The following is a 141,883-nucleotide window of genomic DNA, read 5'->3' as shown; positions in this document are numbered from 1 at the left end:
TGAGATATACTTGTACTCGGCTTCTCTCCTTTGATCATGAATCTTTCCCAGGAAAGGCTCAAGGGCCTGACCCAAGCATCTCTTCCCCTGTAAGCCCGCTGCCTCACTTTTCTCCTCTACCCGGAAATAATCATTGCCTCCCCTGGTCCTCCATAACTCTCACTTGGCCCTGGCCCGAATGGCGACTAGCTGTGCACGTGTTTTCTTGACAACACTGTGACTACTTCTGTGAATGACTGCGCTGGAGTCCTCTTTCAGACTGAGATGAGCCCCTCATCGTGCTGTGTTGACTTCAGCTGCGTTCCCTGGGCCCATCAAGAATGTTAAAGCGTGAAAGATGCTCTAACAGGTCACGCATGAATTCCTCTCCTGGTCCTTTTTAATGATTATTTATTTTGAAATGATGCTTTGATGAAACGGTCTGAGTCAAGGGAAAGGGGGCCCTCCTCCCAGTCTCTTTTTCTTCCTCTGCAAGGCCTGCGGGGTAAGGGCACGGAAGCAGCCATCCCCTTCCATGATGGATCTGAGGTCCTCTAGCAGAAGGTCCTTAGATGGACAGCTTGGCCCTGGGAACCCCAGTGGTCATGGGCAAACAGTTGAGTGAGTGTGCACCTTGGGGGCGGGGTGTGGAGGAGGGACAGGGAGGAGCCTCAGATCTCTCCTTGAATTCCCAGAGTGGCTCAGTTCCAGAGAACACTTCAGCTCCCTCCTTCCTTCCTTCCTTCGGACTTGACAATAAAGGAGGCCTGGATGAGCTCCAACCTGAAATTGGGTCAAAGCCCCACAAGTTACCAACTGTTCTTTCTGGGCTTTTCCTCTGGGCATGAGCCTCCCATGGGGCCTCAAAGGCAGATTGTCTGGGATCTAGGTGTTTGAATCCAGAGTCATGCCATGTCTTTGCCTCTTTCAGACGTAGCTCCTCTAAGCGTCTGCCCAGGGCCTGAGCTTGGGGAGCAAAGTCCTTTGTGGAGAGCGTCCTGCCCCAAAGCCCAGAGCAGGCTCCGTGTTTGCCACTGACCGTGGGCTGACTCACAGGTAGTCAGCTCCCAGCTCTGAGCACCTCCGGGACCTTGGACTGTGGGCTGGAGTGGTCACATGTCGAGGGGACAGATTTCCCCCAAAGGAGCCAAGCTCTTAGATGGCAATCTTACCTCTGGTAGGGATTTCTGCGGCTTGTGGGGTTGGAGGGGTCGGGTCTCCAGGACAAACTCCCCCAGCGGAGCAAAGACCTGGGATGGAGGTTTGGGTTTGGGGGCTGATGGGTGGCCTGGGATTCGCCACCCACCCTTCTCTGCTCTTTATTCTGTCTCACTCAGAGCTGAGGGAAGAGGACTTGGCAGGGGGTGACATTTAGGGGAGACTGACTATGGCTTTGACTCCAGCAGATGGGGGTGCTCCCATGGAGCACCCCAGCTCTTATGCCCTTGGGCCCTCCCACTACACAAAACCCAGCACCCCAGACTGTCACAGCTCCCACCACCTCCACACCTGGGAGAGGGCACCAAACTGGACATCAGGAGCCCTGGGTTCAAGTCCCATTTCTGCCAACACCAACTACTGTGTATTCTTTTTTTTTTTTTTTAACATTTTTTTATTGATTTATAATCATTTTACAATGTTGTGTCAAATTCCAGTGTAGAGCACAATTTTTCAATTATACATGAACATATATGTATTCATTGTCACATTTTTTTCTCTGTGAGCTACCATAAGATCTTGTATATATTTCCCTGTGCTATACAGTATAATCTTGTTTATCTATTCTACAATTTTGAAATCCCATCTATCTCTTCCCACCCCCTGCTCCCTTGGCAACTGCAAGTTTGTATTCTATGTCTGTGAGTCTATTTCTGTTTTGTATTTATGCTTTGTTTGTTTGTTTGTTTGTTTTTGTTTTTTTAGTTTGCTTGTTTTTAGATTCCACATATGAGCAATCTCATATGGTATTTTTCTTTCTCTTTCTGGCTTACTTCACTTAGAATGACATTCTCCAGGAGCATCCATGTTGCTGCAAATGGCGTTATGTTGTCAGTTTTTAAGGCTGAGTAGTATTCCATTGTATAAATATACCACATCTTCTTTATCCAGTCATCTGTTGATGGACATTTAGGCTGTTTCCATGTCTTGGCTATTGTAAATAATGCTGCTATGAACATTGGGATGCAGGTGTCATCCTGAAGTAGGGTTCCTTCTGGATATATGCCCAGGAGTGGGATTCCTGGGTCATATGGTAAGTCTATTCCTAGTCTTTTGAGGAATCTCCATACTGTTTTCCACAGTGGCTGCACCAAACTGCATTCCCACCAGCAGTGTAGGAGGGTTCCCTTTTCTCCACAGCCTCTCCAGCATTTGTCATTTGTGGATTTTTGAATGACGGCCATTCTGACTGGTGTGAGGTGATACCTCGTTGTAGTTTTGATTTGCATTTCTCTGATAATTAGTGATATTGAGCATTTTTTCATGTGTCTATTGATCATTTAACTACTGTGTATTGTTGAGCAAGTCACTTAGCTTCTCTGGGCCTTGACTCCCTCAGCTCTTGGAGGAAGCTAATAATCCTGGAAGGCCCTCGGTGTTCTTTTGAGGATCAGGATAATGAGTGTGAACTTCTTCAATTTACTCTAAAATGTGATAGTGTATTACCATTTACCCTGGAACCCCTTCTTTCCTTTGGGCCCTGCTAAATGAACCAAGGTATGAATGGTTGGTGGTAGACTTTTTGTTTCCCTTTCTGGACAACCCTTCGCACTTGTAAGCAAGACCTTCCATGCCTTTATCAGAGAAAAAAGTAAGGGATCAATTCCGAGTCTGCAGGCAGGTGGGGAAGAGAGATTTCTGAGTCAAAGTTCCTGCTCCCTTCCTGGCTGCTTGGCTGGCACTGCCATCTGTTCTCATGGAAGGATGGCTCCTGTTATCCGCGTCAGGGAAGTCCTTGTGCAGAAGGCTGTGAGGGAAAGACTTTTCAAGGCCAAAACACTCGCTGGGAAGCCCAACTCCCCAGACTTCCTCCACTTGTCAGCCTCTTGGCTCACTAGCAAGCTGATGCTTCCATGAGGCCGTTTTCAGCTAGAAAGCTGAAAACACCACAGCAGTGGGATAGGGAAAGAATTCTTTATTTGCATTCTTGTGTTTAGGCTGGTGATGGGGAAGAAACTGGCCAAAAAGGTCACTAATGTTTGATGTCCCCTGTCGAGTTCAAGGTATTTGCTTTCATTCAGATAGGCTGGCAGCTGCTCAATTTCTCTCTTGCTCAATCCTTCCTCCTGCATTCCATCGGAGTTCTTGGTTCCCATCCAAAGGGCTCAATTCCTTTGTGAGCAATTTCTGTTTTCTAGTCTCTGATCTCCTCCTCTTCCTGTCAATATGGACCCTGGTTCATCTGACGGTTTCCCAGTAGCCCCGCATCGCCTTTCTCAGCGTCTGGCTCGTAAATTAATTCGGCCTTCAAGTGTAACTCAATTCCCTACGTCACTCTCCTATCTCCAAACTCTCATCAGGCTCCTCATTATCTCCTGAATTAACGTCCATCTCTGAGCTCAGCCCTAGAGGCTTTCATCCATCTGGTCCTCAGGGTGACAGCCAGCACAGACCCAAAGCCAGACCCAGGGTTTCCACTGGCGGATGCAGCCCCAGGTCAGGGTGTGCGGCTCAGAGAGGGGCATTTGACCTGCAGGTTGCCCGTCTGTGCCTGCTCACCCAGTGCCTTTGTCAGAAACCTGTTGGTCTCTGACACCCTTTCAAACTTCATCTCCTACCTCCCCTTCCCCCTGCCCTGCTCCGTTCCACCCGAAAGTCTTTAACTGCCTTCTTAAAGCCTCCCAAGGCCCAACTCAGGTGGCACTTCCTCATCATTCAAGCATGTGTGCGTGGAGCCTGATCATACTGCAGGGGACCTCGGTGGGCCGTTTACTGCTCAGACTCCTCAGAGAGAAATCTTCAGGGCTCCTTCCTGCAAGGTACGGCCAGGCTACCGGCATGTTCTGGACTGCAAGTGGCAAGAAGGACTGGGAATCTCTGAGTTTAGAAACTAATGGCAAGAGTCCTCGCTCCTTCTGTTCTGCACCTCTCACTGCACTGTCCCTTGGTCCTCAGTCCAGAAGCCCACTCTGTTATCCTCTCCAGAGTGTGTGTGGCGAGAGATGGGTAGGCTCCCAGTGGAATGGAGTCGGAGAGTAACAGCAGACACTCATTGATTGCTTACCAAGTGCAACATTGCTTATTGTAAGTCCAAGGTAATTTACAAACACTAGGTTTATTTGCATATATAAACATATATTTACATACACCGACTGCTGCTTAAACAGTGATCCTCCTAGTCTCCTCCACCTAACCATGCATCACCTGCCTGCCAGGTCCGGGAGTTCCTGGGGCTCCCACTGCCTCCTTTGGAAGAGTCTATGATATGAAACATTTGCCCTATCTTTTTCCAACTTGGGGTTGGGCTCAAAAGACTGCTTGACCAGTTATTCCTCCTTGGTTGCTTTCCTCTTCCAAAATGTTATTGTTCTTGTCTCCTCCTAAAATTCTTTCTTACAAAGCATCACTGTAAGTGTGCTAGCGGGCTAAGAGATGTTAATCTATACGGAGAGAGTGCTATCCAAGCACCGGATCTGCTACAGCCAGCTCCCCACGCCTGCCTCCTGCACGAGGCCACACCATGAATCAGGTCCAGATGCAAGAATGGGCTTGTGTGCGTTCAGGGCACCTACCTGGGCTTGCTCTTGAAGCAGCAAATAATCAGTGTGAAAGGTGGTGACGAATGGATAGATGCAACTCCCCCTTGTATCTCATGTAGGCAGGCACAGACCTCAGTGGTCTTGGCAGCCCTGTTGGAGGAGCCGAGAGCTGCAGGCTCTCAGCCTTTTAGACCCGCAACCTCATCAGCCAAACCACTTCTGCTCTCATATCTGATAGTTCTGCCATTCAGGAAGCAACACTACTCAGCTCCATGTGTGCATTCTGAGCCCTGAACCTGTGGCTGAGCCAGCCCTGGGCCATCTTTCCTCCTCTGCACCTGGGTGACAGGGCTTCAGATTTTCCACTTATGTCCATTACTGGGCTTTTCCATGAGTAGGTGTGCCACACCTCAAGGTTCTGAAGAAGGGTAAATGCAGAGACGGTCTTTTTCACCCCAAACCCAAAGATACCTGCAGGTAGGTAGACAAGGTTGGGCCCCAGAGAGACCTCCTCACCTTGGAAAGGCTTAGGACCTAGGCAGGACTACCACTAGTCTTTGAGCAAATCTGGGAAAGGTAGCTCTTGGATTTTGCATAATAAATACACAAAGCTCTGATGTCTGCAAGGACAATGTTCCTTCTGTGATGTGGTGCCCTTGTGCAGTGCACCACCTGAGCAGATGTACATGGTGGCCTTGGATCCAAAGTCACAGCTGTTCAAGGGTCTCTTTTGGCCTTTCTCCTGAGCTCACAACAAAATCTTCTCTTTCTTTATCTTTCCATTCTGTTGGTTAGGAGAAGCCTGACTGAGAAAAAGTAGAAACAGGTAGAGACACGCAGGAATGAGAGCATTTTCTCTTAATACACATTTATTATTATTTTTTAAATTAATAGACTTTTTTTTTTAGCAGCTTTAGGTTTACAGAAAAATTGAGTGGAAAATACAGCAGTCCTATATACACCCTGACCCCCAGCAAGTTTCCCTCATTATCAACATCTGGCAATAGTGTGGTACATTAGTTACAATTGATGAATCAATATTATTACATTGTTATTCATTAAAGTCCATGGTTTATATTAGGACTCACTCTTTGTGTTGTACATTCTATGGGTTTTGACAAGTGTGTAATGATATAAATTCACTGTAATAGTGTCCTACAGAATGGTTTCACTGCCCTAAAAATCCCCTGTGCTCCAGCTGTCATCCCTTCCTGCCTCTCGTGTCCTGAACCTCTGGCTATGTTTAGTTTTAAATCCTGAACGCTCCACTGCCTATGAACACAAAAGCTGAGGTACCCATCTCAGTGCTCCTCCTCACTGGGGAGCAGTCGGGGTGGGGAGGGTGTTGAAGGGGCCGGGAGCCCCCTGGGAGGCCAGCATTCCTTGGTGCTTTGCTGTTTTCCTCTGCTCACCCAGTACCCCTCCAGGACGGAGGTTATCTCCACAAATCCATAAAGGCCACCCCTGTCTCCCTGTCTTCTCTTCCTCCTCCTTGAGCAGCTTCACCTCAGATCCAGAAGTGAGAGGAAGTTGGCCCTCAGCTAAGATAAACATCCAGTGAAAACATAAGTCCTTTTATTTTGCAGTAACGTATTAAAACAAGTTGATACATCTACATTGTACTCTTTTCTCAGAACCTTGGTAGAAAGCACCTGTTTCACTTTACTGACAAAAGTTTTCATGCTAAAAATAGTGTTGGCGGGGAGGGTATAGCTCAAGCGGTGGAGCACATGCTTAGCATGCACGAGGTCCTGGGTTCAATCCCCAGCACCTCCTCTAAAAATAAATAAATAAATAAATCCAATTACCCACCTCCCCAAAACAAACAAACAAACAAAACAGAGTCACAGATGACTACTGAAAGTAAGATATTTTAAAAAAAATTAAAGAACATGAAAATGAATATATGTATGTATATGCATGACTGGGACATTGTGCTGTACACCAGAGATTGACACATTGTAACTGCACTTCAATTAAAAATTTTTTAAATAAATAATAATTTTGAAAAACAGTGTTGAGTCCTTTTGTGCCTTGTATAATTCTGAGGGTTTCTGATAATAGAGTCAAGTCATGTTCCATCCAAGAAAACAACTCTGCCCGTCCTGCTTGGGCATCCGGGAGACAACCTCACGGCAGGGTGACTGTCAGAGTGTGTGAGAACTTGTGGGGCCCTGGGGCGCATTACTCAGGATGGACCGAGTTATGCTGCAGTAACAGTCAGCTTTCCCTCTTTCTTGCTCGCACTCCCCGCTCCTCCTGCACTGGTGGTACTGCAGGAGGAGTGTTCTGCCAACCACACTTCATCAGAGGGACACTGGCCAGGGAGCTGGATGGGGTCCTGGAGGCCCGGGCTGTGCCAGGATCAGCCCTCTCCTTAGACCGTGAGGGGGTGTGGAGGAGCCCAGGCAGTGGTGGCTTCGCGGCTGTGTGACTGGTACAGATGCTCGTGTGCTCAGAAGGGTCCTGTCCTTGATTTAATGCTCTGTCGTCACCGTCTTGAAATTCTTCATAATTTTTGAACAAGGAACCCTGCATTGTTATTTTGCACAAGGCTCTGAAAATTATTGTCTGTAGCTATTCTGGTCCCAGGGGAGGGGCCAGGAAAGCCAGAATGGAAGAAGGACATTCCAGAAATAGGGAGCAGCAATTTATTACCAACCAGTATGAAGCGTTTCAATTAACTTAACCTCTAATGTAGCAACTGGTCGGTATCAGCTCAGATGTCGGTTGATGTGATATTCCCTAAAAAGGGCCACATTCGCTAAGACAATCATTTGGAGTAGAAGTGATTCCTTAGCTTAGAAACCAGATTTCAGAGGGCAGGTGAGGCACTCCCATCGCTCTCTGAGTCTCCTTTTCATAAGTCTAGATTTTGAGCAAGAGAAATAAAAAGACCTGACTTCCTGAGTGGTGGGGGTTAAACATGGTTCCCGCTACATAGCACTAGGGCAGGAACAAAAGTGGAATGGGTCTTACATGTTCTAAAAACCAAGACTTATTTGCAAACAGCATTATCATTTGTATTACTCTGTGGTTATTCCCTTTTTAAAAATGTACCCTTTGGCACAGGGGTAGCAAGTACCCAGCACGCATGCTCTCACGCGCCCCTTCTAATCCACTTCTAAGCCAAGGCTGTCATGGCTGGTTAATCATCTCGCTCCTTCCAGTGGATCGTCCGTGTGACCTCAGGATGCCCCACACAGCCCTCTGGGCAGTCACTAAAATCACTGTAGGTTGGAACCCAAGGAAAATCTTAGCCATCCCAGTGCTCACTGCAGTCAGGACCAGCTTAAATGTTTCAGCCCGTGACAGCCACGCTACAGGATATTGCATCATACCCTATATTCCTGGGATGGAGCTTCTAAACCCTTGGGATTTCCTGAATGGTAGGAGCGTTTTTGTCATTCACAATGGGCCCCCGGCATCACACCTGAGTTTATGCTAATAAGGTGACTCCCTGTGGGCCCCAGAGAGTTTCAGGATAGGGGCTGGCCGTGCCAGACAGACCAACCATCTGACTACAGTCTGGGGGAGTTGGTGGGGAGGGCCGTGGATTCAGTTCAGTCACATGGCTAGCGATTCAAGTAATCAAGCTGGTGTAATGAAACCCCAAGAAAAACTCCAGACCCTGAGGCTTGGGTGAATTTCCTGGCTGGTGAACACATAAATGTGCTGGGAGATTCCATGTGCGGAGGACATGGAAGCTCCCAGAATTTTCCCTATGGTCCTCTTTGCTTGGCTGGTCCTGATTGGTATCCGTTATAATAAAACTAAAACTGTTAAGTATAGTGCTTTGCTGAGCTCTGTTACTCATTCCAGTGAATCACCAATATGGCAGGGTAGCAGGAAACTCCCCAATTTATAGCCAGTTGGTCAGAAGTCTAGGTGGCTTGGGGACATTTGGACTCGTGGCCATCATGTGGTACGAAGGCAGTCTTGTTGCAGACTCTGACCTTAACCTGTGGCGTCTGCATGAACCTTAGGCAGCTAGGATCAGGAACGCACTGTGGGACTGCAGAACTGAAAGGCCAAGAGGAAGCCGTACCCCCTTGAGGTTGCCATGGTAGCAAGTGCTGGAGATGGGGAAGTCTCCAAGGGCAAAGGGGACCTTCGCAGACCTCACCCGTCCTTGTAACTGGGACACTTCCCTTCTGCCTGCACCAGAGGAGCTGGGCTTCAGTCAGGAAGGACGCCAGTTTCCCCAGGCCCTGTAGGGATGAATAACGTCATATTCATGACCTCGTCTCTCCAGTTCTTCCCTGCCTCCACCTCTGCAAAGTGCCTGTGCCCCGTGAGAATTTCTGAGAGTGCTGGGGGTGGCTCACGTGTGCTCATGAACACGTGGAGTCCGCCGTTTCCGAGGTCTGCTGGACACTGCTGCTTCCGCCGAACAGCACTGTGATATGGGGAGGGTATAGCTCAGTGGTAGAGCACATGCTTAGCATGCACGAGGTCCTGGGTTCAATCCCCAGTACCTCCATTTAAAAACAAACACACGAACAAACTTAATTACCTCCCACCCAAAATTAAACAAAACAAAAGGTGTGGCAGACATCTTCTGTCTGCCCCTCCAGATTCCCTCTCCACCCCCAGCCATGCCCTGTGTCCTGCAATGCTGTGAATTGCCTCACCCGGGCTACTTTGCCCTTGGCTCCTGGGTCAGGTTCAGCTGTTGGTAGGAGCTGAGGGTGGAGTGTTTACTGCCTGCTCCCTCTTGCAGTGAGTTGGCTGATCCTGCTAACAGAGGCTGCAGCTCTTATCATGTGGCCCATATCCAAACCACTTCCTTGATTGTGCCCTCAGATCTAGGAAGAGGTGAAGTCTCCCTGCCGTTAGCCCCTCGATGCTCCCCTTTGTAGGTTGCCCTTCACACCCCCCACATCTTTGTAAATGACCCTTCTTCAAACTCAGTTTGCGATGCCACTTGCGTCCTGTTGGGACCCTGACCACACAGACACCACTGCAGTTTCCACTGGATACACATCCTCGCGCCACCACACCCAGGGCGTAGGCAGCGCCAGTGTTTATACCGGGTCCCATCAATGCAGTGCCGACATGGTGACTGTGGCAGGGGGAGGGAACATCTCTCCCAGCTCCATTTCGCTCTGTTAGTGGGGTCTCAGCGCTGCACTGCCTGTGCTCCAGTGTCTTCGAGAATTTTGAGTTGAAATAGCTCTTTTGGGCTGACCTGCGTGAGGCTGGAGGAGGAGTCCTGGGAGGGCTGGCTCTGCCACTAAATGACCAGGTGCCTTGAACCAGGCATTCTCTTTGCAGGCCTAGTTTCCTCACCTGGAGCCCAGGGGCTGGACTCAGCGATTCGCAGACTGCTCTAGGACCCCCAGCCTCTGTTTAGTAAGAGCTGCTCTGGTTTGATCTATTTTTAGAATTTGGGCTTTCGTGAAGATTCCTTTAAAGCCTGGATTCCATGGCTTTAAAAATGCTTGAAAACAACTGGACTAGGTCATTCTATGGTCCCTTCCAGTTCTAACATCTTTGAGCGTAAAACCAATCTTTCCTTCCTCACCACTGGGCCGGGGTGGGAGGTGGGGTCTGGTTCCAAGAATAAATGGAAACCTGAAGATTAAAGGCTTGTCTCCTGCCAGGTTCTGTCATGGCAAATCCACCATGACCGGTGAACTGGTTTTGCTCCCAGCCCATCCATCTTCAGCACCTCCTCACTTGATTTCTCACTTACTTCTGCCACTATTCCCAGGCAACAGGAAAAGCTGATTTAAAACCAGTTACATAAAGTGCAAACCAGCCTAGCAAACAAAAATGTGGAAAAGATGGCAGCTTTCAATGGACTGACCTCAGAGCTTTGCAAAGGCTCACCCGCAGCAGGGGAAGCTGGCAGTGATTTGTCCTCGGTGGTTTGTCCCAGACATCTGGTGCTGGAGAGAATTATACAGCAGCAATTAAAAGTTTATATGGCCTCTGAGCCTGCTTGCTGATTGTGGGGAGCCTGCCCTTGAGTGAGGACGAGAAGGTGAATGTCCTCCCGTGACTTCCAGCTGCCGGAGCACAGACGTATGAACTAAGTACAGCCAATCAGCTCCTCACCTGGGAATTTCAATCCAGACTGAACAATGTTATTAGAATTCCTCCTGATGGGGTTGATGGCTAAGGCATCCAGGGTCTTGTGGCATTGGTGGTACCCAGGGCAGCAGTGGCCTCATTGCAAGCAGAGGGTCCAGGATCCAGCTACCTACAACCTTTTTTGAAAGAAGGCAACATATTACAGGTGATGTTATGTGATGTTAGTTTTGCAGGAGAGTTTCTATCTCGCCAATCTGGTGTCCGGAAACCTAACTTCCGGTCTTGTCTGTGACATTTATGAAGTGGACAAATTGGGAGGGTCACTTAACTTCTCCAAGCCTTAGTTTCATGTACTGAGTCATGCGAGGAAATGACAGTACGTGCCTCACAGGGGCAGAGTGAACAAGCGAGTGATTTTCATAACAGGTTATGGAGTTATAATTCAAGTAGCAAAAAATTCACCCTTTGAAAATGTACGCTTTCATTGTCTTTTGTATATTCACAGAATTGAGCAACCATCACCACTATCTAATCTTAGAACATGTTTATCACCCCAAAGGAACCCATACCTTGTTATCAGTCACTCCCCACGCTTTCTCCCAAGTTGGTTGGAAGTAACAGTTGGTCCTTGCTGCACAATAGTCTGCTTCTAGGTAATATCACAAATATATAAGATTTAGTAAAAACTGCATTAAGAACTGTGTCAGGAGTAAACTCAGCAGGGGAATTGAAAGCTAAAAAGGCTTAAAGAACACAGTTTATTCCTCTCTCATAGAACAGCCCAGGTAGCTCCAGGTAGCTCACTGTCCATCATCCCTGGAATACGGCCTTCTTCCTCAGGACACAAAATGTCAGCTAGAGCTCTAGCCATCACATCCTTATTCCAGATAGCAGGATGCAGAAAGTGATGACTCTTGCATGCTGTTGGCCTTTAATGAAAAGTCTCGGAAGTTATGACTCAACACTTCTACTAACATCTCATTGACCAGAACTCAGTTACCTGGCCACATTTAGCTGCAAGGGAGGCTAGGGTATTTAGCCTTATTCCAAGCAGCCAGTGAAAACTGGAATTTGCATTATTATGAAAGAAGAGGAGAACAGTATTAGTGTGTGTATCAGTCAGCCAATGCTATAATAATTCTGCATAACAAACCACACCAAAACTCAACGGCATACAACAATGAGCATTGGTTTTTCCTGCTCTCAGTTCTGTAGTTTGGCTGGGGAAGCTCTGTCTGAGGCTACAAGTCTCTTGGGCTAGGATTAAGGCTTCAAGTTGGCTCACATCTACTTTCCTCCATATTTTCCTTGGACCAGCCCTACTAGGGCATGCACTTTGCATGGCAAATGGCAAGAGCCTAAGAAGTTGGGCAGAGACAGGTGGCACCTCTTGCGGCCTCTTGAGTCCCTCCTGCTCACACATCACTGATTAAAAAGCAAGTCACGTGGCCACACCAACATCAGAGGTGGAGGCATACTGCATTCATGCTAATGCGTACCACCGCAAAGTCACCTGTCAAAGGGTGTGAGTGTAAAATTCTAATACAGGCAGGGTCTGAAAAATGGTAAACAGTGATTCAGCCTATGACAGAGGACCGTCAGCATTGCCAGGAAATGCAGTATCCGTGGTTTGGGTCCCCCGGGACCTCCCTGGCACCATGTGATGTTCCCATTTCTATGACTGCAGCCTCTCGCTCAAGCGTCTCACCTCTAATGGCCTTCCTTTTCAGGCAGGGGAACAAGGCTAGTCCAGCCTCTCACATAAGCTTTCTAGGCCGCAATCCCTAGTTCCCGGCCTGCAGCCATTTCCTCTGAAGTCTTGCCAAGAGAAGCAGGGTCACCACAGGGTTCAGGACTCCTCCATGTGAGACCAGCCACCATTTTCCTTTGCTCCAGTTCCCAGGGGTCCAGCCAAGGTCAGATCCCTTTCTCCCGTTCAGTCCCCCAAACACAAAAGCTTTCTCATGCAGTATGGGTTGATGGTACAACTGGCAGGGAGTGAAGGCCCAGTTAGCCAGGCCCTCAAATCACAGAAAAGCCTGTTTATCTTTCCTAGGGTAAGACGGAATCTACAGAAATGAAAATTCAACATGCAGATTCGCTTTTCAAAGGGTGACCTTTCCAGAGTTTACATTCTCAATAAATCAACCTGCTAAATTGTCATTGGTTGCGCTTAAGGCAAAATCCCGAAAGATTTGGTCAACATTTTGGCATAAATGACCTTCTGTGTATTTCAGTATTGCCATTTGTAACGCGAATAAGCATTTTCTTGAGTGCAGCCCGAGGTTAGCACCAGTTAGAACACCTGCTTGGGAGCTGGCTGAAACAACCATTTTCAGTAAGAGCTGTGACCTCTCTGTTACCATCTCCTCCCCTTGGAGGTTATTTTGGTGTGGACTTTGCAAGCTGATCTCTGAACATCCTTTCAGGAAAGTAACATAAAAAACAAGCCACGCATTTCTTATAAAATTAAACATCCACCTATTTTTATGACCCAGAAATTCTACTCCTAAGTACTTTCACCCTAGACAAATCAAACTTATATCCAACCCCCACAAAGACATCTACATAAACATTTGTAGCAGCTTTATTCTTAGTAGCCAAGAGTTGATGAACCCCACCGTCCATCAACAGATGAATGGATAAACAAACTGTGGAATATACATACAATGGAAAACTCTTTTGCAGTAACAAGGAAGGGATTACCAATACACAGCACAACAGATGAATCTCACAGACAGATATTATGCTGAGTGAAGGAAGACAGACACAAAAAACTATATACTGTATGATCCATTCATATGACCATCTCAGTTCATTTGGGCGGTTATAACTGGGAGACTTACAAACAACAGAAATTTATTTCTTTCAGTTCTGGAGGTTGGGAAGTCCAAGATCAAGACACCAGCAGATTCGGTGGCTGGTGAGGGCTTCCTTCCTGGTTTGTGGAGTGCCATCACCTCACTGTGTCTCACCTTGTGGACTGAGAGGGAGGGGGGAGGGAACTCTCTGGGATCCCTTTTAGAAGGGCACTAATCCCATTCACGAGGGCTCCAACCTCATGACCTGATCACTTCCCAAATGCCCATCTCCTAATACCATCACACTGGGGAAGGGTAGGAGGTTAAGGTTTCAACATACAAATTTTGGAGGGACACATTCACTCCATAACAGACACTTGAAACAAGACAAAACCAATCTACAGCGATAGAAGTCAGAAGAGCTGGGACTGATTGGGAAAAAGCAAGAAGGCACTTTCCAGGTGATAGAAAGAGAGAGAGATGTTTTATGTCTTGATTGTGTAGTGATTCCACCTTGTATATATTTGTCAAAACTCATCAAACTCTATAGGTTTGATGTGAGCATTTTACTGTATATAAATTATGCTTCAATAAAAGCATTTCTTAAAAATCAAGCTACTTCCTCAAATGATCTAAGAGCAAACTTAGGAGATCTGCGTCCTGAATGTTCCTGGAGGACACCAATGATCTTCCAGCTAGAGAGGTGGGTTGGGAACACATGGTCAGCAGCCAACTGGCAACATTTCCATTTTGGATCATCAGTTAATCCTTTATGAAAGGATTTTCTGAAAATGGGGGGTGAGGCCCATCCAGTTAGGTTCTTAAAATAATTTTGCAAGAGGATCTCATGTTCTGCTCGGTAAACTCAAAATGGCATTACTGCTGACTGTTATGTCAAGGTTCCCTGATGCTCCCTTACTGAGGAGTGGGGCTTGTCCAAGACCACTCAGACCTGGGGTCTGAAGAAACAGCCCTGGGAGAACCATGAGCTTCTTTCTTCCTTCCTTCCTTCCTTCCTGCCTGCCTGCCTGCCTTCCTGCCTTTTCTTCCTTTCCTTCTTTCTTCCTTTCTTTCCTTCTTTCTTTCTTCCTTCTTTCTTTCCTTCTTCCTTTCTTTCTTCCTTCCATCCTTTCTTTCTTTCATTTTGCTCTCTTTCTCTTTCTCTCTTCCTTCCTTCCTCCCTCCCTCCCTCCCTCTCTTTCTTTCTTTTTTTGTGCCTAATCTGTGGATTTATTTCAGCCTTGCTCATGAACCATGAGTTTCTGAAGGTGCCACAGAGCTGGAGGGCCCCATCAGCTGGGGCGGCGCAAAGAGCTCTGGATTGGGGGTCAAGATGCCTGGAGTGAGACTTTTCTCTTCCAGTAACTTGCACTGACCAATAAATCCATCTGGGACTCTGTCGACACTCGATCAAAGAGAAACAGTGCTGTGCCCTTGACTAAAGCATTTGTCAGCTCTCCTCCGATCTTTCCAAGGCCTCGGGCTCCTAGAACAGGATGTTCGTTATGACGCTCCCTTGACCAAAATCCTTTATAATCCGTATGCTAGTGTCACTGCCAGGAAAGGCGCAAATCTCCCCTGGGCTGAGCGCCTTGCTTTGCTTGATGGGGCTGGAGACTGACTCAGGCCAGGAGTTTTCTCCCATGTGCTCAATAGGGCAAATTTCTTTAGCACAGAGCTATACTGAGAAAACAACATTCTAAGAAAAACCAGTGTATAAGCTGCAAAGGAAGCTGGAAAGCCCTTTCTCTTTTTTTTTTTTTTTTTTTTTTGTCACATTGTCTTTGGACTGTGTTTCCCTTCCTGCCCTGCAGAGGTAGGGAGCCCTCCCAGTCAGGGGGACGGTCACTGGGTGCTGTCGGTTGCCAGGTGGTCGCAGCCAGTCTCCTGTTCACTCAGCCTCCTGGGGTGATGGCGTACAATGAGCTTCAAGGGCTTGGCTAAGGGAGAGCGCCCTTCATTCTTTTCTCTCCCTGCCACCATCTTCTTGGTCTCCTCCAGAACGCTTGCCTGAGTACCCTCATAATACATGCACACACAAAAGCATGTACACACAACCACAGCTCCACATCACGTCTGTGACACACAGCATAGAAACACAAACACGCCACTCACCACACACACATACAGACCACCCTTAAATACACATCATACACACACAGTGCGTATCTAGACACCAAACACACACACACTCAACTATTGTCAACTATTGTTCTGGACAGGACCTGAGTCAGCACCGGTCCTCCCATAGCCTCCAGTGCTTCTCAAAGCCCAGGTCACAGGGAAACGTCACCAAGGGCTGACTGCCCGTCTCCCCATCTTGACCATGAATAATTTGCTGACACCCACGGATGACGCTGTTTTAGGCAACAGCAGGCAAGCTGTCTTTCCACTCGTTCAGCCCAGTGCCTCCAGTTCTGTGCCATCCTGCCTTTGACCGCGGTCTCTGGTCACTTCAGGGAAGTCACTGGTGGGATAAACAAGGCGCACAGCTAGAGCGCACCACGGTGGTATTACTGCTTGTTAAGCAGTGACGTAATTCTGTGCCAGTCGGTAAACTCCTGCTGTCCTAAGCCCCCGGCAGCTCTGGCCCCTCTCCTGGGCCTCCCCAGACTCAGCAACTAAAGCATTAACGCTTTGCGCATTAAGGGAGCCCCAGATCCTGGTCCCTCGGTTGTGATCAGCTAGAGTCCGTGATGTGTCTGTTACTCGTATTTTAACTGTCATTCCTGTCCTCAGGGAAAGGGCGAAAGGTAGCTTTGCCTGCTTTCAGGTCTTTTATGATTGCCAAACATACATGTTGTCTTCATTCAAACAAGCATGCTGTCTTCATAAGGAGTAAGCCCTTCTCTGTGAATGGGGCCATCCTGAGGGGCCAGCAGGATACGGCCCCGTGGGAGCCCCTTGGACAAATCCTCCTCGAGTGCACCTGTGCCCTCTTTTTGTTTGTTTTTTGAAGCACTTTCTGGCACTGCAAGATGCTCCAGGCTCATCTTATAAATTCCCTGCCCCAGTCCTAGAACCAGTCTTTCCCCCAAGGAGCCTCAGTTCCTTTCACTAGAAAATGGGATTAGAAACCAAGATCAACGCACTAGGTGTGCGCGTTCCAGCTGCAGTAATAAAGTCGGTGAAATAAACTCAGCAGCCACGTGGGCAGACGATGAGGCCCAGCGGCAGGAGAGTCCCTTTCAGAGGGTGGGCCCCACCCGCCCTGACCCCTCTCAGGCTTCCTGCTGAGTGACCAGCGGGCTGGGGGAAGAGGAAGGGGCCCTCTCCTTGCCTCTAGACTCCAGGGCTAATCCAGGTGGTCCGGCTCAGGGCCTGGGAGCTCCTAGCTCCCACTGGATCTTGTGTCCCAGGTCAGAGCAAGGAATCTTGATAATATGCAACACAAACTTCTCCGACTGATAAAAGACAACCGGAAGTGTCAGTGTGTGACTTGCCCTGAGGCAGGATAAGGGACACTGACTGTCATTTACCCTCAGTCCCATGTACAGGACCAATGGCTCACTGTCAGGGTGAAGTCCAAATGGGAATGTCCAAAGAGCTGAAGCTTGTACCTCAAAGTGTTCAGGAAAATGATACAGGGCACTTCAAGGGAGAATGAGGAGCTGACCTCCTGAGCCGACCAGAATGGGAGAACGAGGAAAGATGGGAGCCATCACTGTTCCAGGACAAAGGGGAAGTGTGGATGGACTTGATGACTCAAGTCAACACTCAGCAGAATTTGTACCCTTTCTACTATGGACAGTGACAAGAGTGGGGCGACCGCTCTTCTAACCCCATATAAATGACATAACTGAGACAGCCAGTAACTTTTCCTGATTAGTCATGCCTTTCTCAATGAACTCAGGACATTAGAGCAGACATAGCGAACGCAGCGTAAACCGATCTTCGTGAGTTGATAGCTGTAGTCTCCCCCTTGGGCCTGGACACGGACACTGCCTCAGAATCATTCTCAGCTCTTAATCGAGATAAAACCCTTATTCCATTTCTGCTTTCAGCTGCTTGCTCCATCCCTGTCTACTGCCCTGGTCCTTGACAATCGCGTGGGACTCCTCAAGTCAAATGGCGCCATGTTGGTGAGGGTACTTACTACCTTTTCTTTCCCTCTTTCCAATCATTCAAGGGACCTGATGCTGCTGAGCAAGTTTTTAAGTCATTATTCAACCCCCTCTTCCCTGAAAGGGATGCCCTCACAGGCTGAGACAGGTGGAGTCTGTGACGGAGGTCAAGGGAGAGATCCTAGGAGAGTTTCTTACCCGCAGCCTGACTCAGCGCTGCAAAGAAAATGTCAGGCTTGTGTTCGCATCTCTAGCTTTTCTGAAACTCAGAGGAAAAGTCACTGTGGGACTATCAATCACACTATGATCTGTTGATCTGACTAAAATTTAACTTTGAAATGCCACATGTTTTTCATGCCTGGAAACTCAGCCAAAATTGATTCTGCTTTGAATTGCATAATTTACTTTAAAATTTCAGTTTACCTATCATTTGGTCCAAAAGCCATATGTTAACCCTTGACCCAGAGTACTGAAGTTCTAGAGAAAATGATGAAATGAATGATACTATCTTTTTAAAAAATATTTTATTTATTGTACTATTTATTTTATTTTGCTGGTGTGTAGGGACAGGTAAGTAGGTTTTATTTATTTTTAGAGGAGATGTCAGGGATTGAACCCAGGACCTTGTGCATGCTAAGCATGCACTCTACCATTTGAGCTATGCCTGCCCCCCTGAATGGTACTATCTTTATTAACACACTTAGCACCATGTCTGCAGCAGAAAAGGTGGTCAGCAGATGGTAGCAATGTCCATTCTCCTTCATTATTCTTTTTGACAAACATTTTCAAATTTTATATCTACGCCAAAGGAGTTAGAAGAAGTAGTTAGCAGTCACACTTGTACTTGAGATTCCTGTAGGAAGATTTTTAAAAGACATTGTAATTATTGTCCAAAGTTTCTTAATCTTGGAACTATTGACATTTGGGGCCCGATTGTCTTTATTGCGGGGTGGAGCGGGGGACAGGGAGCCATCCTGGGTACCATAGGTTGTTTAGCAAAATCCCTAGCCTCTACCCACTAGATGATGGTAGCACCCCCTTCTCAGTTGTGACAACCAAAACTGTCTTCGGGAGGAGGGTATAGCTCAAGTGGTAGAGTGCACACTTCGCATGCACAAGGTCCTGGGTTCAGTCCCCAGTGCCTCCATTAAAATAAATAAATAAAAATATCTTCAGATGCTGCCAAATGTCCCCTGTGGGGAAGGAAGGTGCAAAACTGACCCTGGTTAAGAGCAAACTGATCATTTTCAAATCCTCTGTATGAACGATAACAGAAGGAAACAAATTCTATGACTAACCACAACTGCCTTATAGGGAAGAAAATCTGTTATGCTTTTTTGTTCCGCTCCGGTCACCCGATAGGTTTGGACACGCACAGTTCAGCCTGGAGCTGAATCTGTCAACAGGCAGCCGTCCAGAAGTGGTCGTTCCCAGCAGAGGTGCCAGAGAAGCCCTGCCAAGGTAAAACACTCACAAACACTGGATACAATACTTTTTAAACCACCTTTTTAAAAGTAAGATTAAAGCAGTGGAAAAGTAAGGAAAACCCTCAGAGTTCCAAGATGAGAAAACCTAAACACAGAAGTAATCAAACGCTGAAGTCAGAATTCACCCAGAAGTTACCTGCCAGTCCCCGGGGGCTTCGAGCTTGTGTGCTGTGATGAGGCTTATGTCCTGGGAATAGGAGCAAACTCTGGGATCCACGTGGGCTGGGAGGTAGGATTAGAGACCTCCAGCCAGTGCCTCTGAAATGTAACATTTAACCCTCAAAGTTATGTCCAGACCTTGGGACGGAGTGAAATGGAAAAATATTTCTTCTAATAGTTCCTAATCATAAGCCTATTTACCCTTGTTCTGGGGGCTGGAATTCACACGCCTTATGCAACAGCAAACTTAAAACTCCAGCAGGCTGGCAGGAGACCCTAGCCCTCTGGCCTGGGCTGTCAGCCACGTAGGTACCTGGCCCTGCCCTCCAGCAGGCTGGCAGCAGCCTCCTACAACCCCTGGGCTGCACAGCCAATCAGATGAAAGGCCTACCACACTGCCCTTCCCTGCCCCCAAACAGACCTGCAGCTTCCGGGGGAGGGTGTTGCTCAGTATAGAGGGCATGCTTAGCAGGCACAAGGTCCTAGGTTCGATCCCCAGTACCTCCTCTAAAAATAAATAAACCGAATTACTTCCTCCCCTCAAAATAGAAAAAATAATTTAGAAAAAGGGATCATCAACTTAAAATAATCGTATATAACAACATCATTGTAATTACAAACCCAGAGCCTATAATAGACACACACACAGGAAAGAGAAAGGAATCCAAACATAATATTATATTATAGTCAGTCAGTAAATCACAGTGAAGGGAGCAAAAGAAAAGAAAGGAACAAAAAAGTAGTATTTAAAAAACCCAAAACAATGAACAAAATGGTGGTAAGTACACAGGTACAAAGGATTATTTTGAGTGTAAATGGACTAAATGCTCTAATCACAGAGACTGGTAGGACACAGTCTCTGTATTTGACACAGAAACAAGACCCATATACGTGCTGCTTCCAAGATTCTCACTTCAGCTCTAAAGACACACACAGACTGAAAGTAGGGGGACAGGAGAAGTTACTCCTGGGTGAACGATATTTATATCAGAAAAAAAATTAAGCTTAAAACAAAGACTGTAATGAAAGACAAAGAAAAACACTACATGTGCTAAAGGGATTAATCCAACCAGAAGATGTAACAATTGGAAACACACATGCACCGAAAATAGGAACACCTAAATACATAAAGTTTAACAAACATAAAGGGAGAAATTGAAAGTAACTATACTAGTAGGGAACGAAGCACCTCACTTAAATCAATGCACAGATCATCTAGACAGAAAATCAATAAGGAATAACCGGCCTTAAATGACAAATTAGCCCAGTAGAATTAATAGGTATATATACAAAGAACAGTCTACTAAAGCCAAAAGAAAACACATTCATTTCAAGTGTGTATGGAGTATTCTTCAGGATAGCTTACATGGTAGGCCATAAAGGAAGTCTCAAATTTTAAAAGATTTAAATTATTTTAAGCATATATCATTGAAGTATAACTGATTTACAATGTTGTGTTAGTTTCTAGTGTACAGCATAGTGATTCAGTTATGCAAGTATGTATTACTTTAAAAAAGGTTTAATTGAAGTAGTAAGTTTACAATGTCACATCAATTGCTGGTTTACAGCATAATGTTTCAGCCATACGTGTACATACATATATTTCTTTTCATATTTTTTTTTCATTGTAAGTTACTACAGGATAGTGAATATATTTTCCTGTGCTCTACAGTAAGATCCTCATGTAAGGGAAACTGAGTCACATTCAGGGCATCCATCACCTCATGCCCACGACAAACCCAATCATCGCAAATACACAGCTGAGGGCCCAGCACCCAGGGGCAATGATCCTGAAAGCGAGGGGGATGCTTTGAGGGAAAGTCAGTGTTCAGAAAAAAAAGGAGTCCAAGTGTACAGCCTTTGATCATCTGGCTTGGTCAAATCTAAAGGAGATGCCCTGCATATTCTCCAGAGAGTTCTCTGTGAGGGTTGAGATCAGAGTTGCCAGTGGTGGTTCAAATCTACAAGCCTCACGAGGCTGCCGCACAGCGGCACTGTGCTGTAGATCGCAGCAGGTCCGTAGAGGGTTCCTCCCACTTCCCAGGGCTGCCCCCTGAGAGAGCATGGCCACCATTTTAAGAGTGAAGAAAGGGGTTTGGAGAGGCTGGGGGCTTGTCCAACACCACAGGAGTGGCCTCTGTGCTCCTGGTCCAGTGCTCTTTGCACACAGACTGGACCACGTCGGGGTCAGCAGGGTTGGGAACGTCTGGGGCTCTCTCCTCACTCACTCATTCCCAGTGGTGCCCCCTCTCCCTCCCTCCTGGACAGATCAGCACGTGCTTGCCATCCTGCTGGCACAAGACTCACTGGCCTTGAGCTCTCGGCAAGGAGACTCAAGGCAGCCCCTGTACGAGTTGTCCATCCTCCATCCTGGAAAGAGGCAGGGGAGGCGGAAGTGAGGCTGAGGTACTCCCGGCACAGGGCAAAGCGGAGGAACAGGGTGGTGGGGCCTGGGTGCCCTATCCCTGCCGCGGGGAGTTTATGGAACTCCTGTTCTGAAGTGTTTAATTAACCAGCAAACGTGTGCATGAAGAATAAAAAGTCAAAGTAAACAATTGTTCCATTTATACACAGTGAAGGACTTGCAGAAGGGTAAGTTCTGGTTTTTCAACATAATTTCAGGTCTAAAGTAGAATTGTAACCCTCATTACTGTCCCCAAGTTAAATTCCAGGGCTCCCTTTACCCTAGAATAAAGCTCTGGCTTTCAGACTTCCTGGAGCCACCATAATTAATGTCCTCTGTGTAAATTATTTTTTCTTTTGTTTAAATTTGAGGGCCCCTTCCAGCCTGCCTTTCTCCTTAGACTCAATTCACATTGTGTTAGCCGTTTTCATCAACACAGTCTCAGGAAATTCTCCTGGGCAGCCTATGAGATGGGTTTCTTCTCTTGATTTTAGAGATAAGGAAACTGAGGTTTCGAGTGACTAAGTCACCTGTCCAAGGTCACCAGGCAGTGCCGGCCAGCGTCACACTGACATGTGTGGACATGACGTTGGCCCATCCACTATCAGCCTGTCCTGGTCTTACTCATAGCACTCTCAACTGTCTCCTTTATATTTTTCTTACAACTCCCCCACAGCCCTGACCACACCTTTAAATTATTCAGTTTTTCATACATCTGAGTTTATCAATCTGGCTCTCATTTTAAAGGGCTGACCTTCCCCAATGTCCCTTCTCGTCCTCTCAGGACAAGGAGCCGTCACTGATTATACAGGCTCTCTGAGGCTCTGTTAAGAACAGTCTATCCCCTCTACCTGAAACATTCCTCCCTCTGCCCCAGATACTCCTGCTATAATGGATGGAAGTAGCTATAGATTTTGTTAAGTTAACAGTTTTTCTCCTCCTCAGTCTTCTGGTAATGATGTTCTTCCTTCTTTTCCTCTGGAGAACTTCCCCCTGGTCCCAATTCTCAACTGTCCATCATGGCTCTCCTCTATCCCCTAGCAACCGAGGAGAGATGTGTGACTGAGGTTCAACCAATCAGAGGACCTGATCCCTCTGACCATTGTGATTGGTTCAGGATGAACATATGACCCCATCCAATGTCTACAGTTTTTCCCTTTTCAAGTAATGATGCAATGAATGCTCTACTGGTGCTAACATCTTTTTTCATTTGTTCAATTATTCCCATAGGATAAATGCCTGGTTTGGAATTGCCAAGTCATGTGTATGTGTGTTTTAAACATTGGCACATTTTGTGAGGTTGCCCCACAGGAAGGTTGGCCAAAATTTACACCATCCCAGGAATATGTGTGCGTTGGCTCTGCATGCCCTTGCAACACCTGGTGTTGTCAATCTTTAAATGTTTGCTTGTCTGAAAAGTGAAGGCAGCTGTTGAAATCTGTTCCATCCTGGGCCACTTTTTAAGTCATGGTCTCACAAGTCTGTCCCTAAAGTTACTTACCCCTAACTTTGCTTCTAAATCGCTTGCCTGGTCCTTTGTCCAACTTTATTGGTCTGCTTTGTCCTGGTTTCACTCTAGTAGACTGGAAAATGAGTCTTTATTTTTTTGAATTCTTATTTTTTATTGAAGTGTAGTCCATTTACAATGTTAGTTCCAGGTGTGCAGCAAAGTGATTCAGTTATATACATATACATATATGTATGTGTATATCTATACACATTCATATGTATATATTCAGATTATTTTCCATTACAGTTCATTACAAGAAATTGGATATGGTTCCCTGTGCTATACAGTAGGTCCTTGTTGCTTATCTATTTTATATATAGTAATATATATCTGTTAATCTCAAACTCCTTATGTATTTCTCCCCTCTCTCCCCTCAGTAACCAGTTTGTTTTCTATGTCCATGAGTCTATTTTTGGTTTGTAAATAAAATTTATATATATTTATGATTTTACTTATATATATTTAAATATATATTATATATATTTATATTATATAAAATTTATTATATATACATTTTTTAGATTCCACATATAAGTGACAGCATATGATATTTGTCTTTCTCTGTCTGACTTATTTCACTTAATATGATCATCTTTAGGTCAACCCATGTTGCTGCAAATGGCATTATTTCATTCTTTTTTATGGCTAAGTAGTATTCCATTGTATATATATACCACAACTTCTTTATCCATTCATCTGTCAATGGATATTTAGGTTGCTTCCATGTCTTGGCTATTGTAAATAGTGCTGCTATGGACAGTGGGGTGCATGTGTCTTTTCGAATTAGAGTTTTCTCTGGATATACACCCAGGAGTGGGATTGCTGCAACTTATGATAAGTCTATTTTTAATTTTTTAAGGAACCTCCATAGTGTCCTCCATAATGGCTGCATCAATTTACATTCCCACAAACAGTGTGGGAGGGTTCCCTTTTCTCCACACCCTCTCCTGCATTTACCATTTGTAGACTTTTTATGATGGCCATTCTGACTGGTGTGAGGTGATACCTCAGTGTAGTTTTGATTTGCATTTCTCTAATGATTAGTGATATTGAACATCTTTTCATATGCTTGTTGGCCATCTGGATGAAATGTCTATTTAGGAAATGAGGCTTTATCTTACACATCTCCCTTTTAAATCTCCTTGCTGGTGCTAAGAACGGTTTAGAACCCAATAACCATTTGTTGAATGAATTAGTGAAAGAAAACCCTTCTATGATCCACTCTTCCTCTGTTCAGTTCTGAGTGGTGCCACATATTTGGATCAGAGCTAACCTGAGTAGCTAAATGCCCAAGAAATCAGATTTCAAGAGTCCCAATATTCTAATCATTATATTGGATGTTTAGGATCAGGACACAACTAGCCCATTCCAGGAAATGCCACTCCCCATGGAAAGTCCTTGATAAACACATTTTTACTGATATCTGCCTGTCTTTAGTGTGGACTCAAAAGACCCAGTCCCTGATCTCCAGTAACTTTTCTGTGTGAGAGGCCAACTAACAAGAGAAGGATTTGAATTGAAAGGGGAGCTATTCCAGGAGGCCTTTATGAAATGCAATCCCGTGGGAAAAGTGGAGCATAATGTGAGCTGGAAATGTTTGAAAATGTTTTGTAAAAGAGGTGATTGGTAAGGGGACCTTAATGAAGCTTAGAGAGGCGCTCTGGGACCTGAAGTCACAGCTCTCCTAGTGTAAGTCTCTAACCTCTTCTCTATGCCTCTTAAGCTGAGTTTTTCACCTTGTTTGTTGGATTTGGATACTCACTGGCCAAGAATCCACAGTGCTTTGGGGAGGAATGTCACAAATTGCCAGAAGCTCACCAGGAGAGGAAACAAACATTTCTGAGTTGGGAGAAAGGGGTGCAGCGGCCAGAATTGCTCAGGTAGTAAAAATTCCCAAACCACTTCGAAGCAATCTGGTTTTTGTCTTCTACGCGGTGGGTCACGACCCCAAGGGCGACAGTTGCTAGGATAGGGAACTCTGGTACCCTTAACAGGAAACTAGACCCAGCCTCTGGAAGGAGAGGCAGAAATCAGATAAAGGGAGGGGAAGACAGTGCATTCCAAGTAAGGCGAATGAAGATGAGCATTTCCACGGGACTTTGTTGTTTATAAGGGTCTTTAACAATCTTCTGTATAATTGCAAATAACCTCGAAGGTATGGTTTAGTATCATTATTATTGTCACTGTTTTAGGTTAAAAAAAACTGAGGTTCAGAGAGGTTAAAAATCTTGTTCAAGCTCTCTCAGCTATGAAGAAGTATACAGAAGCCTCAAACCCATGTTCTCTAACCCGGGTGAGTATAGGAATACCACGAGAACTAACAATGAAGGTGGCGCAATCTCCATCCTGAGACCGGTGAGCTGCTCGCCTAACCAGTCTCCCAGCCTCCTTGTAATTAAAAGTGATGTGTGCCGCTTCCCTGCCAGCCCCCAAATCCTTCACGTGCGTCCCCTCGAGGTCTTTCTCCCTCTTCCAGTTTGGAACAGTGACTCCGGAAGACGTGCTCGGAGGGCAAAGCGTAGAGGGGAGGAGCGTGGGCCCCAGACGCCCACAGAGAGGAGACTCAGCCACAAATCAGGAATACCCATTTTGGGTGTTATCTGAAAAATCAGCTGTGTTCATCCCCGAGTCACTCGGCATTTTTGTTACAGCTGAACCCCAGCTAGTTCAGACGCCATCCTATCAGAACAGAGGTCAGCTGTAGCTCCCTATTCATTGTTGGGGTGAAATAAATTCCCAGGCAATTCCAGCCTTCTATAGCCTCAGGATAGCCCTTTGGGAATGTGCTGCAGGTGCTGGCTGATGGAGGGGGGCAGGGCAAAAATGGTGGGAAAAAAAATCCCCAAGCCAAGTACCAGCGCTGTCCACCACGCGGGGCCAGACGGCGGCTGGCGAGGAATTTGAGCTTAACGCTCCATACGGAGGGGACCGAGGCGGGTCTCTGACTTGGGGTATTTCGTAGTGAACATGAGGGAGCCCCGTTGTCTCATGATCTGGTCACCCCAAGTGAGACAGCTCTCCCCACCCCCCCAAACACACACACCGAGTGAATTCCACCTCTGAACTCTACTGACTCATTCTCCCACGAACTCTTTCGTCCAGTCCGAGCCCCTCATCTCTAAGTGGCATATTTAGTTCAAAGAAATGCCATACCCCTCCCTGGGCATTTCTGCCATCCCAGCCAGTTGGCTCAAGTTCAGTTTTCAGTTCCTGTGACCCTGAGTTCTGGCTGTACGTGGAATCTGGAAAACTAATGGACATTGGTTGAGTGCTCACTATTCGCCAGACTATGTGCCAGGCATTTAAAATAGTTCATTACTCACATTCTTCATGGTCCCTGTGATGTCCAGAGGCTCTTCTACAAAGGACTCCCCCACAACCATTCCTGAATCGGGTCTAGAGCCGTAGGGAACGCTTGGCATTCACACTTTATACCTCAGTTTATGTCCATCTGTAAAGTTGTATTGTTTTTATAAATCTTCCACATTTCTTATCTTTCTGTGTATAGTAAATAGGATTCTTTTTCTGTGATGTTTTGAAATGGGCTACTGTTTGTTTATTAGAACATGATTTTTGTATGTTGTCTTTGAACCTGGCCACCTTTCTAAACTCTCTCAATTTTACTAGTTTTTTAAGTTATTTTCTTTGATTTTCTAAGCAGAGAAGTATCTTCTAAGTAGTAAATATCTTGTAATAGAGAAGATAATGATTTTGTAGAGGCTTTTGGAGATATAATTCATACACTGTACAATTTACCTATTTAAAGAGCACAATGTCTCTTTAGTATATTCACAGAGTCGTACAACCGTTACCAAAATCAATTTCAGAACAATGAATGGCAATTAACAACAAAAAATTTTTTTTCCCTTATTGAATTGGTGAGGGTCACCAGCAGACTGCTAAGTAGTGATGGTGATCATGGTCAGCCTTGTCTCTTTCCTGATTTTTCTGGAATGTCTGATTTTTCACCACTGAATAGGATATTTGCTAATGGTTTTTGGTAGTTAGACATTGTCAGGATAAGAAAGTGCCCTACCTCAGCTTGCCAAGAATTCTATGCTCTATTTACAAATAGGCATACATTTTATCAAAGTCATTTATCAAAGCATTTATTGTAATGGGGATGTCTTTTCTCCCTTTTAATCTATTCGTGTAGCAAATTAATAGATTCTCTGTGAACAGATTCCCTCAATTGTTCATGTATAATCCTTTTAAGATTCCATTGGATTTAATTTGCTAGTAGTCTATTTAGAATTTTTGTCTTTAAATTTTTAGTGTAATTAGCCTATAGTTCCTTCCTTCCCTCCTCCTCCCTTCCTTCATGTGCTGTGGTGAGCCAAGATCACGCTTTTCTCAGGATGTTTGCAGGTAATGACCAAACAAGACTAAAGAAGGTACAAATGCCTGGCCATTTCTGCAGAATCCTCTAACTGGCAGCCTTTGCTTGAGAGCTTCTTGTTGGGCTGGTGGACAGCCCCAGCTGACACACATACTACCCTTTCCAGCTTGGTATGAAACCTTGTCGATGTTCATTTCCTGCATTCTGAAAGAATTTCTGTGCCATAGAGAGTTGAAAATTAGATTTAATTCACCATAAAACCACCTGAGCATGTGGGTTTGTTTTTTTTTTTAAGGGAAAGACCTTTGACAACAATTCTAATTGCGTCTGTGTTTTTGACCTATTCAGGTCTGCTTTGTCTTCCTGTATACATTTTTGTAATTTGTATTTTTCTAGAAAATTCTGTATTTTGATCCGGATTTTAAATGTTTTGATTAACATAGAGACCCTTCCCTGTAAGCTACAGAGAATTACGGGAGTCTAAGTAGCCTCCTGGGACCTGGTTTACTGCTGGAACCTTGGGGGTGGCACCCTGGCACTGTGAGAAACTTCTGGAAACCAACTTGGTGCCTAAGGCCGAATGAAAAAGCAGTGCAGTGCTAACATGTTAACTCTGGAAGAGGCCTTAGACACTACCTTGCAGATAAGGAAACTGGCGCAGACAGGGGAAAGCGGCTTGCCCTCACCCACACGGCTCTGTAATAACAGAGTTGGGGCTGCACCCCAAACCTCCCCACTCCCAGCTCTATTTGGGCTGCAGCCAGTCTGACAGTTTCTTGAGAGGCACTGAGGGGAGGGTTCCTGGGATTCTGGAGTTGGTATCAGCCTCATTGTGAGTGGGACCTGGGTTTGACACCTGGCTCCACGGCCATGGGCAAGTTACTTAATCTCTCAGCCTGGGTTTCCTCAGAGGTACCATAAGAATAATAACGTCTTCCTCCTCGGGGTGCTGTGAGATTTAAATGGAACGTTATCTATGGAGAACTTAGCACGACGCCTGGACCCAGTATGCACTCATTCCACAGAACCACTAATATTGTTACTAATAAGCACTCTGTTCTGAGCTTCTGGGAAACCAGCTTTGGCTCTGGTGCAACACTTGCTAGCCGTGACTTCAATCAGAGCAATCCTCAAGGCGGTAGTGTTCTCTGTATTTTGCAAGTAAGGAACCTGATATGCACGTCCAACCTCAAGTCTTCAGACCCGGATCAAACGCAACCATCGTTTTCTGATAAGCCTCTGGGCAGGCATGGTCTCAGCAAAATGACCATTCAGGAGAATGTGTTTTAGTGCCTCCTCCATCTCTTTCCAAGCCTCTCCCCAAGTTGGCGTGAGGAAGAGGAAGTTGGGGACAGTCTGATATTCCCGGGTGAGAGTGACCAGCGCCCTAGGGAACCACACTCCCCAGGGGCCCTCAAGGCAATCTGATGAAGAGTCTGCCATGTACTCAAGACCCAAGGGGACGGATGATTGGTGAGGCCTCTTCCATAAGCATGGTCCTGCGCCCTTGTGGCTGAGACAGTGCTTGGTGGCACCAAGCAAAGGTACCTGACCCCAAAGGAGGCTGCAAAATTGTGCATTTCCTCAACAACAACCAACTCAATACACTTCAGTCTAGAAACTCATCGTGTGCTATCAGAACATGTGCTCACAGAGCTCCCAAAGCCAAGTCTAGTCCAGACAGTGGCTTCCTGGAGAGAGATGGGGTTATAGGTATAAAAGATTAGAGAAGCTTTTAGCAACACAGTTTATTTTCTCATCCTCCTGGCCAGAACCAGCTCCCCCCCACAGCCCTCCCCTCTGTCTTATTTACATCTTTCCATTATAGCTCCTGCCTCTCATCCCTCCTACTTTGATTAACCTCTAAACTCCATCACCAGGCACAGAAACTGCCAGAGTTCTAAACGCAGCTGGAAAAGCATCCTGAGATTTTGCATCTGGCAGCGACTATCTCACCTCTTAACGAAACTTGATCCCTTGGTGGGAAGGACTTCGTTCCAAATCTGGCCCCCTGCCCAGCCGGGTCCAGGGCCAGGGTGTGGCTGGTGCAAGATTAAGTTCTGTAATGTATCAGCAGTAGAGTTGCATTTAATAAAAGTCAAAGAGCTCCCGAACACACATGTCAGAGGAGAAAAGAAGCAAGTTGCAGAGGCAGGGTGTGGGATGGGCACTGGGGGAAGATGCTTTTCTTAGGACCACAGGCTCAAGGTCCTAAGGGCCATGAAGGAATCCTTGGTAGGACTAGGAGGCAACAGCAATCAGTTAATTCATTCCACCAATACTTCTTGGCGCTGTTCTAGACACCGGGGCTGCCAAAGATCAGTGCTAGAGATGGCTGTTTGTAAGGTAAGGGTTTTTATATGAGAACCATCTCCCAGAAAAGACTAACTCCAAGCAGTCTTACATTGGAGTCCTTCGTCTCCTTGCTTTCATGCTTCCCTGCTTGCTTCTTTGGTCCCTCTTCCCAACCCCTCTTTTTCCTTTCCTTCCTTCCTTCCTCCCATCCTTCCTTCCTTCCTTCCTTCCTTCCTTCCTTCCTTCCTTCCTTCCTTCCTTCCTTCCTTCCTTCCTTCCTTCCTTCCTTCCTTCCTTCTTCTTAAGTAATGACAACTGTCCAGGGAAGATGCTTTGGCCTGAAATGACCTCAGTTAATGCTAGTTTGTATGTTTATAAAGGTCACCCAATGACACTGGTGGAAAAGAATAGGCCAAAAAATTTTAGCACAAATTTAGTAAGTCTCCCTGGGGATAAGACCTCACGACGAAAAGAGCTACATGTTTTCGTCAACAAGGCTTTTAAAGGTCACTTTAAAATATAAGCTCTGGAGATGACAGGTATATATTTATACCTCCCGGGTAAACGGAGGAGAAAAACAGTCCTAACACTGTGTGAATGGGTAACTGTGGTTTCAGTTAAAATTTCCAAGGTTAGCATCACATGTGGGTTCAGAAAGTTACCATTTCTCGAGCAGTTTGGGTGATGCGAAACGATACGGGGAAAACTGAGTCAGAGGTGCAGAAAGCGCTCCTCACGAGGCTGTTACTTCCCCACAGCCAGTGCGTGGGGCTGCTCTCCTTCCAGCTCCCATACCTCAGGCCCTGGGGGAGCGGGAGGGGGGCGCTGTCTCCTTTGCTTGCTCCTCATTGCTGTTTCCAAATCATTCTCCCTCCTTCCTTCCTGCAGAAACACCTGGTTGAATTTCCCCTTGACTCTCATCGGACTATACCACTCGCCCGTCCATCTTGCCAGCACCTGCGGACCCCAGGTTCCCCGAGGATTCCGAGTTCACACTCACTGGCTCCAGCGCTCCTTTCATTTTATCTCATGATGATTTCAGTACGCAGGCAGACGATCCTCCCCATGTCCCGGTTTCGTGGTCCGTTTGGGCCACCATAACAGAGGACCACAGACTGGATGCCTTATAAACAACAGAAATTTATTTCCCACATTTCTGGAGACTGGGAAGTCCAGGGTCATCAAGTCACCCACAGATGGGTGTCTGGGGAGGATCCTCTTCCCGGCCATCTCTTTGCTGTGTCCTCACACGGCGGAAGGGGCAAGGGTGGGCTCTGGGGTCCCTTTTATAAGGATGTTAATTCCATTCACGAGGGCTGCACCCTCACGACCTAACCATCTCCCAAAGGCGCCACCTCCTAATACCATCACATTGGAGGTTAGGTTGCAACACATGAGTTTGGGGGGTGGGGGATACAAACATCCTGTCCCTAGCACTCAGCCTTTCAGCTTGTGACCTACTCTCCACCCGTGACCTTGACACCTCCACCCCGGCCACTCCCTCCCACCGTCATACTCTGGGACCCATCACCACCACCATTATCTCAGCTTTTAGCAACCCACTCTCCAGCCACTATGCTTTATCTTTGCAACTCACTCCTTCTCTTCCACGGACTCCAACAATTCTTCTTCCAGTTGGGACCTACAGTCTATGACTCACCGTGTTGTCACTGATAAATAGTCCCTTCATTGTCTGCTGAGGCCCTGGGTGAGTGGCTGGCAAGGGGACGGTAAGGATTAGCAATGATGCTATAAAGGGTGCAGGTACTTGCTAAATGGGATTAACTTCACCTCTGTTATTCTCCGTTCTTATAGCTGCAGGGGCTTGTCACCAAAGCTGTATGGGGAGGGGTCTTTGTGGTTGAGGAGAAGCCCCCTCTCTTCTCCTCACCCCACCCCCTTCCGCTAACCCAGCCGTGGGTTCTCTTGGCACAAAGGGCTGGAAGTGGAGGTCGTGGTGCGTTCCCCACTGGTGATCCCACTGAGGCTCTGTCTTTGGCAAATAAATTTCAACTTACCTGTCAGTGTCAACCCCTTGCTAGTAGTGTCCTGAGGCGCCCCGTGGAGAGCTCTGGGCTTGTAAAAGGGAATGCCGTGATTGACTGGCCACGTCTGCCGAGGCTTAGGAGAGGGGCCGGGACACGCAAGTTGTATCCCCAAGACCAGACTCCCTCCCCAGTGGGCCTGCTGAGACCAGCTTCCCCAGAAACAGACAAGGATTCCTGGGCAAGCAGTTTGTTCGAGAAATGATACAGGAGCAGGGAGTGAGACAGGGATGGGAGGGAAGGGGAAGGCATCAAAGCAGAGTGACTTACTCAGCAGGTCACCACTCAGAGCATCCGAGGCTCAGCCGGGGCTCCTCTGGGAGAGAGTGGGGAACACACCTCAGAGCTGTCCCACCCAAGAGGAGAGGGAGGGGGACGTTCTCCTCCAACGCCCCTCAACTTCCAGCGCAGCCCAGGACAAAACCCTGGGATGGGGGTCACGGCCTGTAGGTGGGCACCTTTGGCAAGTGTAAGCAGGGTACCGGCAGGGTCCACGCCAGTGGCCTTCCCCATCTGGACGGCAAGCCCGACTCTGACCATGAGCTCAACCCCAACAACTTGCTCCTCCAGGAAAAGAGACCCAACTCCAAGTTGACTGGGTGAGCTGTGCACCGAGTGAGCCCAGAGACATGGGCTATGGAGTCAGCCAATCCTGGCCAAGCTCTGTGACTTCAGGGGAGCCCGGACTTCCCGGCATCCTCCTGATAAGGTAGAGGTAACGGTTCCTGCCCATGGGGTGCTGTGAGGATCCCCTGCGCTTCCCCACCCAGAAATTTCCCTGACACTCAGCTAAGTCATCATTTGCTGCCTCCGCCCCCGGCTCTTCTGCACAGCTCTGCACACAACTCATCCCACACACATGTAAAACACAAACTGCCCGGAAGCCCAGCCCCTTTCTACTTGAGAAGATCGGAGGGGACGGTCTTGAGCTGGTAGAACCAGGCGAGAGGCCTCCAGCCATAGCACCAGGTACCAGCTCTCCAGCGCGCCAAGCTGGCAGCCCACTGTGGGTGGGAAGGGGGCATCAGAACTTCTTTTTATCCTGTTTTAGTTTTCCTTTTAAAAGTTGTTTGTGGTGGGGAGAGCTAGCTCAGCGGTACAGTGCAGTGCTCACCATGCTGTTAGGTCCTGTGTTCAGCCCCTGGTACCTCCATTAAAAATATCATTAATAAACCAAATTCCGCCCCACTAAAGATTTAAAAATTGTAAGTCACTATGTTCTACATCTTATGTAATATTTTACATCAACTATACCTCAAAAAAATTTTTAAAGTTGTTTTTGCTTTTTTTTAATAACAACCATGATAGAATTACGTCAGTGCATAATTTAAGCATAAACTAGTTAGGGTGTGTGCTCAAAAGGATCTTACAGGTGTGTGATCCAAAAAGTTTGCAAACAACAGCAATAGATCTTTCTTTCTTGGCCTGGATAACACATGTCTGGCCTCTGGTCTGGATGACACATGTCTGGCCTCTGTCCTCTCTGGACTTTCCCCACACCCCACCCTGTCTTTAGTCACATTCTCTCCTCATAGAATTACATCTTGCAGCTGTTCAGCTCCTGGCCTTGCAAGGTTTGTGAAGAAAACTGTGACCTGTTACTTGTATAATCACCACTTGGATTTCCTCTCCTGGGCCTCTTGCAATCTCCACTATCACGTCCCACACCTGTCACATCTCTAATCAGAGACTGTCAGTGTCTTCCGGGCTGCGGCCACAGACCAAGTCCAGGTTCCTGCATCAGCTGATCTGAGCCCACCCACTTCCTGTTCCCTGACGTGTGCCCCTGACGTGTGCCCCAGCCGGACCACACCTTTGCAGTCCTGCAGGGCTCCCACCTTTGTTCCTTCTTCTGAGGTGTGACTAGCCCCAGCCCTGCAGGTCTAAATCCCCTCTGCCTTTGAGGCCCAGTGCAGTAGCCACATCTACCACGAAGTTTCCCAGGAGCCTCCAGCCACCAGCAAACATCCTATAGCGCCCCCTGGATACCCGCACAGCCCCAGTGAGACTTTCTTCCCAGGTACTGGTCTGGGTCAGGACCAACTCCACAATTTGTGAGCCAAGTACAAAAGGAATATACAGGGGTCCCTTCAAAAAAGAAGAAGAGGTGCCATTGAAGGTACTCAAATATAAAGCTTTCTCCTTTCTTCTGAAATCTTTCTCTTGACTGGTCATGGCGTTTTTGTTTTTTGTTTAGTGTTGTGGTCTCTTGGGTGTGGGGCTACTGAAGGCAGACCCCCCACAGGCACCTGGCCACCCCCGCCCTCCACACCTCGGTGCTCAGACATCATTGGCCCCCTGATTCCCCGCCCACCATGGCTGCTGGACCAGTTTGTAGAGTCAGTCATCACCCTTCCTGTGGGCCTGTGCTCCAACCCATGGCAGGTGGGCCACCCCCATGGGGGATGTGCTAGGCACCTGGATCAGGGGAGGGCAGAGGTCTGCTGAGTGGCCGGCACCACCAGCCTGGGGCAGAGACATGTGCCCCAGCCCCTCTAGCCAAAGCTGAGAGGGGCAGTGGCTTCTGGGCAGCAGCAGGGAAGGGTGCTGGGAGAGCTTGGGACACTGGGGGTCAGGGGAGTGGGCAGCCAAGACCACATCCTGCGGAGGTGGCAGAAGACAGTGTGGCATGTGAGCTGAGGCTCCAAGCCACTAGCACATGCTCTTTTGTCCCACTGGTCATCACTTACAAAATACAAACTCAGAAATAAAATTATTAAAGGCTTCACGTATCCTCATGTTCATAACAGCACTATTCACAGTAGCCAAGCTATGAAAACAACCTAAGGTTCTGCCAGCAGCTGAATGGCCAAAGAAAATGTGGTATCTATTTATCCATAGATAGATACACAATGGAATAATATTCAGCCATAAAAAGAGAATGAAATTTTTAATATTTGCACCAACATGGATGGTGATGCCAAGTGAAATAAGTCAGAGGAAGACAAGGACCATCTGATCTCACTTACTTGTGGAATCTAAAACAAAAACAAAAACCAAATCCCCCACAAAACCAAGCTCATGGACACAGAACACGGACTGGCGGTTGCCAGAGGTGGGGTGGTGAGGGGGTGGGGTGGGAACGTGGGTGGGAGAAATGGGTGAAGGCAGTCAAAAGACGCAGTCTTCCAGTTATAAAATAAAAAAGCCGTGGGGACGTAATGTACAGCAGAGTTGATAATACTGTTGCCTGTTTGAAAATTGCTAAGTGTGTAGATCTTAAACGTCTCATCACAAGGAAAAACATTTTTTAACTCTGAATGGCAACTGATGTTAACCTCACTTAGGGTCGTGATCATTTTGTAAAATACACAAATAAAAAGCCATTAGGAAACTAACACGAATCACCTGAAGCTAATATCATGTCATATATCAATTGTATCTCAATTTTTTGAATTATTAAAAACTTCAAGACAATGCACACAGAGCATTAACCCTCAGATGTGGGTCTCTTCTGACCGTAGGGCCTGTGTGACTGCACTGCCTCACACCCATGAGTCAGGCCCTGTTGTAGGTTATGACTATTAACGCTCACTGTGTATGTCAAATTTCCTCTGCGCTTCCCCAAGTGCTGCTCAAACCATGGCTGAAACATGAGATGGCTTTAGGCAATAGGTGAGCAAGCATTTAACCCATTTTAGTAGTTTATGTTTATTTTAATGTGTATTAGAAACAAGTATGACGATCACATAAAAATTAAGACGGTGATATTGTCTTGGCCAGTTTGGGCTGCTACAACAAAGCGTGATGAACCGGGTCGCTTATCAGCAACAAATTTATTTCTCACATTCCTGGAGGCTGGAAGTCGGGTCAGGGCTCTGGGGAGAGTCCTCTTCTGGGTTGCCCATTGCCAGTTTCTCACTGTAGCCTCACTTGGTGAAAAGAGAGAAAAAGCTCTCCTGGGTCCCTTTTATGGGGACACTAATGCCATCCATGAGGGCTCCATCCTCATGACCTAGTTATCCCCCAAAGGCTCCGTGAGGGTTAGGTTTCAACATGAGAATTTTGGAGGGACACAAACATCCAGTCCAGAATAGATACACAGAGTCACCTTGGAAACAAATTTATCGAAGGAAAAAGATGTCAGTTGCTCTAAAGAAAAGTATTAAGTAAACAGTAGTACCTGGGGTACTAAAATGTGGCAAAAAATGAGAAGATGGCGCTCAGAGTTTGGGAAGTGCCACACTAGACTGTCAGCGCCTTGTGGTCCCACCTAGCCTGCCTACCTATGCCCTCTGCCTGCTCCTTCAGCCTCCCCCAGCCCTTCCTCCAAGGGCAGCCGGTGCTGAGTGACTGAGTAAGCCAATCAACCAGCCAAAACTGGGACGCCCAGAGCCTCAGCCTCTCCTTCGAAAATTTCATTTGCAGGACTTTTTCTGATTAGCCACCTTACGTGGGATTCATTTCTACACATTTTGGAAACAATCCCTATAGAAATGAATTCTTTTAAAATACATGGCGCTTGTTCTGGAATTGCCCACCTGCCTCCCTTTTGGGGGGCATCTCCATGACCACCAAGTTCAGAAACTTGCCTGGGGACATTCACAGCAGGAAGCAAAGTGTCCTCTCATCCAGCCTTGAGCTCCTAGCCCGGAGGCTGTGTCCTGCAGTTGGTCCCAGATGACACTCGGTGACATGTGCTTTCCCGAGGAGTCACCTTGTAGGGATGTCATGACTAGAAAATATCAGTTGATAGCGTTTGGGAGGTCCTGGATGAACAAGTGGTCAAAGCTTTATCATCGGAGAGCTGTCAGCCCTTAGAGAAATGGTCCCCAGCTTCACTTTTCAATCAAATTTCACCTTATCACACACATCAGAGCCACAAAGATTGAAATGTCATCCATGACAAACACTTTGGAAGCAAAGTTTTTAAAAATGGAGGAAAAAGGGAAACGCGTATTTAATGATTATAGGCCAAGCCACCACCTGCAGTTCACTGCTGTCTGCCAGGTGGCCCTTTTTTTTTCTTGAATAATCACTAATACATGTTTATATGGGCTATTTTCTGTTGCTATTTAATCAATGGCAAAGAAGGACCTGGCATGCTGTTCTCCATCTCCTGGAACCTATCACTAGTGTGTTCTTTATTTTTTGAATGAGAAACTTTGTTCTGAAGTTTTGAGGGAAGCATCTCGAATGAACTGACGCATTTCAAGACTTACCCATCACATAAATCAAGAGATGGATGTACCTGCTCACTGTGAAAATTCAAATATTACAGGTATGGGTGAGTTAGGGAAGTGAAAATTTCCCCACAATAATGCTTTCTAGATATGATTGATAAGTTTCTAGTCCTCGGTACATTTTTCCAGATTTTGTCTGTGCTTGTGTACACACACACACACACACACACACACACGCCCTGCAGGATGCTACTCATGGTGCTGGAAGATTGGCCTCTTCCACTTGCCTTGTCTTGGACGTCTTTTCACATCAGTTCATAGAGATCCACTGTGTGAGAGGACTTTTTAAAGTGATTTGTCAGACTCAGTAAAGTGTCGTGATTCCAAGGGGCTGCTGAACTTGACTTTCTTCCCATCATCCCAGGACAGTAGAGAAGACTTTCGCCAGCTCTTGGGAAATGGCCGACTCTTCTCTGAGATCATCCCACGCTCACTTCCCACAACCCACACCCCATCTGCCCGCCTCCGCTGCGTGCAGATCCCCACAGTCCTGACCACACACACCCGCCTGGCCCAAAAGGGGAGCCCAGGCAGACCCAGTTTATTGACTGACCACCTTCCTTACAGTAAAAGTCTGAGTTCTAGAGAAAAATTAATTCACTCCAAAATATACAAAGAAAAACTGCATAATCGAAATGAACAAATGTTTAGTTAAATGTCTACAAAGTAGACCATCATGTCAATTTCATTAATTGGTAAATAATGAAATAATTAGTATTTGTGTTAATTTCATTACATCTGAAAAGTGAATTGAAGGTCACATTTCCTCCTCTGCAAGAGTGGGTGGAGATTGCCAAGAAATAACGCACGTGGCTTATATCCTATTATTTTAAAAAGCAAAAATTTTAAAACCACCTAAAATATTTTACATTTAAAAAACATGCACATATGTGTGTGAGTACATTCTGTGGATATGTACTTGCATCTATCATAGTCAGGGTGGGTTGTGCTTGATGGGTTATTGGGACAGAGTCTTTGAAAGTAAGTGGAGGGTCCAGGAGCTGCCCAGGTCTTCGTGAGGCCCAGGCCACCCCCCGGAGCCCTGCGCTCGGCCAGCTTCCCCTTCTGCAGGCAGGAGACAGAAGTCGTGCCGAGTTCAGAGGAAGTTCTTTTGAATAACCTCTTAAAATAAAAGTCCCTAGCGTGTGGGGCAGGATATTAGTGGTCTGGGGACTAGGAGATTCAGAGGCAGAATTTAGACAGCCGGCAAAAGCGGAATTCCACAGCCTGGAAGGTGACCTCTAGAAAAATGTCAAGTTCTGTCATTAGCGCCAATGCCTTTACTGGCCTAGGTCCCCACTGAACTTCAGTGCGAGTAGCTTCAGGAGAAAAATTGTTCTTTTATTCTTAAAAAAAAATTCCAGTGTTTACGTGTAATAAATTGCATGTACCTTAGGAGTATGGCCTGATGACTTTATGTGTGTGTGTGTGTGTGTGTGTGTGTGTGTGTGTGTGTGTGTATGTGTGTATCCCCAGGTTAGCACCATCCAGATCAATACATAGACTATTTCCATCACTCCAGAAGGCTCCCTCTGTCCCCTCCCAGGTAAAATCCTCCCCTCCGAGGTAACCGCCGTTCTGATTTCTGTCACCATAGATCAGTTTTGCCTGTTTTTGAACTTCATATAAATGGAATCAGACAGGATGTCCTCTTTTGTGTCTGACATCTATTGTGCAACATGGCATCTGTAAGATTCGTCTCTCTTGCTAGAAGTGAAAACAGGCCATTCGGGCGTTCACAGTGATCAATTTGCACGTGGCCAGACTCGCCTATTATCCCCTAGTCCCTTTCTAGATCATGCAATTATCTCTCACCCTCTCCCCTCACGGCACACAGCTGCCTAAAGGGACACATGCAAATCAATTTTTTACAACGTAAAAGTAATTTTTTTTTCCTGAGTACTAAAGTTACACATGCACATTAAAAAAGAAAATAAATTCTAGCTTTGAGACCCTTGAGTGGCTCACACAGACACATCCATGGGCTGGGCAGTGGCCTTTGACGTGCGTAGCCTGGCTCAGAAAAACAAACCGGGTCAGGTACATTCTCGTTCTCAGGAATGTGGCTTCCACCGCTCAGGGGACGTTGCATTTGGCAGAGACACTGGTCCCACTTGGACCTTGTGGGGTGCTGCCCAGACCCTCCTCCAGGACCGGAGGGCTTATCTCCCCAGCTACCAGTCTTCTTGTTCCAACTCAGCTCTCAGAGGCCAGCCCAGTTTCTCCCACTGCTCATTTCTGCTTCTTCCTTTGCCCCTTCCTCGTCCCATGGGCATAAGTAACCCCAGGGCACAGCCCAGCAAACTCCCTGCTCACAGACCTCCATCTCAGAGTCTGTTTCCCGGTAGACCAACCCGGCACAAGTGGAAGGAAGGCTGATGCAGAAGAATCAGGTGTGCCTCCCACAGGTCTTTCCCTTCTGATCCTGCTGAGTCCTGTATCATCTTCAGGGTTGGAGGAAAAAGAAGGTTCTCCACCCCTCACCCACCCCCCACACTCCTGCACTTCCATCCTAGAAAGTTGCTTACCTGGCACTCAAGGCCTCCAAAGGAAAAAGACAAGTTTTGCAGGCAGGCAAGGCCAGATCTAGTAATACATATGTGAGCCTTAGTTTCTTCATCTGTAAACTGGGCCTTTGCCAAGGTCACTGCACCCCCTATGTCCTTCCCATCACCCTCCATTTCCCCCTACAGGCCCCGCTTCCACCATCCCTTATGTGGTCTCCCCTCCCTAACCCACCCTCCACATTTCACCCAGCAGCACTGGCCAGCGCCATGGGGGTGACACAGCAGGGCACAGGTTCATACTGGGTTCATGTGACATTTGACTGGGGAAAGCGGCATTGACGACTGCTCTCACCATTAGCCATTTCATGACAGTTGTGTGAGAGCACTGCTCCTGGTCGGAGCTCTTTAGCAGAAAGGGCTTTCTGAAGCCCCTTTAATTCCATAGTGTCTCCCTGACCCCACTCAGACCTTCAGAGGTCTCCCCCACCTGCCCAACAAAGTCTAGATTCGTGAGCCCAATACAGGGTCCTGTGATCTGTCAAAACCTCATCTCCCATTACGATGCCCCCACACCCCCAGATTCCATGGGCATTCCCACTTCTTCACCTTTGCTCCTGTGGACCCTGCCCACTGGGGCCCCGCCCATACACCGGCCCTTCTATGAAGCCTTCCTAGATCTCCCAGGCCACTGCTGAAGCATCTTGTTTGTACCCTGAGGACAGCATCTGCCGGTAGCTGCCCTGGGCTAAGGGTTAACTAGGTTAACTAGGTTAAATAGCTACAATGCTGCTCTGGATTCAAAAAGGGCAGCAGGGAAGGGAGTGGCATGTCTTCATGGCCTGGTAACCTGTAAAATGCCTCCCATTTCTCCAAACTTGGCACCAACACTTATCATTCCCCCAGATAAGTCAATGAGTCAGTAGAGGAGAAAGTTAATTTATTGGTTTAGGTTTGGGAAAAATGCACAGAAAAGTGTGTGTCACCTGGCTGCCCTGGCCCCAGACCTCACGCAGTGCCCTCCTGGGGAATGCTCCCCACTCCTTCCCCCTTTCCTCCAGTGGGGTAGTGGGCTGGGGAGACAGTCCCACAGCACAGCACTGGGTGTGTTTGCAGGGCCAGAGTGGGTGGTTCCCCACCTTGGGGGAGAGGCTGGGTTTCAAGGACTCCCACACACTGTCTCCATTGACAGTTGTGGCCCAGTTGGGTCTGGGTGCCATGGAAACCTCCTGGGGAGCAGAGGGACAGCAACAGCCCAGGCCTCCCACACTGAGCCCATTGTCCCCTGAGCCGGCCCCCATGAGAGGCCCCTTGTCACCCCTCTGCCAGGTCTCAGCTCCCGGCTCCCCACGCTTTCCTCCTGCTGGCCCCGTCCGTCCGGGGAACCACCGGGGTCTTACCTGCCTCAGGAGTCACCTCCCAAACCTGCCCTCTCTACACCCCGTGAACTCCCAGGCAGCCCAGTAGCGAGGCCAGAGAGCTCATTTTCTGAGCTGCCCTGAGCCCTGAGGGTGGAGGGCGCCCAGAGGCACTCAGTTCTGAGCACAGCTGTCTCCCTTTTGAAGCTGCAAAGAGGAAAGTCTGTCCTCGGGTTGGGGCAGCTTCACGCCCAGAGTGTGCCAAGTGCTGGCCTGGCGGCAGAAGGCCGGGCTCGGGAGCTGGCCTTAGGGCACTGGGATAAATCCTGGGCCACCCAGGTCCTGGTTCTGCTGCAAGCCCCGCCCACTCCCTTCTCACTCAAGTCCTGGAAACTTCCCTAGAAGCTGCTCCCCGGGGTCCCTCCTCCCACCTCTGCCCTCTCCGGTCTCCTGGCGGGAGCCAAGGCCTAGCTGCACGAATCCCAGGGCAGAGTGAAAAGAGACCTGAGAAATCCGAGCCCCAGGCCCTCCCCCTCTCAGTCCCCATTTGCCATTTTCTAGAGAAGCAGTGGATGCTAGCGAGAGGGACTTCCCAGATCACAGGCCCGGCCCCACCCAGGAGCCTGCCTCTTGCCCCAGCACTGCTTCACCACATGGGCCAGGAGGCAAACAGATCCCTGGAAGCAGCAAACCCCCAGGTGCTGGAAGGCCTCAAACCAGCCCAGTCCAAACTGGTGGTGTCAACGGCTGGAAGGAAGGGCTTGTGATCTACCTCCAGGCAAAGCCCCTGAAGCCCCTCAGCCTGGAGTTGGGGGGGTGGGGGTGGGGGGTGGGGCGGGGAGCCACATGGGCAGAGAGAGGAGCCTGGGCTTCCGGCCAGAGCTGTGGGGGCTCTGATCCCAGCTGAGTGACCTGGGAGAAGTTAGGGAACCTCCCTCAGTTTCAGATTTACCACCTATAAAAAGAGCAGCTACTGTGTAACAAAGGGAACTGTATTCAGTACCTTGTAACGGCCTATAATAGAGAAGAATACGCATTGTTAACTGACTATATCGCAATAAAAAAGAATATGAAAAGGAATGTATAAGGAATAAGTAAAGGAATATAGAATATGACATCAAGAATATGGAAAAGAAAAAACAATAATAAAATAATACCACTTGCAGCAACATGGATGGACCTGGAGATTGTCATTCTAAGTGAAGTAAGCCAGAAGGAGAAAGAAAAATACCATATATCACTTATATGTGGAATTGAAAAAAAAAAGACAAACTTATTTATAAAACAGAAACAGATTCACACACACAGAAAACAAACATATGGTTACCATTAGGGGTTGGGAAGGGATAAATGGGGAGTTCAAGATTTACAGATACTAATTAATATGTATATACTAGATAAACAATAAGTTTATACTGTATAGCATAGGGAACCACATTCAATATCTTGTAGTAACTCACGGTGAAAAAGAATATGAAAACAAATCTATGTATGCTCCTATATGACAGAAGCATTATGCTGTACACCAGAAGTTGACACAACATTGTAAACTGATCGTACTTCAATAAAAATATATATACACAAAGGAAAAAAAAGAACATGGAAAGGAATATATGTATATATACATATATATGTATCACTGAATCACTATGCTGTACACCAGAAATAAACACAATGTTATAAACCGATCGTACTTCAATAAAATAAGTAGATAAATAGACACAAATAAGAAAGAGAGCAGTAAAGACTTTCCACACACCTTGCTGGGATGCGGGAAGGGCTTGGCAGGACAGGAAACAAAGCATTCAGCAGGGCGCGGAGGGAGAGCTCGGGCTGGGCGGACCGTGTGAATGGACGGTAGCTCATGGCGCTGCACATTTTACCTTTTACCCCCAGAACCCTGGGCACCGGCTTAGGTGCTTGGGGATAAAAAAAGCCACAGGGAGCAAAGAGAGAGCCTTCAAGTGACCCCCAGAAAGGCCCCACCCGAAGCAGGAGTCCCTGGCCTGGGAGAATGAGGCAACAAATGGTTGAGATGCAGAGGGCATGTGCCCCCCAGCAAGGGGCCCCCCTAACATTCCCGTTGGGATATTACATGGGTGGCCAGTTTGTTCCCGGAATGTCCAGGAAAAACAAACTGGTTACTCAGAGGGAAACTGCAGCCTGGCTAAGGTGGGTTGGGTGGGTCTGCTTTAAATTAAACACAGAGTTTCTGAGATTCATCTCCTGCTCCGTGGAGACATTACTTCATCTCAACTTTCTGTTCTGAGGTGGGGCAGTGGGCCTGGGGGTGGGACGAGATAGGGGTCTGAGAGCCCCGCCCTGGGCTCCTGGGGACCTGAGGTGCCAGGCCATCCTCATCCAACAACTCGGTCCACCTCTGGGGCTGGGGGTGCTGGAACTGGGGGGCGCAGGGAGCACCCCTGTGTGCAGTCAACTCTTCTCTTGGCATTTAGCTGAAGAATTACGATATTTACAAATACACCGCTTTCCTAGGAATACTTGAAAGAAACTTGGCAGCAAGCCCAGGGTTGGTCCCTTTCCAGTATTTAGGCGCTGGGTGGCCTTGCCTGCCGGCTCCTCCCAGAACCCTAGCGTGCTTGCCTTCGTTTAGCTGGCAAACTGACTCGGAGAGGCCAGTGTCCCCACGGGTGCCATGGTCAAGGGTGGAGTTCCCTTCTGGTTTTGCAAATTGCTTTTGGCCAGCTTTGTCAGCTTGTGGAATCCTAGAAAATTCCAGAGTGCTGGAGTCAGGCAGACCTGAGCTTGAGTCCCAGCTCCCTCGGTGAAGATTGCCTGATCCTGCTCAGACCTTGAATGGCCTCCTCTTTAAAATGAGGGTAAGGCTACTGACCTTTCAGCGTTGTTACTGTGGATGAAACGAAATTAGTGTGCTCAAGGTTCTTTTGTTTCAAGTTAAGTGTACCCAAGTTCTTTGGTTGTAACAAGTAGAAACTTCCTCAAGCCACCTTATATAAAAGGAAAATTCCTTGTCTGGAATTAAGGAACGTTCACAAAAACAGGCCACCAGGCCTCTCAGAAAACTGCAAAGAGATTTGCAGTGTCCCTCGTCCTGCTCTGTCTTCATGTGTTCTTGGGTGCCTGTTTCTCTGAGCCTCGGCGAGTCTCCTCTCTGCAGACCAGCTTTCAAAGAGAAAGACCCAGAAGCTGGAAAAGAGAAGGCAACATTTTCCCCGGAGCTTCTAGAGGAAGAGTGGGAAGCGTGAGCCCTACCGACTCATCGATTTTAGCCCAGGAAGACCCATTCTAGACCTTCGACCCCGGGAACTGCTGGATATTAAATGTGCGTTGTTTGAAGCCAAAAAAAAAAAAAAAAAAAAAAAAAAACCACAACAAAACAAAATAAAAGACAAAAAGAAAGACCTCTTTACTCACCAGCCTTGGCTTTATGTCATTTCCTTACGCTAGGTCCATAGCTGGTGTTCAGTAAAGGACAAATGGTTTCTACTGTGTTGCTTTGATTTGAATGTCAGTATTAACGTGCTGAGTATTCCGTGTGTCCCTCCAGATCTGCTCTCCTTTCTCCTCCCCCTTGCTCTGTCCCCAGGGGCTGAACTGTGTGGACCGTCAGTCTGTTGAGCTCCCTCTTTTCCTGGATTCTAGTGACTTCAGCCCATCGTGGACATCAGCAGGAAACAGGACGGCAGGAGGAAGAGTCAAGAGTCTTGTCATTCGGGGATGGGCTGGGCATCGTGTGGCTGGTTCCTACACTGAAGGCCACAGCAGCTTTCCAGTAAGCCCCATCCTTCAGCTACGGGCCTCCCTGGGTCCTCACAATCATAATCTGTCCTGGTCCCGCCAAGCAGACCGTGCTGATGGCTCTCCATCTCACTGTCCTGGAGGTGCTGCACCATCCTTGCTGGTGTCCTTTCATCTTGTGTCTTTATAAACAGCCTGTTATATTCTCTCCAGTAACAGAGCTATAAATATGTTGCTATCTCTTGTCTGCTGGGACTCTGTTGATACAATAAGGACAATGGGAAACTGTGTTTCCCTGCCCCACCTTCCACTCTGGCTCCTGCAGGAAGTGGATAAAGAGCTAGAAGTTCTTTGAGATAAAAATTATAATAAGATACCCAGAACTGAGAAGACAGCCAGGATTCTGCTGGCAGGGAAACATAACACACACACACTGGGAGAAGTTCCTTCTCTTGTGAGAAGCTCTCCGTTTTCCTGGGAGAATGTGATCCACATAAAAGAGCTGGAAATAGGAATATGCAGGGAGGGAAGGCTCATCGATGTCTTCCAGTCTTTGGGTGTGAGCGGCCGTGATGGGGAACCCCAGAAGGGAAAACTCGTCTGTGGGAAATGCTTCCTTGGAATCCTTCCTGGAAATTCTCTGTGCTAGTCCGGAATGCATTTGGCTGCAAGTGACAGAAAATCCAAATGACTGGGCTTAAGTGATAAAGATGTCTAATTGCATCATATAACAAAGCCCTGGAGGAGTCCCAAGGTTGGCTCAGAAGTTTGTAGAAACAGGAAACGATATGAGCTACCTAGTCTTTAATTCAGCCCTGGCTAGGAAAGTTTACTCCAATTTCAAGGCTGACGCCTGAGTCCACAGTCAATGATGGACGTTGACAGAATGGAAGTCAATGACACGGATAACCAAAGGAAGACAAGCCCTGAGCCAGACATTATATCTTGTTGGATAAATAAAAAGCTAGCAAATATCTACTTATCTGTTACCCTACAATGTAACTGAAAACTCCATTTGTACAGTTTCATCATAAAATCAGTCTGTCTATTCACTTCTTAATGATGAAGGACAAAGTGTTTTCCTGAAATAGAAAGTTTGCTAAATAGTTCCAAGAATCTTTGACTTACAAAACCTTGAGACCAGAACATGCCTGTTCCAGGAACATTTGCCGGGACGTTTGTTATAGAAAACTGAGTGTGTTCACGTAGAGTTGCAGATTCTACTTGAACAGGCATTCGAGCTTATCCCCCGGGTCCAGGTGATCGTTAACTTCCCTTGACCTCATTGATGTCAATCCCATTTACTCAACTGATACATGAGGACTGTGCAGCTTTTCTCAAAACTTAGAAAACAGCGAAAGGCGTGGTCTTCTTTGTAAAATGTAAGGCTGAGGACAATAGATGAACTTCAGAATACAAGGCGGAAATGAAACCAGTTGCAACAGGTGCCACCATGTGGGCCACAGATGTCCCTCCGCGGCTCCCTGGTCTTTGCAGTGGCAGTGGGACCGCTGTCTCAGCGCCGCACCCTCACAGGAAGTGAAGAACGAACACTGCCCTCCTCCGTGTATATAAAAAATGTATTTTCCCAGATGCTACTCCCTCTTCATTGGCCAGGGTCAAGAACAGATGGACTGGGGTTACGAATGGCTTAGACTAATCAGAGGCTGGGCGTATTGCAGCCTGGTTGAAATTGGGGCTCTGTTAGTATGGGAGGCAGGAGGCCGAGGGCTGCTGACCGCGTGGTGCACGGACCTGGCCTGCTTCCGGGAGCCCACGCTAGAAGACACATAATGGGCAGAAAATGGATGTGGAAAGATTCCATTTTTATGATGCAATAAACATTATATGACTCTTCTGCGGAGTCAGGAGCCTCGTAGAGAGTCAGCCACTCGGGATTCTTCTCATGGAATTGGGGCTTGTGCACGGGTGGGCTTTGAACATAGACCTGGCCACTTCAGGGCACCGGGCACTCATTAGGGAGGACACCCCTCCACCCCACCCCCAGGGTGCAGGCGCCTCACCTGCTCCCTGTGGCTCCACCCCCGACGGTCTTCTTAGCTGGACGAAAGGGACCTCCAGGAAGACACTGAAGAAGCGGAGAGGCCAGGATCCTCTGGGTGGGTCTCCTGGGAAGGCCTGTGAGGGGCCTGGGAAATGATCACGGGTTTTTTCCAGTCTTGGGAAACTCGCTGGAGGCCAGGCCTAGGTGGAGAGCTGGGCTCTGGGCCCCCTCAGGCCCTGAGCAGAACTGGGCTCAACTTCCTTCTCTCCCAGCAATAACGACATGTGACAGTGGCCACAGTGAGGGGACTGAACCCCAAGTGAACTGCAGGAAGTCCTGGCTTTGTTCTTGAGGCTGCAAGGCCCAGAGAGCAGGCCCCCAAGCCACCCCTTTGCAGCCCAGTGTCGCCTCCCCCAGCCCTGTGCTCCCCCCTACCCCAGGCAAACAGGGGCATGCACACAGCCCTGCACCTGCTCACCTGCCTCCCCACCCAACCAGATGGATACCCTCTCAATACACAGCTGGTCCAGGATGGTCCTGCCACTGCCACTGGCCACGAACTCCTCACGTGCAGGAGCACATCTCGCAGGGCTGAGCCCAGTGCAGGCTGAGAACCAGTGCACAGTGGGGAGAGGCCACAGCAGACAGTGTGGGAGCCGGGCTGGGGCAGGGTGTCCCTCAGCATCAGCCCTCAAGGGGCTCAGGCACATGGCACACGGCCAGATGGGCAGAGGCAGCCTCCCTGCCACACACACTCAGATACACCCCCACATTTACCAGAACTGCGCTCTACCAGGTACACTTGAGACTTAAAGACATTTCCCACATTTAACCACTGCACCCTCTCCCCATCACACACACCCTCATCTGCTCTCAGTTTCCTGTGTCACAGCCCTGGGTACCACATGCCCCCTGTCTCCCATCATAAGGCAAGTCAATGCCTCCCTTGCTCTACCAGGCTTTGCAGGCCACAGAATGTACTCGCTTCTCATTTTAAAGTGATGGCAGCCAGAGGGTGGGTCTGACTTGCTCTGGGCCAGAAGAGAACCAGGTCATGGGACTACCCCTAGCTGCAAGGGAGTCTGGGAAACTGACTATTTTCACCCGAGCACGTTGCTCTGCCCTGAGAAATCTGAATTTGCAGGGTCGATGGCGGGGAGAATGGCTCTTGAAGAGGCCACTGGCAGAGTCTTCAGTAGAAGCCTTGGAGGGTGGGGAGGAAGTAATGGCTGCTGAGCACCTTTATGGGAGAGAAACTATGCGTAGCACTTTGCACAGGATCTGGTTCAGCAGGTCCAGGGTAGGGCCTGAGAATTTGCATCTCTAATAAACACCCACAGGAGGCTGAGGCTGCAGAAGGAAAACCACACTCTGAGTGGCCCTGAGCTGGGTTACACTGAGGAAATAAGCCGCCCCTAAGTGTTAGAAGCTTAAATGACAAAGGGTTGTTTCTCTCTCGTGCAACTTGTCCACTGTGAGTTGCTGGGGCCTTGCTCCCGGGAGCCAGGCGGCCAGAGCAGCTCCAGCCTGGAGCAGTGCCGGTGACCAGAGCAGAGGGGACGCAGCCACGGCAAAGCAGCACCTGGCTCTTGAAAGGCTGCACGGCTGTGCCGACGGCAGGCAGGGAGAAGCTGGTATTGGTGAACGGTCCCGCAGGCTACCACGGGCTTTGTGAAAGAGATGGGATTGGAGTTGGCTGGGCTTTGAAGCATGAACAGGAGCTTGCCCTGCAGAGAAGCGGGAGGACATTCCAGGCTGAGGGAACACCGTAAACAACTCCCACTGAGTGAGCGCCTGTTAGGTGCTGGCAGCTTTGAAATCGCTTCCCACTTGGCCCTCCCAAGAGCCCTGCGGTAGTGTCAGTCCGTTTCATAAGAGGGGCAGCTGTGGGTTTGAGCTTAGCTGAGCTGCTTGCTGAAGGTCACAGGGCCAGACAGTGGGAGCCCAGGAAATGGAACCCAGTGTCCAAGGCTTTCTCTCCCTTGTCACAGCGGAGTCAGGGCAGTTGTGTGGCTGCGTAGGGTGTTTGCAGAGTGAGCTATATGTTGCTGTTTCCCTGGAACTGGTTCCAACATCCTGACGATTTGAGGAGTGGGGAGAGGCAGTGGGAATCATTACTGGATTGCAATTTTATTGTGATAGAGTATACATGACATAAAATTTACCATTTAAATCATTTCTAAGTGTATAGTTCAGTGGCATTAGGTACATTCACATTGTTGGGCAACCATCACCACCAGAACTTTCTCATCTTGCAAAATGGAGACTCTGTACCCATGAAACACTAACTTCCCGTTCCCCCTCCTGCCAGTCCCTGGCCATCACCGTTCTACTTTCTGTCTCTGTGAAGCTGACGACTCTAGGTGCCTCATATAAGTGGAATCATACAGTATTTGTCCTTGTGTGTCTGGCTTATTTCACTGAGCATAATGTCTTCAGTGTTCATCCATGTTGTGACATTTATTGAAACCTCATTCCTTTTTATAGCTGAATAATATTCCATTGCATGTGGGTACCCCATTTTATTTATTCATTCATCCCTTGATGGGTATTTGGGTTGTTTCCACCTCTTGGCTACTGTGACTAATGCTCCTATGATTGTGGGTATGCAAATGTCTCTTTGAGTCCCTGCTTTGAATTCTTTCATGTATGTGCCCAGAAGTGGGGCTGCTGTGTCCAGAGGAATTTTTAACATCAAGGACTTTATATGGGTCAGAGGTGCTGGTGGGCTTTGCTGGGGTCCCAGAGGAAGTGCTGCCCACCAGCACTTTAGGAGAATGCCCAAGACCCTCCAGGTTCCTCATTGTCTCCCCTACAGAATGTCCTAGTCACCCATCACCTGCTGTGAAGGGAGGTGGGGTTGCAGGAGCCCTGACCCACCACCCAGGTGCAGAAAGGCTCTCTGCCTGGTTACTTAACTGTTTAACAGGCCCAGATCTTGCCCCACAAGGAGCTGGGCAGATCTCCAGGGAGACCAGCCATTAACCCTTCTAAGCCCCTCTTTTTCTCATCTATAAAGCTGAGGTGCTGGTTTTCACCCATTTACCTCACAGATTGTCAGGAGGTTCAAATGAACAAAGGGAAATGAGGGACACAGAGATGCCGCCGCCTGCTGTAGACCCACCACTCCCACCCGGGCTGCCCTCCATGCTTCCCTCTTGGTGGGTCAAACAGGGCCACTTGCAGGGGCGATGGTTTGGGAAGGCTGAGGCTGTTTCCACAAGGCCAGAAGAGCCCCCGGGGCTGAAATAGCTAAAAAGAGGACAGTGCAGTAAGAGCACTTCCTCATGACAGTTCTGGGGCGGTGGTTTGCAAACTAGAACATGACTGAGAATCCCCCAGAGGGCTTGTTAACACAGAGAATGGGCCCACCCCAGAGCTTCTGATTCAGGAAGTCTAGGAGGGGCCCGAGAATTTGCACTTCTACAAGTTCTTGGGTGATACTGAGGTGCTGCTCTGGGGACCACACTTTGAGAACCATGGCTCTAGAAAATGGAGGAGGAAAGATACTCATTTTAAGGACCACAGACACATGAGTTCCCTCCATCCTCCCTTTCACTCCCCTCCCTTTCTTGTTTCTTTCCTTCCTTCTTTGTCCGACATTTGTTATCAGAGCACAGGGTCTGGGCTGGGCTGGGCCCAGATGGTCGTTGGCTGTCGCGGCCCCAGCCAGTGCTGTGACGACGTGAAGGGGTCCGTGTGAGTCAGGCTGCCGGGGCAGGGAAAGTACCACGTTCTGGGCGGGAGCCCAGGGCACTGTGCAAAGCCGGGGCAGCCTTCCCCTGGGCTCGGGAGGTCCCCAGGCAGCAGGACACTGGATGAGGAGCTGGTCTTCGGAGAGGAACCTGATAAAGGGGCATTGTGACAACCCGATGGATATGCCAGGAGACGCCCGTGCAGAGGCACAGCTCCAAGAGGAATATCAGACCTGGGTGTCTTCCCTGGAATTTGATCTGACCCCAGGGCATTGCTTTCCCTTCTCTAGACCTACTTCTTCAACCACGAAATGGGGCTAATAGGACGCGTGCTGCTGGGCTGAGGGGTTCATACGAGACAATATCACGGGAATCCTTGGTAACTGGTACCCGTCTCCTCCGCAGCCAAGGGCTAGCCCCCAGGTTCTGAGATTCTTTCTAGTAACGTGCATGACGTAATTCTAAAACTCTTCAAAATTTACATCCACTTTGGTTCGGGCCATAGATTGTGGTTCTTAGTTCTGTAAGGCGGCTGCTGTCATTGGTTTGTGCCAGTTTCACCTTGTGAGCTGCCAACTCCCCAACCAAGCAAAACACAGGACTCCCTCCCTGCACTTGGCGGTCCTGTCTGTACCCCGGGGAGGCCCACTCAGAAAGGGTGCTCCTTGGGCTGGGGAGGCACGTGGTACCCTCACAGCTACCTGCCACGCTCCATGGAGGCAGCCTCTGATGTGAAAACCCCTTCCTTGCAGCAGTGAGAGGAGGAGTGTGACCACGCCCCTCACCGCGCTGGGTGAGCTCCAGGAAAGGCTGGGTTTCCGGCCCTGGAACTTTGCTCATGACTTTGGGAGCTTTCTGCTGTTAAAACGGTCCCTCCAGCCCATGGAGATGTTGTCATGGGTGTAACCTTCTTGTAAGTCCCTCATGAGAGGGGATTTGCGTTCTCAACCAACCTCTGTATCTCAGAAGATGCCTGGCTGCCCTAATGAGGTTCTAGGGGTGAGCATGGCCATGTGTGGCCAGCAGCTAATCTCCTTCAACGCAGTGCGGGTTCTGCCCTGAATTCTTGGCCAGTATCATCTCATTCATTTAATTTGGGGGTGGGAGGAAGTATTGAATGCAGATGACAAACACTTACCTATATCTGTAAGAAATTAGAATTCTTTAAAGTAGATAATTCTTGTAAATGCAAATCAAACGAACCAATAAACTTATGAAAAGATGCTCAGAATTATTAATAGGGACTTACAAATTAAAGTGACACTGAGATGCTACGGCTTACCCATCAGAGTGGCTAAAATGGAAATGGTTCCATTTGTAAAAGAACAGTGTTAACCCCCACACACACGTGAACGTGGCAGGGTTTCTTAACTTTGGCGTCACTGACATTTGGAGCCTGATTTTTTTTTTTTTTTTTTTTTTAGTGAATGAGGCAATTTATTAACCCAGCATCATTTCATGTAACGTTTCTTGTTGGCAGCTGCCACCTGTCCAGCGATTCTGTCCAAATCTCTGCGTCCTGGATGTGTCAGTTTGCAGCCCCCATCCATCTTGGCCCTTTTCCACCATTTTCAGCCCCTCCAGGGCTTGGAGGACCTGGCAGGCCATGCTTTTGGAGGCTGTGCTGAAGTGTCAGCATGCTGATGCCCCCCACAAATCTGGGTCCGGGAGCCGCCCCCAGTGCCGCCCCGGAGATACAGGTGCCAGGCTGTGGGAGCAGCTCGTGCCTAGAGCCGGTTCTCATCACAGGGAGCAGGCTCCTCAGGCGTGGCCAGCTTGGCAGCGTCCCCCCATTCAGGACCTTTCAGCTTCCCCGACTTTCTGAGGAAGCTGCCAGAGCTCTGACGAACTCCCGCTGGATCACGTCTTTTACAGTAACTCCAGGCATGGTCTGGCCGCCGCGCTGCCAGCCAGCAGGAAGCGGGTGTGTGTGGATAATTCGTTATCACAGGGGCTGTCCTCATGTTGTGGGATGTGGAGCTGCGTCTCTGGCCTCTATCCACTGGATGGCGGTAACACCCCCGCCCCTGCCGCCAATTGTGAGGACTCGAGATGACATTGCTGAGGGTCCACGGGGCAAATCAGCCCCACCTCGCTGAGAACCACTTGGTATACAGGTGAACATTTATAGCTGCATGTGCTTTTATGAACAATTATTTAATCATCATTTTATAGATAAAGAAACTGAGGCCAGGAGGCCAAGTAACCATCAGCTGAGGACCCGAGATCCAAGAGGGGTCTGATTTCACAGTTTCTTGCCTCAAACGCAGCCACGCGGCTCAACCACATTCTTGAGGCTTGACGGGTTGAATGTCCCGGGACTTCAAGTCCGTGTGTCCAGGCCAGAACCACGGGTCAGGGAAGGAGAGCCGAGGCCTGTGGTGTCTGAGCCTGTCACATGCGAGGCCATGGCCCCGGGGCTGGCTGGGCTCCCCGAGATGACTGTGCTGAGCCGCCGGTCCAGAAAGCAGCAGCCAGCGGGGCCGCCAGACCTCTGAGCAGGGCTGACCGCCACTTGCAAAGAAAGGCCCAGAGGCTGGAGCCAGGGTGGCCTCTGCTGTGTTCGGGGAGGGAGGTGGAGGAGCTGGGGTGGGAGCCTGGGGACGACTGTGATGACCAGACTTCTGGTTCTTTCTCATTTCCCTCCCTTCTGGCCTCTGAGCGTACAAGTGCCTTTCACTCTCCTCCCCACCCTGCCCTCTCCCCAAAGCCCTGACAGCCAGCTGGGCAGGCCCTACCTGGAGTGGTGGGTGGCAGTGGGTGGGGGGAGGGTTACAGGCTCACATGCCGCCTGACAGGTTCCTCAGCCTTTGGCCATTTCACGATGGGCTGAATTTCCTGTTGGCTTGTCTGTTTGGGGCACTAGACTGGGAGATCAGTGCGGGCAGGGCCTGTGTGGTTCCTGCACCTCGGGGCCTGGTGCAGTGGGCGTCCAGGCCGGCTGGGTGCAGGACGAGGGAAGGAGGGGCACGGTTAGGATTTTTTGCTTGGAAGGTGCCTTCCAGGCCCCTGAGCCCAGACTCCATTACTAAACTTGCTCAAGGTCTGAGCAGCTCCAATGACACCCAAGCCCAGCCCAGGTAAGCGAGGTGCTCAGCCCTGTCCCCTGGGACCAGGTCCTGGCCTTTCCCTGGGCCCGTGAACAAGCCAGAGCTGTGAACCCTGCAGAGCAGAGCTCCTCACTTGACCTCTCATGGCAGGAGAGGTGCTGCTTCAATGACCTGAGGCCCAGTCCTCGCTCAAGCTGGGCTTTTTAAATGGAAACTTTTCAGAGCTGCTTCTAGAAGCACTCGCTGGTGCTGTCCCCTCCTCTGGCGCCTGCAGGCACCCTGTTGATAGCACTTGCAAGCTGAACAAGCTGTTCCCCTCAAGCGCTGGGCTGGGAGGCAGCTGCGAGCTTCCCGCTTCCTGGCCAGAACACCCCCACCTTTCTCGGCTGCAGCCCCAGGGAGAGCTGATCAAGGCGCCCTCTGAACCCCCGCTCCATCCTCGCAGACACCTGCTGTGGCTTTATCACATACTTGCACCCCTGCTTTTGGGGGGCAGGAATCAGACCTGATGTTCACGACCCACTTGCTGAGAAGCCATCACACCAGCAGGAAAGGACGGTGGCTGTGACTTGGCACAATTTCGCGCCTGTTCTAAATTGGTGGTTCGCAACCCTGCTCACGTTACTCTGCTAGGGCGCTTCTGATGCCCAGGCTACATCCCAGGCCCATTTAATCAGACTCTCTGGGACACGGGTGCTGGAATCAGTCTTGATACAGGCTCCAGTCTTCATACTGGCTTTATACTGGTGGCTCCAACGCGCAGAGTTGAGAAACTCTGTTCTAAGTGGTCCTCGGCAAAAGGTGGGCTTGCTTGTCCTTGCCTGTCCCCAGCTCAGGATGTAAACAAGGGTCACCAGGCCCCCACCAGGTCTACACATGGTGTAGAAATGTCAGCATTTTGGACCGCGGCGATTTTGGAGCTTGTGACCGAGCCCTGTGCAGGGGAGGCAGGAGAGAGAAAGCCGCACTAGGCTTGGGGAACCGCAGAGGGCCCGGCACGGGACTCCTGTGCTGACGCCGAGCCCTGGGGCCGGAGAACCACGTGCTCATTTTCTAACAGGTACCTTGTGACCTCCTCTGAGGATCCTCTCCCACCACTCTAGCATGCGTGGAAATCATCAGGTAGTGAACTGTCCCTTTAAATCCGAGAACACACATCATAACGTGGGGTGCAGGGGTCCATCCTGACCCTTCTCCCTGCGCCCCTGAGAAGCTGTCCACAGCCCTCTGTACCTAAGCCCGGTGAACCCTGTTTCTGTCAGGTTTCCCCCAGCACGGGCACAGGCTGCCCAGGCTGGCCCCACCACCTGTCAGAGAGAACAGCGTGCTCACTCTCCCCAGGTGAGGCCGCCCTTCCCAGCCCAGACACACACACCTCCTTCCCGCGGGCTTCGGCTCTCCTGGCCTCAGGGCCAGAAGCTGGCTGCGGAAGGAGGCCACCGTGGGAGCAGGCTAGAGTCAGAGGGGGAGGCTGCCAGGGCTGAGCTCTCCCACCATGTCCTCTGCCAAAAAAACAGGAACTTGAGACACGACTGTCCTGAGAAGTTCCAGTCCTGGGCCCTCAAATCACAAATGTAGAAACCACGAACCAAGAGCAAAACCAAAAAGTCCCAAGTCTTTCGAATTTTTTTCCTCCCAACAGCTAGCTCCAGTGACGTTTATTACACAGCCTGAGCTGGAATAACATTAGACAAAAATAGAAACAGCCTCTGATTTTACAAAGCCTCGGTACAGGTCCTCTGACTTTTCTCTTCACGCTGGGGCCCCTGGCTGCTGGTGCCAGAGGTCAGGGGAGGCCGGACCACCCCGGACAGGGCAGAGCCTGCAGAGAGGGACTCAGGCCTCAAAGCTGGGCTGCGAGCAGAGCCAGGCAACTCGTGCCAACAGCGCAGCCCGGCTGGTGGCTCGGGGCTTACGTGCCGAGGTGAGCTGCTGGGGCCCTGACTCGGGGCCAATCTGCTCTAGAAGGACACGTAGTCATGTGCCAGCAGAGCCGGGACTCTGGCCCAGGCACAGAGGGTGGGTGAGGAGGGGTCACTGCCACCTTCGCTTGGTCCAGAGAAAGGGCCTTGGGCGGAGACTCCTTGGGACCTCCGACCCCAGGGACTGGCGCAGCCAGGAGGGGTGGGCTGTCGGGCAGTGCCGCTCCTGCTTGTCGTGACCCCCAGGAGTCCTGCCTGTAGTCACCGGCTGCTCACAGCAAGGAGACCTCACCTCCCTACCCTGGAGGGACCATGGATGTCACCTCCGAGGCTCACTGCAGCCCAGGGGGAGGTCCGGCCACCTCAGAGGGACTCAAGGGACTTGGTTGGGGGCCTGGTGACCCCTGTTGACATCCTGAGCTGGACAGGCGAGGACGAGCAACATAGCCACTTCCCAAGCGAGGCTGGTCCAGCTGCTTCTCGGACCCCAGGGTCACCGCTGTGCTCCGCACCCTTGCCAGGGACTGCCCGGAATTCTGGTCTCTCCCGCCTCTGGGTTCTCTCAGGTGACGGGCTGGCCAGGTGCACGGCGCGCAGGGGCCACTATCTCAGGGGCTGCTTGAGCTCGAACAGGCCCGTCCCGCCCTTGACGACTTTCCCGACCACGAGGCAGGCTGACGGGGACCTCAGCTCGTCGTGGGATCCTGGGAGAGACACAAGGGCGCCTGTTAGGTGGCTGAGGCAGAAACTGGGCATGATATTGCGGGTGGGGGAGCTCAACACTGAGGCTGGGCGGATGGGGTGTCTCCGAGGCCACGAGGAGTGGTCCTGAGGCTCGGAGTCTGATGGGAAGGAGGCACCACTGCTTCTCCGTTTCAAAGAGAGGAAGACCCTCCCACTTTCCTTCCAAAGGCAGAGGCAGCTCTCCCGCCTGCTGCCTGCCCTCCCCAGCTGCTCCGGGCAGTGAGAGTCCAAGATCTCCCCCGCATGCAGAGCATGTGGAAAGGCGCCCAAGCAGATTCAAGAGGGGGCACCTGCCCACGACTGACCCATCATGGTGGCCTGCTTCAGAAACTGGAAGCTGGTTTCAAACGTCATCTGCTGCAGAGGGGACGAGTTCGACCGGATCCCAAAGCGATTCAGTGGCTTGTAAACACCCTCGAAGCACATGTAGTCAGCGACCAGGGAGAGGTGGCGGGGGTCGACGGCGATGCCTGTCACACGGGCGACAGCAGGAAGGGTTAAGCAGGGACGAGGGGTTGGCTGGAGCAGCCCCCCCGACAGGTCAGTGCATGGGCTTGTCAGACCCCAGGGCTCCCCTCCCAGCTCTCGCACCCCTGACCTCGGCTGGGCAGCCCTCCCTCCCTGGTCACCGTGACTACATCTTGCCCTCTGCTGCCATCCCACAGTGCAGGGAGCAGCCTTGCAGGGCGTGAGAACCTCACAGCATTGCCTGCACTTGGGAACTGGAACCTTGCAGGCAGCGGGCGGGAGCAGAAGCTCCCCCCAAGCCATGGTCCCCTACAGGCGCAAAGCTCACTGCGCCTGCACTGCCGCTCCCGGAGGAGCTGGCCCGACACCCCTGGGCCTCTGGAGCGCTGCCCGTAGCTCTCACCGTACACGGCGAACACGTCCTTGATCTCCTTCTCGATCACCCGCAGCGCGGCCTCGATGCCGTACGTGCTGGCCATCGCGTGGATGTCGTTGGAATAGAGGCGGCGCAAATCCAGCACCTGGGGGAGGCGGGAGGGGTGGGTTTGGAGGGCCTGGCCTTGTGCCCCCTCCCGCAGGCGTGTCCCATCCCTGGGCTGTGCTCGCCCTTGGTCTGGCCATCGAGCACAGCTGAGGACAGAGTGGTCGCCAGGTGGCCCAGGATGAGCAAAAGGGAACAGTGTGGGCAAAGCTGCCAACAGCACGCTGGCCGGGACCTGGGATCTGTCTCGTCATCACCGGAGACGGGAGATGACTTGGTACCTGCTTTAGAGTCAACAGGAAGAAAGGGGTTTGTTTGTGTATTACTGGAAAGACCTGTTTCCTGCGATGGAGGTCTCCCTTGGCAGGTGAGGAAAATTCCCCTGCAGAGAGAAGTGCCTTGCCTGGGAGAGCGGAGCAGAGACAGGCCAGTTCCACAGGGGCGAGACAGGCCTCGTCAGGGGCCTGAGGCTCCAGTTCAGCCGTCTTGGGGGCCCACGGCGGCTCTGTGCTATGGCAGGTCACCCCACAGGAGACAGTGGAGACAGCCTGCCTGGCCTTGTTTAAACGAATCCCACGAGCGTGTGACACAGAGCTCGCCCCGTCAGTGGCTGCCTCTCAGGAGACGAGCCCTTCCTGCTCTGTCCTCTGGGGGAGCACTTGGTGAAAGGCTCTCGGGCAGGAGGGCCTTGCCGGCTCCGTGCAGACAAGGGCAGAGTGGGCTGGAGGGGTCCCAGCTCCTCAGAAGTCTGGGGGCAACTCGTGACCAGGGCCTGAGAGCATCTCAGAAGGAGGAGGCAGTCGAGAGCGCAGTGGAAAGGACAGTGCGGAGCCACAGCTGGGGTAGGAGTGCACAGGCCCCCGCCAGCCTCGGGTGTTGGGGGCCGGGTCTGGGCCACCTCTGTGCCCAGGGCCTCCTTTACTGGACAAAGTGAGCAGCTCCCAGGCCAGCAACTCAGCAAACTATTTCTTATAAATCTACTCCGGGAAGATTTTCACTTCAAGAAAAAGAAACTATACTCAAATTAATTGAGGAAACTCTGGGTTTGGTAAAGTGAAGCAGGTTTCTGCACTGCAAGCCTTAACCGGGCTCTCGTGCATCGGGGATCCCAGGAGGTGGGCCAGGGAATGCGAACTTGGCTTGGGGACACTGGGCTGGAAGTGCGAACGGCCCAGGAAAGGCTGAGGTAGAGCGGCCCGAGCCTGAGGCACCTGGGGACCTGGACCGGCCAGCAGACGCCGCGGAGGGCCACGCACCTCGGCGTGCTTGAACAGCTCCTGCAGGTTGATGCCCTCTGTGTTCAAGACAAGCTCCTTCTCGTTCTTGCTGTTGGTGGTTTCATTCAGGAGGCATCTCGTGATGCCCTTGGTTGCATAGATGACGGCGTCCTGAGCCAAGGACACTACCAGGGAGCTCATGTCAAAGTTGACCTTCATGAGAGGAAGCTGCACTGTCACCTGCAAGAGGAGGGACAGCTGGGCGGGGGGATGGCCGCTCCCTGCCCGGGGAGATTTCTCCAGAGCCCCCTTAGGAAACACCTTGGCCGCAGGCAGAGGTCCTGCTGGGGTGAGCGGGCCGGTGCCTCTGGCATGTGAACCTCGGTGGCTTAATGACCACAGAGCAGCCACCTTCGGCCACTGGGATTGAAGACGGGAGCAACGTTTTCACAGATGTCAGCAAGAAAACGGTGAAAATCTAGCTCACTCAGCATCACCCCTGATGTCCTTTCGGTCACCACAAAGCATAATACAGGTCGTTCGGTGTGTGTCATCTTGGTCAATGACTCCTATCTACACTGCCATTTGGGAACCACCGAACTGGATCAAAGGAAAGGACAGAAAAACCGGTCTGTGTGCAGACGTCTAGGCCTGGAAACCACCGAGCCGTTCCGTGAGCGATGCGGCCTCGCAGCTGGTGACCAGGAGTGAGGATGGTGTAAGGAATGACGTGTCCCTGCTGCCTGACAGCCTGGATGGACGGTCATACCCGCGCTGCACTGGGCCCAGGGAGGCGACACACGTAGAAGTACCCACAGGCCCGGCGGTTCAGACCCACGCACGCTGTTCTTGACAGTCAGAGGGACCTGGTCTGCGAGGGGTTTGAAAGTCAAGTGTGCGGGTCCATGATCTGGGGTGGAGGGCCTGTGGATGCCACAGAACTCTTTGCGACCCGCCCTCCCAGGCCCTCGACGGCCACCCCGGGCACAGACCTGGCACCACAGGCTGTTCTCGGTGTCGTACTGGTAGTCCTGCAGGAACGGGTGGCACTCGCGCACGGCCCGCACCCGCCGCTCCACCGCCTCGGCTCCCTGGGGCTCCCGGCTGCGGGGGGGCCTCCGGGGATGCGCCGGGCGGGCAGCAGGCAGCGAGTCCTCCTCAGGGCCCGAGGCCCCCTCCTCCTCCTCCTGCTCCGGGGCCTGGGGACCGCCTTCCCTGCGGACGTTCCCTTCCTCCTGCACGTCCTCCTCGTCCTCGTCCTCCTTGTCCTCTTCCTCCTCGCTCTCGTAATCCACCTGGTGGGGGATGGCGTGCAGGCTGGGTCACGTGGGCCCCCGCCATCTGTCTGGACTTGGCCTGAAGGGGCCACCTGCTCCGCCGGCCCCTTGGTCCCGGTGCCCCCTCCCCGGGGCCCAGCCCCGCTCCAGCTCTCCCCTGTGCACCCCCTCAGCCCCTCCGCACTGCCCTCTGTCCTGCAGCAATCGGGACAGCAGAGGACTGGTAGGTGGGAGGGGAGGGAGGTATCACATTTTCATGGTAAAAACAGAAGGCAGCTGACTTCCTCTCCCTGCCAAAGGCCTCTGGGTCCTCAAATCTGATTCAAATGCAAGGATGGCCAGAACAAAATGGCGGGCCGGGGCTGGCCCTGGCTCACTCGCTGCCCTGTGAATACCACCTTCTCCATTGAGTGGCGGGTTCCTGATGGGTTCCAGCAGGTTGCAAAGGTGTGGCCTTAGGTGCGGGGGGTGACCCCTCAGGCGTGGTGGAGACGGGCTGGGACCACAGCCCCTTCACCTCAGCCACAGTCCCCTACCTCCTCCTCTTGCTTCTCCTTGCGTTTGGCGTCCGAGGCATCCGCGTCTCCCTCCTCAGCTTCGGCGTCCACAATGTGTCCCTCCTCCTCCTCACCCCCATCCTGCTCTCCCTGTGGTTTGGGGACAAGGAGGCAGAAGATGAGCTCTAATACCCAGTGCTTGGTGAGTCCATCTATCCACCCGCCAGCCTCTCCTCCCAACCATCGCCTGCTCTCCCCACTCACCCATCCAGCCACCTGCCTGCCCGTCTACCCACCCACCCAGCACACAGCCACCTACCACCTTCCCAACTATCCCTCTGCGACCTGCCACCCTCCCTCCACCAGCACCCCCACCTCTGCATTCCATGCCTCCTTCTCTCCAGGCTAAATCTTTACATGTACCACTTGCAAAATCTTGCATTAAAAAAAAAAAGTGCCAAGGCTTTCCAAGGCATTGAAAGAAGATGGTGATAATATTGATCCAAATATTTTTATTCTGGGTGGAGATGAAGAGAAAGGGTTGTCTTGGTATTTTAAAACCCAAATATTTATACCTTCCTCCTGATCTCGGCTCCTAGTTTCTTATAGTCTCCTTCTCGGAGATTTAAGAATCAAGACTGGGCAGCCTTTCAAAGATATTCCAAGTCCACCCGCGCTTGAGTTAGCCACCTGGCGGACCCTGGGGAAGGAGACCTGGCGTTCTCTCTGTCTAGGCCAGGAAGTCATTTTAGGGATGAAGAGACCCATCCCTCATTTAGGGATGAGGCCCAGAGAGAGAGGAGGTGACAGCTGAGGTCACCGAGCCAAGCAGGGGCAGGACCAGTCTTGGTCGCAGCCCTGCCCCAGCAGGGCACAGCCCTTCCAGCAGCTGGTCAGACGACACCCAGGGACCTGCCCCACCCGGCCTCGGGTCTCCTGGCAGATGAGGTATGACCATTCCTAGACTCCCTGGCATCCAATGTCTTTTCCCAGGCTCCTTCCTTTTTCGTCGCTGTAGCTCAATCTCCCTACTTCAAAATGCCTCTCTGGTCCCTGCCCAGTACTCTGTGGGCCTCAGTTCATCTGGCCTAGGTAGACCACAAACCGAGCAAATGAAACCAGAAAAAGAACTTCCAAAAGCCTAATGGGGACCATTGCTTTGAGTCTATCCTCAGGATAAAAACATCACTTAATGAAGGGTTCTTGAGAGCAGACAGATGGGTTACCTGGGCCCTCACCCAAGGCCCAGATGACCGTGCTGCCTGGCAGCCTCCCGTGCATGGCCCACCACACCCAAGAAGGAAACGTTGCTTCTTGGCTCTCTCAGAACAGCAATAAACGCTAAGCAAACAGATGGGCCAACACCAGGATGGGGCTTGAGGAGGACAGTCACAGAGCCTTCCCAGGGGGCAGACGCGGTGAGTCGCCACCCTCTGCACTTCCCAGCCTCGGACCCTCCCCGTGGGGCCCCGGGGACACGCTCACCCGACTCCTGTCCAACTCCCCAGCGTCGTCTAGATCCCGCTGGGTAGCTCTCCGCGTGTTTACGCTTCTGAAAGCTGACGCCTTATTATTCTTCTTTCTGATGGATTCCATCAAAATTTTAAAGAATCTAAAATGAGAAGAAAGCCATGCAGCCCCGTTCAGCACCAGCACCTCCACTCTCCCCTCACCGTGGGGGTAAGAAGCTCTGTCCAAGGACCTTGCACCCGTCTGAGGTGATGCTGGGGACTTTACACGTGAGACGGAGACCCGGCCTCTGCAGCCAGCTCGCTCTTTTCCCTCCTGCTGTTTCTGAATGCCACATGGCACATCAGGAAGAGCACTCACTACTCCATTCCCGGTGGGCCTGGACTCAGCAGGTGCCCTGCCACTCGCAGGGGCGTGGCCTCGATCAGCCCAGATGGTCTCCTAAGCTTTGTATTAACATGTATCATGTGATCTTGCTCTCGGGATCAGAGACAACCCCACGTCCGTCCGATACCTGTCACAGGGCCTGCATGGTGGCCGTCCAACGAGGGTGACAGAACTTGCAGGCGGTGAGGGAGCCCAGCCGGGACGGGGAACGCCCCCTGCCTGCTGTCTGCCACACCACGCACCTCCAGGAGGCGGCACTGCTCGGGCCTGCCGACTCCTGTCCTCTGACTCCTGTCCCCTCGGTGTGGGAGCCCCGCCAGTTCTTAGTGAACTAAGATGTGCAAGAGCTCATCAGAATCTCCAGGGCAGTGATAACTTACTTTGTGGCAGAAAATCATGTCGACAGGTTAGAACCAAACCAATGTAAAAGGACCGACCTGAGGCAGGGCCTGGGGGGTGGAGGGTGGTCTTTCCTGGCCCCTGGCCCCCTGCTCCTGAGTTAGCTAGTTTTCGCTCCCTCTGGGCCTTACCCTGGCCCCTGGCCCCCTGCTCCTTTCTTCATATAACCTCCGCTTGCCTGTCTTCCTCACCAAGCCCTAACAGCACACCAAGATGAACTGCTTTTAATCACATGAAGTACCGGTCCCTCCTCCGCCCAGCCAGCCACTCTCTGTTCCCTCAGCACCTATGATGTGCCCACCACGTGCCAGCCCCAGGGGGCAAAGCAAGGATGAAAAGACAGGCACTTAGAGCCTTAACTGGAGAAGCAGGCAAGTCACATGTTTACTGTTTTGTTCATTAAAAATCAAAGACTGCTCCTTTCCCGCCCCACTACTTTTTTGTTTGTTTGTTTTTACTTTTTAAAGTTGTAGATGTTTTTGCTGAAGTTTCTGCCCTTGACAGAAAAAAAGGTCCTCACCCACCAATCCAGGCAGGAGCCTGGCCACCAGGCACTGGGGACAGGGATGAGGGGGCCAGGTCGGGGGAAGCCTGGCTTGTCCTTAGAAAGCCAGAGTCCAACTGGGAAGAGGGGGCAGAAGGGATTCTCCTGAAAGGACAGGCTCTGGTGCAGGTCTCATCCAGAGACAGAGACAGACGAGGACCCCGTCTGTACAGTGGGGCCACTCCCGCCGCACGGCCCAGCCCGCGGCGCAGACTGGAGGGGAGGAGACGAGCCAGACGGGGTGCGGAGCTCGGTCCGCTGCCGCGCACAGCTGCTCCTCGCCTCCCCTGCTGTGCGGCTGCCGCTCTGGCTCACCCAGCTCCTGGGCCTGTCCCCTGAGGGGCTATCACCCCTCTGAGGCTCTTCCCCGTAGCGTTTCAGGCCCCTCACAACTGGCCTCAGCCCCAAATATCCACCTGCTTCCACCCACCCCCGTGCATCCTTTGGGCTTTTGCTCAAGCCACGTGCTCTGCCAGCCACTCCCCAAGCCTCCCCTCGACCTGCCAGTGCTGCACCCGCCCCCCACTGCTGGCTCTCAGTGCAGGTGTGACCCCTAAGAGACCTATCTTCATCTCCCAGGTGGGCATCCTTCCCACCCTGCCTGCCTCTTCTGGTGAACAGGACTAGTGCAGACCATGGCAGAAGGTGAGGAAGGAGAAGAAGCCCCTGGCTGGTAAGTGGCAGGCCTGCTACCAGTGCGCCAGGGCTCTCCTGGGGGTGCGAGGAGGCTGCCCTTCTGCGATTCTGCCCAGAGCCAGGGAACCGGGGGCCCACAGTGACTGCTGTGTGAAGGTGGTGCTGTTTGTCACAAGGTGGCAACTGAGAGGGAACCGGAGGGGTAGCTGCAGAGAAACCTCCCTCCCACATAATTACCAACAGGGAACATGACCCTGGGCTGTTTCCCAAAGTGCCTGCCAACCGCTCCACCACCTGCGGTTTGCAGTCAGACTCACAGGAGCTCTGCCGGCAGACTGCCAGCGTGGCCGCCCGGAACTCACACCCCCACTGCCGGTGGGGTGCTCTTCCCGCCTCCCCGCCCCGCCCACCTTCCAGGTCCTTCACACCAATAGCCAAAGGGGTGAGGGCCAGTGCTGAGAGCCAGGGGACCTTCACAGCTTATGTCTTCAGCTAGGGACACGCTTCTGTGTCTTTTTTTTTTCCCCCTCCAGTCTACGTCAAAATAGTCTCATGATCCCACAGCTGGGTTGAAAGAAGGGAAGAAAGAGAGGGAGAAGGGGAAGAGAGAGAACAGGAGGTGGGAGGGAGGAGCAGAAGGGGGAAGAGAAGGGAGAAAGGAAAAAGCAGCAGCTTCTTGGGGGGAGGGTCTCTCTTCTGAGGGCAAACCCCCTGCCAGGGTCTGTAAGGGGCCTGCGTGGCTGCTTCGCTGCCCAGCCCTGGCAAAGGTCGCCCAGCCACACCCACTTCACCTCCCGCCCCGTCTCCAGCCCACTCTGCCAAGGTCACAGAGTAGCTCCTCCAAGGGCACATGCACACGGCTATGTTTATCACAGCTTTTCAAGTGCACAAGCAAAAGACAAAGTAGGAGCTGAGTAAGTATTTCGCCACTGGGAAGAAGCCAGGGCTCTCGGAGAAGAAACTGTTTTAAAGCGATGGGTTTTCAATTCTCCAGGATAACGTAAATAAAAGGACTCCAAGCACCGCCTGGCGCGCGCCTCAGGCCGACCTACCTGCGTGGCAGGCCTGAACCTAAGATGGAGAGAAGTGGGGCAGGTCGTCCCACTCCGCCTGCTCTCGAAAATTCCCAAGGGGCCCCGTGATCCTGATCCCCGTTTCTCAGAAAAGGGCCGCCTGCCTGGCGAGCACAGACACGAGGCACGCTGGGAGTTACGCTCCTCCCGGTTAATTAAGGAGCCGGCAGGCTGGGGCCCAGGCGGGTCTCCTGAGAGGTGGCCCAGCACCACGAGAGCCGCCTGGCAAAATGAGCCTCCTCCACGCAGGCGAGGGGCAGCAGTGCAGGTGCTCCCTGTGGCCCAGCCAGCTCCACCTGCCCACCCTCGTCCAACGGGCTGAGCTCACCAACCGTAATAGCCGCCATTCTAAATGCCACCTGCTTAGAGGGCCCGTGGCAGAACCGTCCCTCCCTCCGGGCCACGCTGCCCCTCCCAGCCCCGCCATGACTGGACTGTAGGTGGCCATCACTCAGTAGAGGTTTGCGGGATGACTGAGGACAGTGGATGTTCTGCCTCGACTCTCCCATCAGCTACTTCAGAGCAGCTCCGGAAGACCCAAGGGCTGGTCCAGACTAGAGGCAGTGGTTAGTGGTCCGTGGCCAAATCCTACCGACATACGGGATCTACCTGGGCCTTGCCAGTCTTTCAAAGAGATATGAATTAATTGCTGATGCTTAAAAATTAGAGAAGACTTATTTATAAAAAGCAAAAGCAAGTAATCAAACAACCAAAGGCAGAAAAAAAGAGAGGGAGCTTTCTTCTTTTTTTTGAATCAGAAGATCTGGCCACCCCAGCCCATACTCCTGCCCCCTCGAGACAGGTGTCACACCTCCCAGCCTGCCAGGGGCTCCAACCTGCCTCACCGGCCCTATTACCTGCCGGCCCCACAGCCACTGGTCTGCGCTCCGCACCCAGGGTCGGCTGGCAAGTCAGACGTGATTTGCTGATGCTTCTGGGCTCGCCCCAGCCCCCGTGTGACCCCCACCCCCAACTCCTGGACGCTCAGCATTGGGCCTGTGTTTTCTGATGTCTAACAGCAACCTGAACTTGAAAAAGTGGAAGTTCATTTTCCCTACCAGCAGGGAACCAGAATTTCTCTGTGGGAAGCTGGAGGTGGCCCCAGTTATAGAACTGGCGTTTACAGGCAGCATCCATCAGTCAGTCCACTGCTCATTCCCAGCAAAATATAAAAGTATCAGGGAACACATGTCAAAAACGGACCCCAGACCACGTGCGGGTCTGACATCACAGAGCATCACTGCGACAGAGCTCCATCCTCTTTATGGTACACGGACCTCCACCTCCTGAAGCCTGCAAACCCAAGTAGACAGGACTCATCAACCAGCAGAACAGGGTGCAGGGAGGGGTATGCAGTTGATGCAGTCACACCCACAAGCCAGATTAGGGGTGAGCTCTCCAGATTCAGCTGCAGGGTTTCCCTAAACACTTCCCTTGAAGGACTCCTTTGGGCAGATGTGCCCCATCTCCGGGAGTCCTGTGACCAGGAGCCCTCCAGGTCAATGAGAATGAAACAACAAACGTGGCCTGAGTCCCGACCTTGTTTCCATGAAGTGCAGGATGTCCTCGGGTCTCAGGCACTTCTCCTGCTGGTAATACACGTGAGGCAGGAACTGGAAACGCAGCTGGTACACCCGGAACTTGCTCTGTTTCTCCCCCATAGAGAAAGACTCCTGGACATCAATCTTCTCCAACACCTAGAGCCAGAGAGACAGACAAAACCCAACTCGCCCGATGCTTGGGACTGAGCATTACAAGTGGGTTATGGGAAACCCAAGGATCTGGGGGGACAGGGGCTGGGGAACCAAAGGCCGAAACCCCAAAGAAACTCCAGTGAGCTCTGCTGGTTGGGACCCCCAGCCTGTAGGTCACACCTCCAGAGAATGGCCTGAGGCTGAGGGGCAGGCAGAGGCACCCGTGGGGCTGGTAAGCTAACCCAGGAAGTGTCTTTGTTTTTAAGGCACAGAAGAATGCCAATTACTTTCAAAGCTTCCTGATCCATCCCTGCTCAGCCCCTGGCAGAGAAAGCCTCCCTCTCGTTGGTGGAGTCTGAGCCCAAGGTCTGAGCAGCTACTGAAGACTGCTCTTCCCGGAAGGGAGGACGGGAGGACGGGAGGACGGGAGGACGCAGGGAATGCCTGCAGCTGGGCCCCCGGGGGACAGTTACCTCCCCGAGGCACACCCTGGTGAGCTGCTTCTTCAGGCTTTTCACTTTCTTCAGTGCTTTCTTGGTGTTGAGCACAGGCACGCTCATCATGGGGGTCTTGATGTTGGCGCTGGCCACCATGAGAATCTCCCTCAACCTGTCCCAGAACGAGGACACATCTGATCGTAAGAGGCACCTGGATTCTCTCTTTGCATGAGGCCTTTCTCATGAAGATGCCACAGTTCTGGGATCTGAGAGAGAGACACTGGGATCTCGCAGGGAAGTATGCCGGATCAGGCAGTCTCAGCTCTGGCCCCGTGAGTGACAGCAAGGGACTCTGCTGTCACTTTCCCCCACGGGAGGATGTGCTCCTCAAGGTCAGGCTGTGTCATTCCTGCTTCCTATCACCCATGCCTCAAATGCAGCGCGGGAACGCTGAGAGCTTACCCAAAGAACGAGAGATGCACGGAGGGAACGGGCACCTGCAGCCTCCCATTCAGCGCAGGGACCCTGCCGCGGGCCTCGGCCGCGAGCCCAGTCAGCCCGCGCGGGCTGGATGCAAGCGGGCCCTGCCCTCCTCCTTCCCAGACCCTGAGGTTTAGGAAGCCGATGACCCCGAGGCCACTCTGCTAGAAAGTGGCAGAGCCACACAGGTGAGTCTGACCCCTGTTCTTTCCTCTCGTCCAGCAGCCATCGACCTGCAGGGTGCGTGCTTTTACCTGAAGGGCCAGGGCCACTGTGGGTCCTGTTCTAGGTGAACGGTGCCGCAGGAGTTGGGCAACCATGGCCTGACCCTAGAAGTGTGCAGGTTCACAAGCATCCCAGGTGACTTGGATACAGGAGTTGGCAGAGAGAGAGATGGAGACTCTAAGAGGCGCGGGGCGTGGATCTAGCCACAGAAACCAGTCGGGCTCTGGAAATTCCAACCCTGATCCCTACTTTGATGAGACCCTCTCTCACTCTCTCTCAAACACACACACACCCCCTCTCTCTAATTAAACTCCTTCCCCAGGAGTGGGCTACGACAGACCCCACCCTGTGCACGCTCGCAGCCCCGCACCTTGGAATGCCCAGGGTGACGTTCATCTCGCCTCTGCCGGCAAAGTGGAAGGTGTTCAGGGTCATCTGTGTGGAGGGCTCCCCAATGCTCTGGGCGGCCAGCAGGCCCACGGCCTCACCCGGGTCGCACAGCGAGCGCTGCCACTTCAGCTGCAGGAGGGTCCTCAACCTGGAGATGGGGCAGGGGACAGCAGGGGTCAGGGGCACAGACACCACCTGCCTTTCAGGAGCTGCCGACGCCACCCATAAGCCAGGTGCATGGACCTGTTACCTCTCCCTCTTTCTGGGCTTGTTTTTCTAGGCACATGGTCCTTATCATCCTTAAATTCCTGCCAGCGACCCGAAATCACGCAGCACAGAGCCCAGCTGGGTGGCTGCAGCTCTAGCTGTCCGGGCTCGGACAGTTTACGTTTCCCCTGAGAATGTCAATGGAACTTCTGAGCTCACCATTCATATTTGCTTTTGTTAATTCATTTTTCCCCATTAGCTGTGACAGCTTGGAGAGGGCTTAAACCTCTCTCTACGCAAAACAGGAAGAGGTTCACAAAGCAATTACAGAGATTCGGGGGTGGGGGGAGTAGAAACCGAGTGCTAATTCTCTCAGTTAGTGCAAATGGCTGCAGGCCATGGTGGAAGTACCCGAGCGCCACAATTCTGTAATTTGCAAACTGTTCTTCCCGTGAAAGCCAGCCCTTTTAGAGCAGCCACAGAACCCTGCATTACCCCAGCGCCCGGGACAAGGAGGGGGCTCAACAAATGGAGACTACACGACGTAATGTGTGAAAGCAGAAAAACGTAATAAAACTGCTGTGCAAGTTCTTCTCAAGAAAAGTCAGGCCTTTTGCTAACCTGATGTGTCTCTTCTCCCCATTACTTCAAACCAGTGAGGTTGGGCTCTGTGTTAGCATTCCCGATAGGAAAAATCTTTAAATACTTCCAGAACTTTGGAGTTGCACCCAGAGACTGCTGCCTGCAAACAAGTCCCCTGCAAAAGAGCCACTGAGGCAGACCCACCGTCTTGGCCCTCTGAGCCCAAGTGATACTCCCTGGGGCTATGCTCTCCCACAGCTGGAGGGAGGGCCAGCATGGTCCTTCTGAAGGGGAATGGTGGTGGGGAGGGTAGAGCTCAGTGGCAGAGCACATGCTTAGCGTGCACAAGGTCCTGAGTTCAATCCCCAGTACCTCCACTAAAAATTAATAATAGTAAACAGCAGTAACCTGAGCTGCAGGGAGGCAGGTGAAGGGGGCTGGGTGGGGGGCGGGATCAGGGCCTTGCTCTTTTCAGGGAAAGCCCTGTTGGCAGCTAGGTCACAAGCTAGGCATGATTTACTCTGCAAATCTCTGAGGCCTGGGGGGAGAAACCACATTAAAGAGTGAAAAGAGAGCCCTGTTGCTCCCCTCGGGGCCCTCCACCCAAGTGTTTGTCTTGGCTCATCTTTCCCCGCAGCCCCACTCCCCGGACCTCAGCCTCTCCACGCACCCCGCTGGGTTTCCCCAGGTGCAGGACAAACAGCCAGGCTTCAGCACACGGCCTCCGTCTTCGGTGCTGCAGGCCAGGCTGAGCGAGCTGAACGGGCAGGATCCCCTGACAACCGCTCTGAGACCAACGCCCGGTGGGCATTCCTCGGGGGCACTTTTGATGTTCTAAGCCGTCGAGGCTCAGTGCTGGTCTACACCTGGCTGCCCACCTGCCTAGACCACACGACTTTTTCCTGTTTTACTTTTTTGTAAACAAGTCCAAGTAGAGGGCTCCAAGTGGTCCTTCTTCCTCGAGGCTTTGAAACCCAAAGCTCAAAGGATTGCTGGAATAATCATATCCAACCCTTAATGAGAGGCTGAAACACAGTTTCATGGGCAGGGAATGACTTGCCCCAGGTCACCGAGTTGGCAGCACTGAATGGTGACTAGATTCCCTGACTGTCACTTAACCACACCCATCACACCAAACTCAAGGGAGAGGTCCTTTGTGGGAGCCTCTGTCCAGCAGTGCACTCCTCTCTGTGTTGGCCCAGATGAGGGGGGTGCATCCCTGCCTACCTGCTGTCATCTGTCCTGGAGCCCTCAGTGTCTGCAAGGGACCCTCTGTTTCACTTCCCTCCCTCTGGCTGGAGCCTTGAACCCAGTAGGCGGCCGGTGTGGGTACGGTCGGGCCTGAGAAGCAGATCCTTCCCCTGCACAGGCTGTGCGACAAATCAACGTCATTACCTGTCGAGAGAGAGCTCTGACTTCTCGTAACTCTTCTCTGCTTGAGCTGCCCACTCGTGACTGTAGTCATCCACCTTCTTTTCAAAGGTTTCTGACACTGACGCGAAGTAGATGTCTGGGCGCCAGACGGAGAGACTGGGGTCAGGACAAGGAGCTGCCTTCTTTTGGTATTTCCTTCGGCTTTGCTCATCTAACTCGCTCCACATCCTCAACATCTGAAACGGAGAGCAGGCCTCAGCTGCACTGGAGGACACCAGGAATGGGCTTCACTTCCTGGACACCCAGCACAGCACAAGGAGGGGCAAAGGCTCTGGCTCCAAACGAGTGGGGGAAAGAGACAGAAACCTGGCTGCAACTCGAGAACCGTCTCAATATCTAAAAAAGGTGAAGCCAAATCCATCCCAAGGCTCACTGCTTGATCACGACTCTATGAGCAATCCGTTCTGGCCAGTAAGGTACTGTCCAGGCTGAGATTCTTGTAGAGTGAAACAGGGCACTATTAATAATAATTCTGGGATGAGACACAAACCCGGGGCTGTCCCGGGCCAAGCAGGACACAGTCACCAGGAGCCAGGTGACTGGCTGGATTCCTGTTTGTCCCCCACTCAGGCCTTCACACACTCGATGCCCCAGAGCTGCTTCCTCTGCCTCCAGGCTCCCAGCTGTGTCTGGCTGATGGGAGGTCCCAGAAGCAGAAAGGGAAGCGGGAGGAGAGTGAGGCTGGGCACTCATCCCCCAGCCTCTCTAAGGAGCCTCTGAGTAGCCCCAGCCTCTCTCCTGAGGGCTCCTGTCAGGTGGCCTCGGTCCGTGGTGGTGACCACTCCCCGTTCCTTCATGTCCAGTCGGGGTGGGCGGTGGAGAACCCCAGTCAGTTTCCTGAAACCCTGCCCACACCTTTGTAAGGGTTCCCCTCCTTAAATTCCTGTTTGAGGGCCATCTGTTTCCTGACTGGCAGTGAATGAAGCCAGATTTCATTACTGTCCCTTCCATTGTGGAAGTGCTCCCCCATCCCCGCCAGCCCTGACTGACCCCCCACCGTCCCCCCAGGATCACCTGGTGAGTCTCGGGGCTGCGGCCATTCTGGTTTGCACCCTCGAGGTTCAAAGCTTTCACAGCTGCCTGAATTTTCTGGGAATAATTCAGGAAGGCGCCCTTTCGCAGCAGGCTGTTGGAATGCTTGCTTTGCCATTTTTTGATGGCTCTGAAGTGGCGGAGGGCTTTCTGGGGATCTGCTCTGGATAAAACTTCACGGAGATGCTTCGATTTCATTATCACCTAAGCAAACCAACCACACCCAAGAACGAAGAGGTGAGGGTGGGATACAAGGGACATGTCACACAACTTCAGAGGACTGAGGTGGCCTGTGTGGGGCCTTCGTGATGCCCCTTGCGGGTGGGGTCGAGCACCCAGTGCTAACCAGGGCCCTCACTCTGGGCAGACCAGACTTGGGAGCTGGCGGTCTCAGGAGCTGAGGTCATGGGGAGAGACCGACACAGCTGGAGTCCCTCCGGAACATGGGAGTTTCTGGGAAGAAAGGAGGGGACAGGAGCCAGGATGGAAAGGAGCCAGCCCCAGAGCTCCACCTGCAACTCAACCACCTGCTGCATGACCTTAGACAGGCCAGTTCAGCTTCAGCTTCCCACTCTGCAAAACGGGGTGACTGCTCAGTCAGCCATGATGATCACTCTTGCAGCACGAAGGGATGGTATGAAAATCACGAGCTTGTGTGTCAGAGGGCCCGGGTGCACACACGAGCCCTGCCACTCACCAGCTAGTCACTTAAGCTCATGCTCAGTGGCCTCAGCTGTAGAATGGGCAGAGGAGGCCCTGCCTCCCCAGGCTATAGTGAGGATGAGGGCAGAGAGCATCCACAGTGCGCTCCGGCTTAGGGCCCAGCACACAACAAACGCCCCCACGTGGTGCTGTCGTTCTGGAGGTCCACGTGACTCTCTGCCATCTCACAGAAGTCTGATGGAAGTACCCAGAGGGGCTCTGAAAACGTCAGGTGTTCCAAGGCCCTGGCGCTCTTAAACTCTTCCTGCTCGAGTTTTCAGTGGCTGGTCTGACCGAGTGGCAAAGCGCAGGGTGGGAGGCCCAGCACACAGCCCTGGCCCCGCCACCCCCGGGCGCTCAGAGCAACACTACCTCATAGTTGCTGGCGAGGAAGGGGAACTGCCTGGGCTGCAGGAACTGCGTCTTGGGGATGTCCAGGCCGTCCTCCCCGTACAGGAACTGCACCACGCTGCCGTCGCTGTCACGGACCGTCAGGTCATACTGGACGACCAGCCCCTCCAGGTGCTTGATGATACACCTGTTACAGAAACCAGCGGCTCAGCGCCCGCTGGGCCCGCCACCTCCCAGGGCAGCCTCTGATGGGGGCCAGTGGAGGGCAGAAAGGGGGACTGCTGTTCTGCAGCCAAGCAAGCCTCCAGGACAGGCTGGCTCCGATGCCCCGGCTCTGAGCTACAGCACCTGCGGGCCAGGGGCTGAAGCCATGTGCCTGGAGAGGTTGGCTGTCCCAGGTCGACTCCCATCACCGGCCCCAGCTGCTGGGACTACTGCCGGCCCTTTCGCTCTCCAGCACGGCAGAGCTCCCCAGGGACCAGTGTCCTTGGATCTACAAGGTGGGCAGAGCAGAGGGGCTGTCTTACCCAATGCTTCTCCAATGCCATCAGTCCAGAGGCTGTCAGGGACAAAGGCGCACTGGAAACTAACTGCTGATGTGACATCCCTAACCCAATGCCCTTTTTCCTTGGTGATCCCAGTGGTTAGCTGCCTCCTCTCCCTCTGCTGCCCTGGTGCTGGCCCCTTAGCTCATCTCTGGGGTCACTCTGCTTTGGTTTCTCCTCCCGCCACCTTAAGAGGGGGTTTCCGAGGAGCCACTGTTCCTGAGCTCCAAGGAGAGGGCTCAGTGTTGGTCACCACTGCCTTCTTGGCACCCCGCCCAGGACCGGGCCAGGCAGGGCCACACACCCACAGCCCCTGTGCTGCAGACCCTGAGGTGTCGGTCACGGGCTGCAGCTCTCAGCACTGGCACCGGCCCAAAGGCTGCACCCCCAGGCCACTCCTGAGCTTCAGGCCCGTCTCTGGAACATGTCCACTTGCATATCTGCTGCTGCCCCCTCACCCCAGCCACGCTTCTCTGTCCCCTCTGCAGCGCTGTCCTGTGTTCTGCCCACTCTGCTGCCACTCGGGCCCGAAAAGTCGGCTGGGCCCGACGCTTCCTGCCTCTTAACTCGTTTCCGCCAGCTGCCCCGTGTCTTCGCCACATCGGTGTCTCCCTTTCCATCGCCACCCTTGGGAGGCAGCCCTCTGACCTGCAGCCTGGGCATCTGCCACGGCCGCACCAGCCCCCTCCAGCTCCTCCAGTCTGCAGCGCTGCACTCGCCCGCTCTGCCGTGAGCCTCCACCAGCTGGTGGGTCCCACAAACGCTTGTGCCCTTTGCCCCAACGGCTGCTGCTCCTGGGGGGCTGCTGTTCCAGCCAGGATCCTTGTCACCCCCCTCCTCCTCCCTGCTCTGCATTAAAATGGCCTCGGAGATGCCCGCCCCATCCGTGGATGCCCCACCCCCAGACTTATTTGGTCATTTGTTTCCTAGCGTTTTCTACACTACGTGAGTCTTGAATGTTTTAAGAGAAAGGGGTGCAACCCCTGTTCACGGGAAGATCTGGCCCTGGAATCTGCTCATCCAAGTGCATGGAGCACGTGCCCCCAACCTGTGCAGCTGGGCTCCCCACCAACTGGCCTCCAGGTGTGTCTCCACCCCACCCCATGGGCTACACGTGCAGCCTTGGGAGGTCAGGGGAAGGGACTGAAACAAGGGAGGCGAGTCTGGAGCTCAGAAGCGGGGAAAGGACAAAGCTGGAGTGCACAGGCAGGACTCTGAGGGGGAGAAGAGAGGGCCCCCCGCCCCGTTCAGCTGTCAGCTGTGCTCCAGGCCTGAGAGGCACAGGGGTGATTTCTGCCACCTCCTCCATTTCCCACCACCATCTCCACCAGCACAGGTTCTCTGGGCTTAGGGAGACACGTCACCCCAAAATCCCAAGGCGGAGCCCCCATAACTGTACCCTCAGGTGGGGGGAGGCGTGAGGGGAGCCCCTCCTGCCGGCACCCCGGAGTCAGGCCATGTGCTGTTTTAAGCTTCAACCCCACACCTGCCCAGACAGGCCAGTCAGAGCGCCTACTTGATCCCTTTCCTCCCAGAGAGGAGACTAAACAAGCAGGTCCAAGCTGGGGAACCCTGATGGGAAACTTGCACCCGGCGGGGCAGGAACTCCGTTACGGACTCACAGGACCTGGAATCCTCTCTGAGCTGTTCTAACCGCTGAGCCGTCACAGGGCGGAGGCCCAGCTCATCACCCCGAGACCCTTCCCCGCATCCACGACCTCGCCCGGGGAACAGCACACCCGCAGGGGTGCTTCGTATAAACCTCTGAGCTCACGCTCTACCAGCCTCTTAGAAGGGGGAGAACACCTGTTGTTTTCTGTCTCAGACCCATGGACATTTTTTAAAAGTTTTTTCATCCAAAGGGATCTTCAGTGAATTGTCCATGAAAACGTGAAAAGACCACAGTGATGACCTGGGGTGCCAATCGACCTAAAGGAGGCAGGTGAAGCAGGGGCTCTTTACCTCTGGAGGTAACCGGAGCGGCTGGTCTTCACTGCGGTGTCCACCAGACCCTCTCGCCCGGCCATGCAGTGGAAGAAGAACTCCTGCGGGAGAAGAGGGACCCGGGCCCAGAGGTGGCCGTGAAGGGCGGCTCAGGCCAACGCCCCCAGCAGCCTCGCCTGACCTCCTAGGACCCTTGGCACTGATGGCTCCAATGGCCCCAGTGACTTCTGTGCCCCACCCTCACCACAGGGTTACCTCTGTCTTATCCTGCCTGAGAGCAGAGGGACAAGTAGGGGAGAAATGCAGCTCCACTCACAGGAGCCAGGGCTCCACCTGCACTTGTGTGGTCCATCCTCCGGACCACCCCCCAACACCCTACACCCCACTTTCCAGATAGAAACGGCTCGGCCGCCTCATCACTGTGCCTCGTCCAGGCTGCGTGTCTGAATTCTGCTTCCAAGAGTGTTAACAGAGGGACGGAGTGTTTCCCAAACTTCCACAACGAGAAATACATTTATAACAGCAATCAGCAAACACACACACATCCACACGTGCAGATAAAGACATACGGCTCAAACTAAAACTTTACGAAATGACCCCATCCCTCACTCTGATGCTTTACTACCCTGTTCTATTTCATTACCTAAAGAGATGACAGTCACTATCTACCACGGTGATTTCAGGATTCATCAATGGGCCACAACCTGAGCTGAAAAACTCTGGTTGACGTCAGTTCTCCATCATCCTTTGCCAGAGGCCACCGGAGACCGTGTGTGTGGGACCGATGGAGGAGCCCTGGGAGCAGCCAGTGGCCTTGACACAAAGTGTCAGTCTCATTCACAACCTGGACTGAGCTGTCTGAACACAAGAGGCGTCCAGGCAGAGATGCACTCAACCAGGGAACAGAAGGTACTAACATTCAAAAAGCCATTTCTGACAAGTGTAAGGGGAAAGCTTTCCTCTTAGGGGAGAGTTCTGTTGACCAAGGGAAAACTAGATGTTTGCTACAGCTGGTCAATTTCCCAGGGTCAAGGAGGAGCCACGGCGGGTCTCTTCGGGGGCCTTTGTGAAATGAATCTCTGTGGTGCTCCTCTCAGCAGCGCAGAGAACACTGGTGAGGGGCTCCCCTTCCCCAGCTGCCTTCCCATGGAGCTGAGAACGGGTGGAGAGGGGGCACATAGCAGGAAGAGATGGAGCTGGCACTGATCTTAAGCATCTTTGCATTTATCAGCAATCCCTTCCTGAGCCCCCGCGGTGTGCCAGGCACCGTGCTGGGCTCTGACATGACAAAGGTGACTACGACGTGGTCGCAATCCTATGGTCCTCACAGGCCCCAGGGTCTAGTGGGACAGCCTGCACCTATTACTTGGCTGTCCTTGCTGAAATTGTTGGTCAAAGTCACAGGCCTCCTATTTTGAGCCTAGACTTGAGGAGAAGAGCCAAAAGGAAAAATCAAAATACATACAGGAGGTTTGATGCCCGTAAGGAATCTGCCGGTGACGAAGCCGCCGGCCCGGGGGGTGAACTCATAGGGCTCGAAGCAGGGCAGCGACTTGCCAGACGCCATCAGAGGGGGTCTCCGACCTTCCAACTCAATCTGGCCCAGCAGGCATGAGATCTGGGGAAAAGGACACCCACAGGGGACTGAAGGCCCACACGCACGTTCAACAACGCTCTGTCCCTGCAGGGGACGGAGGGCTTGCTCTTCAAGAAATACTGGTGGAAACTGAGTCCTTGAAGGACAACCCAGATTTCTCAACGGACCAGGAAGCTTATGTTTCAGGAAAACAACTATGTCTTCCTTTTATTGACTGGTTGGAATTTCCACGTGTGGGGTCAGTTGAAAATGGGCGATGCTTGTAAAAGCGGCCACTTTCAGAAGCGTCACAGGTGACAACTGGAGGGGACCTCAGGGTCCTAAAGGGGAAGCTGAGACCAGCAGGAAAAGTAACTTATTGTGATCCTTAACCTTCCTAGGCCAAGAGAGAGTCAAACTGCATATTGATACTCTTGGGAGGAAAAGAGCAGTACATCTGGATTTCACTCAGTCCAAAGCACTTCCTGATGGTCTCCAGCCTTTTAAACCTATTCCTATTGCTCTACACACAACAAACAATGAGATGGTCCTTAAGACCCTCTCGAGGTGACCAAGATTAAAAAAAGGAAGTTGCTAAGATTGTGAAAATGCTGTGATAGCACTGCACTTTCTGAGGAAAAAACTGAGCCTCCAATCAAAGGATATTGTAAGTATTGTCCCAGAAGATTCTTAACCTTTTATGCAAAATTTCAGGATCTCAGCTAAGATTATATACATACACACATGCAGAGATACTGCATATAATACAATAATACAGTATATGAATTTACAATTGTATTATACACATGTATTATACACATCAACATCCAGATATTTACATCTGAATCTGTCTATAATACTGGCGTGTTAAGAGTGGTTAGCTCATGTACAGATTTCAATACACTTGTGTACTTTTCAGTAATTCCCACATTTTATACGGAATGTGGGTCCTTTTCAAGTCAGAAGCAAAATCTGAAAGCTGCCCCGGCAATCATCCCACCCTTCAGCAAGCCTGCCTTGGCTCCCACCTGCATGGTGTTCACAGTTGAACCTTTGGCTCCGGACTGCACCATCATCTGCAAGTTGTTCTCTGGGAACTGTCTGTGCAGGCCGAAAGGCATGCACACCTGGGGATTGAATACACACATCGGTCAGTGACTCACCCTCTTTGGAATCCCAGGTTGCAAAGCAAGTCTAGGATGCACAAGTCAACTCACACTACTTACCTGGAGAGAAGTGCCACACCCCACTCGAGGTGAGAAGTCTTATCCAGCAACAACCCTTCCACTAAAAGCCCTAGAGAGATGTCTAAGGGATGGCTCTGGGCCCTGTGCTCCCTTGGCACGGCTGCCAGGAAGCCCAAGGTTCCTGTCACTGGCGAACGGCAGCAAAAAGGGAGAAGGAAAGGAGATGCGGCAGGGCCAGCCTCTCCAGTTTGTGATTCTGAAAAGCAGCTGGTTACAAATAAAACCTAAGGTGGTGCCCTTGGGAACTCACCCAGTAGAGCCTGGCTTGGCCCCGCACACCTGGCAATGACGACCAATGTCCGCATCCCATTCACGTTTCCCAGCACACTGCCCAAGCACCCAGCGCGAGTCTCACCTGGGCTCCTGAGCCAGTGGAAGTGGGCAGAGCCCCCAGGTGGACCGGGGAGACGCTGGGAGGGGGCCCTGAGTCTGTTTATGCCTCTGCCCAAGGTTGCAGAGACCCAGTCCAACACAGGAGAGACAGAGTGGGTGGGAAGAGATGCAGGAACCCTGAGATGCTTCTGAGACAACATCCCTCTGCAGCATCCCCAGTCAGCCCCGGAAGCTGGGCCTCCTGGTTCTCCCATGGGCCTGGGAAGGCTCCTCTGGACCAAGCCTTTCAGGGATGGAATTACACCAATGAGGTCTGAGTTCTTGGCAGCTCAATGGAGGCTGACAGCCAGCTAAGAGGACACCAGAAGCCAATACTGACTTTTGTTGCAGGTTGGCCTCGCCTCCCCTTTTCCCTCAGGTGGAACCTCACGGCCCTGGAGGCAGGGTGAGGACCAGGCAGGCTCCTTCAAGCAGCAGGACTGGAAGCCCCAGCTCTGGGACAGGAAGACAGAGAGAACCAGGCTGCCATCCTGGCTTGTGCAGGGACTTCCCTCTCTTTGCTCAGCTGCACGGGAAGGGGCCTGGGAGGACTCACGGGGCGCTCAGACCTCGCCCAGAGCACTGTGCACATTAGCTCCTTGATCCTCTCAGCAACACCATGAGGCAGGAGCTCTTCACATCCCCCTCCTCAAGGGAGGACATTGAGGCTCGTACTGGTTACATCACGCGAGGCCTGAGATCACCCAGCCGGTACGTGACAGAGCTGGGATTCGAACCCAGGACCCTATACAAGCAGCACTGGTGTTTTCGATCTTTCACTCTGCCCCTCCAGCCTTAGTGGCCCCATAGGAAAGATTTTCATTTCCCTTTAATGCAGTCATCCCAAAATACAAACATTTGAAATGAAAAGCAGTGCGAAGCTTTTTTTCTCAGCTCGCTCTCTCAAAGACCTCTCCAGACCCTAATTAGATAAGGGAACCAAGCCCTTGGCTTTTCAAAACGATGATTTCTACCCTCCCCACCTCAAATCTCACCTAGACAGCTGTGAAACAGCCCAATTGCTCTAAGGGGCCCAGAGTGAGAATCAAAATAAAATTTTTTAAAAACCAGCATTCAAAATGGTGGTGGAAAGTGCGCATACTGCGGGACTAGCCTTGTTAATTTCGTTGCTGTAATGGTTCACTTCCTCCTTGAACTTCAGATCAATCATGTTAAAATCCCTCTGGTCTTTTCCCAGATGGGCATCCTGCCATTTCCCTCGGACCTCATCACATGATGCAGTTTCTGGCAGGTTTAATGCAGCCCTGACAGCCTAGAATGAGAAAAGGAACAAGCTGGAGGCTGTAGCCAAGTGAGGAGGGTGCGGGCTTTGCTCCGTCGTTGCCCACCCCGCCGTGGCAGGCGGTAGCCTCCCAGGCCCTCCTCACCCGGGGCCCACAGCAGGTGGACTCTTCAATGATCCTGTGTCTCCTGACGTCCGCCTTCGGCTTCACCAAAATGTCTTCCACGCCTGTGAAGCGAAACAGACAAGCCTGGATGTGACCGGGCCTGACTTCTCACCAGGCCATAAACCTGGTGAGGTCAGGGCACGGGGCACAGTGTCACACACACAGGAAGCACCTGAATAATCATGGTGCCATTCACGTTGTTATTAAGAGACTGCTACCATCTCTGAAGTGCTTACCAGAGGCCAAGCGTTATAATCCTCATTTTGCAAATAAACTGAGGCTCAAACTTGAGGAACCTGCCCGAGCTTATGGGGGTAGGAAGTAAACCCAAGCCCAAGTCCCTCACTTGTGCTCTTAGCCGCCGGCCATACTCCCTCCACTCAATAAATACATGTTGGATGAATGGGCTAGAGGTGAAGTTTTGGGTCAAAAACTGAGTTTGAGGAAAGATGAGAGGGAGAGAGAGGATATCCTGGTTTTGACACCCAGAAGTCCCATGTCATGGGAACCACCCTATACAGTTGTGAGAACACGTGCGCAGGCGCACACAGACATACTCGAGCCCCTGGGTGACCACTGCAGGGTCCTCCCCGTTGCTCTGGAAGGAGAAAAGCCAGGGTCCCTTCAGTTAAGACTGTCCTTCTAGCTTCCAAGGGCTGAGGCACCCCTCACCTTGGGCAGGAAATCTTTCCACTTCACCTTTCAGCGAGCTATTTCTTGTCTACCTCGGAGACCTGCTGGACTCCAAAGTCCCTCAGCCAAGGACTGAGTGGGAGGGAGACCGTGGCTGCACTGTTCAAAAGCTGGGCTAAGACACCGGGGACTCCCACATGCAACGTCCTGGAAGCTTGAGGGTCTCAGAGGAACTCGTGAGAGAGGGACAGGAAAGAAACTGTCCCTCTTTGAGGAAGCCGTAACCATGCAAGTGGGTCCTTCTGTGGGGTCAGCTCCAGGCCGCCTTGCTGTTCCTTCAGTGATGACCTCCAGCGGTGAGGGCTGGGGGAAGGCACCATCGCCAGCCCAGCCCACCCTCAGAGCTCGACGCCCAGCCTGGCCCTGCTCCCACTCAGTCTCACGGCATCCGGATGGTCACTGCACTCAGGGGCCCAACTTCTCTTTGTCCATGTGGTAAGCGGCTGCAAGCCTGGCTTGAGAGTTCGGGCTGATCCCCATCATGGTCTGGGTGAGGGGTCTTCCTCTACTGTTTTTTTAAGATGTTTATTCGAGGATGCTTATCCCAGGATTATAGTGAAAACCAGGAAAAGGGGTTATTAAAGGTTTACTGACAGGAACTAGTTAAATAAACTACGGAACATCCGCACAACTAGAATAGTCTGTGGCCACAGACCTGAGGATGCAGGTTTGTATCAGCTAAAAGGGATATTTATAAAATACATCTGGAAACGGGGGGGAGGGCAGGGGGCGTAGCACATCACAAAACACAAGGTAGTACAGGATCCCATCTGGTCTGAATGTATTTGGACTTGGAAAGCCCAGAAAGACACACATCAAATCAATATTGGTGGCTATCTCTGGCAGCTGAATGCTGGATGGTTTTAAATTATTTTCTGACAACAGGGAAGACCCTTTGCAGAGCGCAGAGTGGCCAGAAGATTCTAGAAGGGCATTTGCAGGAGAGAAGTGGAGGTGAGTGAGTGTGAAAAAGTCTCAGGGATAGAAAACCATAAAGGGTGGGGACAAGAAAGGGACAGAATGGCAGCAGGGTTGCTCTATACCATGCGAATAAACACTGGTGGGGTGCGGGGGAGAGGAGGAGCAAGGCTGTGAAACGTCCCTGGCAGCCAAGTGAGGACACCCTCGTAGAAGGAGCCTGGCCGTCCCCTGGGGGTAGAGCCGGGAGGACATCCTGGCGGGCGTGCTGGCCAGGGGAGCGGGGCCCAGGGCCACCTGCCCGGCACTCACCCAAGGTGAAGCCTCTGTAGAGCTGCAGGTAGGCAGTGAAGAGGCGGGCCAGGCAGGTGAGGACCTTGCCGCTGGTCTCCCCGCCGTAGATCTCGTAGCAGCAGTGGACCAGGCCGTAGGCCGAGCTCCCGTAGTGTGCCTTGTCCAGCACCCCGCAGAGCAGCTCCCCGTCCCTGATGACCACCTGCGGAGGGACAGCCACCGGTGCTGAGCTGGAGGTGACACCTCCTGTGTGAGCCCCCATCCCACGTTTTACTAACCTTACAGTAACCTGCCTCAAGTCCTTGATGCCAAGAAGTAGGGTACAAATGGAACCCCCCCTTTTTTTTAATAAAGGAGGTGAGCATATAAAGGACATTAAAATTATTTTTTCAGGGACTGCACCACACACATGGACATTTCAGTGTGTTCTTATGTCCCCCTGCGCTGTCCACTCATTCATACTGACTTGAGGTCAAACATCATTGACAAAGACCTTGAGACTGGAAATAAGAATGTCTGGCGTCTAAACTTCATAACCGTGACCTTGGCCCAGGCCCTCCCCTCCTTGCACTCCAGGAGTAAGAAAAACATAACCTTTCTAATATTCTTTAAGGCCCAAATTTGCACTTTCACAAAGTTGGGTTAGAGCAATAGAAGCTAATTAAAAGGAGGGTTTGACTGGCCTGGGCTGTCCCCGAGGCCTGGTTGCTAGGCCTGGAGCTGGGAGGTGTGAGACCTCATAGCCACACCCCAACCTCCAGCCTCTCAGGGATCTCAGGGGAAAACAGAGGGTTTGTACTGCTAAGCTTTGCAGAGTCAAGTTCAGGGGCCCTCCGTTGTAGAAGTCTTCCTAAGCTGGCTATGGGTTTTATACTGAGCGTCAAATGCTAGCAGCGGACTCTCATCCTTTCCAGCACCAAAGTTGACACCAACTTGGGTACAACTCCTTCCCTTCTGAGGCACAACACCTGCTTCTGTGCATGTGCCTCCATTTCTCTGCCTTGGTTTTAAGTCGATTTGCCTGTACCAGGGACCAGAGGCCTCCCACCCCTACAGCAGGGCAGCCACACCTGGGACTCGCACATGGAGTCCGGGTTAAAGCCGGGAACGGGCCGAGGAGACTCCTTCACCCAGGCCTTTCCGCTGATCTTCGCCTTTCCCGACAAGTTCAGGGGGACGTGGTCCTCCGGGATCACGTTGATGAGCAGTGTAGAGACAACCTTGAAAGAAAAAGAAGACAAAGCTGATGGCGGGAAGCAAAGCTGAGAAGCTCCCTCTTAGGACCTCTTGTCCCTGTTCGTCCTGAAAGGCAGACAACTCTACTCTGATGAGCTGGAGTCAAGCAGGAAAAATATCCAAAAAACCCTAAAAAAGAGACAGTTTCTTTTCTGTAGGACAGGTTGATCTCAGTTCTTACTCTTCTGCTTACATGACTCAGGAGGGAACTTAGGGTTGGAGACAAACACATACCACTGAGAACTTCCTTCACTAGGATTTTTATTTCCTAACATAATTCTTCTTAGAGTGAACGATCCTCTAGACCTGAAAACTAAGTTCCTAAATAGGCTAAAGGAAGGAAAGGGAAAGAAAATTGCTGTGGCATCACAGGAAACAAAGACTTAAGTATATACGTGGTTAAAAAAAACAAAACAAACAACCACCACAAAGACGGCAGGGTGGGGAGAGATGGCGGGGCTCGAACACTGCTCCCCGACACGTCAGCCCCAAAAGCCGAAGAGCATCGTCAGAGGCATCCTTCTCGTTTTCAGGCCACGTTGAAACAGATGACAGCTGTCACATACAGTTAGTAACACCCCCCCACAGTCGGCTCTGACTTCCGGGTGGGGGCCAAGGAGGAAGGGATGTGAAGACTAGGAATCCAGAGTTTTCCCTCTGAAGAGCTTCAGGGGGGAAGCCTGAGGCATCCGACTGAGAACGGGGCTGCGGCGAAGCTTCGGGGATGAGGGTGTGCTCCAGTGTCCGCTCCATCACCGGCCGTGGGCTACGGGGCAGTGCTCTCTCGGCCTTAGCATCGCCCCACTTGTAGACCACAGGTAAGATCTGCTCACTCGTTCAGCAGTTATATATCGAGTGCTTACTATGAGCTGGGCGCTGGGGAGAGTCGTGAATAAAATAGTCTGCCCTCTAGGGAGCCTCTAATCCTGAGGGGGGTCCACGCTTTCGAGGAAAATAAAGCTATGAAGGAGGATGCAGAGCAGAGCAGGAGGAGGGAGCCCTGCTGAGATCAGATCATGTGTTTCGGGCAGGAGGCTTTGAGTTCGAGTGAGAAGGCATCTGGAAGGCTTTGATCCCAGGAGTGACATGCTCCGATTGAACTTTTAACAGGATTGCTTGCCCCAAATACACTCCTGGTCTGGACTTTGAGGCTAGATAAATGCTGCAGAGAAAAAGCCTTCTAAGTGACACGGACAAGAAGGACTGGTACTTCAGAAGTACACGAGAAGTCACTGAAGCCACCCGGGCAGGGAGCGCCGGGGGCCGGAGTCTGTGTGCAGCGCACCACACGGCACGCTGGTCATGGGACGACTCGGCAATCCGTTGGCTCCCATACAACTCGCTTTTACAGAGCTAGTACCAGAAATACACTTATTTCACTGGGGTTAATCATGGCTACTGAAAGGCTGGGCATCCTCCCCCTGCCCAACAGGCCCATCAATCAACACACGGCTGCCAACAGGAGGCCGAGAGGGGCAATTTCAGCAGCAGCTGCTCCGCAGAGAACCCAAGTGGGGGCAGCCGTACCTGGGGATAAACACGGGTCAGCTCCAGAGGCCAAGGGCACACATTCCCAAAGACACAGCAGGCCTGGGCAGACAGACCAGTCTAACGGGCACCAGGCTGCTCTGGGAAGCAACAGTGGCATCAGTAGCTCTTTGTGTGCCTGTACCGGGCCCCACAAAGTGGCATCCATGCGTGCACAGTGAGATCAGGGCCGTTACGGGAGCGGCTGCCTTCTCACGCATGTGCACCGGGAGCCAGGGGACAGCTTTAAAGAGAGCAGACAAGACTTCTCGTTATTTCGGTGGAAAATGACCCGGAAGCTCACGACCCTCATTCCTCACCAGGCCGGCACTGCCAGGAGTGGGGGTGGGGAGTAACCGCAGGTGGGTGACTTCCCTGGGATGCTGACCACAGGCTGCACTTCCACCAAAGTGCACCGTGCACGGTGAGGACCGCCAGTTGGGCACAGTCAGGATGGAAAGTCTGAGAGAAACATCTAGGGACAGGGATATGCGACCTCCCACCTGGTATCTGTAGTCAAGCGGGGCAGAAAAAGCATTTGACAATCTCAACACCCTTTCATGATAAAAACACTCAACAGCCTAGGGATAGTTCAGACTAGGCTGACCCTGGCCCTTGGGTGACAAGAGAGGAGTGTATGCTGGGACACACAGGACGTCTCCCACAGAGGGCCACCTCTCCAAGGTCGAGAAACTAACCTACCTAAATATACAAATAGAAAGATAGACAATATGAGTATCTCCCAGGCCAATGCACAAGATAAAATCCCAGAAGAAGAAATAAGTGATGAGGAGGTAGGCAATTTATTTGACAAAGAGTTTAGAGTAATGATGGTAAAGATGTTCAGAGACCTCAAGAGGAGTATAGATGCACGGAGTGAAGTTTTTAGCAAAGAGTTGGAAAATATAAAGAATACCCAGAGTTGAAAAATAAAAATCACTGAAATGAGTAACATTCTAGAAGGAACCAAGAATAGACTAAATGAGGCAGAACGGATCAGTGAGCTAGAAGACAGATTTAGTGGAAATCACTACTGCAGTACAGAAAAAAGAAAAAAGAATGAAAAGAAATGAGGATAGCTTTAGAGAACTCTGGGACAACATGAAGCACAGTAATATTTGCATTATAGGGGTCCCAGAAAGAGGAGAGAGAGAGAAAGGACCTGAGAAAAATTTTGAAGAGATAATAACCCAAAACTTCCCTAACTTGGGAAAGAAAACAGTCTCCCAAGTCCGGGAAGCGCAGAGAGTTCCACGTAGGAGGAACACACCACGGCACAAAGTAATCAAACTGACAAAAATTATGGATAAGAAAAAAATATTAAACATTAGTAAGAGAAAAGCAGCAAATAACATACAAGGGAACTCCCATAAGGTTATCAGCTGATTTTTCAGCAGAAACTCTACAGGCCAGAAGGGAGTGGTACGATTTATTTAAAGTGATGAAAAGGAAAAACTTACAACCAAGAATACTCTGCCCAGCAAGGCTCTCATTCAGATTTGATGGAGAAATCAAAAGCTTCTCAGATAAACAAAAGCTAAAAGAACTGAGCACCACGAAACCAGCTTTATATTTTTAACATAGTTGCAACCAAGACTACACAATCCCATGTATAATCAATTTCTTCTTTCAACATTATGTCAGAGAATTTTCCAGACTGTTACATGGCCTTTAAAAACCTGTTTTAAGCAACTACATAATATCTTAACAAATGAATGTCCCATGATTTACTCAGGCCCATTGCTGTATATCTAGGTTTTTCTAATTTTCCACCACTATAAACCATGATGGAATGGACTGCTCTTCTCAAGCAGATTTTACTGTATTTCAGATTATTTCCTTAGGCTGGATTCTCAGATTGAAGGTGATGAACATATCTGTAGCTCTAGATATACAATCTTTTTGTCCACTATTTGGTTCTATTTTGAACACACTGTTTACGTTTGAATAAAATTCTAATAAACCTTGTGCACTTACTTAAGACTTAAAAATCCTTTTAATTCCAAGATAACTTGAGATGGCATATAAAATAGCTGTGTAAAAAAGAAAAAATAAAAAGAATACAAATAGGAAAAGTAAGTGGACAAATACATATAGCCAACCAAACTGGGGGTTGGCAACCTACAGCCTATAGGACAAATCCGGCCCTCCATCTTTTTTTGTAAACAAAGTTAAGTTGGATCACAGCCATGCTCATGCATTTAAGCCTTGTCTATGACTGCTTTCAAGTTACAATGGCAGAGCTGAGAAGTTGTAACTCAGAGACAATATGGCCAGTAAAGCCTAAAATATTTTCCATCTGGCTTTCACAGAAAAAAGTTTACCAGTCCCTAAACTAAACTACCCACGTTTATAGAGTTTCATCCTAAACGGTAAAATTCCCAGTCTATTCTGCTAAATCAACTTCTATTTCTGGCCAGGATAGAGCGATGGTGACCTAATGACATCCACCAGGAAACAACAACAAAAGCAGATATGAAAATGAAACAGCAGTTTTCAATACAATGGACAGTAGGAAATGACAGGGATCAGCCAGGATGTAGACGACTTGAACTATCTATCAACTGAACCTGGCTGACATTTACAGAGCATTCCATCCAATAAGAGCAGAATACACATTCTTTTTAGGGACACACAGATCATTTACTAAGATAGATTAATTACATCTGAAGCCATAAAACAAATGTCAGTGAATTTAAAAGGACTCAAGTTATCCAAGGTATGTTCTCTGGCCATAATGGAATTACATTGGCAATAACACAGATACCTGGAAAATCCCCAAATATCTGGAAACTAACCCACAGACTTCTAAACAACTCAGTGGTCAAAAAAAGAAATAAAGAGGGAAATTAGTTAAGTATTTTGACATGAATGAAAATGAAAATACAATATACTTAGGTGGAAATTTTATACACAAAATGCCAAAGGAACACAGTCTCAAATCAGTGGCTTCAGTTTCAACCTTAAACAACTAGAAAAAGAGTAAATCAAATCCAAAGTAAATAGAAGAAAGGAAATAAAAAAAGATCAAAGTGAAATCAATGAAATAGAAAAATAGAGAAAGTCAATAAAAGCTGGTTCTTTGAGAACAGTAAAACTGACAGACTTCTAAGCAAATTGATCAGGAAAAAAGAAAAAAGACACAAATTACCACTACCAGGAATGAGAGAGGGGACCCACCCTCAGGAATATGATATATAACTTTATGCCCATAAATTCAACAACTTAGATAAAATGGATTAATTCCTTGAAAAAAACAAAGTACTAAAGCTCATCCCAGAAGAAACAGATAACCTGAATAGCCCTATATGTATTCGAGAAATAGAAATTTTAGTTAAAAAAACCCTTCTTAAAAAGAAACCTTCAAGTCCAGATGGCTACACTGGTGAATTCCACCAAATATTTAAAAATAGTATCAATACTACACAAACTCTTACAAAAAACTGAAGAAGAGTGAAGTCTTCCCAGCTCACTCTATGAAAGCATCGTTACCCTGATAGAAAAGCCAGGCAAAGATACCAGAAAGGAAAATTACAGATCAAAGTCCCTCCTGCACACAGATGCCAAATATTCTAAACAAAAGTTTAACAAAAATACCTCATAACCAAGAAGGTTTATCTCAGGAATAGAAGCTGGATTAACAACTAAAAATCATTCAAGTCCCAGGTTCATAGATGGACCACCATGAGGTTATCCTCATCTGCTAAATGGTGCTAATGATGGTCTCTGCACCACAGGCTGGTTGTGAGGACTAAGGGAGGTAACCTTTCTGAAGCACTCCCAACAAACATTACCACTGCTCCCATCAGCACCGCTGCCTGTGACCCCCACATCTGGATTATGAGGATATCAAATTTAAGTTAGAAGCAAAGGACAGAAATTATGCAGCCTGCGCTTAGTAGACATTCCCTCGAAACCAACCACATCCAAATGCCCCACCAAAGAGAAAGTCAGACCACTGTTTGACTTGCCATTTCTCTGATCCTGGCCTGGGCTCTCCTGAGAAGGATATCTTTTCCCAAGTGGTCTGTTTCCATTTTTTTTTACAACTTCTCATTTTTTTTTTCCTCCCAATTACCTGCTTTCCTGTCCACAGCGGGAAGGGCTTCAGGATGGCAGGAGGAAAGAGCTTCACGCGCCCGACTTTGTCTGTGAGTCCTCGGTACACCAGCTCCATATACTGCTCCCGGGTGAAAAAGCAGCCTCGAATGGTCATGTTTGCACCCGAAACCATGTGATCTTGGATCAGCCCCGCCAATGGTTGGCCATCCTACAAACCAAAATAGGTAAGAGGTGAACAAAGAAAAAAATTTAAGTCACATTGTAATCCCTAATCATCTGCTTGGAAGCTGCCCAGAGCAACCCACCCTCATATGCTGGTGCTGTCCTGCCCCACAGCCGCACCGGGCCAGGGCCTGGGCCACCCCTTTCGAGAGCAAACTGCCTCCCAAAGCACATGACCAGGGCTTCCTGATTGCCTTCTGCCTTTGCCTTTTGCCCACTGTTCTATATCAAAACTGCTTCAAACTCATCCAGTCCCCCAAGGCTTCCCTCCATAATGCCATCTGCTTCTCGTTACTCTGGCATATTTTCCGCATTTATGCATAAATCTGGTCTGGCTGCTGTTAGCTGTGTTCTTGTTTTTATATTTTGGTTTTATGCTTTGGTATTTTTCACACATTTCTGGCCTGGTTCTCCTCTAAGGCAGTCATCCATTTAACAAATATTTATTGAGAGCCTACTGTATGCCGAGGCACTGGGTTAGACCTTCCGTCTACTCCAGTGGACCAGACAGACACAATCCTTTACGATGAGGAAGAGCCGGACAGTAAACAAATGACTGGATTAACACATTATCACAAAGAGTTTTAGATGGCATGGAAGAGAATATAACAAGAAGGGTCATCGTATAGATTTGGGGTGTGCAGATGGTCAGGAATGGTCTCTCTGAGGGGCAGCATTGCAGCTAGGGCAGAGGAGTGACTTGCAGTCAGCCACTGCAGGGAGGGAGGGAGGGGCTCAGGCAGAGGTTTCTCAAGGGGGTCATGAGACGGCTTTGACGTGCATGGCTGCAGAAGGAAGGAACGCCTGTTACTAGTGTCTCTTCACAATGTAGCACATGTTCATGGCAGGCTGTTATCTACCAGATGCCAGAACAAGGGCTTTTATAAAGGCTCCAGATTGGGTGCGTACATTCATCTCATTTGATACCTTCCACAGCCTTTCTGGCCCCCAGTCTCCTGAACCTTATCTTTGGGTCTGCACTCACGGCCACCCAAGGCACACTAAAGTAAAAATAGCCTGGCTCACTGACATTCTTTAAGAAGTAATTTTTGCAAACTTTTCAATGTTTATGGGAACTTGAGAAAAACTGGTGCCTTGGATCTAAAGATCCCTACCATTTGCTTATTTGTTAAATACTGTCCAATATTACAGTCATGTTGCATAACTAAAGAGCTCACAAATGCATCCAGGGAGAAGTGCCAGGAGTTTAACCACCGGCACTAACTCAAAGGCTAAAAGGATGCTTGTCAAACAGTCTTAAATACTGCAGCAATGAGCTTCATGTAAAGTCAAAGATAATTATTACAGATGAGCTGAACAGGTGCTGCAGATGGAAGGCAAGATCAGAGGGCGCACACAGCCCTTCTTACTGAAGGCTTTGACTTATGAATGTGAATAAAAAATTATACTCTACATCTTATTCCAAAGACAAGGTCTTATTCTGCTGGCGGGGAGGGGACCCAAAACAGTATTAGGCATTTGACTCATCAGTCTCTGGGGGCAAATATAGACTTTCCCTTTTGTTTTCTTCCTTTAAAGAACATAATTACAAGTTACGAGATCTATTCAGTGCCTTCTCTCTCCATCCAGATTTTTCCATGACTGGAAAATTACCTTAATGGCTAAATTGCTTTCAATGCAATAATCATGCATTCTAAGGAGGAATGCTGATTAAAGCAATTGACGAAAGGGTCTACTTATAGTTCTGAATTCCCTAAATCTGCTTAGGATCAGAAAGACCATTTCTGATTCAAAACCCCAGATAATTGTTAGCTATCCTGTTCCACCTAATATCCCAGCAAAATGACATTACAATTGATGGCTTTGGTCAGGATACTTAAGAGAATTAGGGTATTCTGTGACTTGAATTTTTAGCTGATTACATCAAAGTCAGGAAACTATGTCTCAAGGCTTGTTAAAAAAACTTTTCACAAAGCATTGGCCCTCAATAAGTAAAATAAACAGAAGAAAAAAATGAATCCACATAGAAACATATAAATGAAAAGTGTTTAACTGTTTTCTCGGAAAAGAAACAGCTAAAGTTCCATTGGCCTCCTATTTTAAGACAATATACAGCTCTGTTAAATACATACAACCAACAACGAAATGCACTTAAATTGGGTATTATGGTTAAGGAAGGGAACTCGGAAATAGGGAAGGAATGGAAAAATGAACAGAGAAATGGAAACAAAGGGAAATAAAGATCCCCCCCTCTAAAAAAATTAGCAAAAAATGGCTTTCCTAGCTTAAGAAAATCAGCTCTTCACCTCTTAGGACTTCGAGACATGTTTCATTTTTATAAATGTTTGCAAAAAATAAGGATTCCCCTCTCTTGGCATTTACCCTGAAGGCTAAAAATTTATCAAAAATCAAAAGCTCTTTATCGCTGACAAAAGAAATTATTTACAAATAAGGTGAACTCTCAAGTCATCCCCTAGTGTTTTTTGTTTGTTTTTTACTTTTTAAGAGATTAATTTATTGCTGTAAGCTTCTGTATCTGTGTTCTGCCTGTCACCTGACCTAAAACTCAGAGGCAGGCAAGCATGTGAGGAAGCACTTCTGGATTTAAATAGGCCAACCCTTTGCACAGTGTAATAAGCACGAAGTTTCCTATTCTATTTTATTTGACCAAAATCAAGTGTAGAACATTCAAGTTCTGGGAACTCTGAAGCACCCAGCTCCCACAAAGCTAACGGCCAGAGGTCACTCTGCCAGCAAAAAATGAACCATCCGTCGCTTGCTGGTAGCACCCCCTGTGGTGAAACGTGACACGGTCTTTAGAGAGCCAGTTGGTTCAGTTCTAGGAGACACCTAGTGCCACGTGCCCTCACCCAGCTCCAGCCTGGCCTGTCAAGGGGGCTCATTACACACGAGGCTGAACACAGAGGCTTGGGGGCGGGGGGTCAAATGTGCTGGGTTCTCATCACTGGCTGGCAAGTCACTCACCTGAGTTTCCTCATTGGAAAACTGCACCTGCCTCCTAAGGCTGTGGTGAGGACCGGGTTAGGGAATGTCTGCAAACCGCTCAGAGCGGTGCCTGCTGCAAGGGAGAGCTTAGCGGACGGTGGCTTTTGTTGTCACCACCATTATGGCCACGACTATTATTATTTATGTGAAAAGACAAGAAGCTAATTTTCAAAGCAGTCAAATTATTCCCTTCTAATTATTTCATCTAATTATTAGTAAAAATTAATCAAACTATTTCCTCTAATTTCTGGGGGACCTGACTGGGCCCTTAACCCCTCCTGCCTACTGTCAGCCTGTTCACTGATCAACAGACAGCTAAGGTGAGCAGAGAAGGGAAAGAAAATTACATTCAAACAACTGGGTCCAGTATGAAGCCACAGAGGTATGTGTGGTGGGAAAAGAGGCTGGGACGCAAGGACCGGCCCAGCTGCCCAATTCCCCCAGGTGGCAGAGTCACCTGCACCTGCTCCCAGGAGCTTCCAGGAGGAGAGGGCACTAGTCAGTGCCGCACATCTCCGAGCAGCCTCTGGTGTTTCCTGGCTGCAAAGGTCCCCTCTCCTCCATGGACTTGCATGTAAAAGGCAGCAAGACAGAAACCCTTCCAGGCCTCCAAGCATCTGGAGAGCTGAAGAGCCCGCCTGGAAGAAGCCAGGACCCTCTGCTCCACACGCCCCGGCTCTGGGGCCGCCCCCTGAACCCAGGAGCTGGCAGGGACCCAGACCTGAACGGCCAAGTGGTGCCACCAAGGACGGTGGAGAGGCCCCCAGGACAGATCTACCTTGGGAACGAGGTACTGCTGATCCGTGCAGGCCAGGACATAGGCCTCGGCCCGGCCCAGTTCGCTCTGGGGGAAGTGGGCGTTCATCTCGTCCCCATCAAAGTCGGCGTTGTAGGCCTTGCAGTTGGCATAGTGGAGCCGCAGAACCTTCTCTTCCGGCAGGATGCGGGCGCGGTGCGCCTGGATGGAGGGCCTGTGCAGGGTGGGCTGTCGGTTCAGGAGGAGGATGTCCCCATTCTTCACGTGCCGGCACACCTGGGGGCAGAGCAGAGGACAGGGCGTGAGCGGCGGCAACTTGAGCAGCATCACTGCTGTCCCAAGGGGCTCACTTCTGCCTGGGCCGAGTGTGGCCTCTGTCTCATGTTTTATTCAACGAAATAAAAGGAGAATTTTTAGTCTGGAGTGAAACCCTAAAAACCTTTAGGAGACAGCTACTAAGCCCCTCTGGTACTCTGGGAAATAGCTCCTCGTCCAGCACAGGCTTGATCCTGGCTCTGGGCTCAGAGGCACAAGCAAATGAGGCTACAGGCCCCTGTTCAGTAATCCCCGTCTTCTTCGGGGATGCATGGCCTTTCCAGAGTCTTGAATTCCTCTGAGAATCAGCCTAAAGCAAGAAATGGACACATCTGAAGACAGCGTATCTACAAAGAGCCGTAAAACCCCAGGGCTTGAAAGGACTTGGCAGACCTCTACAACCCCCTGCACACTCACATACGAACATGTTATTCTAAATATGAATTCCATGTCACAGAAATACATGCCCAACCTCATCCAGCAGAGCTACACTGAAACACAGGGTTCTTGATTCCCAGTTCAGTGCTTTCTGAAAATGGTTTATTGCACTTAAAAATTAATAAGAAGTTTAAATTGCCATAGTCTTTTGGGAAAGCAATTTCACAATAGATTTTAGAACATTTAAAACTCATTTCTTTTGGCCATTTATTATGAAAAAGATGCCAATGCAAGGTTATAGGAACACGTATGTTTATGTAGCAGTGTTTATAATGGCAAAAGCCGGAAATAGCCTGGCTGCCCCACAGAAAGGGGCGTAGGTGGATAAACCATGGTACAGACTGTGGAATATTATGCAGGGATGAAAAAGGATGATTTAAATCTATACCAGTCCTGAAGTGATGGCAATCATGTACTCCAACAAGACAAAACCAATCCAGGTGACAGAATGAGGCAATTTAAAACCCAACCCAACTCTACATGTTTCTATACGTGAGGGAAAAGGGTGCTTAGCTCCTCACCAAGTTGCTTCTATGGCCTCCTTGGGGCTGGGGCACTCGGGAATGAAAGTAAGGCACAGACCATCACCTTTACCTTCATCATCTTAGTGTTATTTATGTTACAATGAATGTGTATTACTTCTATACAGTTTTTTAAAAAGATCTTCAACTATTTCTAAAGAAAGAAAAAGTACACAAGTGTTATGTTATTGTGGGGGAAAATATAGAAAATGCAAACTTACAGAAGAGAATGAAAATCATGAGTACTTTTACTCCTAAAAAGACAACCACTGCTCACATTTCTTTTGTTCCTACCAATATCAACATGCCATTGGTCACATCTTCCTGACAGAACCCCTCCTCCCACTGACTTGAGTATAAGCTGACTCGAGTATAAGGCCCTTTATCTCATGGTATATTAACTACTGGGCTTCTTAAATGATGAGCAGAAACATTACTTCAAAAGAGATGCGTGAGGCAACTGCTGCCCTCATCATCCCGTGGGCTGCCCTCAGCAGCCCAGAGGCATGATGGAGACTCAATGAGACCTCCCCCGACCCTAAGTCTCCCTGAATTACCCAGCACACAAAGGTTGGGGAAAAAATTACAGCAGGTTTAGTTTCCTCTTGTGTTGCCCGGATTATAAAGTTGTATCAGGAAGCTGGTTACAGAGAAAGGCTAGAGGTTAATAAGAGATGTTCCCCACCCGCCACCCCCTCATTCCTGTTCAGCTGGGCTGAAAGTTTCCTTCAACTCAGGGGAGCAGGGAGCAGAATACCCCTCAGCTTCTAAAAGGCAGTCCTAAAAGCAGCTGGCACGGACTCAGTCTTTCTGCTCCCCAAGGACTCAAACCCGCCCTTCCCCCGCCCCCACATCCATGTTTCCAAGGAGACCTGGATTCAGAGGACTCCCATGAATGTCTGCCCAGGGCACGTCACAGAGCCGGAGCTGACTTTCAAGGTCTTATTTCTTTAGCTTCTCAAGGGAGAAACTGCCGAGACCTGTGGCTCAGGCCCAAAACCCCAGGCTAAGCCTCGGATCTGAGTCTCGCAAATTTGAGACACCATCCAGCGTAAGCAGACTCCACAGCTGGGCAGGCTCGCAGGCCAGTCTGGCAGGCACCAGCCAATCCAAACAGAAGCCCTGGAGCACAGAGTGCTCGCCTCGCCAACCCAAACCTGAAGCCCTTCCTTTCTCTTGTCTCTAAATAAACACTGCAGTGAAAAGTACTGTGCCCAAGTGCCCGGGTCAGAGTTCTCAGAGGCAGACCCGGAGCCAAAGATCGGCTCCTGGCCGACTGCTGGGCCGCGAAATGAGGCTTGCCGGGCCTGGCCACTTCCTCCTCCAATTACGAGGTCCCGGGGAAGGGAGAGCGGTTTCCCACCTCCCAGGGGAAATGGGGCCTTCCAGTCATCCTTCCCCTTCTCGTCTGACCTGCAGTTTGTCCTTTCCTGGACGTGGGTCTCTTCCTCCCAATCATGTCACCCAGCCCTTTAGCCTGGTCCTGATTCATATGCAGTATGTTAACCAAAAAAACCCTACTTTACAAACTACAAATAAATCACAGATGCATGTGTATCTGGTTACATGCATGCGTATTACACTTATCATTATTGAGACTCCAGAAACCAAACCCTTAGTCCCCAGGTCCAGTCTAAGAACCACTTTAACCGTGGTGTTAAGGCCCGAGGTGCTCTGGCCCCAGCTGGGGGGGTCAGGTAAGCACCCGGAAGCCCCTGGGGAACACCCAGGTGTGGGGGCAGCCTCTTCTCAGGGAGGCAGGAATTGCTCTCACAGCATCCCGCACCCACACTCACTGAGGCCACAGCTGACAGCAGGCGATCATGGGGAAGCAGACAGGAGCTGGCCCAGCCCCAGACCAAATCAGCCCACTACTCACGATTTTTGTCCCCTGGGGCTTAGGTGCCCCGGTGGCAGGTGTCAGGAGCTGCTTGGCTACGGCTTCCCGCTGCGTGGGGTCCGCGGCGCTCAGGGCTGTGCGGCTGCCATCCTCGTTGATGACCATGGAGGCTCCCGGGTGCACACTGGGGCCGTTGATGACTGCTTGCCTCAGCTCCTGAACGTTCCACGGGGTAACTGGCTGAGGATAGGTCAGTTTTGTGGCAAATACCTAGATACAAGGAGCAGATATGAAAGTTCAGGGTGGGCAGGAAAAGGTTATAGGGATCCAAAGTCTGACTTAAGTCTGCCTGACTTCTCCTGTAAGACACGAGGTGCTCTTAGCCAAGAAGGTTCTTCAGGAAGTCAAGTAACATCCTGCCTGTCTTTTCCACAGTCATTTTCCCAGACTTGCTCTCTTAAGGGAAGAGGTTGTCATTTTTTTTCTTTTTTTTAAATGGATGTACTGGGGATTGAACCCAGGGCCTCATGCATGCTAAGCATGCACTTTACCACTGAGCCATACCCACCCCACTAAAGCCCCCTAGTCTTCTTTTCTGGCAGAGTCTGTTGAAGAGACTAATCTGAGTGTTGCAGTTTATACATCAGAAAAAAATTTTAATCCATCTTAAAATTTCACCATGTTCTCGTTTGTCAAGAAATTCATAGTCCCCCCAAAGAAGGAATACAGCATGAGACCCCAACTTAGGGGGGGGTGACAAATGCCTGTTCTCAAGTACCACCCCGACCCCACGCTCCCACCCAAGCAGCCATCACTAATCGATGGAGGTCCATGCCCTGAGCCCAGACATGGCATCCAAGTCTCTTTATTTGGCTTGAGATGGTCTCCTGATACATGAGAATGCTGTGCTCCATTTAACACCAGATCTGCACCACACTCCAAGAAAAACGAGTTCCCCGGTTAAGTGAATTCTGAGCTACTGAATATTAAAACCCTCTGATGCTTCAAAATGCCCATAACTGCATTAGAGACTCAGAGAAGGCCTACGTTAAGGAACTCATTGAACGCTGGCCAGGTCTCTGCCTGAGAGGCCACCGTGGCTACCCCGCCCCGTGGCTGCCCTGCGTTTGCTGACGCTCTGACCACTGCCTGACAGAGTGTTTATGTACAGACGGTCCCCAACCTATGATTTTTCGACTTTACAATGGTGCGAAAGCAGAAATCGTACTTCTACTGGATGCTGATCTTTCCCAGGGCAAGTGAAAATTGGTTCGACAGTCTCGTGAAGCCGGGCGGTGGCAGCGGCTGCGAGCCACCGCTTCTGGTCAGCCACGCGATCACAAGTGTAAACAACTGATACACTTACAGCCGAGCTGTTCTTCACTCTCAGCGCAGTATTCAATAAATGACATGAGATAGTCAACACTTTATTATAAAATGGGCTCTGTATTAGATGATTTTGCCCAACTGTAGGCTAACGTAAGTGCTCTGAGCACGTTTAAGGTGGGCTGTGCTAAGCTGTGCCGCTCAGCTGGTCGGGTGCACTAAATGCACGTGATGGGTTCACGGGGATGCAACTCCATCATAAGTCGAGGAATTTTGTGTATTTGTTTGTGCATCTCCGCGGCTGGAACGCAAGCTTCACGGGGGACATGCCAGTCTGTCTGGTTCACTGCTGGATCTCTAGCTCCTTCCCCAAACTTACTTCACCTCCTCTGCTCTATAACAACCATCCACAGTGCTGTAAGGGAAGGGTGGGCCGCAAGGGACCAAGATGCAGTTTCACACGCTCTGCTCCTCCTCACAGCCATCCTGTGAGTTGACAGCCCCGGCCACCATGGCCCTGAGGCTTGGGGCAAGCTGGAGGTGGGCAGAGGGGCAACTTCAGAGTCCCTCCATTTCCAAAGGAACCCACATCGAAGAAAGAGAGGCCAGCACCTTTGAGGTGGAAAGAGGAGGCGACACTCGAGGTCTCTCCCAAAGCTGGGGACACTGTGGGCACCATCAGGTCAAAGCCAAAAGGGGCAGTCCTTGCCTTCTGTCCAAAGAAAGCAACGAACAGGTCACAGGCCTCCCTTCCCAGGGCCTCAGGCTCAGGGATGTCACCAGTGGGCTGCCCAATGCCTTTCCCTGACCCAGCTTCCAGATGCAAAGACCCATGGTTCCTAGGAGGTGGTGCACACAGGACCGGGCCTTTTCTACCCTGTCCCCTCATACGTCACACCCTTGCCCAGGATGCCCACGTGTGCCCAAGAGGGACAAGGCAGTGGCATGCGGGAGGCCACGGGGACATTTGAGCTCTGCTCTCTGCTCATTACCGGTGCTCCCCCGAGAACAGCAGGGAGGTCGAGCGAGGAAATGAGCCTCTCCACCCAGGGAATTAAACCACCTTCATAGCACTGACCTCAGGGCCCATTACTGGGGAAGCCGATTAAAGGGCTGCTGCTAACGAGCACCGCAGTGTGACGCGTGGGGAAGTGAGAAACAGAGGCCGGGCCCTGGGGAAACACTAATGGGCAGATGGGGCAAACCGCTTACCCCAAGGAACAAGGAATGGACAGAGGAGGAAGGCCATGTGCAGAGGCCTCCCCTCTGGGGCTCTCCCCTCTCCTCCTGCCACTGGGCAGGCACATGGGTCGGAAACCCACCTCCCCCGCCCCCTCTCGGTCATGTATTCAACCTGACTAGGAAGGTTTAAAGACTAGGCCAAGGCAGACAAGAGGAAGACGGGCGGGCGGGACGTGCACCCTGCAGTCTGCTCCCCACGTCCCGGGAGGTGGGTCCTCCTTGTGGATGGAGGGTGTCAGGACACCTGGCGGGGAGTGAGAGTGATGCTACCACAAGGCCTCAGGTCCCCTCCAAATGGTCTGTCCAGGGAGAGACAGAGGCTGTCCCCACCCAGGCCACCGCGATCTGCCGCACCCCTTCTCCCGGCCCCGCCACCACGCCTACCCGACAGCACATACCATGGGAATTCCAATTTCGTTGGTGTTGATGTACATGTCTGGGCAGATGACCGAGCGTGCTGCGTAGTCCACTCGCTTTCCCATCATGTGCTTTCGGAATAAACCATCTTTCTTCTCCAGGATCTTTAAAGGTCCATGGAAAGCATTTAAAAAAAAAAAGAAAGTATGTTTATTATTGTCTTCCTTCAATACCAATATGTTTATCACTTAACTCCTTCAGTTATCAATGGGGATCTAACTTCCTGCTCACCTGTCTAATGCCAGGGTACTTTTCCATCATTAATTTGTCCATTTCGCTATCAAACACAATATTGACGTGGCTCTGAAGGCGAATCCAAATGTTGTAAAGTTTGTCCATGAGGGACTGGCCTGGAAGCAGACTCAAAAATGATCGGTCCATGGCAACTGAAGAGTCTTTTTCCTGGCAAGACACAATCAAGAAAACACATGTGATGGAAAAAACCTCAAGGTCAGGCTTGGTTCTCTTTTTCTTTCTTACTGGAGCTCTGACAAATCACGGCTCTGGAGTTTGCCTTTATGTCTCTTGAACTCGAGAGATCAGTGGCAGAAGTGCTCATAAATCAATCCTGTCCGTTCGCATCAACAGAACGTTAGTCCTGTTACATATTTACCAGTTCGTCTCTTTCTGGGAGTGAAATGAACTCAAATTTCTAAGAAGGCTCCTTTCTTTTCTTTTAAACCAACACATACTTATTATTTCACAGTTTCTGAGAGTCAGGAATTTGGGCAAAGCTTAACTGCATTCTCTGCTTTACAGTCTCACCCAGGCTGCAATAAGGGAGTCAGCCGGGGCTACGGTCTCATCTGATGGCTCAACTGGGCGAGGTTCCACTTCTAAGCGGACGCAGCTGTTGGTGGAATCTGGTTCCTTGCAGACTACTGGACTGAAGGCCTCAGTTGCTAGTTGGTTGTTGGTCACAGGCCACCTTCAATTATTTGCCACGTGGGCCCCTCTAACATGGTAGCTTACTCCGTCAAAGTGTGCACGCCAAGAAGGTAACAGAGGCGTCTGCTAACAGCAGTTGCCGAAATCCCTTAGTATCTAATTCCCAAGGCAACTCTAAAAGTTCTTCCCACCCCACCTCTCTTCTTATGAAGCTCTCTTATCCTGCCAGATAACTGCTTCTCATATGGAGTTTCAGCTTTATTTAAGGTTTTGGAAAAACTTGATTTGAAGCACTTATAAAAATGCAAGTGACACAATTTCTAAAAAGGAAAAATGTTTGCCATGTTATTCCCGATGTCATCATTAAGATGCGGGATATAGCAAGTCATTGGCTGATCCCCAAGCCTCACTGGAATATTTAACCAATCCTTTTCAATATTTCTGTCCCTGGCTCTACGTCTCCCTCTTCTCCCCCTACCTGCCCAAGAGACAGGCCCTGAGGCTATAGGCTGCCCTGGAGGACCACCTACTGACACTGTCTGCGACCTGAACTGGCCCCATTGGGCTGGGTATGACACAAGAGAGAGACAGATGGTCCCATGTCCCCTGGTGTGGGTCAGCTGAGAGAAGAAACCTGTCAGTGTGTCAACAGGAGGGCAGGGGGTGGGGAGATCCAGTAAATGAGAATGTCATGGATCCCAGCAGTGATGACGTGAGCTTGTCCTCAGCCCTGAGGAACAGAAAGGTCTTCTCAGCTACAGAGGGCACAGATGCATTTTTTCCTCTGGCTGAAGGAGCCTCACGGGGAGAGATGGTCATCTCTATGATGACAGGGACCCGGGCAGCCTAACCCAGTTCTTATGGTATCACCTGCCTTAGGGCCAGATGGCTACTTGTGAAGTGAGTGAGACCCCGTCTCGCCCGCACATCCTCAGTGCCTAGAACGGCGCCCGGCTCACACCAGGCATTCACAATTGGTAAGAGGGCTGCCATGGTAATAGGATGCCGGGAGCGAGTGCGGGAAGGAAAATGAGTTGCCCTATTTTCAAGGGACATCAACATAAAATCCTTACCCCTGGTCACTGGATCTGGCAACTCTATGGTCTTCCCCCTGAGACTGGACTAGGATCTACAGATTTATTTTGCACTGAGGGTTTTTAAATCACATCTACGCTGGTAGATCAGAAAACTTAAGCAAAACCAAAGAAAGCCCCAAACCCAGAGCACCAGTGTTCAGGCCAGACAGTGGCGCCACCTGGTGATGAGCTTGGTTCAGAGCAGGCCTGTCCCAGCAGGGGAAGGGAGAACCCTGTCTGTCTACTCAAGGCTGAGAGTCCTTCCTATTTGCATTCAGAGTGCATCTTAGAGCTGGGAAGGATGTCGGTGATCTCAGCAAGCTTTCTGAGTGCCTGACTCATCTTTATACCCACTGAGGACCTGGCACACTGAAGGGAAATGTTTGATGAAACGGGAAAACTGAATTCAGCTCCACCATTTTCTGAGAAATCTCAGAAATCTCATAGTCCCATTCTGGGAAAGTCCCAGAAACTACACCACTGCCTTCCTGACCCCAACACTGGAGACCTTAATGAGCCAAAACCCAGAGCTGGGTGGCACGGGCTCTGGTACCGTAACTCAGGAAGGACATTCTTGGAGCCTGAGGAAGGCAGACTTCTTTCTAGAGCTGCCAGCGAGAGAAGGTGGCCCAGAACACAACGACGTATAAAATCCCACCACACACCACACATATTTGATAGCAGAGATGAGACCAAGAAATTAAAGCAACTTAAACAATGTCACTAGGCTTGGCTGTTGGGGCCACGCTCAGACCCATGCTTTCTCCCTGACATCCCCTAGGTACCCCTAACCCACGGCTCACACATCACTGTACAGAGGTCCTGACCAGCATCTGCTGCACCCAAACCATTCTGCACCTGCACCGCAGGAAGTGAGAACTGTGTCCCTGTACTGATGGCATCACCTCCCCCCAGGGCAGTGCTTACCTCATCTGTGGCAGGTGCTGCCACCTCACACGGCAGCTCCTGTTCTTGGGCCATCAACGCCAGAAGCTTTCGGATCAGAACCACATCCTTCATGACAGCCTGCAAGTTGACCGTCTGGCCATTGGTAAACATCTGGTCCCCCAGGCGACTGACGGGGCGATACCTGCAGGACACGAGGAATCAGCGAACGTTTAGCACGGAGGATGGTGTTCCTCGGCCTCTCACCCACCGCAGCTATAAGCAGCTCACAGCCCACCACACTCAAAAAGAAACCCACATTGCGATCGCATTCAGGAAAAACGGAGAGGAAATACTCCTACCACCTGCAACCTGGGACTGGAACTGCCACTTAAGTTCTCAGCGCCCTTGACCTTTCCATCCTCACCCAGAAGTCATCTTTCAACTATTCCATAGACCTTCTGCAGGTGAAGCAAAGCCAAAGAAGGACGTTACCTTGACGGTGGCACCACCAAGAAATCCAGAAAGAACATACTGGGGTTGAACCTGGATTCCACGGCAACATCCTCCAGTCCCAAAAAGAGGTAGTTCAGAAAGAATCCTGTGTTTGAAACAAACCGAAAAGATCATTTAAGTCTATATGTAAAGGCGTGGAAGGATGACCACAAACATTTTACCTAGTGGGGAAAAAAAATACAGGACAGTATGTAGAAAAGGATCACATTTTTCTTTATTAAAAACTAATGAGCAAAAAACAGTCCCTGGGCGTTATGAGCCTGCGCACAGGCTAAGGGCAGGGACTACACGGGTGACAGTGCTAAGCCCGGGGGCTGAGATGGGCCAGGATGGGGAACAACCTTTCACAGCTCTGGTTACCTTCCTGAACTATCAGACTTACTTACACACACACACACACACACACACACACACACACACACACTCTCATTACTTTGGTATTTATAAAAAATGTATTTGAAATGAAGTTGACCAAACCAAAAGCAAGTTCGCTTTCTTAAGAACAGACAAAACAAAATAAAAAAACCCTCCACATAGATGCTACCAAGAAGGGATCGTCTATGGTTCAAAGCTGTATTTTAAGTTTCTGGTGACTTAAAAAAAAAAAAAAGCTACAGAGACACGTGTCAGGGCCTGCCACAGCAGCACTCATACTAACCGGCTGCCCTTTTTTTTCCTATGACATCACTTATCCCTTTAGCAACGTCTTCATTTTTCAGTGCTTGTCATTACACACAGCGGTTACTGTTCAGTGTTCCAGAACACACTCTAAGGGGGGGTGACATGGGAGCTTGACTATACCGCATAGTTTTTCTTACATGAACTCAAAAACTGAAAAAGACCTTCCCTTCTGTAGGGAATTAAAATGTTTAAAAATCCTCATTTAAAAAAAAGACGTATTAAGAGTTCATTTTTTGACTCACAGGTGGAATTCCCACAGAAACTCTTAAAAAAATAAACTTTTATTTACAGGCATTGAAAATAAGGTGAGTTACACTGAATCTTCTAGACGTATGTCAGACTGTATTAAGCGACGTCCACCCACAGCTGTCGTTTTAATGACCAGACTCAATTACAGCTCACACACAGTTCAAGGTATAATGACCTTCCCCACACCGTAATGCACCAAGGACAACGCACCCTGAAGCCTGCCCCAAACCAGTGGCTCAGTTTCAGCAGAGATCTACAACCACCACAACTTGGGAAAAATTAAACTAGTAGGGCAGGGTAAATGAGCCCAAGAAATTCAAGTCGGGAAATGATAAAGGGCCACTTCTTCACGCTGGGACAGCACCTTCATTCTTCCAAAGGGCGATGAGATGTTCTTGAGCGCTGCTGGGTGTCAGGTATCCTCGTTTTCCCAAGTGAGCTTCCTCAATTCCTGGAGCCAAAAGAGGGGCGTCAAAGCACATGTCAATTACAGGCACTCTTTTCAGTAATGAGACTTACCAGTTCTTTTCCCCACCCTGCCGAGCCTGCAGTCTGACCACAAAATCAATCTCTCGGACAGCATGCTCTCTGCTCTGGAGTCCACCCCCTTAATCTAATTTCTAAACAAATGAAAATCATGTAACTGCTGTATGAAACCTAAAAAGCAGAGCAAAAGAAAAAAAAATTATCCACCATTCCATTATGTTGTCACTATTATCACTTTCATGCATCCCTTCCTGGTCCTCTGGGTTACACGGTCTAGCTTTTTTCTGTGCTGCTTTGCTCGCTCGGTGTCATCCTGTGAGCGCTTCTGCGTGGTGCCCCGGAGCTTTTGCCCGACCATCATTCTTAACGGCTGCGTGACATTCCTCTGAGAGGATGTTTGTTTCCTAAGTGACTCAACCACACTCTTAATAGCTGGACATCCGACTTCATCCCCATTTTTTTATCCTTATAAGTTACACTGTGATAAATAGCTTTATGCACATGGCTTTTTACCAGAAAGGTTCACAGCAACAGAATTATGGATAAATTAGGATGAACATTTTTTGTGGGTAAATGTATAGTCAGTTTCTTCTTACAAATATCACGCTGGTGCGCAAGGAGTGGATTGATTTTGGTTTCTCGGATTAAGCAAGGTCACTCTGGGATATTGTTTATCAGCTCTACCCAGAGTAAGTTAGAAAAACAGACTTGGGGCTGCTATTCGGGAGATGAGGCTCCAAGCACTTAGAAAATTAACAAAGACAGTTTTAAGTGATGTGACCCTCTGGATTCAAAACTATCAACCTCTCCTGGAATACATTCACTGAAATTAAATATTGCCCAATATTCTTCTATTCTCTAGCTGGTTTCTTTACCATCTGCAGAAGATTTGTCATCACAAGATTCTAAAGAAACCTGTAACTTGGATAACAATTAATAGATGTACCATAATTTATTTAGTCCGTCTCTATTAACAGGCATTTAAGTCATTTCCAATTTTAAACTATTTCAATAATACTGTGAGCATGCCTGATTTTTAGGATAAAATCATAAATGTGGAATTGCTAGGTCAAGAGTTTACACATTTAAAATTTTAGTTCCTATAAAAGCAGAACATTTTGCCCAGTTAATGCAACTGAAGGAAGTGTGGGCCACGTAATGAAGAGAGGCTCTGACCTTCAGGGATCACCACAGAATTGGAGAGCAATGTGTGTTCAGTGGGAAAAAAAAGACCCCATTAACCTAAAGAGCAATTTTGCGGGCATTTCTAGAAACAACGACTCTCTTACAAACTGGCTTCAAGGGCTGATTCCTCAGTCGAGCCTGGTGGAGCTCTCCAGCTCCTGTCCCAGCGCGGCCAGCGCATGAGGTGACCACCACTAAGGCAGACTGGGGTCAGTCACTCGCAGGATTTGAGGCAGAATGACCTGTGGGATGCCACCTCCTCACGTGGACTGCACCCTTCCTAACAAGACACTTTTGCAGCCTGCAAAAATCCTAGGATGGACTTCAGGACAGCCCTAACATGTGTTTCATTCAGAAATCAGAGCTGCCATGTGGGGAAAAAAAAAAAAGGCCGGGAAGTCAAATACCTTGGAGAAGATTGGATCATAGTGGGCGGAGCATTTTGGCCTAAGAATTCTCACTGGAAGATGCCAACATGCGTCACGGGGCTTGAGGGGTCCTCTGGAGCGCATGGGGCATTTCACAAGCTTATGGTGTTCCTTGTAGGACCACCATCATGTGAGGCACGAGCCTCACTGCCTGGCCCCCTTTGGTACCAGGAGCGTGGCCGGACCCTTGCTCAGAATGCTCACCCGCCCCCACATCACCTCTCCCTGGGGTTACTGACCTGCATCACCCACAGCCTCCCCTGAGGGCGGAGGCCACAAAGTCAGGTGTCCACCTTGGCACTGTGCTCAGCCACAGGCGGGGCCCCTGGCACGAGGCTGAGTGCCCAACAACTAACTGTCTGCTAACTACCAAAAACCCCATCTGAAAACCACTGAAGACTACCGCTGACTTGCTTCTAATGCACAGAATTTGGGGTGGCACCACCATATTTTCACAGCTGCAGTGAAAGTTGCTTCAAAGTAATGGATTTGGCAAAGACACTGAAGGCCTACCTAACTGTTAGATATTTGCCCCAAAGAAATAGTTATCTTCTAGAATTCTGACCATCTCTGTTCTCAATTGATGAACGTTTTCTAAGGCACCCGAAGGGCTAGAGCAGCAGTTTCCCAACCTTAAAAATTGTTTTAAGGGCTACGTATAGTGCAGGGAAATCCACCCTTGTGGTTGTTAACGGTTAACCATTAAGCAGGCTTTCTAAGTGCAGTGCGGTATCTGGGATTGGATCCTGGAACATAAAAAGGACATTCCCGGATACACTGGTGAAATTCAAACAAAGCCTGTAGTTCTGTTAATGGGAGTGTAGCGACGCTGGTTTCTTAGTTTTGACCAATGCACCGTGGTGATCTGAGACGTCACATCAGGACAAACTGAATAAAGAGTACACAGCAACCCTCTGTGCTTAGTCTGTGACCCTTCTCTACGTCTAAAATTAGTCTAAAACAGGAGGTTTACTTAAAAAGTAACAAGACACAGGTTTGCTATTGCTGTGGTCTCAGTGTTTGTATTTCCCCAAGTTTCACGTGTTGAAATCCTAACCCCCCAAAGAGGTGGTGTGTCGGGAGGTTGGGCCTTTGGGAAGTGATTAGGTCATGAGGCTGGAATTCTCATGGCTGGGATTGGTGCCCTAATGACAAGAGCCCAATAGAGTCCCCTTGCCCCTATCCACTGTGTGAGATTACAAGGCATAGCTGGCTGTCAGCGAGGAAGCTGGGCCTCTCCAGATACCGCATGAGCTGGCACCAGTCTTGGACTTCCCAGCCTCCAGAACTGCGAGAAATCATTGTTTGTTACTGATAAGACACCTAGTTCACGGTACTTTTGTTAAGAAGCCCAAAAGGACTCAGACAGTTACTTACTCCAGGCCTTGCCCTCGCCCTCCATGTGAAAGACAGATTATGCAACTCCAGGAAGAGAACTTGCTCCTTGTCCAGTCCACGTTCGTGAACTCTGGCATGAAGTTTAGCGACAACGCGCTATGAACTTTCACACAGGGAATTCCCTCAACTCTGGGTAAGAAGTTCTGTTGCTGCCACTATACAGAGCTGGAAACCCAAGTCTAAGAGGTGACCTTCTCTAAGCCACTCAGAATAAGAAGCAGAGTGACGTGTCAGTGACAGCGACGCTCTTCCGCCCTGGCACACGAGTGATGTAACGAACAATGAACGGGGAATGCCTGCCGCTCACACACTCCATAGCGGGCACTGGCCTCCGCACTCCAAATGGAATGCCTCATTTACCTTCACCACTTCCAAAGAAACAACGACAACAACAAAAAAACTTTAAACAAACTCACAACTACAGAAGTAAAAAGGCAGGAGTACTAGGTCCCCCAAATTTCCTCCCCAGGACCCCCAAGGGCAGAGCAGAGCTGAGGGCAAGACAATCTACCCCAGGAATCTGAGAGGCCAGCCAGGAGCGGCCTGTAGGAGGCGCTAATGTCCTTTAGAGGCTCACAGTTTTTTTTAAAATTCACCTACATTTTACTTCAAAATAAATCCACACTTATTTGACAAAAAAAATGGTTCTAAATATTCGCCAAGTAAATTTCTTAACATCTTTCTCAAAAATCTTTCAGAAAAACCAACCACTTGAGGCAAGAGGTGCCTCATTCAGCCTGTGGGGCGCGGGCTCATGCTGCAGCCCAGCCCGTCAGTTCTGCATGACAGGCCGGGGCTGGGCACTCATCAGGACACTTGCCAGCCCTAAGAACCCAGACACCTGCTATCCGCTGGCCCACTGCAAGCATGCAACTGAGAAACAGGGGTGCAGAGGACCAGGGAGTCCAAGGTTTGGGACACGTCTGATGGTCACACAAGAAAAACACGCCGAGGGCCTCCCAGGGCCCAGCCTCTTACCCGGGGGCTCTGCGTCCCTCTGGTCGGCTCTCGGGTGCACCACGGCCGGGTACGTGATCGTCAGTTTGCTGTTGTGCTCCTTTCGGACAACTGACCGCCCGGTTCTAGACACAGGGCAGTTGTGAGGGGAGGAAAAAAAGACCAACGAGACATTGAGTAACGGCGTGGGTGCTGGCCAGGGGCTCCTCGCCGGGGGAAAGGGAAGGGCAAGAGCCGGGCACTCACCTGCAGTGGGGACATCGCTTAGCAGTCATGTGTGTCTTCCAGAAGACAGCAATGAGCTTGCTCCTGCTCTCACAGACATTTTTCACCTGTTGAAAAAAGGCAAGGGACCTCAGAGTGCCATTTGGATGAAAATTCAGTGTTGTGGTTTTCACCTTTAAAAAAAAACAAACCCAGAGGAAGCCACCCTCTTTCTTAAAATTTTCCACAGAACCCGAATATACCCAAGCTCCGCCAGTCACTGAGTGACTCCTTAAGTCTCCTCATTTATAACATGGGAATAAGAACAGCAACCACCTCACCAAGCTGTTACTAAGATGAAGAGATCGCAGATGCAGTGGGGGGCCTGGAATAAGGTCAGTTATCGGTACATGCTACTTTTACTTTAATTTAAAGCTAACCTCCCTGGGTGCAGCTGCTGCCTCCCTCGGATGGGCCTCAGGGCTCTGAGAAAGGCACACCCACAGTTAAGTGACACTCATGGTTCCGAGCTGGCTTCAACTGAGACCCACTCGGGAGCTTTTAGTCCCCATCCTTGGGCCTCATCCCAGACGAAGGAAATCAGCATCTCTGGTGTGCAACTTGGGCACAAGGAACATCAGATTAGCCCTGTGGGTGGATTATCGGCACCATCCCTTCACTGACCAGATCAACACTCCCACAGGTGCTGTGAGGGGGCAGGCAGGCAGCAGCCATTGAGTGTTGGCAAGAGAAAGAAGAAAAGGACATGGGCCTTACTCTCCAAGTGAGACCATAAGTTGGAACCTCACTGGACGCTGTACCCAAACCACCTAATTTCACCTGATTTTCTCATCAGTCCTGTAGGCAGGCATCACAGACAAGGACACGGTGGCCTGGGGGACGGTTAAGTAAGTCGCAAGGTCACAGGCCTCGTAAGAGACAGAGCTGGGACTCAAACCCAGGTCTACTTTGAGAAGCCAAAATGACAGTGCAGAGGGAACGGTGATAATTATGCCAGAAACCGAGCGTTCCGGGAACCGAGACAGGATGACTCACGTGGGCGCCGTGGGATCCCAGGAGGTTGTTCTGCACAATCTTGGTTGTATATTGCTCTAACTCTTCCTGAATTTCGAAGGCGGTAGGATTAGCATTTTCCTCCAGAAACTGAAAGACACCATATTATCAAAGTAAAGCGAGTGTATGATTAGCAGCCCCACGGGGCGGCCTCCCCAACAGCGGGGAAGGTCCATTGGAAGCGACAGAAAGAAACCTCACAGCTGCTGTGTTACATCTGCAAAACAATGCGGCAACACTGGTGTTAAAAAAACAAAAAAATCCAAAGAGAGAGGACCCCGCTCCCAACAACAGTGCACTATGACTCAGACTCCACCGAAAGCTGAAAAGAACCAAAACAGGAGAAGGGATTTTTAAAAGCGTAAAGCTCTGAGGAGCTGAGAGGACACTGAGGGACAACCAGGCCCAAGCGAAGGGAAAGTGAGAACCCCGGTCAAAGGGCACAGGGGCCACGGCTGCACAGCCCAGAGCAACCCCCAGCGAGGCTGTGTCCCTCCGGGGAAGATGCTGACAGACTTGCGATGCTCCCTGGATGCAGCCCTGGCCTTGGAAACATTTCACAATCCAGTAATTTTTAACTTTCCATTTTGAAGGCCTCAAATGACAGAGTGGACAGAAATCAAAGCCTAGGGTTAGTGCAAGGACAGGAATCTAACAGGATCCCTTCCTCCCATATCCCACCCCACAAACAGAGGAAGCTGGGGACCCTAAGGGCCATGTCCTTGGGAACTAGACCAGCCCTGGAACCGAACCACCTAGATTCCCATCGCCTGCAATCCAGGCTACCTTAGCCTTGGACTGCGATGGTCCTGGGCCACCAAGCACATGGTAGAAGCAGTAAGATTCCTCTCTGGGGGGAGACTGCAGCATCCTAGACCTCAAGTTATTTCTACAAAGAATTTTTAAGTAAAATGACAAACTGTCAAAAATAAGCACACAAGGAGGGGAAAGAGAGGGAGCCCCTGGAGACAGGGACAGTATCTTAATGTTCAAGGTGATCACAAGGGCGATGGTTACTTTGTAACTACTTGTTAGACTGTGTGTATGCATTTCGGTGTGTATATTTCACGAAAAAAAATTTTTTTAAGGTAGCAGGCATCATGCATAATTTTATACCAATAAATCTGATGCTTCAGATGAAACGGACAAATCCCTAAAAAGTATAATTAAACTCTGAATAGAGGTTTAAGAGAATCCTTCTCTCTCTCTCTCACAACCTCTCTTTTGGACAAATCTGACCTTAGGTTAGTGTCTGAGCTGCCTGCACACGCAGAGATGCTCTCCCCCGGAGCGCTTTTCTCACTTTGCTTGGGCTCTAACAACTCACACCCGGCCACACCTCCGGTGTGTAATCCTACAGGCTCTGTTCACCTAATGTCATTAAGACTGAATTATTCAGGAAAGGGAAGGGGAAGAGGAGAGGTGAAAGGTCTCCCTTTGTGACAAGAAACAAGACAAGGATGAGTGCTACCCCTTCAACAAAGTAATGTGGATCCCGGCCACCAAAATAAGGTATGAACAAGAAACAAAACATATAAGGACTGAAAAAAAATACAACTACTCTTATTCACAGGTAATATGATTGTGCTGAAAATCTAAAAGAATCTACAAATAAAGTATTAGAATTGATGAACACTCTTGTCAGGTTATTTCATACAAAAATCAAGACACAAAAATGAGTAATGTTTTGATCTACAAATTGAAAATGAATTTTAAATAAGATATTTATAATAGCACCAGGAAATCTGAAGCAATGATTAATCACAAAGAAAAATAACTTCACAATAAAGAGATCTAGTAGTCGCTGTCTTATCCAAGTCATCAAACCCAGCATTACCAGTGGTGGAACAACCTGACAGCGGGTGCCTCCTAAAATGATGTGCTAGGAAGGATCCTGTACCGTGTAGGTATATTCTTACCAAAAGGTGAATTTTACGAGGAAATAATCAGATAAATCGAGAATGTGAGGAATTCCACTGGACAACTGGCCTTATATATTCAAAAAACTCATTATCAAGAAAAAGAATTTTCTATATTAAAACATTCTACGTTAAAACAGACAAAAGAGATATAAAAACGCCAAGGAATACATGAACTCTGGTTGGATCCTGGGTCCAGGAGGGAAAAGAAAGCTCCCTGACGGGTAAAATGGCATTTCTATGCTATTTTCATGAACATTTCTTCCATTGTTCTCATGGCTTCACGACTTCACGCCCAGCTACTGGTATCCAGTTACAAGACTTAAAGATCAAGCATCCTGGTGACTGTTCTTAGGGACCACACACAAAAACAGCTCTCGTTCCCATCCCTTCGGCTCGCCTGACTTCCATGACAGCCACCACCCACCTACCCTGTACAGAATCCGCTCGAGCTCGTACACTGCTTGGAGCGCCCCGACTTCCAGAACTCTCAGCTGGCAGAGCAGGAGGTGAATCACAGCCCGCGGGCAAGTCAGCATGTGACAGTTTAAGCAGGAACCTCGAAGCAGCAGGTAGAGTTTCTGAAGAGGGAATAAACAGGGTATTAGAAAGTGACTTAGCAGTCGAAGTGATTTTCAGCATACTTACGAGTTTTGCTTTTATGCAGTCAGTTTATTCCCCTGAGAATTCCACATCACCCTGTGTACCTGGAAAGTCCTTCTATACCTTAAGAACTAGATAAATATTCCTCTATTTTTCTCTTCTGGTTTCATTGTAATCCATTTAAAATTTGAAATTTACTTTGGGTCTGAGGTAGGGAATTTTTTTTTTTACTTTATTAATTTTTTGGGGGGTGTAATTAGGCTTATTTTTAAAATCAATTAATTAATTTCAACAAAGGTACCAGGGACTGGGAACTGAACCCAGGACCTCATGCATGCTAAGCAGGCACTCTACCACTGAGCTATACTTTCCTCCTAAATTTTCTAATATTTAAAATATTTAGTATTTAACTGACACAATTCTCTTTCCTTGATATGATTAACAGACAAAAATCATGTCCATGTACATTATCATCTGTGTAGCTTAAAACAAATCTTGGAGGCTGGGTTCACAGATGTTAAGAAGCTACAAATGTACAAGCAGGACTCTGGTTAGTAACTTCATTCTCGGCTCAGCACCAGGCCTTCTGGAGCCTTGCTCCTCCCGCAAAGAGCCTACAATCCACCCGATGGGCTCAGGGAGGCCTGGAGAATCCCAGAGCTCCCTATTGCCAGGAAAGCTCCACCCGGATTTCTGGAGGGCATAAAGCCCCTGAAGCACAAGGTAGAGGGATGAATCTGAAGGCTTTTCCCCTGGTGTAAACAGAACCCAGCTGTGGCTCTTCTCAACGGGAATCAAACTGAAGCTGGTTTCAGGAGGGCCGGAGGCCAAGCTGAACATACTAGATTTGGCTCCTCGTGGTTTTAAATCTCAAAGTGTCTGGAGCTAACCTCCTGAGACACCTCCCCCGGGGAGACGGGTGGCACTCATGAATCCCAGCAGCAGCCCTGAGACCCACGCGGCCAGAACGTACGTCAAAGAGGAGAGGGTTGTACACGGTGAGCGGGAGCTTGATGTGGCCCAGGTGCCCGGAGCAGTTGCTGAAGTCCTGCACGCAGGTGGAGCACACCTCTTTGGAATCTGCAGGGCCCAGAGCTAAATCATACAGGCCATTCGCCGATGGGTTCCCCAGGCTGTCCAGGTACCGAGGGTTTGTAATGGACTTAACGCTTAATTTCCTAGGGAGATAAAAAAGACCAGGAACAACGAAGGTTACCCAATTCTGGGACATTTCCTCTTCAGCACTTCGAAGTGACGATTTAACGTCTGTTTCCTCAGACATGTTGGGAGCTCCAAAGGGCAGTATCTGTGCCTGCCCTTCTCACCGCTGCGGCTCAGCACTTAGCACGGAGCCTGCACACAGTAGCTGCTCAGTAAATATGTGCTGAATGAAGAAGAGTGGTAACATCTTCACAAACCAGACCGAGTGCAGCTCTTGCACTGACTGAGCACACTGGAAGGCTTTAGACAAAGGCGTTAAGTGCCTACTACACAATAATGCTTTATAAGCAGCACACATTCTGACTTCAACCCTCTGAGATAGGAACCACTACATGCATTTTTCAGAGGAGAAAACAGACTCAGAGTGGTTAAGTGATTTAATCCAGGCAACACAACCAGAATGATGGGGGCCAGGTTGAAGGTTGGGGTGAGATATAGACCAGACCGAACGCCAAAGCCCAGGTGGTTCAATAAAGGGGAGGTGGTCCAATAGTCGCAGTGTGCAGGAACAGTAAACTGAGAAAAGCTAAACACAAATAAGCAGACCTGTGAGAAATATAACCTGCTCTACTAAAGGTCTCATCGCAGGATTTTATGTTTGGTTTAAAGGGGGCTCCCATAGGATACCTAATTACTTTTACCAAAATTTTATTCATGCCAAGTTTGCTTTTAAACCTTTTTTTTTTGTAAATTAGAAAATAAAGATAATGAAACCCAAATCTCACAACTAGAGAAAACGACTGTTAATAGATTTTTTTTCTATGGATACTTTTTTTTTAAAACTGTAACTGGGATCATTTGCTATTTCTAACATTGCATTTCTTGTTTTCATTTAGCATTATATAAGTGTTTTTAGGCCACTAAAAATTTTTTGGAAATGTAATTCTTAGGAGTTACAAAATCTTTCATCATCTGGCAACTCATATAATACATTTAGCCAAACTCCATTGCAAGTTAAGCTTATGGTACCTATCTGCATGGAAGTTTTTGCACAGAATAATTCAACCTTCTGTTTTCTAAAAATATAATTATTTCCTTGTGGAAACGAAATCCTTGAAACAAAGGGGGCGAATTGTTTTGATGCTCTGGAAATACTCTACCACCTTGCATTCCAGGAAAGACGAGTTAACAGTAGACTGCCCATCTGTTTATATATTCTGTATACAGGTCCTTTATCAGACAAATGATTTGCAAACATTTTCTCCTATTCTTGCCTTCTCACTTTCTTGATGATATTATTTGTATGGTTTATATTTTTTTATGAGTTAAACTCACAAGTCTTTTCCTTGCTGCTTTCTTCTGCTACCTTGAGGCTAAGTCCTTCTTCAGAGTTGGACAAATATTCATCTATATTTCCTTCTCATTCATTTCACACTGAGCTCTAAAACCTAACTGGAATTATTAATGAGAGAAATATTTACAGCATAAGGCAAATACAAATTAATTAGGTTTTAGTGCAAAGTCTTGCACCATTAGATCCTCTTTCTACCACATTCTGTAAGTTGGTACTTCACTTCCCTTGAACCTACAATGATGGAAAAAAAAGTAGGCAAGTGGGGCCAACACAAACCTGTACTAAGTGGCAGAGGAAATGCATCCTGTGCTTGTAAAGACAACACAAATAGCTCATATCCAAAACTGAATGTATTTTTTGGTCCTCATCCTTGGTCTTCCAATGTGCTAAGGAAAAAAGTTCCTCTCCTTAGCTGGGGAATAAGACAAAACTCTTCTAACCACTGCAGGAATGGGATGCAGAGGAAGGGCAACTAGCAAGGACTCCACAGGAGAGAAGAGGGTTTGAGACTAACAAACTTGACCTTTGCTGCCTCCTAGAGGGTTACTTTATTCTCTGGACAGGAATTTCCTCTCCTGTAACTGGAGACAAATGGTTGTAGTAAGAACTGATTGTACCAAGTGCTGAAAGACAGCTCCCCCATCCACCCATGCACTCAACCAATGGCTACTGAGTGCTTAACTATGTGCTAGACACACTTTTAGAGGCTGGGAAAACAGAGAAATTCCTGTGCTCATGGGCCTTACATCCTACTGAAGGCCGGCAGAGAAAAACCAAACTAAATGAGCATACAGTATGTTAGATGGCAGAAAATGCTATGAAGAGAAGTAAAGCAGAAAAGGGGCTGATAGAATGAGCCAGTGATTGGAGAAGCCCATACTATGAAGGTTATACTTGGGCAAAGGCCTGAGGAGATGAGGAAGCAAGTCATGCAGTCACCTTTACAGGAGGAAAAAGCGGGGAGTGCAAAGGTCCTGAGTTAGATGTGTGTCCTCTGGGAATAGTAAGGAGGCCAGGATGAGTACAGACGTGAGTTCAGGGAAGTAGCAGGAGCCAGAATGACCCTTCCAGGCAATTTTAAGGACTTAGATTTTACTCCAAAAGAGATGGGAAGCTATTAGAACCTAGCACAATAAAAAGTTGCATAATTAATGAAATTTCTCAACCCTAGACTCCAACAGGTCTTACAATGGTAGCAATAGGTATAAATTTTTCCCAAAAATTCCTTGTCTGAAAATGCCACAACTAACTTTTTAAAAAAGTCAAGCAACCTAAAATACTTTTGCTTTTGGATGAAATAATACTTGTTTATGGCTAGTGATGATATAAGTGAAATTTCTGAGCCAGGATACTGTTGTAGCTCAGGGGCTTTGTCATCCATTCATTCAACCTGAGTTGAGGATATAAAGAATGAGGAAGCCTAAGGCTAGTGGAGAGAGACAGAAATACAAACAAGCACAAAAAGTAACTGAGGCACCTGACAGACAACTGGTCTAGATGCGGAAAGACCTCAGAAAATGATGGAGGTTGAGCTGAGCCTTAAGAGTGGGAAAGATGCTCTCCAGGGGCCTGCTGGGGGTAGGGGGCCCAGCAGGGGGTCCTAGCAAAGAGAAGTTGTCGCCAGAATTGAGGCTTTAAGGATAATCATCTTATAGACAAGAGACTAATCAGGTGCCTAATAAACCACGTCAGAAATAATACAGTAACCCCACAAACGCTGGTTAATTAACGATGAGACTGGCGCATGATAATGCTACAATCTGGGAACCTCCACGTTCTCAGAGCAAACTCATCCCCAGCCACCGTATTCTTCCTAGGCAGTGCCCGCCAGCCAAGACGTTCCTGGAACTACGGGTCCCAGCAGGCCATGCGCCGGACAGCCATGGGCCCTGAGGAGAAACTGGGCCCAAGACCTTCTGGGAACGGTAGTTTATCGCCCAGACCCCAAGAGGCTCTGCATGCTTCCCACCAACTCCTTACTTGAGCTCTTCGGCCGAATACATTCCGAAGGAAATGCCCTGCAGCCGCCGCCAGGGCATGTTCTTTGAGCCCAACATCCTCCAGGTCAGTTTCGAGCTCTAACACCGGAGCTCTGATATCCAGAGAGAAGTCCCAGTCACTACCGGTAGATTCTTAATGCTGCTCAAGCCCGCAGCCACCATGTGATTTAAACTGCGCTTGCGCGCGAGAAATGCTCGCTGGGAAGAGATTTGCGGGGACGAGACCACTTCCGCTCTAGGGGGGGAAGGAAAATAATTTCACGACTCTCATTCGCCTTTTTATTTTAAAAACAATGAAGACCTATAAGACATTAAAACAGTAGTTTTCGGAAATTTATTCGAGGCATTTATTCGAGGTATTGAGCCTTTAACTTCTGAAGCAAAGTTTTTCAAACCATGAGGTTGTAACCTATTTTAGGACTGCTTTCGCCTTTTTCCCCGCCCACTCCCCCCCCTCCTTTAGGTCGTGGGCGTGCCTTCCCAGCATGCTCTGCGAAGACGCCAAAGATGGCTTCCGTAGCGTCGGCTTGCTGGCTGAGGCTCCGCTGCGGGCTTTGCCTACCGCTAATGGGTCGGCAGGCAGGTCTCTGTGGAGGCGCCCTCAGTAGCAGGTAAGAGAAGGTTGGGGAATCCATAAGAAAGATTTCGGGGTCAATTTAGTACCATGCATCCCCTTTTCCCCCAAGAGCTAGGGAACTAGCTACGATGGAGCGGAATGCACGTGCGCGCACTCGCGTCCTTGAGTAAGGGCTCCGAGCGCGCTTGTTAGTGGAGTGTTTATTCCATGGCTGCCCTTCTCCGGGGTTTTGACTCTCGGCAAGATTAGGATTCCGATGTTGTGGAGCCTGCATTCTTGTGAGTGTGGCTGTTAGCAACCCCACAAGTTTTTAAAGAAATAAAAAATTGTATCTGCCCTTATCCATTTTCACAAACCGGAAGGAACGGGGAAAATGAGGTTTTCCCAAAATAAAGTCAGTTTGTGTATTATAGATGTTGTAGGGATGTTTAGCCAAAGAAATTATCCAGGTGTTCATAAAAGCAGGAAAGTCTAAAAAAACTGAGCACAGTCTGAATAGGATTGCTGTGCTTGTTAAAGTTTTTTACATATATCATTTGTGTGGTCCCGTCCCCCCCCCCCCCCAGTACAAATGGTGGCATTTTGGAAGTATGCGTGGCAGCAGTTTGTTGTGAAAGGTTAAAACCTAATTTTAGATTTGATGTTTGCCATTTCTTTTGGGAAGTGATAGTAAACAAGTTTCCTTATGTGTAGGCTGGAGCTAGTAAATAGCCATGCGAAAAATTGTGAGTGAGATGTGTAATTTAGATACCTTTAACATGCAATACCTTCCCTCAACTCTTCACAAAACAGAATACGCTCCACCTGGTACTGCAGAAACCTGCTGTTCCATCCCAGCCCTTTTTCCAGTAGTGCCCAGTGTTGATGTTTTTCTACCCGTTTCCTTCGCCTTAGCAGCAGCATCTCTCGGCATTCACCCACAAGACGAGAGGTGTGCGTGTCCTACACATGCACATCATGAGAAGCAGCATGATTTGAAAGAATAGATCCCTAGAACAAGTATTGTTTTAAAATGATGCCTGAGACCAGATACCAGTAGAGGAAGTAATTTTCTGTGTGATCACTTCTTGACAATTTTCTGATGATATCAGTGCCATTTAGGAAGGAAATACACAAGATACTGTCCATTACCTGTGTAGTATGTTGACTGTATTTTTTAGTGTGATCAGAACACTTAAAAACTCAGTCGTGGGTCAGTGATTGTATATTTTGGGTTAAAAAATAATATCAGTAGTTCCAAGTTTAAATCAGGATGTATATATTTGGTATATTCCTGATTGTTGGAGGACGTGGAATGAGAGACCGTGATCTTAGTTTCATAACTTGTCATAATTGCTTTAAGTAGGATAGTCTTTTATTATCATCAAGGCATTATCCATGTAAAATCAGGAGCCCATTAAATTGTCCCTTGTAACCTCAGTGTTTTAGGTTCCCAGAGTTGAAAGTCCCTTATATTTCAGATCAGCTGCTCAAATGTCCACCTGCTACTAAATTTTTCCTTTTTCTCCTGATTTTTTTTAATGAGATTGCCTGATTTAAAAAATTTTTAGCCATATTATGTCTGTATCTTGTATCTATTCTATAATGGCTTTGAAGTTGCTGTTGAGGCCATGTCTTCTTAGGATACATTGAAATTAATTATTCAGTTTGATCCATAATAATTGGAAAATTTTGGTTCAAACACACATAGATGGAAGTGAAGTGGAAACTAGGACTTTCACATAGGACTTTTTTTTTTTTTTTTTTGGCAGATTTTATTCTGAAAGTGCAGTCCTGCCAAAGGTTGAAGGAGCTGATGTAACAGGTATATAAAAATACTGAAGTTACTCCATTTTTTTTGTTGTTGTAGTAGTGTTGGGAAACTGATTTCACTGTTTTATTTTTCACATTAAGGGACTGAAGAGGTGGTTATTCCAAAAAAGAAAACTTGGTGAGTATTCGGTTGCTGTTCATTCAGCAAGTGGTTGAGTGAACATTGTTAGGTAAGGAGCCAGTGACATGAAGAGCAATGCGGGAGCACTCTTGAGGGGGCCGTTGAAGGGGAAAATGCTTAGGGGCTCTGGGGTGTAAAGATCATAGAAGAGGAAGGTGGAGAATGGTGAATGAGTGGGGAGTGAGATTTACTTAAGGGGTTAGAGACTTTCCAAACTAGGTTGGGTTAATGTTTATATAGAAATAGTTAATCATGAGCATCATTATTAGAATAATTCCTTTTTTTTTAAACACATTCTTACATTATTGAGAGAGCAGACTAAAGTATTATCTTGATGGTCTTTAATGAGATAAAGTGAATGGTGTGGACTACAAAATTTAGCTTTTTTACTTTGCTAGTTGGATCCTTAACCTGCCTTATTTATTCAGCATTTGTGGAATAGTTAAGAACTAAAACTTCTTCACAAAAGTTCATATAGTAATGACATTATTGAATGCATTTAAAAGTCCTTCAAAAAACCGGGTCCTTTTTCAGTATGACCTGAAGACTCAGGTTCATTAATTTAAAAAAAAAAAAAAAAGGCTTTCTTAAATTACAAAAGTAATTAATGGTTATTGCCAAAAGGGTGTTGAGATAAAATGAACATGCAAAAAGAAAACAAAATCACCAGCAATCACACTGCTCAGAGGCAAATTACTTAATCTGCGTCATAGTGAAACGTGGATAGTATAGTACCTGCCTCAGAGGATTAAATGAGCACTTGAACAGTGCCTGTCACATAATCAGATCTCAATTGACAGTAGCTGTTATTTTTAAATGTCTGAGAAATAACCTTTTTATATAAATTATACACACATATTTAGTTTAGCAGAGTTGATTTGTTAGCTGTACTGCTCCACGCTCTGCTTTTAATTTTTAATGACTGCGTAGTATTTTGTTACATGGATATGTTCAGGTTCAGCTTTGTCTTCCCTGGCCTGAAAGTCAGAGCCAAGATAAAGCAGGAATATGCTGCATGAGCGGAGCATTTCCTGAATGGCATTTGAGGTCTGTGAGCTTCACCCACCCAGGGTGCCTCCATCTCTGAGGAAAGTCTTACAGGGAATACGAAAGAGGGGGTGTATGAGGGTGTGTTCAGACGGCCTACAGTCTAGTTGAATCACGTGCATATTTTATGTTTCATATCTTAAACTCGTACTACGTGTGTCCGTAATTTTGTACACAGGACTAAAGGCTACACAAGACAATATAATCAAGAGTGGTTGTGTTGCACTAATCAAAGTGGATTTTACTGAAAATACAGAAGTTTAGCTGCACCTTAAAATGGGTCAGATTATTTTATTGGCATCAGAATTCCCTGGGAATTTTGTTTAAAATGCATATTCCTGCAGGTAACTCATATGAACCCTGAAGTAGGAGACCCACAGATGCAGGAAATAGCAGAGCGGACATGATGACACTATGTCTGTTGGTAGGAGGAGACCATGCAGTTAGGCCTGTGAGAAATGCTATTAGAATAGGAGAAAAAAGTTAGTTGATTTAGAGCACTGGCCAGCAAATTGAGGTTTATTTATAGCCAATGAGCCAAGAATGGTTTTTACAGTTTTTTATAGTTGAAAAAAGTCAAAATAAGACTATTTCAGGACATATGAAAATTACATGAAATTCCTATTTCAGTGTCAGTTACATTGTTTGGCACACAGTCTCGCTCCTGTGTTGACGTAGCATCTGCAGCTGCCTCTGTGCTGTGCTGGCAGGGCTGAGGAGTTGCCACAGGGCCTCTGTGGTCCACAATGCCTGGAATGGTTGTTATCTGTCCCCTTGCAGAAAAAATGGTCCAGGCTCAGGAATTCGTGCTTTTAGACCTGGAAGAATCCATTAAGACTACGAGTTTCTGTTGCCAGATTTTAGAGAAGCATCTTTTAAGGCTGTGATTTCACAGATCACAGGTGCCGTAGAGGACTTCAGCAAACTGTAGAGAGTCACCATGAGTGCTCATACACGAATGTGGCAGGTTAAAGGCAGTTAACTGGGCTCATAAAAGAAATGGGTGTTAAAACTCCAAAAAGAGGATACGAAGAAACAGGCACTCAGATACATTTGTCAATAGGACAGTCAATTCGAGCAACAGTTTGGAGGGAAATTTGGCGAAATCATAATTTTAAAATGTGCATACCTTACTGGTTAGCCATTCTAGGGGATCACTTGGGTACATGCCCAAAGAGACGTAGATGAGAATGTTCTTTACAATTTGGGAATAGTAGCAAGTGGAAACAGCCCAAATGCCATGGGTAAGTGAGGGGATAATAATAAACAGTTACCATACGATGTAACATATAAATGAATTTATTAGATTTACATGTAGTGACATGGGTAATACAATCAAACTTACAGAAGGGTATATATAGGATGGTAGTATAGTTTTTTATGGGGTAGTATGTGTGTGTAAGTAACCTTTAAAAGTTCCAGAGATGTAAACCAAACAGCTCACAGTGGAGTGGGGGAGGGTCATAACCTCTGATGTTCTTTCTTTTTTTGTTAAATATAATGTATTGGTTGAGTTGCTTTTAATCATAAACCTTTAGAAAGAACTAATGAGTAATTGGAACGTCATCATTTTTTTTCACTGGCATTTGTTCAGTATGTTGTGAAGATAAGCTCACTTGATAAGGCTTAAATATGCTAAGGTGAGAGTTAGGGGATACCAAGAGATGGGAGAATGTCTTTCTCTTGCTGAAATTACATAAGTACGATTTTGGAAAATCCACATCAGGGAATTATTTAGTCTTGACATAATAAAAAATTTCCTGTATGTTCTTCTGTTTTTTTCAGATGACTTAAGAATGTTATGTTAAATTTTATTTAGAACAATATTTATGGTTTATTAAATTTACTCTGATTCCTCTTTTGGAAATGAAACGCATTACATCTAACACAGAAGTGAAAATAAATTTGAAACCAAATTATTTTGTTTGTTAATTATCCAGTGAAGCCTCCTTTTCCAGTAGTTCAGTGAAGGTCTCTACTTGTAGGCCCAGTGGGTGGCTGGCCTTAAGTTCTTACAAAGGTTATCTAATTGAGCAGTTCCATACCGGGATCATCTGGGACTCTAGGAATTCAGTAAGAAGGCACGTGAGCGTTCTCCATAGAACTTGGAGGTTCTGGTTCAAAAGTCCAGAGGGCAATTTGTGATTTGTTCCCATACATAGCTAAATCGACAGCCACCCAATTTAGATAGTAAAGGTGAGAGGATTGCAGAAAGCTGCAGTAAGAATGCATAGGAAGATGGAGGGAGGAAGTAGGATTGAGGACAGATGGTTTTATGAGATGAGGGCGGAAGTGGCCAGCCCTGGGTGATGGTGATAGGGACCAGGCCAGAGAGGTGGGCAGAGCGTGGTGGGAACGTGTACTAACCACCTCTAGGCAAAAGAACTAAACAGTTTTCTCATTTTCTAACTTGTTACTATTCCCGTGATGTCGAGAGATAAGAACTGGCTTTACATGAGACCCGAACTGTGTCACTGGCCAGGCCATTCTGGGGGGAGAATCACTTGTTCGCTTTGTGGGTGTGAACAGCCCTGACGAGGGTTAACTTGTGATTCTCTTCTCAGGGACAAAGTGGCCGTTCTCCAGGCGCTAGCGTCCACAGTCCACCGGGTAAGTAGGGATTTTAGGTTTTTGTGTCTGACTCACCTAATGATACATTTAGTGTTCATACCTCTTCATTATTCACGAGCGTGAATCTAGAACGTCATCAAGTCCAGTCCCTTCATGTGATAAATAAGGAAACCGAAGCATTTCAGTTAAAAAAAGTGAGAAGAAAACTGAAGCATATAAAGCGACTGGCCCCGGGCTAGTTAGGGTGTTAAAGGCTTGACTTAGTTCATGTCTTTTGTCTCCAGGCTCATTGTTTTTATGCTGTGCCAGTAACCTTCAGCCTTAATCGCTGGAGAGCTTGCTGAGATGCACGTTCCTGGGGGTTTAGTTTGGGTGTGTTACTATAATGCAAGTGATCAATAGACCAGTTTTGAAAATAGTGCACCCACCACACTGGAATTTATGCAGTGATTGAGATCTGGATCCTGGAGCCAGATGTTTTGTTCCATAGCTGACAGCTAGCTTTGTGATCTTTATCACAAAGTGGCTTTTTCTCTTGATGGTTCTGTTCCCTTACCTATAAAATGGGGATTTAATTATAGCTCCAAACCTTGAGGTTTTGTTGAAAATTAAGTTGGCACGTGTGGAAGGGTTTAGGGCAGTGCCTAGCTCAGAGGGCATGCTCGGCGGGTGCCGTTTTGCTGTTGGTACAACTATCTCAGTGATACGTTTGTGAATAATTTGCTCTCCTGACAATTCAAGAATAGAGTTTGTAGTCTGGTGGATAAACTGAAGCCCTGATACATGTCTCAGAAATGGAACTCTCTGATTGATTGTTGTACTTTAAATTTCAGCAGTGTCTAAAATAAAGTCCTCTTTTTTTTTGGCCACAGTATCCATGTGGATATTGAACCTTCTTGAGGCCTTTAGCACAGATTTTCAGAACTATTCTTCTGTTGTCGATGTTAAGGCTACGGGCTGTTGGTGAAACGTGCACTGGTGTGCCCAGGCAGCTTCTGAGGAAGGGTTTTCAAGTGCTGCGTTCCACACGAGCAAGACTGAGGTCTTCAGCTCACTTATCCTTGAACAGGCACCTGAAATGAGAGACTAGAGAAATGGGTCTCTGAGATTATTCTCAGTTTTCCACTGAGAATAGTCCAGGGTCCCCTCATGTCAAAAAAAAAAAAAAAAAAGTTGTGGAATTATGTGTACAGTTGTCTGACTTGTCTGAATTTGGGCCCTTAAAATCCGAGGGATAGTCATTCATTCATTCATTTGGTAACCACATATTCTACCGTCACAGTGCTTACCAGGCACTGTGCTGGTTGTAGAGTTAAGACACAGTCCTTTCATAGTTCCCGGAGAGGGAGACTGCAGAGCCCTGAGGAGGGGGTACATACCCCAGGCTGGGGAAGGACTTCCAGGAGAGCTGATACCGGCTCGATGCTTGGAAGCTGAGGAGCGAGGATACGGCGGTAGGAGAGAGCATGCCTAGCAGAGGCGGCACCGTGAGCGCAGGCGCAGGGTGTGGGATGACTGGGTAGTTCATGTCGGGAGAGCGAGAATTTGCGGGGTGGAGAAGTGAGACGGGAGGAAAGCATGGATGCTGCACTAGGGACTTCGGATTTTTATTTAAGTCCATGGAAGGATTCAAAGCAGTGGTGTGACATAATCAGGCAAATTTTAGAAAAGACAGCAATGCGGATATGGGGAACCTTTCCACCTGAATGCGTGATAAAGATCTTAACACATCTAAAACCAAACCCCTCTCCCGCTGAACCTCACACAAGAAGACTTCTGTGTCTCCCCCACAGGATACCACAGCTGCCCCGTATGCATTTCAAGATGATCCTTACCTTATGCCGGCATCCTCCATGGAATCTGTGAGTATTTTCATGTCACTTTTCTGTTTTCTAGTACTGTGTTTTATCTTGCTATTTGGGGCACAAGAGTACGCGTGTAACTTAACTGGAAAGAGTATAGGTGCTGGTAGATAAATTGGTGGATTTTCTAAATCCTTAACTACTTTTATCAAAAAGTTTTAGAGGATTAACTGTGGAGAGGGTATTTGATTTGCATTTTTAATACTTAGGGCTTTTTCACACTCAAGCAATCCGTTGAGTTGAAATGCATTATAAACCTCAAGCTGAGTATGAGATGTGACCTGAAATCGTGTCACGCTCAGTAGCAGAGGTGGCTTTGTAACTGTAATTTCACTTCCAGTTGGGGTTCTGTGTCTTACTGCATTCTTTTTTTTAGATGGGAGAATAATTCTTGTTGAGTGTGTAATTTTGATCTTGAGTCTAAATTACATAAAATACCAATATATTTCTCAATCTTTTCCTTTATATAGAATTCATTTTTATTGGCAAAGAAGTCCGGGGAGAACGCTGCGAAGTTTGTTATTAATTCATACCCCAAGTATTTTCAGAAGGATATAGCTGAACCTCATATACCGGTAAGGAGAGATTTCTGCAGTTTTCAAGTAGCACTATGTGAATGTAAATTAAACATTTATGGCTAGTATTTGAGTAGCTGTTTGAATCCCTGCAATATTTGGATGAAAAGTGTTTCAATGTGTATAGTTACCTTTGCTTACCATACTAACCTTTTTTCTTTTTCTTTTTCTTTTTTTAATGCCTGTGCGTATTTGCTCCTCATTTTATTTTCCCCATTTGGCTTCCATGTCACCAGCCTCCAGGATCTTTACCTCTGTGACTGCTCCCTTTTAGTTTCCCTCGGAGGCTTTTCTGTCTACTCCTTACCCCTTGATGTGTTTCTTAGGGTTCCATGTTTGGTCACCTTCTCTTCTTTTCTGTCTAAAATCTTCCTGCTTCAACGACCCTTAGACTCCCCTTGGCATTCTTGCCTACCTGTCCTAGATGTCTCTGCTCTGAACTCTAGATTGTGTCTCCAGCTACCTCTGTTCTGTAGTCATGAGGAGCGAGGGTGCAGTGCCTGCTGGGCGTTATGCGTTGTGCTCAGTGTGTCTCACACACTGGGGAGCGAAGCATGCGCTCTGCCCTCCTGAGTTCATTAGTGAGAATAGTAACTCCAGGCTCATTATATCTAAGACCGCTCCCTCACATCTCCCTGCTTTGCAAAACACACACGCAGACCCAGACACACCCCTTATGCTTCTCAAGCAGCAACTCTTAGGGACAAGTTAGGAAGTTGGATTGTGTCCGTAAAAATACTGAAGTCTTGAACTAAGACAGTGGCAGCCGTGGAGTGACTCTTTCTTTAGCTCCCTTTTGCTTGAAGCCTTCCACGGATCCCCTGCCTCCGTGGCCGGCAGCACCCTCAGACCTCTGAGCTCTCTTGTGTCATTTATCCTTCACTCTGCATCATAATTATTTTCTTGTTTGTTCTCTCTGTTAGATGGTGAGCATGTTGAGGGTAGAGAATGACGTTTGTCTCTTATCCCCAGTGTCTAGCTTAGTGCCTGGCGGGAAGTAGTAGGCATTCAGTCAGTATTTGAGTAAATTAGTGAGTGAGGTAAAAGAGACATACCTTGGCAATACTGAGTGTTCAAAGAACTGTCAAGGATGAAAGATTTCTGCCTTTGGAAACCGGGTGTGCTCTGACACTTTTATCCAAGGTTGGGAGGAGAGGAGGAAGGGTAGTTTTAGGAAGGGGAAAATAGTAAATTCAGCTTTAAGTTGGGAAATTTAGTTGGAAATAGGATTCTTCAGATGTGGGTTAAATATTTATGTTTGGGTGCTTTAAAGTTTTCCTCCCCAAGCTAGGAGTTGGCTAAATAATCTTGTTCTGGAGACTGGAGAGGCTTTTTTGATTTAAGTTATGGTCCTTACAAAGACATTCATGTTAAAATGATAAATGGTGTCTGGTGCATGAAACCTGAGCTGGAGCAATGAAGTGTTATTTTGGTGTGTTGGTGATGAAAATTTTGTCCTACTTGGTTACCTTTTCCCCTTGTCCTGTTTGTACTAATTTTAGCCGTCTTGTTTTCGTAGTGCTTAATGCCTGAGTACTTTGAACCTCAGATTGAAGCTATAAGTGAGGCTGCTCTGCAGGAACGAATTAAGCTCAAAAAGGTCAAAGCTTCTGTGGACATGTTTGATCAGCTCTTGCAAGCAGGTGACTAAGTTCGTTTAAAGCCTCCCCTGGGAATGTGGGCTTGGACGTGGGCCGCAGTCACGTGCGTGGTTGTCGTGGGCCAGGCAGTAGTGAGTAAATGTTGTAAGTGCTCCTGTACTGACTGCCCAGTGGCTGTGTTTGTATTTTCAATAGTTTATTAAGTAATGTTTCAGGTTCTCCATTAGCATCTCCTTTAAAATTGTGGGTGAGGTTGAGTTCCAGCTTTGTCAGCGTGCTGTCCTCTTGCTTTGTGTCACAGGTAGAGAAGTCACACAGCTGTTCTTCCCTAGCTTCTGTTTCTTAACCTCAGGTGTGTATATACTGTGTTCACATTTCGTATACTCCTTAAGTATGTTTGGAAGGTATAAAGCAAACAAGATAGAAATACTCATAAAGGAAAGAGCACTGGGCTGGGGGATTAGAGGCTAGGGTAAGTTCCGGCACTCACCAGCACCATGGCCTTGAGAGAGCCACTTAGTTCCTCAGAGCTTCTGTCTCTCACATCCTGCAGCTCTGAATCAGATCTGGATGAGCCTCCTGGAGTACAGATCCAGGTCGCATGGCTTATAAGCTCCCATGAGAATACACCTGTAGCAGCATGGACATAGGCAGCAGCACTGTTTATGGGATCCAGAGTGCTGTTCAGTGACTTACGATAAAAAGCAACCAGACATGCAAGAGATAGAAACTGGACCGAATCACTCAGTACAGTCTTGAACACAGCAAGAAACATTTGCAGAAAACTGTTTTCTTTGAGAATCATGGTGTATAGCCTGTTAAGGCGTTGGGTGTGCAGATGAATTGCTGATGCAGGTGTCATTTAGGGAGCCTTTTCCCTCTGCTGGTTGAATGTGATAAACATCTTAGCACTGAGACTTGTCTTCCTCTGTTTTACACACTAGGCACATGCGTACAGATATCCAGTGAACATTTCTAAAGACAGTATGTCAGACCCATAACTCAGAGCAACGGAATGAGACAACATACCAGGAGAGGAGGCAGAAACCTTTATTACCAAGCCCCTCACAAGTGTCACACGCTTCGCTAGGCATTCAGTTCTACAGCACCTTACGAGCTGGCGTGCTTGTCGTCATTTTATAAAGGAAATGGACTAAAAGCTGTTTTTCAGAGCCACGTAGGAGTCAGGTTCCGCTCCACTGTCTGTGTTCTCTCCACTCTGCTCTGCTCTTTCCTGGGCTTTTAAGTTTCCTCACGGGCATTTTTATTGTCAATATATTTTGTTTAGAAGATTGTAGTTACTTTTCTTTTAAAACACTGAATTATATTTCATGTTTCTTTCTGTTCCCTTTTCTCCCTCTTGTTAAGTGTCAAGATGGAAGCATAATGTTATGAGCAACAATTTTTAAAAGGCTACTGTAATGAGACATTTACGCTAGTATTTCTGGGCAAGTGGGTCAGTGAGGGCCTGGATCCAAGTGGAGTGGTTCTGCTTGCAGTTGTGAAAATGGAGCTGGGCTTCAGGGACTAAGTGGCAGTCATTTGCAGAGCGTTCCGTTAGGAGATGATAGTTAGAGCCATGAGGTAGTGTCTTAGGAATATGAGTGCATGAAATAAATGAGCACAGGGTCAGACTTGGTCTTGTATTGTATCTTTCCTGTCACACAGCACTGTTCATAGGGGCTGTGTCCCTGTCTGCATCACTCCAGGTGTTTAAGCTGACGGGAAGTGCACACTCGTCCACTGAGAAAGTGATGGGTGACACTGAATGTGAGGCCAAGAAGGCCACAGTTCTTGGAACAAGTGAAGAATTTTAATCTCTTGGGTTTTAGTTCTTGGATGTTTCAAGGTTTCTTCCCCTTTTTCTCTTACCTACAGGAACCACTGTATCTCTGGAAACAACTAACCGTCTGTTGGATTTATTATGCTACTATGGTAACCAAGAGCCCCCAGCTAATTATAATTTTCAACAACAGGAACAATCCGAAGAGTTGGTAATGGCTTTTGGCAGTGGTTTTTAAAGTTTCTTTTGGTGGTAATACCTTCTCAGAGTGAGGCGGGTTCTTGTGCCGTGGGTGACAGTAGAAGAGGTTTGTTCTGAGATGTGTGGTACAGTGTGTGGCCTTCATGAAAAGTGATGTGGAGAGGAGAAGTACTTAAACAATTTTTTTAACCCTGGTTCCCTCCATTAAAATATTTTGATCTTGCCTATCATGTGCAGGCAAAGCTTTGACCAGAAATGTTTGGGTAACGCCTTTGTGGTTCCTTCTAGTGACAGTGTGATATGTAAGGCACAGGGGAACAAGCCCCTGGCCCCAACCTCCTCAGAAACTCACACATACAGGGCAGAGAGGACTAAGCACGCTCTCCTGGGGGCAAAGAGCAGTGTCGTGCTCAGGGCCGGCCCGTTGATACGATTCACATCTTCCCTCTCAGTTCAAGGATTTCGTTTCTAGAAATAGATCGCAAAGAAACCTTTGAATCTGGTGAACAGGGACATATATGTGGCATTTTCATAATATGATATTTATACTTAAAGCTGCAAAGTGTTGAGAGCAAACTAGATGCCCAGTAGTGTGTGATTAAATTCTGGTGGTGGTGTTGGGTGGCGGTTGAGAGTGCTGGTGTAGGTCTATCTGGGGATGGAAGGTGGGAAACGAGGCTAGACGACCACATGTCTTCCATTTTTATTAAAAAAAAACCTTTAATATGCGTGGGGAAAAGTCATATTAGAGATGAAGTGTTTCCCTCTGGGTGATGGAATTACGGGTGTTTTTCTTTCAGTTTATGTCTTTTGTAAGTTTTCTCCACTCGATACAGATTATTTCTGTACAGGGTATAAGCCCGTCTTAAAACGTGCACGGGCAGTGGGTTGCGGTCCCACCCTGCCTTCCACAGGGTCTTCTCCTTCATTCCCCACCTGACTGGCCCCTGCCCCTCCGGCCCCAGCTACACAGCCAGCGCTGACCTGGGCAGCACCAGCCAGACCTGCCCCGCTCTGTGTCAGCCTCACCCCACAGCTGGGTTTATAGATAAAGGACAAGACTTAGTCTTACTTTTTTAGAAAATCGTAGCTTTTGTTGAGTCAGTCCTAGCCATTAAGTGTACTCCGTACCCAGCTATGTTGCCTTCTGCTTTCACCCTAATAATGAATCAGCACGGATGTAGCCTCTGAGGCAACGGGTTGAGTTGTTTGGATTTCCAGCTTCCCTCTCTGGGCTGGGCCGCACAGGGCACTGGTCTCCTCTGTCTCCAGGCTGTCAGTCGTCGTAAAGCCTGGATTTACTTTTCATCTATGAACGATCTGATTTACACTTTAGAAATGAGTATTTCTTAATAAATTTGCCTTCTTCTGGATCTGTGTTTCTTTTGCTCTTCTGAGATTGCCTTTTCCTTACTGGTTTTGAGTAGTCTTAACTAGGAGAATACATCCCATTGTCATATTTTGTCTTATTTCTGTTGATGGTTCATTTCAGGAAGAGGCCACCGTGGGAAACAGTGAGAAATCTAAGAGGAAGACCAGTAGTTGGAGGTACGTTACACGTAATTAGAACCTTGAAAACCTTGAACTGTGGTTTCCTACAGTGCTCGGAACGTTCTTCATCACCCCCTGAAGATGTGATCCTGTAATCTAAAATGTAGTTTGTTTTCAGTATATAATGTAAACGTCACAGTTGCTTTTCATATGATCTTTTCATGAGATCTTTACCTCCAGCCAGCAGCTCCAGATTGGCGCCTGATTTCTCTCTTTTCCATTAAACTCTGTGTAACCTTCACGGTGCGCTGCTTTTGGTGGTTTCATCGGTAGTCCGACCTTGAAATAACACCTCTGATTCTGAAAGGGTCAGGTTTTTGATTATGTTATGTACACTATTAAATTAAGACCACTGGCCAGCAAACTGTGTTCCGCACTTCTGAACAAATGTGAGTACCGCCTGCCATTTCAGAGTTTAACTGAGTAGAAGTGTCTGAATAGAGGAAAGGTGTTTCACAGGGATGTCCAGGGTTGAAAGCTACCGTTAATATCGGAAATCTTTTCTGAAGTGATAAAATTAAATTTCTTCAGTGGATGCTAATAATGCCGCACAGTGGTTAAGAGCTTGGGTTGAAGGGCCCAGTCCTGGTTCTGTGTGACTCTGAGACACACTGGCAACAGGGAGAGTCACGGCGCGTCATGGTTCGTATGACTTAGTATGTTGATTGATTGAAAGAGTAGGCGTGCTGGGACCGGACGCGGGCACGTGCTGGAAGAGTTCAGAGGATTCAGGAGATACCGCTTGTCTGGTCGCCTCTGGGGAGCTATGTCTGATTGAAGGAGCGTGGGGAGACTTCACTATGTACCCTGCTGTGCAGTTTGCTCTTTGTTTAATACCTTGAGTGTATATTCCTTTTTCATGAAACTTACCTTGTCAGTCCAAGTTCTGCCACTTGCCTGTAAAGCCTTGGACAACCTAAGGCTTTTGAGCCTCAACTTTTCCCATTTTCAAAATGGCGATAACCGTATCTCCCTCTCCTCTGGGTGGCAAGAATCACTTGGAATTTTATGCATGAAGTGCTTAGCACAGCACCGGGGGCATAAATTGTGGTGGCTCTCCCTGGTGTTTTCTGTCTCCATTGGTTCACATTTGCTCGCTTGTGTCTAGAGCAAACAACAATGCTGAGAGAATCTTTGCTCTAATGCCAGAGAAAAATGCACATTCCTACTGCACAATGATCCGAGGAATGGTGAAGGTAACATTTATTTTTATATTCCTATTTTTAATTTCCCCTAAATCAGGGATTCTCAGCCTCAGAGCAGTCCGCGGTGGGGCCGGGTGACTTGCTGTCGTGGGCTCTCCAGGGCCTTGGAGGGTGTTTAGGAGCTCCCTGGCCTCTGCCACTGCATGCCAGGGGCGCATCATTCCCACCCGCTAGCTGTGACAACTAACAGATGTCTCCCGGCATTATCGAATGTCACCTGGGAAGCAAAATTGCCCCGCTAGAGAACCACCACACAGTGGATGCACTTGAGAACCAGGACCATGTCTGTTTGCTGCAGTGTTCTCAAAGCTGAGAATGGTAGATATGCAAATATTTATTAAACAGACAGATTTGATGGTGCTTAATTTTCATCCTTTCCCTCTTCCAGCACCGAGCTCCTACGCAGGCATTGAACTTGTACACTGAGTTATTGAACAACAGACTGCGTGGTAAGTGTGTTTAGAGAATTCCCCTGTCATCCCTTTTCTTTCCTTCTCTCCAGCATCTGAAATCTTAGGATCTTGCCTCAGTCATTGGCTCATTCTCAATCTTTTCCTGTGGCATTGGTGATTGAAGCAGGAGCAGAGAGCCAGAGAAAGTAGTAGTTTTCTAGTTTTGTGGACACGTGTGCTTGACCACTTTGCCTTTAATCTTCAACCCCAAATTTTGTTAAAGTAGTTCTCTTTTGTAGCTGATGTACACACCTTCAATTCATTGATTGAAGCAACAGCATTGGTGGCGAATGAGAAATTTGAAGAAAAATGGAATAATATATTGGTAAGGAATGGCAGTAAATAATAGTAAGGAGTAATATATTAGAATATTACAAGGTAATTATTCTGTCCTCTGATAGGCCTAAAATATCCTTTGCTGGGAATACATGGGATGAAGGCAGCATTCACTGAGCATCTTCCTGGCAGTCGCTGTGCTGGGCACTCAGCCGGCAGTACCTGTCCATGCCCTTCCTGCTGCCCTGTTTAAGTAGCTCTAGCTGCATCTAACCTAGTCGTACAGCTAGAATCTGAGAAGACCCGAGTTGCTTTATTCACTTATTTCTCATAATTGTTTTTTCATTAAAATAAGATATATTGAAAAAATTTATGAGGTAAGATTTAAAAAACTGAAATCACTCGGTTGAAATAACAGGAATAGAGACCACACTACGCCATACTATACCATGCTGCTCGTGTGGAAAAGGAGAAGAGAATCCATTCACCTGTTCTTTTGCTTCCGTCTCAGATGCACTAGGCAGCTGAAGACAGTCGGATGCCTTGGTCACGTGGGCTGACTGATGGGGGGGCATCGCTAAGGGGCAGTTGCCGGTCCTGCTATTACTAGAGAACTTGTAAATCGGGGATGTATTTATTAACCTGCTTTAGACGTAGGCGGACAGCCAAATTCTTTTTTTAGTATGTTTTATTAGTTTATTGGGCTAATTACCTACCCGGGCATAAAAAATACTTTCTGCTTTTGATTCAACTAGGACCTGCTGAAACAAATGGTTGCACAGAATGTGAAACCCAATCTACAGACTTTTAATACTATTCTGAAGTGTCTCCGAAGGTTTTATGCATTTGGGAAGGTGCCAGCCCTACAGACCTTACGGGAAATGAACGCCATCGGAATAGGTGGGAGTGTGTCCTAGTGTCCCTCACTGAAGACTGAGGCAGGGCCAGACAAGCAAAAAGACAGACCGTAAACTCCTGTGCTGTTTGCGTAACAAGTTGGAAATTTCCTTTCCACCATCTGGCACACTTTAATTGCACGCATTCGTTATGGGGGGAGCGCCTTTATTTTTGTGTTGTGTACAACAAGTTACATTCTTTTAGTATTTTAGGTACTTGTTTTATGCCTCTCTTGATTCTGAGGAGAATTATTCGCTAGAGTTGGCTAGTTTTAAATCTCGTGACATTTTTTAGCATAGTTCTGGTCTTGAACCTAGTTATGTGCTAGTGCTTTGTATGTTTTTCAGTAATTTATTGAAGGTGGTTTTGGGCATCAGTTCACTTCCATGTGCCTTAGTATTAAGTGAAGGATCATAGTACTGTACAGTAGCTGTAATGTTTTGATAATAGGTGTTTGGACTTTGTAAAAGTAATTCAATCTATATGACACCTTTCCACCTTTACATTAATCACGGGAGCTGGAAAATGTGTTCAGAGGGGCAGAAGTGCATCTTTGACCTCAGTACCAGCATTAGCATGTGTTTGGTTCAGTGTGCCTCAGTAGCTGTATTTTGTATAGCTGTGTTTGACTTAATTTTTTTTTTTCTTTCTTGTCTTTTTTTGTTTGTTTTTCTCTACCTGGTAATATAAGAGCCTTCGCTTGCCACGTATCACTATGTTATTCAGCTGTTTTATCAACATGGTATGTACGTCATTATGTTACGTTCATTTATGTAGAAATTAGACTAACCTCACTGCATATGAATTAAGACCAAACGGTTCACAAAAATCACATTGTCTGAAACCTGAGCAAAAAGTTCTTCTGGAGGGTAGTAATCTTTGTGATGTAAAACTTGAGTTGGAGGGGAGGGAGGTCATTCATGCACTAACAGTGATGGTGGACAGTTGAGGTCAGAAGGAACTTGGGTTTGGACTTCTGTTGCTCTCCAGAGCTGTGCTGCCCTGTACAGTAGCCACTTAGACGCACGTGGCTATTACATAGAATTTAAAATTCCTTCATCGCATCGGTGCTCAGTAGCCACTTGTGGCTACTGGCTACTGTATTCCGTGATGCAGATACAGAATGTTTTCATCTTTGCAGGCAGCTGTTGGAGGGTGCTGCTCCGCGGTAACCTTAACCTTATTTTGAAGCCTCATGGGAGAACTTTGAGGCTCCATTTACCACCTAGTTTTAGGTCAGCTGTGCTCTGTTGAATGGGCTTTGGAGCAAGGCACAGCTGAGTTGAAATTTCACCTCTGCCACTTACCAGCTGTGTGGAGAGGGACTGGATGCCTTACCTGAGTAATGCCATCAGGGGTAGTGAGCAGATGCATTAGGCACAGTGTCTTGTCCCGAGCTGGGGAGGCACGGGTGCCACTCCCAGTCTGTTGGTTCTTAACCCATTTGCCCCAAACCGAGAAAGGACCCCTGGGTTAAGAAATGACAATTCTAGTCCTCCTGTGATAAGCTTTAAATACGAAAACAACAGAAAACCTTCATTATCTATTTTGGAGGGCTAGTTTTACAAAATCTATACTCTCACCCTAGGGAAGTTTTTTTATCTTTGTGGGTAGGGGTAGGGGCAGCTGACTGACTTTATCTTGGAAGTAGGTAAACTAGTTTCCATGGTAATTTTATCTTCTAAAATTTCAACCTGGGTGTCGTGCTGAAACTAGTATTTCAGAGCCCAAAGCCTGATCTGTTTGCAGCATCACGGGTGTCTGGTTCCGTGGTGGCAAGTCAGTGGTGCTTGTGCGTCCTGAGGGGCAGCCATGACCACGGCAGGGAGGGCTGTTGGTTTGTCTTAGTCACGTAAATTGGCTGCCTGAAATAAGAATTTCTAGGAGTCTACCCAAAGGGGGAAGCCTAAAATAATGAAAAAGAAGACACATAAAATAGATTAACCAATAGAATAATTAGGTTTTCTGACAAGTGGAAACATGCTTGAGGAACTTCACAAGTACCTCTGTGCTGTCATTAAAGTACTTGTCGCCAGCACACGTTAGGTGAGGGAGGGAACGTGGATAAACAATGCGAAATGTTTGACTGGAAATGTCGTGGGTGCATTTTCTGGCCTGTCAGTACTCAGTCTGTGTGGTTTTTAAGGACTGCCTGCATTTCTTCTGCAGTTTTTCTTAGTTCTCATCTTGATTATACTTAAAAGGAACACAAAAGTTTTTAGCAAAAGCATGTTTGTTTTCTGAGCGTGTATGCAGGCTCGATGAGGGTGTCTGTCTGCCTCGCACTTCAGTGAAAGTCGGCCTTATGAAATACTGAGGAGAGGCAGAGTCTGCCGGGAGCGCACAGAGGCCCGCAGCTGTCCTGGATCTTAGGGAGGGTTGCACTTGTGCCTCCAGCAAGGATGTGCCCAGCCAGCTCCGGGCCCCAGGCTGCAGGGGCAGGAGAAGTGTGGCCGTAGGACTCGTTCTGTGCACCTGGTGGTTGTGTAGGAAGTGGCCTCATGATAAAGCCCCGTTGCCTTCTTGTGCTGCAGAAAGCCCTGCGAGAGGGTCATCCCGCATAATCTATGACATCATGGACCAGCTAGCGGGGAAGAGATTTTCTCCAGAGGACCCAGATGACGGTGCGTACACAAACTGCTTGGGTGGGACAGCCTGGTTTCCTGTCTGCCAGGCTAGGGAGAGCCTTATAATGAGGACAGGGTTGCATTTAGCTTAGTCGTCTTCTGGGTGATTATTCTGAGAAAGCAGAAATGTCTGTGCGCCTGCTGTATGCCGCTTCTCCTCGAGTTTTTATTCCTTTAGGTTTATTTTACATGTGGGCAGTTTTGTTGCCAGAATTTTTCTTAATGTTACTGACTTGAAAACGTGTTCTATCCATAGTAACCAAGGCCCTTGTAAACTCTGATTTTCAGATATGTTCTTTCAGTCGGCCATGAGGGTGGTGAGTACCATTTCTTGCTTAGTTGTCCTTTTCTCTTTTACCCATTTCCTAAATCCATCAGGGGGCGGGGGGCTTCCTGATTCTGCTGCTTCCTCGCTCTTCTGTTCGTGACGTTAGTGCTGATTTTGTTACTCCTCTAAAATGCCTGCAGAGTCACATTTCTGCCCTGTGTTTATGGTATAGCTGGTCTTTTTTCATACCTTCTTTCAGATAAGGTTTCTTAATATTTCATATTTGCCTACTGGTAACTTTTTAAATTGAAGATGGTGGTTTTTATTTTCGGTTTTTCATTTTGTCATGCTAGTCGTGGAAGAAGTTTTCAAGCAGCTTCAGAATGAATTAGCATGTCCTCTTCCTAGCGGATAATTGCCCTGCACTTTGGCCTGTGTCCTTCCAGGTTTTCCCTCTGGGTATTCAGAGATGCCCACTCAGGCACGGTTCCGTAGTATTTCGTTTGTTGGCAGCAGTGCAGTATTTCATAGGTGTGAAGTCTTAGGTCTTAAATCTCCTGTGGATGAGGTTTGGACTGACGTCATGGGTTTGGGTTTTGTTTGTTTTTTTTTGTTTTGCCACTATAGTGATGCTGGCGTGAGCAGTCTGTCTCATGCATGTGACCACGTGCTTTCATATAATTACTAAATACAGAATGTAATTACTAGATAGAGGTAAATTTGTTTTGGATTTCACAGAATTTAGTGATTTGACTTTTTTCCCCCAATTGTAACTGATTTGCTGTCAACCAGTGTGTTGAATCAGCATATATATTTGCGTAGGTAACTGCTTTTTTCTTTATGTGATGAGCCACTGTTTGGCCGATGAGGATGGCACAGTGTGCTCCTTCACTGTTTGTAAATTTTCAGTGCTCATCTCTCAGAGATCTGGAGCTTGCTTACCAAGTACATGACCTTTTAAACACCGGAGACAACCGGAAATTCATTGGATCCGATCATCGGCGTAACTTCTATTAGTAAGTGTGTTGGAAATGTATTCTTTTACATTAACGAAGCATCCGTGTGCAGCCAGGAGTCAGCTCTGCACGTGGCCCTCCTGTTTCGCCTCTGGTTTTAGGCAGCATGTCTGTGACTTAAGCTAACTGAACACTTGGAGATTCATGCAGTGGTAACACTGATTTTCCCAACTGAGGAGTCTGGGGTCTGCCGTTTGTAACACTTTAAACGTGCTTATTTTTTTCCCTGTGCACCTTTCTATTTTACGTTTTTTGATTCTTAACAGGGTGGGTCCCTAAAGATTTCGTCACAGCCTCTTTTGCTTTTGAAGACAAGATACCAGAGCCCAAAGAGACCCCTTAAAAGGGTTTCCTTTTAGGCAGATAAAAACAGGAACTTGAGGAGGCAGCCTTTGATAGATGCATGATCATTCTCTTCTTTGTGTCCAGATCCTTGCTTCACATTGAATGCTTTTGGTGGAGGGGGTGGGAGGAGGTAATTGGGTTTATTTAATTTTTAATGGAGGTACTGGGAGCTGAACCCAGGACCTCACGCATGCTAGGCATGCGCTCTACCACGGAGCCGTACCCTTCCCCACGGAATGCTTTTAAAATGAATGTGACATTTCACTCTCTAAAATACAAGCTGAGAGTATATTGAGGTGACAGCATCAGTGACCAGTGAGGATAAGAAGGTATTAACTGGGAAGTCCAGAAAGCACAGTTAGCGCCTCCTGGGTCAAGCGCTGGCCCGCACAACGTGAAATTGTTTGTTGCTTATAAATCGTGACTGAATTTTGTGTAACATGCATCACGCCTGCACTGTGGTTTAATTACTCCCCTGTCGTTAGGCGGGGCTCTTAGACTGACTGTACTTTTTCTCCATTGCAGTTCCAAGTTTTTTAATTTGCTTTGTCTAATGGAACAAATTGATGTCACCATGAAGTGGTATAAAGACCTGATCCCTTCAGTAAGATGACCCGTTACTCCCCATTTATCGTCGTGGACGTGCTTGTGGGTGTCGTGGCCGATTAACACTTGAAAAACGTACTCGTGTTTCTCTTGGTCAGGTCTTCTTTCCCCATTCCCAAACACTGATAGACCTTCTCCAAGCATTAGACGTGGCCAACCGGCTGGAGGTGATCCCTCAGATTTGGAAAGGTCAGTTTCAGCTTATCTGTCCAGACCCACCTCACCTTACTGTCCTGCATTTTAATTCACAAGCATGTTAACATCGTTAAGGAAGAAAACTGCCATTTTGACTAAATTGAATGTGTTAGTTGAGGTCTACTTCAGGGCCCCTTGTTGCGTATTGGATTGCGTGAATAAAAATGTGCTGAAAATGACCTAAATTAATTCCTTCCTGACAAGAAAGGGCTGGGTTTCCGGCACTTGTTCTGTGCCTTCAGTGTTCGTTGCTTGGCAGACCTGAACTCTCACCCACAGCCCGAGCCGTCTGTCCCTCTGTGCCATGTCGCATTGCTGTGGCTCAGCTGCTCACCAGTGACACTCAGGTTTCCAGAAAACAGCTGTGACTGGGTTTGTGTGTGTGTCTCGCGTGTGGAAGTTGGCTGCAGAGGATGCTGTCTCTCGTCCGCTAAATGACTGTGATCGTAAAGTCAGTTTCTGTCTGCCTCAAATTGCCATGAGACAGACGGTAACCTGGCCCTCCTCCGTCACAGGGCTGCTCTGATGGCCGTGTTCCCACGTGCTGTGAGACAGTGTCGCGCGTGTGGAGCTGACGGATGCTTGAGTGCGCTGCGTGTGTTGTGTGAACGCTTGTCCGGGAGCAGGTTACTGGCACTGGCTTTCACTGCCTTTTTGTCCTTTTCTACCACGAATCATGCTGCCAGTTTTTTGGGATCCCGGAGTATGTAGCGTCAGCAACTTACTTTCACCCACCAACAATACGAGTGACAGAGGTCGGCCACAGAGGGTCTGTTTCACGTGCCAGTGACCACTGCTCTTTTTTTTTTTTTTTTTCAAGATAGTAAAGAATATGGTCACACTTTTCGAAATGAGCTGAAAGAAGAGATTCTGATGCTCATGGCAAGGGATCGTCATCCACCGGAGGTAAGGCTGTGTTCACACTCAGGTTTTGTTGTCATTGTTAGACGCGTACTAACCAGTGCATCTTCTAGCACTGAGGGCCTGCTGAGGGTAATTTCACTGTGGGAGATTCTGCCATCTAAGCCCAGATTTGACTTACACATCTGAACATACCTAACCATTCGAATACCACTGTCATTCCTCTAGCCCAAAGCAAGCAGCATTGAAAATGGCTTCTCTCTGTGCTGACAATCAATAGCAGCTTGCCTTGTAAGAAAAAAAAACTACCTAAAAAGAAAACCCATAGTTGGGTTTGGAAAATGTGGCTAATGAAGTTTATTACCCCCGGGTAGGGTGCCTCTTAAAACTTCTTTTTAAAGTATTGTATTAGCATGTGCTGTACATATGATGTGTTCCAATGGGAAAACGCATTGCTCCAATTGTAACGGTCCTGTGGGGTCTCCTGAACTTAAATTCTTATAAAACCAGTTAGACAATTCTGCTGAGTCTTAGAACCTCTCAGCTGCAGGTGGCGTTTGCTGACTGTGCTGCAGATATCAAATCGACTTACGAAATCCAGGATGCCAGACAGACCGCTCCCGAGTGGCCAGTCAACTGCCTGAACTGTATCGCTGTCCTGCTTCTAAGGGCCGGGAGAACCCAGGAGGCCTGGTGAGTCCAGCAGATACCACGTATGTGAGTTCGGGGCTTCTGTGTTTGGATCGCAGAGAACATTGACCCTGGTCAGTAGAGTTTTTCTAGTTTGGCCGTATGATGTGTAGTTTATAAGGAGACAAATGAATTTTCTACCTCATGAGTTTTTTATGGGAACTTCCAAATGGCAACTAAAAAGCAGACTTTTGGGAGAAGAACCAGTGTTCACAGTGTATGTGAGAGAGGATGCGGTTCAGTGGGCTTATTCTCTTCCCGTTTTTGTTTTCTGTATTCTTGGGCAAGTCACTTCTCTGATCACTTACGTAGAACAGAGTGATTGAAGAATCTTCAGTTTGAAAATGTTTCGGGCATTTGGTTTATTCAGGTACTTCATTTGTGGATGCTCCCGCCTACCTCCCAGCTTAAAACGTGGGCTGCGTACGGGACGTCCGGAAACTGGCATTGGCCAGTGTTCCCTGATCCTGGCCTTGGCTCGAGCCCGGCTCTGGCTTGTGCCGCTGTGTTCTTGTTCTGTGTTTTCTTCCGCATTCCATTCCTACACTAATGTTTAGTGTGTGTGAATGGACACCTTATGCGTGTTCGTTTTTCCAGAAGTAGAGAAGTCAGCAAAAGAAGAAAGAACACTTTGTAGGGGTAGTCACAGCTGGGTGGTTCCGCTGTATTTTGTTTGGAGTATAAACGTGTGTTCTAAGAGTCAGTGGGTGTGGCGGGGGTGGGTGGTTGCGCCTTGCTTGTTCGGCATAAGAAAGGACCTTAATTTGATTGTCAGTCCAGAATGTGGCTGTTCGCTCTTTCCAGGAAGAGCTGGTGAAGGCTTTGCTGCCTCAGCTGGTCTTACCTGGTGGTGAGTCGTACACACAGCCTGCTGCACACCTGGTGACAGAAACACCTGCTGCTTGCATTTGCTGACACTTCGCAGGGTGCCACACACTTGTCACGAGTCAGGCTGTGATGATTGGCGCAGGGGTACGGACCTCAGCTGATGATGGGAGCTGAGTGTATGTGTTTCTCCTCTGTCCTGCGTGTGGCAGGAGCGGGGCGAGCACCTACATGAGACCGGTGCCTGAATCTGAGCCTGCTCCCCGTACATCCCGTTAGGGCACACGTTCATGCTGGGTTGTGAGAGAAGAGAGCATAGCTGCCCGCTGCCCACGTGGGACACTCCCTCCCCGGGGGACTGAGTGATTCTCCGCTGCACAGTACAGCCCAGCGGTTCTCAGCCACTCTGTCAACAGATCAGATTTGCCCGTGAAACTTGTCCATACCTGGAGTTTGGGAGGTGGGAGTTGAAGCACCGGGGGCAACTCTGATGTAAAGACGGGGCTGGGAGCCAGCGGAGCTCCCAGACGGGTGTCACTGGGAGCTTCCCCTCTGCTTGGGGAGGACACGCCGTCTCCACCCGGAAGCACAGCTGTGGTTGTTCAGGTGCCTTCTGTTCTGTTAATAGTCATAATCTTCCTGTCTCATCCCAAACAGGAAAATGCTGGGCCTTTTCAGGAAACATAATAAGATCCCTAGGTAAGTTGAAGCGAACAGGCCTGCCTGGCACATCCTTGATTCTCTGCGTGGGTTTAACCCTCATGGGTGCGGGGTGGTGGGGCAGAGTTGTCTCACAGACCTCGGCCGTGGCTGTCGGGCACTTCTCTGACAGGCCCCCCCATCGAGGGCGTCCTGAGGCAAGTGCTGTGTTTCCGTCTGTGCGCGGTGACCACAGCACTGGGGTCCGTTGGATCCTCAGTGAAGGCATACTGAACCGCCAATCATTCTCTCTTTGGCCCTTTAAAGAGAAGTCAGACTTCACGTGGCTGTCTGCAGAGCTGCTGCTGAGGATTGTGTGAAGTTTATAAAGTACTAAATCTCGCATAAGATATTTGACGAGTTTGGTTGGGGAATGTTGCCATTGGCCTTTCTTTGCAGGAATGAGTTGCTGAATGAGTTCATGGACAGTGCCACAGCGTCCCGCAGCCCTGAGCAGGCCATGGAGGTCGTGAAGCTGGCGGGCGCCTTCAGCTTACCTATTTGTGAAGACCTCACCCAGAGAGTAAAGGCCGAGCTCACACCCAGCCAGGAACAAAAGTGAGTGGGTCCTGTATCATCACCCAGAAAGAGGCTCATAAAATGGGGCGGACCCTTTGTCAGTCTGCCCAGTCGCCTGTAGCTTTCTGCCCCGACTTTCCTTCCTGGTTTGCAGAAAGTCAGAGTGCACGGCTGTGGTGTTTGTCATCTGTCACGCAGGTCAGGGAGGCTCACAGAGGTGCCTTCCGGAACCTCTTCCTGTGTTGGTCCAGGGCAGCTGCGGGGTCCCTGCCCGAGCCGCAGTGTAACCCTCCGTTACTTTTCTTACAGGGAAGTCTTGGGAGACCAGACTGCGTTGACCAGCGACAGCGGCAGTGATGGCAGCAGTGACAGCGACAGTGACAGCAGTGAAGGCAAATAGAAGTGGCCTGGCCCAGCCGCCGAGGTTACACTTCAGAGCTGGGATGTTAACGTTTAACCCTGTCAGGAAAGCAGAACGCGTATCACTCATCCAGCACGGACTGACTTAGGTTCAATGCTTTTTAAACCAAACCGCCCCTGAAGCGCGAGTCACCCCCTGGGCCCCCGCCGTGAGGGCCGTCGCTGCTCGTTCCTTCAGCGCCGCGCACCTGCGGCGTTTGTCCGCTCACGTCAGTAGGGGGGTCGGCGGTAGCCTAACTTCAGGGATGGTTAGCTGTGAAAAGTTGTGCGCCTTAGAGCTGATCAGACAGCAGTGGCAGTTCAGGCTGCGGAGCTGGGAGAGCGAAGACTAAATAAATGCTGTGACTAAGGTCTGCGTGTTTTCATTTTTATGTGGCTCTTGCCGGTCTTCCACTAGGCGTGGGGCTCGCATGGGCGCGCTTCATCTCTGTGTGCTGGCACCCTCTTCGGTTGTGCTGGCACTTAGTGATCTGAATGAGGGCTTGTGAGGACAGAAGGATTGCAGTGTCTCTGTGACCTGATTGCGTATCGCTGATAATGCAGCTGGTCCGGAGCCTCGTACCCCTGTGGCTCACAGGCGGTCCTGGAAGCAAACAGGAGGCGTGCGGGCGCTCCGCGGGGCTCCTGGCACAGGCTGCTTCGCTCTCATCTGACTCCCAGGTTTACGCAGGCATCCCGTGAGTTCTCAGGTAAGCAGCTGCATCCTTAACCTGCTGGGACTGCCGTCTGTGGGCTGCTGGGTGGAACGTACGTGCCCGTCCCCATCTCCGCTGGCCATCCTCTGGCCAGGACCCGGTGCTTCATGGTTTCCCCTAGGTTGTCAGAGTTTAAGATTCCCCCACCTCGGGGCCCCTGCGCATCAACGGGAAGGAACCCAGGGCAGCTTAGCCTTGGTTCAGGGAGGTGGTGACCACTGGACCTGATGAAGAGTGATTTGCCTGAAATGTAATCCTTTTTATTTCCCTTTTATGTTAAATTATCTGCTCTTCTGCACTGAATTCATCCAGGTCACTTTAAAACTGGTGGGACAGCTCACGTAAGGCTTGGAGACTGCTTTTATCCAGACCCTGTTAGGAAAGCAGACGGTTTAATACTAAAGAATATAGAAGTAGGGTGCCTTAAGAAGGGCTGTCCAAATTTACATTTTAGTTACATTACTGACTTAGAAACTTTAGACCATTATCAAGGCAAAGATTCAAGTTTTGATGTTAATTAAATGGAGGCATGAGTTTAAAATGCTGAGGAACGTTGTCCTAAGCACTCAGGAGGGAGGCAGCCTGGTCTGAGGCTGAAACGGGGAGAGGATGAGAGCCTTGGCAGTGGCAGAGGCGCAATGTTCTACTTGGATTTTGAAGGAAGACAGGCT

The 141,883-nt window shown here is 48.9% G+C and overlaps 2 protein-coding genes, 1 non-coding gene and 1 pseudogene across 5 annotated transcripts; 2 read left to right on the top strand and 2 right to left on the bottom strand.

Moving 5' to 3' along the window:
• Window positions 1-51,402: 51,402 nt before the first annotated feature.
• Window positions 51,403-52,342, bottom strand: LOC105104193 (small ribosomal subunit protein eS19-like; annotated as a pseudogene).
• A 2,633-nt stretch (window positions 52,343-54,975) lies between these two features.
• POLR1A (RNA polymerase I subunit A) lies at window positions 54,976-115,088 on the bottom strand. Of its 2 annotated transcripts, none has more exons than XM_031441317.2 (34): window positions 114,896-115,088; window positions 111,374-111,578; window positions 110,229-110,378; window positions 107,861-107,968; window positions 106,847-106,932; window positions 106,622-106,725; window positions 102,511-102,597; window positions 101,196-101,301; window positions 100,743-100,905; window positions 98,083-98,253; window positions 97,833-97,955; window positions 94,906-95,136; window positions 91,774-92,028; window positions 87,823-88,014; window positions 82,052-82,201; window positions 81,000-81,183; window positions 79,056-79,138; window positions 78,770-78,940; window positions 77,077-77,175; window positions 75,938-76,090; window positions 74,491-74,573; window positions 72,005-72,170; window positions 70,913-71,134; window positions 69,860-70,074; window positions 67,656-67,823; window positions 66,617-66,752; window positions 65,989-66,146; window positions 61,426-61,552; window positions 59,980-60,090; window positions 59,159-59,461; window positions 58,206-58,406; window positions 56,872-56,989; window positions 56,306-56,470; window positions 54,976-55,960 (listed from the first exon to the last, which is right to left on the bottom strand). In XM_031441317.2, exons 1-34 carry the CDS (start codon window positions 114,970-114,972, stop codon window positions 55,860-55,862), a joined length of 5,172 nt encoding a protein of 1,723 aa, XP_031297177.2. In that variant the 5' UTR covers window positions 114,973-115,088; the 3' UTR covers window positions 54,976-55,859. The 2 variants fall into 2 exon arrangements, with proteins under 2 accessions (XP_031297177.2, XP_031297178.2); XM_031441318.2 differs by having other exon boundaries at window positions 78,782-78,940.
• A 303-nt stretch (window positions 115,089-115,391) lies between these two features.
• On the top strand, window positions 115,392-140,868 carry PTCD3 (pentatricopeptide repeat domain 3). 2 transcript variants are annotated; one of them, XM_010997847.3, is made up of 25 exons: window positions 115,392-115,526; window positions 117,244-117,296; window positions 117,386-117,422; window positions 121,037-121,082; window positions 122,837-122,905; window positions 123,376-123,480; window positions 125,000-125,123; window positions 125,383-125,433; window positions 126,960-127,075; window positions 128,558-128,613; window positions 129,725-129,812; window positions 130,210-130,270; window positions 130,513-130,598; window positions 131,305-131,449; window positions 132,138-132,188; window positions 133,981-134,070; window positions 134,362-134,390; window positions 135,251-135,357; window positions 136,228-136,306; window positions 136,407-136,497; window positions 137,324-137,409; window positions 137,909-138,057; window positions 139,537-139,578; window positions 139,978-140,136; window positions 140,407-140,868. In XM_010997847.3, exons 1-25 carry the CDS (start codon window positions 115,423-115,425, stop codon window positions 140,495-140,497), a joined length of 2,115 nt encoding a protein of 704 aa, XP_010996149.3. In that variant the 5' UTR covers window positions 115,392-115,422; the 3' UTR covers window positions 140,498-140,868. The 2 variants fall into 2 exon arrangements, with proteins under 2 accessions (XP_010996149.3, XP_010996148.2); XM_010997846.3 differs by lacking the exon at window positions 125,383-125,433.
• On the top strand, window positions 139,003-139,138 carry LOC116149576 (small nucleolar RNA SNORD94). Its single transcript, XR_004133196.1, has one exon. It is a non-coding gene; the product is annotated as a small nucleolar RNA SNORD94 (small nucleolar RNA).
• Window positions 140,869-141,883: the final 1,015 nt, after the last annotated feature.

This window comes from Camelus dromedarius, chromosome 33 (genome assembly GCF_036321535.1).
Source record: "Camelus dromedarius isolate mCamDro1 chromosome 33, mCamDro1.pat, whole genome shotgun sequence".
NCBI classification, from domain to species: domain Eukaryota; kingdom Metazoa; phylum Chordata; class Mammalia; order Artiodactyla; family Camelidae; genus Camelus; species Camelus dromedarius.
Note: the sequence above shows the minus strand (reverse complement) of the source record. Positions and strands in the feature narration are given on the sequence as shown.

Bases quoted from the DNA above. Each gene is read 5' to 3' on its own strand.
- PTCD3 (XM_010997847.3), top strand. From the start codon at position 115,423: ATGGCTTCCGTAGCGTCGGCTTGCTGGCTGAGGCTCCGCTGCGGGCTT. The intron at 123,481-124,999 runs GTAAGGAGAGAT...TTGTTTTCGTAG, and splicing joins TAGCTGAACCTCATATACCG to TGCTTAATGCCTGAGTACTT. The intron at 129,813-130,209 runs GTAACATTTATT...TCCCTCTTCCAG, and splicing joins TGATCCGAGGAATGGTGAAG to CACCGAGCTCCTACGCAGGC.
- POLR1A (XM_031441317.2), bottom strand. From the start codon at position 114,972: ATGTTGGGCTCAAAGAACATGCCCTGGCGGCGGCTGCAGGGCATTTCC. The intron at 74,574-75,937 runs GTATGTATTTTG...CTTCTCCCGCAG, and splicing joins TTACGGGCATCAAACCTCCT to GAGTTCTTCTTCCACTGCAT. The intron at 61,553-65,988 runs GTCGGGACTCAG...TTCTCATTTTAG, and splicing joins CTGCACTTCATGGAAACAAG to ATTCTTTAAAATTTTGATGG.